This window comes from Hemitrygon akajei, chromosome 5 (assembly GCF_048418815.1).
Source record: "Hemitrygon akajei chromosome 5, sHemAka1.3, whole genome shotgun sequence".
NCBI lineage: Eukaryota > Metazoa > Chordata > Chondrichthyes > Myliobatiformes > Dasyatidae > Hemitrygon > Hemitrygon akajei.
The window spans coordinates 117,024,804-117,147,058 of NC_133128.1; the positions used below are offsets into that span (position 1 = coordinate 117,024,804).

Genomic DNA, 122,255 nt, shown 5'->3' on the forward strand with positions numbered 1-122,255 from the left:
GTGTACACCACCTGGTCCAGGTGATTTATCTACCTTCAGACCTTTCAATTTCCCAAGAACTTTCTCTCTAGTAATGGCAAATTCACACACTTCTAACCCCTGACACTCTGGAACTTCCACCATAGTGCTAGTACCTTCCACAGTGAAGATTTATTCAGCTCATCCATCATTTCCTTGTTTGCCATTACTACCTCTCCAACATCTTTTTTTACAGTGGTCCAATATCCACTCTCACCTCTCTTTTACACTTTATGTGTCTAAAGAAACTTTTGGTGTCCTCTTTAATATTGGCTGGTTTTTGTATCCTATCTTTGCATTCTTTATATTTTTTCCTTCTGTTGATTTTTAAAAGCTTCCCAAATCCTCTAACATACCACTAATTTTGATCTATTATATACCCACTCTTTGGCTTTTATGTTGGCTTTGACTATCTTTTGGGGATTTATATCCTGTGCCTTCTGAATTGGTTTCAGAAATTTCACCATAACTGCTTTGCCATCATCCCTGCCAGTGTTCTTTTCCAGACTATTTTGGCCAGCTCCTCTCTGTTGCATCTGTAATTCCCTTTACTCCACTGTAATACTGATACATCTGACTTTAGCTTCTCCTTCTCAAATTTCAGGGTGAATTTGAACATAATATGATCACTTTATTCCAAGGGTTCTTTTACCTTAAACTCTCTAATCATTTCTGGTTCATAGCACAACACCCAGTCCAGAATAGCTGGGCCCTAGTGGGCTCAACCACAATCTACCCTCTTGGGCTCCAGCACCAACCTGATTTTCACAATCTACCTTCATATTGAAATACCCCATGATTATTGTAACATTGCCATTTTGGCTTGCATTTTCTATCATTTTAATTTATAGACCACATCCTCACTACTGTTTGGGGGTCAGTATACAACTCCCATCAGGGTCTTTTTACCCTTGCAGTTCCTTAGCTCTACCCACAATGATTCAACACCTACCAAGCCTATGTTACATCTGCCTAATAATTTGATTTAAGTTTCACCAACAGAGCCACCCCACCCCCTCTGCCTCCCTGCCCTTTTGATACACTGTGTATCATTGGACATTAAGGTCCCAGCTATAATCTTCTTTGAGCTATGATTCAGTGACACCTGTATAGTGTAGGGAAGTGTATGGTCATGCACTTCAGTAGAAAGAATAAAGACATCGACTATTTTTTATACGGAGTGAAAATTCATAACTCAGAAGTTCTAAGGGACTTGAGAGGCTTCGTGCAGGATTCCTTAAAGGATAACTTCCAGGTTGAGTTTATGGTAAGAAAGGCAAATGCAATGCTAGCATTCATTTCAAGAGGACTAGAATATAGAAGCAAGGATGTAATGCTGAGGTTTTATAAGGCATTGGTCAGACCAAACTTGGAGTATTGTGATCAGCTTTGGGTCCAGAGGTTCATGAGAATGATGCCAGGAATGAAAGGGTTGATGTGTGAGGAGCATTTGATAGTTCTGGGCCTGTACTTGCCAGAGTTTAGAAGACTAAGGGGAATTTTATTGAAAGCTATCAAATATGAAAGGCCTAGATAGAGTGGACATGGAAAGAATATTTGAAATTCTGGGAGAGTCTAAGACCAGAGGACACAGACTCAAAATAGAAGCTGTCCCTTTAGAATAGAAATGAGGAGGAATTGCTTTTAGCCAGAGAGTGGTGCATCTATAGGATTTAGTGCCACAGACGGGTGTGGAGGCCAAGTCATTGGGTATATTTAAGGTAGAGATTGATTGCTAAAGAGATTAAGGATTAAGGGGAGAATGGGGTAAAAGAGCCACAATTGAATGGTGGAGCAGACTAGATGGGCCAAATGGTCTATTTTTGCTCCTATGTCTCATGGTCTTATTCATATGGGCATGTCTAATGGGAAATGTGCAAATGTTACAAACATAGAAACACTGGATGAACTCAGTGTCTGTGGAAAGTGTAATTGTCATTTGCACATGGTCCGTCATGTGCAGTGAAAAGTTTGTCTTGCTTGTTCCTACCGATCAATTCATTACACAGTACATTGAGGTGGAACAAGGGAAAACTGTAACAGAATGCAGAACACAGTAAAAGCTTCCCAAAAGAGTGCAGTGCAGGTAGATAATAAGGTGCAAGATTATGACCACAAAGTAGATTGTGAGCCCAAGACACCATCTTATCCTATGAGGGAAAACAATTTAATAGTCTTATAAGAGAGGGGAAGAAGCTGTTCTCGAGCCTGTTTTCAGGCTTTTGTTTCTCCTACCTGATGGAAGGGGGAAGAAGAGAGAATGGCTGGGTGGGTGGGATCTTCAATTATGCTGGCTGCTTTATCGAGGCAGTGGGAAGTGCAGACAAGAGTACATGTGCTGAAATTTGTCCTCAGTTCTCTGCAGTTTTTTGTGGTCACAGGCAGAGCAGTTCCCATACCAAGCCATGAAGCAGCTGCAATGAAAACCTCACTTGCAGCAGCATCTCAGGCTTATGGCATCAGATACCAGGGTTGAAAGGCTTGCTACATGAGGAGCGTTTGATGGCTCTGGGCCTCCACTCACTGGGATTCAGAAGAATGAGGGGTGACCTAATTGAAACCTATCGAATGCTGAAAGGCCTCGATAGAGTGGATGTGGAGAGTATGTTTCTTATGGTGGGGGATTCTAAGACCAGAGGACACTACCCCAGAATAGAGGATTGTCCATTTAGAATGGAGATAAGGAGGAATTTTCTATAGCCAGAGGGTGGTGAATCTGTGAAATTCATTGCCCTCGGGCAGCTGTGGAGGCCAGGTCACTGGGTATATTCAAGCGGGAAGAAAGCAGGAGATTGGGGCTGAGAGGAAAATTGAAGCAGCCATGATGAAATGGCAAAGCAGACTCGATGGGCCAAATGGCCTAATTCTGCTCCTATATCTTATGCCAACATAGCATACCCACAACTTACTAACCCTACCCTCTACATCTCTGGAATGTGGGAGGAAACTGGAATAACCAGAGGAAACCTACACAGTTACTGAGAGAGCGTACGAATTCCTTATCAGCATTGGTGGATATTGAACCCCAATCGCTGGTGCTGTAAAACATTACACTAACTAATAAGCTACCCAGTAGTCCAGTCCGTTGGGGTGGATGGGTGGGCTGAGGGGAATTCTTCCACAATTGTCAGTGGAGATCACAGATTCACAGCCTGTGATTACTGGTGCCTAAAACTGATGATTAGATAGGCACAGGACAATTATAACACGAGCTGGTTCTCCACAACATGAGCCACAGTTTTCCTGCACCTTTTGTTAGCACGTGGCACTGAATAATCCCAAGATCTATGGAATCTGTACTTCTTGCTGCCTCAGTAAAGCAGCAAACATAATCAAAGATCCAACCTCCTCTAGACAATCTCTCTTCTCCCTTCCCCTCTTCCATCAAACAAAGATATAGAAACCTGAAATCATATACCACCAGGCTCAAGGACAGCTTCTATCCTGTTGCTATAAGACTATAGAAAAGTTTCTAATATGATACAATAGATCTTTGATCTCACAATCTACTCAATATGGCCTTGCACCTTATTGTCTATCTGCACTGCATTTTCTCTGTAACTACAACACTTTATTCTGCACTCTGTTATGTGTTCCCCTGTACTAACTCAATATAATGAGGTAATGAAATGGTCTGCGCAGATGGCATGCAAAACTAAGTTTTTCTATGTACCTCGGTAAATGTGACAATAATAAACCAACTTACCAATTTATAAGTGGCATAGAAATTGGCTTTTTATTGTGGCAGCTCAATACATTACAAGACAAGGACAGACACAGGTTAACACAAATGTAATTAACCTAAAGTATACATAACTTACACAGAATTTGAACCATACAGTAAAGGAACAGGCTCTTCAGCCCATATTGCTGTGCCAAACCAATTAAATTAATCAAATGGCCAACTAAACAAACCCCTTGGCCTACACAATGTCCATATTCATTTTCCTCATTCATGTGTCTATCTAAATGACTCAGCCCAGTCAGTGGAGGGAGCAACGCACAGCAAGGAGATTTCTTGCAGGTCGGCAGCGCTCATTTAAAAGGAGAGTTTTGTGGGAATTTGGTGTCATTCTGTGGCCCAAATCAGCGGCAGGGGCAGCGCAGAGAGGAGTGAATAGAAATACAGAAGGCGCGGCCATTGTTGGGAGTGGGCCAGTGGTGAGAGTGGGAGTGTCAGGCTTTGGCTCAAAGGAGGCTTCGGCTCAGAAGCGGTTTTGGCTCTGGGTAAGTTGTCCAGGTAAGTTTCTGTTAAGTTTCCTTTATATCTTACTGGGTTAGGGGGTACTTGGTGTATTTTAAATAGGCATTGTGTGTTCTTCAAGCCAGATGTTGGGGCCCTGGGAGATCCAGAATCTCCACGGAACTAATCTGCGTGAAGTGCATCTAACTGCAACTCCTCGAAGACCGTGTTAGGGATGCGGAGTAGCAGGACCCTCAGCTTCCACGGAAGAGTGAAGAGATCATCAATCGGAGTAACAGGGAAGTAGTAACTCCAAAGCTGCAGGAGGTGGGTAGCTGGGTGACTGTCAGGAGAAGGAATGGGATGGTGAATAGGGGGTTAACACAGAGTACCCCAGATGGCCATTCACCTCAATAATAAGTATACCATTCTGGATATTGTTGTGGGAGATGACCTCCAGGGGAATGCTGGGGGGAACAGGTTACTGGCACTGAGCGTGGGTCTGTGGTGCAAAAGGGAAAGAGGGAGAAGAGAAGAGCAGTAGTGATAGCGGACTCAATAGTCAGAGGAACAGACAGGAGATTATCTGGAGATGAATAGGACACCCGGATGGTACATTGCTTTCCAGGTGCCAGGGTCAGGGACATTTCGGATCATGTCCACAGCATTTTGGAGGGGTAGGGAGAGTAGCCAGGTGTCTTGGTACATATTTATATCAATGACATGGAAAGGAAAAGCAAAGAGGTCTTGAAGAGAGGGAACTAGGCAGAAAGCTGAGAAGCAGGACCTCCAGGGTAGTAATTTATGGATTTCTACCTGTGCCATGTGCCAGAGAGGGTAGAAACAGGATGATTTGGAAGAAAAATGTGTGGCTGAGAAGCTGATGCAGGGGGCAGGGCTCCAGGTTCTTGGATCATTGGGATCTCTTCTGGGGGAAGTATGACCTGTACAAAAGGGACCAGTTGCACCTGAACTTGAGGGGGATCAATATTCTCGTGGGCACGTATGTTAGAGCTATTGGGAAGGGTTTAAACTAATTTGGGAGGGGGATAGGAGCTGAAGTGAAGGACTCAGGATGGGACAGGTTGTAAAAAAAAAAGCAAAGTTAGCATGCAATCAGGCTGTCAGGAAGGGCAAGCAGACGACAGGACAAAATTGTAACCAGCAGGGTGAGTATCAGTGCATTAGTGATGCAGAATCAAAAAGGGTAGCAAATACAGTACTCAATGTGTTACATCTTAATGCACGGAATATAAGAAATAAGGTGGATGATCTTGTTGCACTTTTACAGATTATCAGGTATGATGTGACTGTCATTGAATCGTAGCTGAAGGATGGTTGTAGATGGGAGCTGAATGTCCAAGGTTACACATTGGGATAGGAAGGTAGGCAGAGGGGATGGTGTGGCTAAGCTGGTAAAGAATGGCATCAAATCATCAGAAAGATGTGACATAGGGTCAGAAGATGTTGAATCCTTGCGGGTTGAGTTAAGAACCCACAAGGGCAGTCATACACAGGCCTCCAAACAGTAGCTGGGATGTGGACTACAGATTTCAACAGACAATAGAAAAGGCATGTCAAGAGGGCAATGTAATGAAATAGAGGCAAATAGGGAACGTAAGGTAAAGGAATCCTTAGAAGACAGTGATCACAATATGATTGAGTTCAACTTGAAATTTAATCAGGAGAAAGCAAAGTCTGATGTAGCAGTATTTTAGTGGAGTAAAGGAAATTGAAGTGGTATGAAAGAGCAGTTGGCCAAAGTAAGTAGGAAGAAGATAGAACATAGAATAGTACAGCACAGTACAGGCCCTTCGGCCCACAATGTTGTGCCAACCCTTAAACCCTGCCTCCCATATAACCCCCCACCTTAAAGTCCTCCATATACCTGTCTAGTAGTCTCTTAAATTTCACTAGTGTATCTGCCTCCACCACTGACTCAGGCAGTGCATTCCACGCACCAACCACTCTATGAGTAAAAAACCTTCCTCTAATATCCCCTTTGAACTTCCCACCCCTTACCTTAAAGCCATGTCCTCTTGTATTGAGCAGTGGCGCTCTGGGGAAGAGGTGCTGACTGTCCACTCTATCTATTTCTCTTAATATCTTGTACACCTCTATCATGTCTCCTCTCATCCTCCTTCTCTCCAGAGAGTAAAGCCCTAGCTCCCTCAATCTCTGATCATAATGCATACTCTCTAAACCAGGCAGCATCCTGGTAAATCTCCTTTGTACCCTTTCCAATGCTTCCACATCCTTCCTATAGTGAGGCAACCAGAACTGGACACAGTACTCTAAGTGTGGCCTAACCAGAGTTTTATAGAGCTGCATCATTACCCCGCGACTCTTAAACTCTATCCCTCGACTTATGAAAGCTAACACTCCATAAGCTTTCTTAACTACCCTATCTACCTGTGAGGCAACTTTCAGGGATCTGTGGACATATACCCCCAGATCCCTCTGCTCCTCCACACTTCCAAGTATCCTGCTATTTACATTGTACTCTGCCTTGGAGTTTGTCCTTCCAAAGTGTACCACCTCACACTTCTCTGGGTTGAATTCCATCTGCCACTTCTCAGCCCACTTCTGCATCCTATCAATGTCTCTCTGCAATCTTCGACAATCCTCAACACTATCCACAACACCACCAATCTTTGTGTCGTCTGCAAACTTGCCAACCCAACCTTCTACCCCCCCCCCCCCCCCCCACATCCAGGTCATTAATAAAAATCACAAAAACTAGAGGTCCCAGAACAGATCCTTGTGAGACACCACTAGTCACAACCCTCCAATCTGAATGTACTCCCTCCACCACGACCCTCTGCTTTCTGCAGGCAAGCCAATTCTGAATCCACCTGGCTAAACTTCCCTGGATCCCATGCCGTCTGACTTTCTGAATAAGCCCACCGTGTGGTACCTTGTCAAATGCCTTACTAAAATCCATGTAGATCACATCCACCGCACTACCCTCATCTATATGCCTGGTCACCTCCTCAAGGAACTCTACCAAGCTTGTTAGACATGATCTGCCCTTCACAAAGCCATGCTGACTGTCCCTGATCAGACCATGATTCTCTAAATGTCCACAGATTCTATCTCTAAGAATCTTTTCCAACAGCTTTCCCACCACAGACGTAAGGCTCACTGGTCTATAATTACCCGGACTATCCCTACTACCTTCTTGAACAAGGGGACAACATTCGCCTCCCTCCAATCCTCTGGTACCATTCCCGTGGATAACGAGGATGTAAAGATCCTAGCCAGAGGCTCAGCAATTTCTTCCCTCGCCTCATGGAGCAGCCTGGGGAATATTCCGTCAAGCCCCGGGGACTTATCCGTCCTAATGTATTTTAACAAATCCAACACCTCTTCTCCCTTAATCTCAACATGCTCCAGAACATCAACCTCACTCATATTGTCCTCACCGTCATCAAGTTCCCTCTCAGTGGTGAATACTGAAGAGAAGTATTCATTGAGGACCTTGCTCACTTCCACAGCCTCCAGGCACATCTTCCCACTTTTATCTCTAATCAGTTCTATCTTCACTCCTGTCAACCTTTTGTTCTTCACATAATTGAAGAATGCCTTGGGGTTTTCCTTTACCCTGCTCACCAAGGCCTTCTCATGCTCCCTTCTTGCTCTCCTCAGCCCCTTCTTAAGCTCCTTTCCTGCTACCCTATATTCCTCAATAGACTCATCTGATCCTTGCTTCCTAAACTTTACATATGCTGCCTTCTTCCATCTGACTAGATTTTCCACCTCACTTGTCACCCATGGTTCCTTCAACCTACCTTTATCTTCCTCACTGGGACAAATTTATCCCTAACATCCTTCAAGAAATCCTTAAACATTGACCACATGTCCATAGTACATTTCCCTGCAAAAACATCATCCCAATTTACACCCACAAGTTCTAGCCTTATAGCCTCATAATTTGCCCGTCCTCAATTAAAAATTTTCCTGTCCTGTCCTCTCCGATTCTATCCTTTTCCATGATAATGTTAAAGGCCAGGGAGCGGTGATCACTGTCCCCCAGATGCTCAACCACTGACAGATCTGTGACCTTACCCAGGTTGTTACCTAATACTAGATCAAGTATTGCATTCCCCCTAGTCGGCCTGTCAACATACTGTGACAGGAATCCATCCTGGACACACTTCACAAACTCTGCCCCGTCTAAGCCATTGGAACTAATCAGGTGCCAATCAATATTGGGGAAGTTAAAGTCACCCATGATAACAACCCTGTTATTTTTGCACCTTTTCAAAATCTGCCTCCCAATCTGCTCCTCGGTATCTCTGCTGCTACCAGGGAGCCCATAGAATACTCCCAATAGAGTAACTGCTCCCTTCCTGTTCCTGACTTCTACCCATACTGACTCAAAAGAGGATCCTGCTACATTACCCACCCTTTCTGTAGCTGTAATAGAATCCCTGACCAGTAATGCCAACCCTCCCCCCCTTTCCCCCCTCTCTGTCCATTTTAAAGCACTGAAATCCAGGAATATTGAGAATCCATTCCTGCCCTGGTGCCAGCCGAGTCTCTGTAATGGCCACTACATCATAATTCCATGTATGTATCCAAGCTCTCAGTTCATCACCTTTGTTCCTGATGCTTCTTGCATTGAAGTACACATGCTTCTGCTGGCAGGGATTGCAGTAGAACAGCAATGGCTTGAGTTTCTGGGTAAAACTCAAATGGCAGAATAGTACAACCTGTACAACCGTGGCTGACAAGGGAAGCCAAAGTTAATGTAAAATCAAGAGAGGGCATACAACAAAGCAAAAAATAGTGGGAAGATGGAGGATTGGGAAGCTTTTAAAAATCTACAGAAAGCAACTAAAAGAATCATCAGGAGGGAAAAGATTAAATATGAAAGCAAACTAGCAAACAATATCAAAGTGGATAGAAAAAAACTTTTTCAAGTATATAGAAAATAAAAGAGAGATGAGAGTGGATATAGGACCACCATTCCCTGGTTCCAATTATTGGGAACACCTGCATTCCATCAACCTGAGCAGTATAAAGATCCTGCGACCACTGCTAGAAGGTGCCAGTTTGTTGGTTGACTGGCATACAAGTATCCTTGCTCCATGGTGTTCGGAACGATCAGTTCTATGTCTAGCTTTGCTGCTGAACTACCTGCCAAGACCAAGATACTCCTTGGAACCCTTCCCACGACGGCTGTGTCTTCTCCCTCAGCCTCTGCGCCCGTGTCCAGCACTTGGGTTCGATCCACTGCCATGTCCGTGCAACAGTGGAAGACGCTAGCAGTGCGTCAGGTGTTGAAGGGTGCGAGGGAACAGAAGTGAGTGCAGTTACTATCACAAGAGAAGGTACTCAAAAAGCTGAAAAACCTTAAAGGTGCATAAGTCATCCAGCCCAGATTAACTGAACCCTTGGGTTCTGAAAGAGGTTGCAGTAGAGATTGTGGAGGCATTAGTAATGATCTTTCAAGAATCATTGGAGTCTGGCATGGTTCCAGAGGACTGGAAAATTGCAAATGTCACTCCACTCCTTAAGAAAGGAAGGAGCCAATAGAAAGAAAATTACAGATCAGGCTAACTGGTCTGACCTCAGTGGATGGGAGGATGTTGGAATCAATTGTTAAGGATGAGGCTATGGAGTACTTGGTGACATACCACAAGAAAGGACAAAGTCAGCATGATTTCCTTAAAGGAAAGTCTTGCCTGATGAACCTGTAGGATGGAGAAAGGGGATGCAGTGGATGTGGTATATTTGGACTTTCAGAATACCTTCCACAAGATACCATACATGAAGCTGCTTACTAAGTTAAGAGACCATGGTATAACAGAAAAGTAACTAGCATTGGCTGATTGGTAGGAGGCAGTGAGTGGGAATAAAAGTATCATTTTCTGGGGTTGGATGCCAGTAACTAGTAGTGTTCTGCAGGGGTCAGTGTTGGGACCACATTTTTTTATGCTGTATATAAATGATTTAGATAATAGAATAGATGGCTTTGTTACAAAGTTTGCAGACAATACAAAGATTGGTGGAGGAAGCAGGAAGGCTGCAGAAGGACCTAGACAGATCAGGAGATTGGGCAAGAAAGTGGCAAAGGAAATGCAATGTTGGAAAATGCATAGTCATCCACCTTGGTAGAAGAAATAAATGTGCAGACTATTTGCTACAGGAGACTTGGGCGTCCTTGTGCAGAACACCCTAAAGGTTAACTTGCAGGTCGAGTCAGTGGTGAGGAAGGCAAATGCAATGTTAGCATTCATTTCAAGAGGTCTGAAATACAAGAGTAGGGATGTGATGCTGAGGCTTTATAAGTCACTGGTGTGGCCTCACCTTAAGCAGTGTGAACAGTTTTGGGCTCTTCATCTAAGAAAAAATGTGCTGGTGTTGGAGAGGGTTCAGGAGTGATTCAGAAGAATGATTACAGGAATGAAAAGGTTATCATATGAGGAACATTTGATGGCTCTGGGCTGTACTCGCTGGAATTTAGTAAGATAGGGTGGGATCCATTGAAACCTTTGGAATATTGAAAGGGCTGGACAGACGATGTGGAAAGGATGTTTCCCATAATGGAGGAATCTAGGATAAGAGGGCACATCCTCAGGAGAGAGGGGCATTCATTTAAAACTGAGATATGGAGAAATTTCTTAACCAGAGGGTGGTGAATTTGTGGAATTTGTTACCACAGTAGCTGTGGACGCCAGGTTGTTAGGTGTATTTAAGATGGAGATTCATAAGTTCTTAATCGGCCACAGCATCAAAGGTTACAGGGACAAGGCTGAGGTGGGGGGATAAAAGGATCAGCCATAATTGAATGGTGGAGCAGACTCGATGGGCCAAATGGCTTAATTCTGCTCCTATGTCTTATAGTCTTATGGACTCTCAAAAGTCCTTAATGTATCTGCCCCTACCACCACTCCAGGCACCCACCACTCTGTAAAAATTTGTCCCTCACATTTCCTGTGAAATTACCCCTTCTCACCTTAAATGCCTACACCCCCCCCAACCCCATATAAGCCATTTCACCTCTGGGGAAAAAGATACTGTCTGTGCCTTTTATAATGTTATAAAACTCCATCAGATCTCCCCTCAGCCTCTGCTGCTCCAGAGAAAATAACCCAAGTTTGTCTAACCGAGTGCTTTATGAAGCCTCAGCATTACATCCTTGTTTTTATATTCCAGTCTTTTTGAAATGAATGATAATATTGCATTTGCCTCCTTCACTTACTCAACCTGCAAATAAACCTTTAGGATATCCTACACAAGGACCCCCAAGTCCCTTGGCACCTCAGATTTTTAAAAATTTTCTCTCCATTTATAAAATAGTCTACCCTTTTATTTCTGATACCAAGGTACATGACCACGCACTTCCTGACACTGTATTCCATCTGCCACTACTTCTCTTAATCTAAGTCCTTCTGTAGCCTCTCTACTTCTTCAAAACAACTTGCCCCTTCACCTATCTTTGATCATCTGCAAACTTTGCCACCAAGCCATCAATTCTGTTGACAAAAGTCATTGACATATAATGTGAAAAGAGGTGGTCCCAACACAGACACCTGTGGAATACCACTAGTTAACAGCAACCAGCCAGAAAAGGTTTCCTTTATTCCTACTCTTTGCCTCTAGCCAATCAGCTATTGCTTTATCCATGCTAATACTTTTCCTGTAATACCATGGACTCTTAACTTGTTAAGCAGCCTTGGGTGTGGCAGCTTGTCAAAGGACTTCTGAAAATCCAAGTGCACAACATCTACTGATTCTCCTTTGTCCATCCTGCTTGCTATTTCTTCAAATAATTCCAACAGAGTCATCAGGCAATATTTTCCCTCGAGGAAACCATGCTGACTACAGCCTATTTTATCATGTGCCTCCAAGTACCCCAAAGGTCAATCCTCAACAATTGACTCCAACATCTTCTCAACCACTGAGGTCAGACTAACTGGCCTATAATTTCCTTTCTTCTGCCTTTCTCTTCTTTCTTGAAGAGTGGAGTGATATTTGCAATTTTCCATTCTTCTGGATCTATGCCATGATCTTGACAGATCATTACTAGTGCCTCTACAATCTCTTCAGCCACCTCTTTCACATTCTGGCATTTATACCAGCTGGTCCAGGTGACTTATCTACTTTCAAACCTTTCAGTTTCTCAACAACCTTCTCCCTAGCAATGGCAACTTCACTTGCTTCTGTCCCTGACACTCGAACATCTGGCACACTGCTAGTGTCTTCCACAGTGAAAGCTGATGCAAATTCCTTATACAGTTGATCTACTATTTCTTTGTATCCCATTACTACCCCTCTAGCATTATTTTCCAGTGGTCCAATATCCACTCTAGCCTCTCCTTTACTCTTTATGTATCTGAAGAAACATTTGATCTCCTCTTTAATATTATTGGCTAGCTTAACTTCATATTCCATCTTTTTCTTAATAACTTTTTAGTTGCCTTCTGTTGATTTTTAAAACCTTTCCAACCCTCTAACTTCCCACGAATTGCCTTCTCTTTGGCTTTTATGTTGGTTTTGACTTCTCGTTAGCCACAGTTGTGTCACCTTGCCTTTAGAATACTTCTTCCTTTTTATTCCCTGCACCTTCTGAATTGCTTCCAGTAATTCCAGCCATTGCTACTTTGCTGTCATCTCTGCCAGTGTTTTTTTCCAATCAGTTTTGGCCAGCTCCTTTCTCATGCCGTTACAATTCCCTTTACACCACTGTAGTACTGATACATCTGACTTTAGCTTCTCCCTCTCAAATTTCAGGGTGAATTTGATCATATTATGATCACTTGCCCCTATGGATCACTGTTTAAAAAAAGATGTTGGAGAGGTAGCAATGGTGGACAAGGAAGTGATAGATGAACTGAATAAGTATTTTGCATCAGTCTTCACTGTGGAAGGTACTAGCACCATGGTGGAAGTTCCAGAGTGTCAGGGGTCAGAAGTGTGTCAAGTTGCTGTTACAAGAGAGAAAGTTCTTGGGGAATTGAAAGGTCTGAAGCTAGATAAATCAGCTGGACCAGGTGGTGTACACCCCAGGGTTCTGAAAGAGGTGGTTGAAGAGATGATGGAGGCATTAGTAATGATCTTTCAAGAATCATTAGATTCTGAAATGATTCCAGAACACTGGAAAATTGCAAATGTCACCCCACTCTTCAAGAAGGGAGAGAGGCAGAAGAACAGAATTATAGGCCAGTTAGTCTGACTTCAGTGGATTGGAAAATGTTGGTATTGTTAGTTAAGGATGTTGTTTCAGGGTACTTGGCGGCTCATGATAAAATAGGCCATAGTCTACCTGAAGATCGAAATCCCCCATGACTGTTGTAACATTGCCCTTTTGGCATGCATTTTCTATCTCCCATTGTAACTAGTAGACCACATCCTTACTACTGTTTGGGGGTCTGTATACAACTTCTATTAGGATCTTTTTGCAATGATTCAACTAATATGCCATATACCTTCTGAACCACCCCATCAACCTGTGCAGCCTTCTTTCAGAGAGTTGTGAACTTGGACTCCAAGATTCCTCTGCTCATTAACACTGTTAAGGCTCTTGCAGTGCTGACATTTTAGTCTACTGTAAGTTCAATCTAACCCTTCCCTCCTATCTAACCCTTCATTTTTATATCATCCATGTACCAATCTAAGAGTCTCTAAAATGTCTCTAATGTAATTGCCTCTACCACCATCCCGGCAGTGCACCCCACACACCCACCACTCTCTGTATATTTTTAAAAAAAACCCTACCTCTGACACCCCCCTTTACTTTCTTCCAAACACCTTAAAATTATGACCCCTTGTATTAGCTGTTTCTGCCCTGGGAAATAGAATGAAACATAGAAACCCTACAGCACAATACAGGCCCTTCAGCCCACAAAGCTGTGCCAAACATGTATTTGCCTTAGAAATTACCTAGGGTTACCCATAGCCCTCTATTTTTCTAAGCTCCATGTACCGGTCCAGGAGTCTCTTAAAAGACCCTATTGTATTCGCCTCCACCACCACTGCCAGCAGCCCATTCCACACACTCACCACTCTGCGTAAAAAAACTTACCCCTGACATCTCCTCTGTACCTGCTCCTCAGCACCTTAAAACTATGCCCTCTCATGTTAGCCATTTCAGCCTTGGAACAAATCCTCTGACTATCCACATGATCAATGCCTCTCATCATCTTATACACCTCTATCAGGTCACCTCTCATCCTCGGTCACTCCAAGGAGAAAAGGCCAAGTTCATTCAACCTATTCTCATAAGGCATGCTCCCCAATTCAGGCAACATCCTTGTAAACAACTTCTGCACCTTTTCTAGTTTCCACATCCTTCCTGTAGTAAGATGATCAGAACTGAGCACAGTACTCCAAGTGGGGTCTGAGCAGGGTCCTATACAGCTGCAACATTACCTCTCGGCTCCTAAATCAAATCCCATGGTTAATGAAGGCCAATATACCAAACGCCTTCTTAACCACAGAATCAACCTGTGCGGCAGTTTTGATTGTCCTATGGACTCGGACCCCAAGATCCCTCTGATCCTCCACACTGCCAAGAGTCGTACCATTAATACTATATTCTGCCATCATATTTGACCTACCAAAATGAACCACCTCACACTTAACTGGGTTGATCTCCATCTGCCACTTCTCAGCCCAGTTTTGCATCCTGTTGATGTCCTGCTATAACCTCTGACAGCCCTCCACACTATCCACAACACCCCCAACATTTGTGTCATCAGCAAATTTATTAACCCATCCCTCCACTTCCTTATCCAGGTCATTTATAAAATCACGAAGAGAAGGGGTCCCCGAACAGATCCCTGAGGCACACCACTGGTCACTGGCCTCCATGCAGAATATGACTTGTCTACAACCACTCTTTGCCTTCTGTGGGCAAGCCAATTCTGGATCCACAAAGCAAGGTCCCCTTGGATCCCATGCCTCCTTGCTTTCTCAATAAGCCTTGCCTGGGGTACATCATCAAATGCCTTGCTGAAATCCATATACACTACATCTACTACATCTTCATCAATGTGTTTAGTCACATCCTCAAAAAATTCAATCAGACTCATAAGGCATAACCTGCCTTTGACAAAGCCATGCCGACTATTCCTAATCATATTATGCCTCTCCAAATTTTCATAAATCCTGCCTCTCAGGATCTTCTTGATCAACTTACCAAACACTGATGTAAGACTCACTGGTCTATAAATTCCTGGGCTATCTCTGCTCCCTTTCTTAAATAAGGGAACAAGAGCTGCAACCCTCCAATCCTCAGGCACTTCTCCCATCCCCATCGATGATGCAATGATCATTGCCAGAGGCTCAGCAAACTCCTCCCTCACCTCCCACAGTAGCCTGGGGTATATCTCGTTCAGTCCCAGTGACTTATCCAATTTGAAGCTTTCCAAAAGCTCCAGCACATCCTCTTTCTTAATGTCTATATGCTCAAGCTTTTCAATACACTGTAAGTCATCCCTACAATTGTCAAGGTCCTTTTCCATAGTGAATACTGAACCAAAGTATTCATTAAGTCCCTCCGCTACCTCCTCTTGTTCCATACACACTTTTCCATTGTCACATTTGATTGGTCCTATTCTCTCACATCTTATCTTCTTGCTCTTCGCATACTTGTAGAATGCCTTGGGGTTTCCCTTAATCCTGTCCGCCAAGGCCTTCTCATGGCCCCTGATGTACCATCAATAACTCTCGGAGACTTGAGTTAAGGTAGGCTTTTATTGGCTGGAAGAAAGCACAAGCAGCAAGCGACCACCACACAACATCCTGGAGACTGAGGAAGGAGCAGTGTCTCCAATCGCCTTTATACAGGGGTCTGTGGGGGGGGGGGGGTGCGTGTCCAGACAGGTATATGTAGTTCACCACAGCCCCTTCTGGCTCTCCTAATTTCATTCTTAAACTCCTTCCTGCTTGCCTTATAATTTTCTAGATTTCCATCCCTAGCTTTTTGAGCCTTTTGTAAACTGTGGGCAGCTAGAAACCTTCTATGCCTCTTATCATTATGTACACCTCTGTCAAGTCGCCTCTCACCCCCTTTGCTCCAAAGAGAAAAGCTATAGCTCGCTTAACCTTTCCTCATAAGACATTCTAATCCAGGCAGCACCCTGGTAAATCTCTCCACAGCTTCCACCTCTTCCTATAAGGAGGCAGGCAGAACTGAACACAATACTCTGTGTGGTCTAACCAAGCTGCAACATAATCTTGCCTGTCAGGCCAACAACTAATGAAGGCCAACGCACCAAATGCCATTTTAACCACCCTGTCAACTTGCAAGGCAGTATGCATGCAAAAATAATCAATAAATACACAACATTGATGCAAGATTGAGAAAATACTGCAACACTTTATTCTCCACTGTTTTCCTGGTGCCGTCTCAACTTGCTGATGCGATGAAGTGATCTGTATGCTAATCAGTATTTTTCACTCCACCTCAGTACCTGTGACAATAATAAACCAATTTTCTACATTTGAAGATCAGCATTTACTGAAAATCAGTCACATGATATCATTCGTTCTGATCCTGTTTTGAAGATAAAAGGGATTAAAGATTAGCATTATTTTTCGCATGTACAGTGAAACGCGTCCTTTGCATCAACAATCAACACAGATGTACTGGGGGCAAACTGCAAGCGTTGCCACATTGCCAGCGCTAACAACGCTTGCCCGCGACTCACTAGCCCTAACCTGTACGTCTTTGGGATGTGTGAGGAAACCGGAGCACCCGGAGGAAACCCACACGTCCCGTGGTGAATGTGCAAACTCCTTACAGGCAGCGGTGGGAATTGAACCCCGATCTGAAAATATCAAAATATGATGGCAAACTTGTGGTGAACTACATATACCTGTCTGGACACGCCCCCTGCTGACTGCTCTTGTGGCTCCTCCCACAGACCCCTGTATAAAGGCGATTGAGGCCTGAGCCCGGCCTCTCTGTCTCCAGGATGTAGTGTGGTGGTCACTCACGGCTTGTTCCTTCTTCCAGTCAATAAAAGCCGATACCTCGTCTTTACGTCTCAGAGAGAGTTATTGATGGTGCATCAAAACTTTAAGTTAAAAATAGTGCTTGGAAGCACTCAGTGGGTCAGGCAATACCTGTGGAGAGAGAAGCAGGTTCAAGGGTCCTGGGTCTGAAATCTTAAACCGGACTCTCTAGCAGAGTGGGTTTTTTGACGGGCGCGCAGCACAAGTGTTATTGACGAAGGGTCTGTTTCTCTACTGTGCTACTCTACAGGGTGTGTGGGGTGTCGTGTCCATCCTAGGGCAGCTCACTTATCATTGAGTCCCACCCGACACCCGGCTCTCACCTACGGCTCCAAGTAGCTGTTTGCGTGTGGCAGTCGCTATACCGCTTCGACAGGCGGGCTAAAGCAGATGAGGGTGGCTGGTGGGCCTCACATACCCTGGCGAGGTACAGACATGTCCTGGCATATGAAGCCAGCTCCGGCGGACTGGGCGGATGAGATCGACAGTGGAATCCAGCGGGCAGGAAAGCGGTTCTGCAATGCTTCGTGCGGAGCGGAGAGCATGTCATGGTCGTACTCTGCAACAAATGGAGACCTCAGTTTGTAACGATGACTCGTACCATTGAACCCCGATTTCCGAGGCTGAGTGAGTGGAACTGCCCCAATGCAATTTTTTTTCCACTTTTAAAAACTCTCCCGCACAGGTCTCCTGTCATACCACGGGCAACCAACAATACTCTATGAAGCCATGAACACTACCTGATTATTCCACCTTGGCACAGTTTCTTTATTATTGTAATCAAGAGTAACGTTACATCTTTGCGTAAAGCGACAAGTTTCATTTTCATATCTGCAGTTGTATTTTTGTTTCATTTTCATATGTACGTGGTAAGACTTCTGACCAATATGGTCTTCCTTATGAAAAGCACACTGTATTCCAAGTGTGTGTGGTCCCACCCGTCGGACGAGAAGACATTCGGGATGTGAGTGCTGGCCGAGGCTGCCGCCGCCAGAGGGAGCGAGGTGATTACCGGGTCGGCGGAGTGTGCGTCCTCGCCCTGCCCTCGTTGTCTCCTCCCCGCTCTCCTGTGCCAGCCCAGAGAACCGAGGACGAAGCATCGCTCAGCAGGCGCTCCCGGGGTAAGTCTCCCTTGTCTCTCAAACTTTTCAAAAGTTGTGGCGAACTTTGGGCTGGGGTCTCCCCAGCACCCTGCCCACCGGCGTGAGCGTGGCAAGGACTCGCCCCATGTATGGTTGTGAAGGAATGGGCAGAAATGAAGCGGAGATTTTTTATCAAATGTTACCTGAATTCCCAAATTCCACCAGCACTACTTTATTATTTCCTGGTCAGACACCTTATGTATAGATTATCCTGCGTCTAGCGTCTCTTTATGAACATACAATCAATCCATGTATATAAGCTAGCTTCTGTATTTATATTTACTGTTTTTTTGTTATCGTTTTTTAAAAATCTTTCTTTTTTGCGCTGTATGGGGCCCGGAATAACAATTATTTCGTTCTCCTTTACACTTGTGTACTGGAAATTACATTAAACAACCCCAGAGAGTGAGTGGAGCGAGTTTGTGGACAGAAACGTCACAGGAAGCGATTAAGCTTCCAGACAAAATCTCCTGGGAGAGATCGCCCCATCAGTGCGGGAACCGCCCATCCCTTCCGGAATCAGAAGTTAAAACGGGGGAGCAGGGGAAAAGATTAGCTGGCCGCATAAATCCGAATGAAAAACTGTTTTGTAAAATTTAGGAACTGTAAGTCTGTAGGACATGGGAGGGCATATCTCAGGCTGCAAAGTTGAAGTTGGGTGAGGCCAAATTTGAAGTGTTGTTTGTAGTTCTGGTCACAGGGAGGGTATCAGTGAGATTGAAAGAGTACAGAGAAAGTTTACAAGGAAATTGCCAGGACTTGAGGAAAGGTTGAACAAGTTAGAACTTTATTCCCTTGAGCATAGGAGAATGATGGGAGACCTGATAGAGGTATAGAAAATGATGAGAGGTATGGATAGGGTAAATGCACGCAGGCACTTGTTTTGCACTGAGGTTGGGTGAGACCAGAACTAGAGGTTACAAGGGTGAAAGGTGAAATGTTTAAGGAGAACATGAGAGTCCTTTTCACTCAGGGAGGTGAGAGTGTGGAATGAGCTGCCAGCAGAAGTGGTGGATAAGGATATGATTACGACATGGAAGAGAAGTTTGGATAGGTACATGGACACAAGTGCATGGAGGGCTATGGTCCAGGTGTGGGTCAGTGGAACTAGGTGGAAGACCAGGCAGGCAATATCCTGTTTCTGTGCTGTAGTGCTCAGTGATTCAAGGAATCTATATGAAATAAACACAAAAATTAGTAATTTTAAGTAAAAATATTGCTGGAAACACTCAGCAGGTCAGTCAGCGTCTGTGAAGAGAGAAGTGTGGTCTATGTTTCAACTTTGAGACTCAATGTTCTGATAAGGGTCATGAACCTGAAATCTTAACCCTGTTTCCCTTCCTTGAATTGTACATTTCGAGCAGAGTCATGTTTTACAAAGGCACTCAGCACAAACATTCCAGACTTTCCCAGTAAAGCTGGAAGCCAACTGAAATTGAGGAGGAGCTGCAGAGATTGGAAAATTCGGCCCACAATGTTGTGCTGACTTTTTAACCTACTTCAAGATAAATCTGACCTTCCCTCCCACATATTTTCTTTCATCCATGTGCTTATCTAAGAGTCTCTTAAATCTCCCTAATGCACCTGCCGCGACCACCACTCCTAGCTGCACATTCCACGCACCACTCTGTGTTTACAAAAAAAACTACCTTTGACATCCTCCTACACCAGGGGTGTCAAACTCATGTTAGGTCACGGGCCGGATTGAGCAAAATGCAGCTTCATGCGGGCCGGATCAGTCGGACGCGTGCGAACGCAGCTTTCGTTGCCTCCGTTTTTTCAGCCTGCTCTCATGTGTCTCAGTCTCTGCTATAACTACAAAGTGTTTCACTTTACAAATTCTGTTTCTTATGAAGAAGACTGCCGAATAAACACTAAAAACCCTGAAAACCTGGTACCTGAATAAACTCAGCATTAGCCATATCATACGCCATAGGCGCTTCGATTACTGGGGCCAGCTTTAATAGTAATTAGATATTATCTCGCGGGCCAAAGATAATTCCACCGCGGGCCTTGAGTTTGACATATATGTCCTACACTTTCCTTCAAATAGTTTAAAATTATGCCCTCTTGTGTTAGCTAGTTCCACCTTGTGAATAAGCCTCTGACTATTTTATGATATGCCATCTTGTTTTACTGTAAACCTCTGTCAAGCCGCTTCTCATCATCCTTTGCTCCAAAGAGAAAAGCCCTAGCTTGCTAAACCTACATATGAGACATGCTCTCTTATCCAGGCAGCATCCTGGTAAATTGGTTTGTTATTGTTACGTGTACCGAGATACAGTGAAAAGCTTGTCTTGGATGTCTGTACCTGTCCATACAGATCAGATCATTACACAGTGTATCGAGTTAGAACAAGGTAAAACAATGATACAATGTAAAATAAAGTGTAACGGTTACAGAGAAAGTGCCCTTTAGTAAACAATAAGGCGCAAGGCCGTTATGAGGTCAAGAGTCTATATCTTGTTGTACTGCGTGTGGCCACAAGAAACTGCAGACGCAGCTCAGTTAAGGACATTTCGAGCAGAGTCTCCTCCATCTCTCCAGTAAACCAGACTCTCCTCCATCGATTTTGTCTGCACCTTGCAGCCTCAGTGAAGCAACCAGCATGATCAAAGACCCCACCCACCATGGACATTCTCTCTACTCTCCTGCCACCAGGTAAAAGGTTTAAAAGCCTGAAAGCACGTACCACCAGGCTCGAGGATAGCGGTTATCCCACTGTTATCAGACTCTTGAACAGAACTCTTGTACGATAGCCTCGCAATCTACCTCATTATGATATTGTACTTTATTGACTACCTGCACTTTGTAACTGTGACACTTTACTTTGCATCCAGTTATTGTTTGACCTTGTACTACCTCAATGCGCCGTGTAAGGCTGTGAGTTGATCTGTATGAAGAGTGTGCAGGACAGGCTTTTCACTGTGTCTTTGTATGTCTGTCAATTGTAATAACAACCAATAGTCATAACCGCAGGGTAGAAGCTGTCCTTGAGCCTGGTGGTGTGTGCTTTTGGATCTTCTTCCCAGTGGAAGAGGGGAGAAGAGGCAATGTCTGGGGTGGCTGAGGTTTTGATTATGCAGGCAACTTTACTGAGGCAGTGAGGAGTGCGGACAGAGTCCATGGAGGGGAGGCTAGTTCCTGTGACGTGCTGAGCTGTGTCCACAACTCTCTGTGGTTTCCTGTGTTCTCGGGTAGAGCAGTTGCCTTTAAGCTCGCAGAACCTAACGCAGGTTAGTTAACGGGACTGGATGGGATGTGAGTTGGGATGTCACCGTGCTCTTTGCTTACTGGGGTGGTGGTAGAGCACCAGGGAGTGGGGAAGTTTCTCTGTGGCTTAACATTCAATTACGCACAGTGTAGGAGAATGAGAGGAGATTTATTAAAATGATGGTATACAAAATTATGAGAGGTATAGATAGGGTAAATGCAAACGGGCTTTTTCCATTAAGGTTGGGTGAGATTACAACTAGATGTCATGGGTTAAGGGTGAAATAAGGGTCAAATGTTTAAGGGGAATCTGAGGGAGAATTTCTTCAGAGTGGTGAGGGTGTGGAATGAGTCTCTAGCGGAAGTGGTGATGTGGGTTTGATTTCAACATTTAAGAGAAGGTTGGTCCAGGTGGACGTCAATGGAACCAGGCAAGTTAATAGTTTGGCACGGAATCAGAATCAGGTTTATTATCACTGGCATGTGTTGTGAAACTCGTTAACTTATCAGCAGCAGTTCAATTCAATATATAAATATAGAAGAGAATAAAAATAATAGTAATAAATAAAAAAGGTAAATCAATACAGTATAAGTTTATTGAATGGATGAAGAATCATGCAAAAACAGAAATAATATAATATATATTTAAAAAAAGTGAGGTATTGAGTTCAATGTCCATTTAGGAATTGAATGACAGAGGGGAAGAAGCTGTTCCTGAATCGCTGAGTGTGTGCCTTCAGGCTTCTGTACCTCCTACCTGATGGTAACAGTGAGAAAAGGGCATGCCCTGGATGCTGGAGGTCCTTAATAATGGATGCTTCCTTTCTGTGTCACCGCTCCTTGAAGATGTCCTGGGTACTTTGTAGGCTAGTACCCAAGGTGGAGCTGACCAATTAATTTACAACCCTGTGCAGCTTCTTCCTGTCCTGTGCAGTAGGCCTCCCTCCCCACCCCCATACCAGGCAGTGATGCAGCCTGTCAGAATGCTCTCGAAGGTACATCTATAGAAATTTTTGAGTATATTTGTTGACATACCAAATCAAATCTCTTCAAACTCCTAGTGATGGGTCAGAAGACCTATTTCTGTGCTGTAGTGCTCTAGGATTCTATAATACTATGATACTTAATTAAACTTGCCCTATCTGTAAACACATAAATGTAAATCATAAAGGCTCTTGAATGCACTCATCTTAACTGAATTAATTCCACACCCTACGGATTCATGCTCATGGTCTCTGCAACTCAGGTTCTCAGTATTATTATTTTTTTTTGTTTCTGTATTCTTTCTCTTCTTTTGAACATTGGTTGTTTGTCAGTTTTCATTTGTATGTAGTTTTCATTGTTTTGTATTTATTTCACTGTGAATTTCTGCAAGAAAATGAATCTCAGGCTAGTATATGGTGACGTACAGTGCCTATAAAAAGTATTTACCCCTCTTGGAAGTTTTCATGTTTTATTGTTCTCATTTTGACACAAAAGAGTCTTTTTCTGTTTATCAGTGTCAAGAAAAGCCAAATTAAATCTTCTGTGATTCTGTGTTGTAAAACAATAAAACATGAAGACTTCAAAGTGGGGTGAATACTTTTTATAGGCACTGTGTATGTACACTGATGATAGATTTACTCTGAACTCGAAAACACTCAGACTGAATTGTTTATTCCTCTCTGTAGATGCTACCTGACCTGCTGAGTTCCTCCAGCACTTTGTGAGCATTGGGGGGAAAAAAACAAACCAAGGCAGCAGAGAGTTATAGAATAATACCACACAAAGACAGGTCCTCCGGCCTAACTTGTCTATGCTGACGAAGATGCCTTCCTGAGCTAGTCCCACTTTCCCGTGTTTGTCCCACCTCTTGTGATCAACTCCTTCTGGTTCACAAATATATCGGTGTTGTCCGAATCCTGCTCCCCAGACCTGGAATGTCTAGCAATTAAGTGCCAGCTATTTTAGCTGCCACAGATTTCAGTGATCATTTTGGTAAGGTGTACGTACGTTCCACCTCAGGCCAATGTCAAACAGGCTTTAGTGATCTGAGTGATGTGATCGACACGCACAAAACAGCACACCCTAACACCTTCACATTCACTTTGGGGGATTTTAACCAGACCAGACTGAAAAAGTCACTAAATAATACCATCAACAAATCATTTGTAGTGCCAGAGGAAACAGCACACTGGGCACATGTTACACCCCTATCAAGAGTGCCTACAGTGCCCACACATCGGAAGGTCTGATCACCTGGCTGTATTTCTGCTCCTTGAGAATGAAGCACCAGTAGTGAGGATCGAGAAGGTATGAACAAGGAAAGCATTTAGAATTGGTGGTCTGGACTGTATTCAGGGATCTGTCTTCGAATCTTTATGAGTGTGGTGCAGTTGTTACCGACTTCATTGAAACCTGTGTGGATGAGTGTGTACCTATGAAAACACCATACATTCCCAAAGCAAAAGCCGTAGATGAACCAGGAATTACATTGCTGAGGGCTGGATTCATGGCATTTAAGTCTCTAAGGCCAGGTTCCTACAAGAAAACCAGGTATGACTTGCGGTGGGCTATTTCAAGAGCAAAGAGAGAATTCTGAGTGAAGTTGGAGTTGACTTCAGTTGCACATCAGCTGTGGTGGGGTTTGCAGGACAATACTTCCTACAAAGAGACATCCAATACTCTAACTGGCAGCGATGCTTCACTATCAGATGAACTCAGCACCTTCTATGCCTGTTTTGAAAGGGAGAAAATAACTACAGCTGTGAAGATCCCTGCTGCACCTGGAGACCCTGTGATCTCTGTCTCAGAGGCTGATGTTAGACTGTCTTTAAGGAGGGTAAACCCTCGCGAGGTGTCAGGCCCCGATGGATTACCTGGTAAGGCTCTGAAAACTTGTGCCAACCAACTGGCAGGAGTATTCAAAGACATTTTCAACCTCTCACTGCTATGGTTGGAAGTCCCCACCTGCTTCAAAAAGGCAACAGTTATACCAGTGCCCGAGAAGAGTAGTGTGAGCTACCTTGATGACTATCGTCCAGTAGCACTCACATCTACAGTGATGAAATGCTTATTGAGGTTGGTCATGGCCAGAATGAACTCCTGTCTCAGCAAGGACCTGGACCCATTGCAATTTGCCTATCGCCACAGTAGGTGTCCAGCAGACACAATCTCAATGGGTCTTCATATGGCCTTAGACTACCTGGACAATACAAACACCTGTAACAAGGTGTAAGGTTTCACTGCTAATGTAATGGCCACTGTGTAATGTTCCACTGCTAAGGCTAAGGTAATGGTTTCTCTGTAGCAGCAATGTTTGGGTTATGACTAGAGATAACGGGGTATGTCAGCCAATGAGCGGGATGTTCTTTTTGTGTGTCTGGGAGAGGGATTTCGCGGTCTTCTGTCAGTGAGCGATGAAGAGAGAGGATGCTAATGGGAGGAGTTGGTAAACTGCTGGACCGAGTGGACTGAGGAGTGAGGGTCCGAGGGTCGGCTATGCTTGGAGGAGGACGATGGGAACAAATGGACGACACTGTGAGCTCCAACATTTGCGCATTAGACTTTCATGAGAATGGGCCCTTTTGGTTTCTTTACTAACCATACAGTCAAATTAAGAATTATAAAGTTTAATCACATATTGTGTTTTGTTTGTTATGTCGTCTTGCTGATTTATAACAGGGGACACATTGCACAGCATCCACCCAAGTTAGGCTGGGCCAGGGGCTGTCATTCCCTAGATTAAGCCTCTAGAGTACTGAGGGTTACATACCTACACCAGGAAGCTGTTTGTTGACTACAACTCAGCATTTAACACCATTATTCCCACAATCGTGATTGAGAAGTTGCAGAACCTGGGCCTCTGTACCTCCCTCTGCAATTGGATCCTCGACTTCCTAACCGGAAGACCATGGTCTGGGTGGATTGGTGACAATGCTTCCTCCTTGCTGACGATCAACACTGGTGCACCTCAGGAGTGCCACTGGCCCACTGCTCTACTCCCTCCAGACCCATGACTGTGTGGCAAGGTATAGTTCAAATACCATCTACAAATTTGCTGATGATACAAACATTGTCGGTAGAATCTCAGATAGTGACAAGAGGGTGTACAGGAGTGAGATATACCAGCTAGTTGAGTGGTGTCACAGCAACAACCTGGCACTCAATGTCAGTAAGATTAAAGAGCTGATTGTGGACTTCAGGAAGGGTAAGACAAGGGAACATGAACCAATCTTCATAGAGGGATCAGAAGTGGAGAGAGTGAGCAGCTTCAAGTTACTGGGTGTCAAGATCTCTGCAGATCCAACCTGGTCCCAGCTATACAGAAGGCAAGGTGGCAGCTGTATTTCATCAGGAGTTTGAAGAGATTCAGTTTGTCAATTAAAACACTTGTAAACTTCTGTAGATGTATCATAAAGAGCATTCTGATTGGCTGCTTCACTGTCTGGTATGGTGGGGGTGGGGGGGGGGGGGGTGGAGGGGAGCTCCTGTACAGGACTGAAAGAAGCTGCAGAAAATTGTAAAATTAGTCAGCTCTATTTTGGGTACTTGCTTCTGTAGTATCCAAGACATCTCCAAGGAGCGGTGACTCAGAAAGGCAGTGTCCATTATGAAGGATCCCCATCACCCAGGACATACCCTCTTCTCAATGTTACCATCAGGTAGGAGGTACAGAAGCCCGAAGGCACACACTCAGTGATTCAGGAACAGCTTCTTCCCCTCTGCCATCCGATTCCTAAATGGACATTGAATCCATGAACACTACCTCACTTTTTAAAAGTATATATTATTTCTGTTTTTGCATTATTTTTAGTCTATTCAATATTCATATACTGTAATTGATTTACTTTTTCTATTTTTTTCCTTTCTATGTCATGTATTGAACTGCTGCTGTTAAGCTAACAAATTTAATGACGCATGCCAGTGATAATAAACCTGATTCTGATTCTCTGGCCTTTTCCATCCATTTACGTGTGCTAAGGTCTTTTGAGAGGTGTTGTTTTAGAGGTGTACAAGATGATAAGGGGCATAGATAGATGGACAGCCAGCACCTTTGTCCCAGGTCAGAAATGGCCAATATGGACATAGTTTTAATATGAATAGAGGGGACGTCAGAGGTAGTTTTTTTTCATGGCGAGTGATGGGTTTGTGGAATTCCCTGTCGGGTGGCAGATACATGGGGGACATTTAAGAGACTCTTAGATAGGCACATGGATGATGGAATGATGGCGTGCAATGCTGGAGGGAAGGGCTAGATTGACCTTGGAGGTGGGCTCAACATCATGGGCTGAAGGACCTGGATTGTCCTATGTTCTGTAACCATACATCTGTTCTTATCTCATGTACTTTATGGAGACACACAGAAAGACCCAGATAGCGTTCTGATAAGCTGCAAGTAACAGCCTCCGTGTTCTGATCCCTCATCTTATCTCTTAGATGTGGAATCTTGGTGTGCGCAAATTTCTCACCTTTAGTTTGATTTTTTTATAAGTTAATCAGAGGTCCTGTTAAATCTGGCGGTACACTGTGTACACCAAGTATATCTGCAGGGAAACAAGGTCTTCAATCCACTCATCCATGCTGGCCAAGGTGTGTTACTTCCATCTGCCTTCAAATGACCCATATGCCTCTGAACCTTACCTTTCCATGTACCAGTCCAAATGAATTTTTAAATGGAATTGTACCCCCCCTCCCTCCTCACCTCCATTTCCTCAGGCAACTTGTTTCACACTTACGGTGTTGTGCTCAGTCTGGTCGCTTCATTGTAAGAAGGATGTGGAAGTTTTATAGAGAGTGCAGAGGAGATTTACTAGGATACTGCCTGGATCAGAGAGCGTGTCTGATGAGGAAAGGTCGAATGAACTAGGGCTTTTCTCTTTGGAGTGAAGGAGGATGCGAGGTGTACAAAGTTAGAAGAGGCATACATAGAGTGGACAGCCAGAGAATATTTTTCAAGGAATGGTTAATACAAGATTGAATAATTTTAAGGTGATTGAAGGAAAGTATAGTGTGGGTGTCAGAGGTGGTTTTATTTATAGAGAACGTGGGTGCGTGGAATGCTCTGCCAGGGGTGATGGTAGAGGCAGATATGTTAGGGACATTTAGAACACTCAGGCTGGAAGAAAAATGGAGGGCTATGTGGGAGGGAAGGGTTCGATTGATCTTCGAGTAGGCTAAAAGGTCAGTACCACATTGTGGGCCAAAGATAATAGACAAGAAAATCTGCCAATGCTGGAAATCCGAACAACGCACCCAATATGCTGGAGGAACTCAGCATGTCAGGCAGCATCTCAAAGAAAGCCTACACATAACAAGGTGGGCAAACAATTCATATCAAAAGACAACACACTGTGCAATTACAAAAAAAGAGAGAGAAAGAACAAAATAATAAATAAATGTTGAGAATCTGAGGTGAAAATTGCTTGAAAGTTATGGGAACAGATCAGTGTTGGGTTGAGTGAAGTTGTCCCCTCTGGTTCAAGAATCTGATGGTCGAGGGGTAATAACTGTTCCTGAACCTGGTGGTGTGGGACTTGAGACTGCTGTACCTTATCCCTGATGGCAGCAGCGAGAAGAAATTATGGCCTGGACAATGGGGTCTGTGATAATGGGTGCTGCTTTCCTGCGACAGCGCCCCTAACAAGCTTCTCAGTCAAGTCATTGTGATGAATCTTTTAACGGAGTTATAGTGCCATGCAACAAAGATACAGGCTCTTCTGCCCAATTGGTCCATGCCAGTAAAAGTTACCCAGGCAAACTAGTTGCGTTTATATATCTTTAAACTTCTCCTAACAAGTTACTCAGCAAAGTTGGAAGGTGATGAGTAAGCAGAGCATTGTTGTCATGGATAGGAGGTTAATTAAGCAACAGATAACAGAGTCATGGTGAATAGTGGCTTTGAAAGATGCCATAAATGTCATACTGCAGGGTTTGGTGATGAGGTGGTAGTTGCTTTTTGATGGTATTAATGACCTAGATTTGGGAGTGAAGGCTATGATTTCTAATTTTGCTATAGTGCTCTATGACTCTCTGTGGTTCAATCTGGATATGTGAGCTGGTGGAAAGAAAAGCAAGGGGTGACATGGTGGTGTAGCGGTTACCGTAATGCTTTATAACGCCAGCTCTAGGATTGGGGTCCAATTTCTACTGCTGTCTGTAAGAAGTTTATACATTCTCTTCGTGACCCTGTGGGTTTCCTCCAGGTGCTCTGGTTTCCTCCCACATTCCAAAGCAGGGCAGGTTCGGGTTAGTGAGTTGTGGGCACGCTATGTTGGTGCCAGAAGCGTGGCGATGCTTGCGGGCTGTCCAGCATGATCCTTGTTAAGTGATTTGACACAAACGGCACATTTCACTTTGTGTGACAAATAAAGCTAACCTTTAACCTTACGTTCATAAATGGCAGTATTTTCAACCCTGAAGTGAATGGTGATGTATTGTAGCCTCGAGTATACAGGCTGATAGAACAGGCAGTCATGTGGCAAATAGAATACCTTGAAAATTTACAAGGATGTTGCCAGGGCACAAAGTCCTGAGGTTAGGACTTTATTCCCTGGAACACAGGAAAATGAGGGGAGATTTGATAGAGGTGTACAAAATGATGAGGGGTCTAGATAGGATAAATGCAAGCAGAGCTTTTCCATTGAGGTTGGTTGTGACTGGAACTAGAGGCCGTGGGTCATGGTTAAGGTTGAAGGGTGAAATATTTAAGGGGAGCCTGAGTTGGAACATCTTCACTCAGAGGGTGGTGCGAGTGTGGAGCGAGCTTCTGGTGGAAGTGGTGGATGTGGATTTGATTTCAACTTTCAGAGAAGTTTGAATAAGATAGTGGATAGGAGGGAGGGTAGAGGGCTATGGTCCAGGTGTAGGTTGATGGGACAAGGTAAGTAATATTTTGTTACATTTACTGTGTGTGATATATGTTTTGGTGCACCGTGACCCAGAGGAACGTTGTTTCTTTTGTTTGTATATATACAGTCAGATGACAGTAAACTTGAATTTGAAGTTGAACAGTTTGGCATGGACTAGATGGGCTGAAAGGCCTGTTTCTGTGCTTTAGTGCTCAATGACACAATGAGGGTTCAATTGGACCATTTGAGAGATGATTGCATAGGTACATGTATGAGAGGCGATCGACTTACAAAAGGCAGCGCAGTGCACGCAGAGGTGGTCGAGTTAAACAAAAACGGTACAGCACATGCTCTTTAGAAGGGAACACAATCAAATTTTTTTTTAAAAAGTCATTAAACAGAAGAATTAACAGGTTCATAAGGAGTGAGTACAGTGTGATAGTCATTTAAAAAAAGAGCAGAAATGGCTTGCAATATCAGAAAAAGTGACATGTTTGATTGCACAAAAGATAACTGGAATATGTAGACTGAGCTAATTCAATGATATTTTGAAGCAAGTGAAATAGCCAATGAGAAATGCATTGAGTTTAAAGGCATAATAGTTTGCTTTGAAGTTTTAACTGCTCCAACCAAACCAGCAGAAATGAGATTTGTTGATATTGTCAAAGTAATGCAGGAACGTTTAGAACCAAAGCCGTTGTTGATTACAAAACACTTTAGGTTTCATAAACGGAATCATAAAGAAGGGGAGTCCACTTCAGCTTATGTCGCTGAACCGAAGAGATTGTCTGAGCATGGTCAGTTTGCTAATGGGCTTAATAATATACAAAGGGATCATTTAGCTTGTGGAATCTTAAAAGAAAGCATTCAAAAATGGCTCCTAACTGAAGCACAATGTACATTTTAAAGAGCAGTTGAAATAGCTGTTTCAATGGAAACCACAGTGATGCAATTGCATTGCAATCACGAGTGAAAAGGGAACATGAGCAAAATTACGATGTCTAAACAGAAACCGGCTAGGTGGAACAAATTGTATTGCCATTGTGGTAGGGGCTCACATGCGCCAAGGAAATGCAGGTTTAAAGATGAAACTTGCAGAAAATGCTACAAAGTTGGCCAGATACAGTACGAAGAGTGTGTCGAGCAGACAAAAAGAAATGGACTTCACAGAGAAGAGAAAAAGATACAAAGCCAAGTTGCATTTTCAAAATGAGCACTGATCTCGTGTTGTTGATGAAAAATTTGATAATGATGAGAGTGACGCTGGGTTCCCTCAGGATTTACAATGTGAAAATTAGCGAGAGACATGCAATATGGCTTACACCAGAAATGAATGGCAAATTAATTCAAATGGGTATAGACACTGGTTCAGCAGTTTCTGTCATTCCTCAAAATAAGTTTGAGAGGCATTTCAAGGATCCTAAACTGAAGCCTGCAGATATCCAGCTAAGAATGTAGAGAAAAGATAACTCCTGTGGAATGACATTCATAACAGTGAAATTCAACAACCAACAAGCTACATTGAGCTTGTATGTGGTAAAAGCAGGAGGGCCAGCATGGTGGGGAAGTGATTGGCTAAGACAACTACAACGCCATTGGCGATCTGTCCACCATTTTGCATACCACATCCCCTACAATAAAGTCAACTGAAAGTGAATTAGGAAGGGAACTGAACGATGCCATAACTGTCTCCATGCCGAACACCATGAACCCTTGCCCAACAGAGGACAAGCAGGTCTTCTTGTCACCCTCTGTGCCTCTGCTTGGAAAGCATATAGACCCAGGAAGGATCACGCTGCTCAGAGGAATAGTGAAAGTGATGAAAGCAGTGGCCTGACTACTAATGTTTTTGCGGGCAACTTATCTGAGCAAGCTTCTTATGTTAATCAGGCAGTTCCTTGCGAAATGTTTTAAGCTAGAAGAGAGTTCAAGGAGCTTCACAAAAATCGCAGACATTTGGCTCTACTCTGTGTCCATTAAGGTTATTGCATGAACTTCAAGTGCGTACTCCAGTGAACTAAATGCACTTCCCTAAGATCAAGGTGCACAGACTAGAAGAGAAAAAGGAAGGTGAAGAAAGGTGGCTACCACTGTCCGAAGCACATCCTGCAGTCTCAGAGTCAACTCCTACAAGCACTACGGAAGAGGACCCAGAGCCTGAGATTGTTTCACAGCCGCAAGTGTCACCTGCCGAGCAGAGGGATCCCCTTCTCAGGGAAGCCACAGGAGTAAGAAATCCTCCACAGTGATTAAATCTTTAGGCCCGAATGGGACAATTTAAAATTTACTGTGCTGTATCGATGTATTCTCTATTGAGTTGGAGTTTATAGCTGAGCAGTGAGGAGTGTTGTGTATTTAATATTTCAGTAACATTTGAGTAATGTGTATTGGTCGATTAAGCATTCTTATTCATTTGAATAATTTATTCCAGGCTGTATGTATGAATAGATAAATTGCATAGATCATCATGCCACCATGTGATGCATGTGAGCCTCACTTAAACACAAAGTTCAAAATTTCCCCATTTCAGACTGCTCTATCTCCCTTTGAATTAGTTTAATGTTTTGATTGAAGTTACAAAACATTACGGAAAGGAAGGGTAAGAAGCATGAGTGCAAGTTGTCAGGTGGTAGGTGAGGGGGAGGATACAATAGGTGGGTGGGGGAGGGGGGTGAAGTGAGAAGCTGGGAGGCGATAGATAGAAGAGCTAAAGGGCTGAGGAAGGAATCTGAGAGGACAGGAGAGTGGACCATGGGAGAAAGGGAAGGAGGAGGGACACAAGATGGGCAGGTGAGGAGAAGAGGAGATAAGAGTTGAACCAGAATGGGGAATGGGAGATGTGGAAGGGGGGACAAATGACTGGAAATTAGAGAAGTGAGAGAAAGGATGTGTTTGAAAGAGGCTGAGGAGCAGAGGAATGCTGGGGCGTGAGTGCTCATAACATTGATAATAGAGGGTGGCTCCAGGAAGTGGTTAATGTGACAGATGCTGCTCAGACGTTATCAGCAGAAGCACAGAACTTTGATGACTCACTGTAGAGAGAATTGACATAAGTTAATAAGATTATGAGAAGCATAAATAGGGTAGGCAGCCAGGATCTTTTTTTCCCTTAGAAACATTTTGAGAGGGCATTACTTGAGCTGAGAGAGGGAAAGTTTAAAGGAGAGATGAATGTGAGGCAAATTTTTTTACACACAGAGTGGTTGTGCCTGGAATGCCTGTTGGTGATGGTGGTGGAACAGGTATGTTAGAGGTGTTCCAGAGGCTTTTAGGCTTTGCAGTGAAGAATAGAGAGTGTTTTCTCTATTGAAGGGAAGGCTGAGGAAGGATTTGATAGACGTGTATAAATGCTGAGAGTCCTGAAGAGTGTGAGTGGTGGGGACTAGAGGCCAGTGGTCACTGCGATGCTAGTACAGCTCAGGGCATCATTGAAAGGGTTGAGAGAGTGGGGGGGGGAAGGAAATAGAAGTGGGAAGAGAAGGGTAGGATGGGAAGGGTGGGGGAAGAGAGAGTGTGAGGGAAAGAGGTAGGGGAGGGGAAAGGAAGGGGTGGTAAGGGAGAGGGGAGCGGAGAGGAAGTCACATAGGAGGGAGAAAATGAGAAGGAGAGGTGGGGAAAGAGAGAGATGGGAACACGGGGAGGGAGGGAGAAAGAAAGATTGAGGCAGGGAAGGAGAGAGGGAGAGATGCAGAGAGAGAAGTCAATTTTTATTTCTGTGTGTTGAGTTGTACGTTTGAACTGAATTCTTGATTAGCCTGGTGTCACTATACTTTTGCAAAAGATTTGCTCATCCCTCTCTGCACTTACACACTTGAGGGATATTTAAGAAACCCTCTGATAAGCACGCGAATGACAGAAAGATGAAGAGCTATGTAAACAAAGTACACTGCAGATGCTGTGGTCCAGTGGACACGTACAACACACTGGGGGAACTCAGCAGGTCGGGCAGCATCCATGGAAATAAACAGTCAACGTTTTGGGCCGAGACCTGCTGAGTTCCTCCAGCGTATTGTACGTGTTGAAGAGCCATGCAGGAAGGAAGGGTTGGATTGAAAGGGTTAGCACAATATTCTGGGCCAAAGGGCCTGTACTGTGCTGTAGTGATCAATGTTTATGTTAAAGTTTCAAGGGTGCAACTGGAGATGTTCAAGCTGAAACTGTTGCATCCTGGCTTGGCACCAGAATGTGTGGCAACACTTGTGGGCCGCTCCCACACATCTTTAGGTGCGTTGGTCAGTTTGAAAGTTAATGCAAACTGTATGTTTCAATGTACATGTGATAAATAAATCAGAATCTGCATTGTGTTTGCGGGGGGCCTCAGGATTCTGGCGCTGATAGCCAGCAGGGGCAGAGATAGAAACCAACCAGGAACTGACCAAATGACCGAACAAGTTGGAAGGGCTGAAGGTCTTCCTTCTGTAATCGCACCCCCAGCCCAACCCGACTCTGAACCTTCTGCCTTTGACCTTCCATCCAGGTTCAGATGGACAGTGCATCATCTCAATCCATCCACTCCAGAAGGTTAAGCAGGGTTTTGGCATGTTGTACTTCACAAATCAAAGCATTGGGTACAGGAGTTGGAATGTTATTTTGAAGTTGTATAAGACATTGTGAGGCCAAATTTACAGTATTGTGTGCCGTTCTGGTCACCCGCCTACAGGAAAGACTGAAAGAGTGCAGAGAAAATTTATAAGGATGTTGCCAGGGCTTGAGGACCTGAGTTATAGGGAAAGGTTGAATAGGTTAGGACTTTATTCCTTGGAGAGCAGGAGAATGAGAGGAGTTTTGATTCTGAGGGACGTAGATGGGTAATTGGAAGCAGGCTTTTTCCACGAGGTTGGGAGAGACTAGAACTAGAGGTTGTGGGTCAAGGGTGAAAGGTTAAAGGGGAACCTGGGGAGGAACTTCTTCACTCAGAGGACGGTGAGAGTGTGGAATGAACTTCCAGAATAAGAGGTGGGTTCAGTTTCTACATTTAAGAGAAGTTTGGAGAGGTGTGGAGGGCTATGGTCTAGGGGCAGGTCCGTGGGACCAGACACAATAACAGTTTGGTGTGGACTAGATGGGCTGAGGGGCCAGTTTCTGCACTGTAGTTCTCCATAACTCTGAGCCTGGGATACTGCCAGCAGTTCTGGGAAACAGTGTAAGGGTGGAGGGTGGGCCAAGATTTGTCCTTGTAGATTTTCCAGCTTGATTGTCAACTCCAAGAATTAGAACACAGTGTTTTATTCTTGAGAATTTACAAAGTACAGTGGTGATTTGATTGACATTCAGAGTGAATTGAAACTATTGTATATAACATTTATCCAGAGCAGGTAATTCTCCAACGCATTTATACATTGCCCAGGACACGCAACCTCGTGCTTCCAGCTGTGAGATTCCAGTGCTCATAAGGTAATTCCACCCTCCCCCTGGTAGATTATCTGTCCTGGGACCAGCCATCACAAAGAAGGGACAACAGTGTCTCTACCTTCTGAGAAGCCTGCATAGATTTGACACCTTACCAAACACTTTGACAAACTTTCTACACAGTGGAGAGTGTCCTGACTGATTGCATCACAGGCTGGTATGGAAGTACCAATGTCCGTGAACGGAAAGTCTACAAAAACAGTGGATGCAGCCTAGTCCATCACGGGAAAAACCCTCCCAGGTCAAGCTCTCTTCTCACTACTACTGTTGGGCAAGAGGTACAGGACCCCTAGGTCCCACACCACGAGGTTCAGGGTCAGTTACTATCCTACAACCACCAGGTTCCTGAACCAGTGTGAATAACCTCACTCACCACAATGAGCCTTGGATCCCACACCACCAGGTTCAGGGACAGCTATTACCCTCCAACCATCAGGCCCCTGAACTGATGTGGATAACTTCACTCACCTAAACTCTGAATTGTTTCCACAACCTACAGACTCACTTTTAAAGACTCTATAGTTCATGTTCTCAGTATTATTTATTTATTTTATTCTTTGCACAATTTGTCTTACTTGTTTGTCCGTCTTTGTTTATGTATAGCTTTTCATAAATTCTATTGTATTTCATTATTTTCCTGTAAACGCCTGTTAGAAAATGAATCACAGAATCATAAATGGTGACACATATGTACTTTAACAACTCACGTTCGCAGTTTTATTTATTTACTTTGCTTGCATTTACAATTTTACTTTTATTTGCAGTTTAACTTGTGCACATTGGTTGTCAGGTTTTGTTTCTCTGTATTTTTTCATTGACTCTTGTATTTCTGTGCTCTACTGTGAATGCCTGCAAGAAAATGAATCTCAGGGTAGTATATGGTGACACTTAGATAATAAATTTACTTTGAGCTTCAAACAACCTTTTAAATCACAGCATAGGATCGTGAACACATTGGAAAGTCCCTAGCTCAATTAAGTTTTGTTTTCTTAGCAACCAGCCAGAACACCCACCAGGTAAAATAATACCATTGATTCTTCTTCCCCAAACCTACAATCCAACAACAACCTTATCAGCCTGTATCTTCGTCGTCCATTCCACCTCATGTGCTGAGGGATGAACTCTTGACCTCTCAGTTGTGGCCCTCCTACATTATCTGCCTGCCTGCCTGCCTTCGCTTTCTCAGTAATTGCAGCACTAAGTCCTGCACATCGTGGACGTGAGAGATTCTGCAGATGCTGGAAATCTGGAGAAACACACACAAAATGCTGGAGGAACTCAGCAGGTCAGGCAGCATCTATGGAGAGGGATAAACATTCAACGTTTTGGGCTGGACCTGATGATGAGTCTCGGCCCGAAACGTCGATTGTTTATTCATTTCCATAGATGCTGCTTGACTTGCTGAGTTCCTCCAGCAGTTACTGCCTTCTTGCTAGCTGAGGGTTTGAGTACAAGAGTTGGGAAGCTATGATACAGTTATATAAGACATTGGTGGGTCTTTTGCCTGCATTTAGTGTATATCACTTTAAACCTTTCTTATCCATGTCAAAGTAAATTTATTACCGAAGTACATATCTGTCACCATGGACAACCCTGGGATTCATTTTCTTGCAGGCATCCACAGTGACATAGTAGAATTAGTGAAAGACAGCACACACCAAGATGGACTAGCAACCAGTGTGCAAATGACGACAAACTGTAAAATACAAGAAGAGGAAAAATAAGAATAAAATAGTAAATAAGTAAGCACTATACATTATGAACATGAGTTGTAGGGTGCTTGAAATTGAGTCTGTAGGTTGTGGAATCAGCTCATTGTTGAGGTGAGTGAAGTTATCCTCTCTGGTTCAAGAGCCTGATGGTTCAGGGGTAATAATTACTCCTGGAGCTGGTGGTGTGAGTCCTGTGGCTTCTGTACCTTCTTCCCAATGGCAACAGTGAGAAGAGAGCCTCGGTGTTGGGGATCCTGGATGATGGACGCTGCTTTCCTACGACAGTACTCTTTGTAGACCTGCTCGGTGGTGGGGATGGTTTTACTCGTGATGAACTGGGCTGTACTCGTCCGAGTGCCGTTTAAATGTTGTTAAAGTTCCTGCCTGAACCAGTTCTTCTGGCAGCTCATTCCATGTGCAGACAACCTCCGTGGGGGCCACACAGTAGTAGTTAGTATGCCATTTGCATAGGAATGTGGATGGGAAGGGTATGAAGGGCTATGGCCCAGGTATACGTCCATGGGACTAGGCAGATTAAAGGTTCGGCACTGTCTAGATGGGCCAAAGGGCCTGCTTCCATACTGTAGTGCTCTATGACACTGTACAGCACCACCAATCAATGATCAGGTGTACAGTTCCCACTGCTTCAGTTTCAATTTTCAGTTTCAGTACAGTTTCAATTCCCACCGCTGTCTGTGAGGAGTATGTATGTTCTCCCCGTGACCACGTGTGTTTGCTTTGCGTGCTCCAGTTTCCTTCTACAAACCCCATTTTCCCATTTGTGTATATTTACAAAATACAATTAAGTTGGTCAGTAAAACTATTGAAAATCTTTTCTTTGTACTTTTGTCAGTTAAATAAAGGTTCACGTGAATTAACATATTGTAGCAGTGTGCTACACGCAGCGCTAAAATAACAACACGGAGTCGGTAAACTGCAATCAAAGAATGTTTTATTTGAACTCCACAGCCTTGCTTTAAAGCCTCCCTCATCCCGCCCTCCCCGGGCGCGGATGCTCCAAGAGACACGTACTCACAAACCCCCGCAGGCTTTTCCCTTTGTTGCGGACCTGGCCTTTGTGCCTGCATGCTGGCTAATTGTGAGCCGGTTCGAGTGTGCTAGGAAGTGGGTCGCCACAATATCACAGATTTTTGTTTCTATTGCATTTTGGAAAATATCCCAACTTTTCTGGAAATGGGGTTTGTACATTCCAAAGACATGCGGGTTGATATTAGTGAGTTGTGGGTGTGCGATGTTGGCATTGGAACCATGGTGACACTTGCTGCTGGTACATATTCGGACTGCGTTGGCCATTGACACAAACAAAACATTTCACTCTATGTTTTGATGTACATGTGACTAATAACACCAGTCTTTATCTCCGTGTGAAGAAGTTGCCTCTCGGGTCCATTTAAAATCTTTTCCCTCTTACTTTAAATGTGTGGTAAAAAGAAACCAATACCAATACCACCTATCTTCATGCCACACCCCTGCCCCGCTGCCCGCCTGCCAGGCCATGCTTTTGTCTCGTTGCTGCCGTCAGGAAATGGGTACAGGAGCATCAGGACCACACCACCAGGTACAGGAACAATTATTACCGTTCAACTATCAGGCTCTTGAGCCAGAGGGGATAACGTCACTCAGCTTCACTTGCCCCGTCTCTGAACTGTTCCCACAACCTATGGACTCACTATCAAGGACTCTTCATGTTCTTGATATTTATTGCATATTTATTTATCATTATTATTATTTCTTTCTGTTTGTATTTTGCACAGCTTGTCTTTTGCACGTTAATTGTTCATCCTGTTGGGTGCAGTGTTTTATTGAATCTGTTATGTTTCTTGTGTTTGCTGTGAATGTCTGCAGGAAGACTAATCTCAGGGCTGTATATGGTGACGTATGTTTGTTGTCGTTCAGTTGTTAAGTTGAGTCTGACTCTTGCACACCAAGCTTTCTTGTTGGAAGCTGCGTCTCTAAGATCTCCCAGGGTCGTACGCATTGTCTGAGTAATATTATCTGTCCATTGTAGCCTCTGTCATCATTTCCCCCTTTTACCTTCTGTTTTACCGAACATGAGAGTCTTCTCCAAGGAATCCTGTCTTCTCATGAGCTTTTGTCTCATAGTCAAGCCTCGTAGTCAGCAGTCAGGCTGTATTTCTTCAAGTATTGACTTGTTGGATCTTCTTGCTTTCCAGTGAACTCTTAACACTTTCCTCCAGCATCCAAGTTCAAAGGCATCAATTCTTTTGTATTCAGCCTCACTAACAGTCCAGCTGTCACAGCCTTATTTCACAACTGGAAATGCCACAGAGTTGACTATATGGATCTCTGTAGACAAAGTTATGTCTCTGCTCTTCAGTATTTTATCTAAATTTGCCATTGCTACCCACCCGAGAAGTAAGCACTGTTTAATTTTGTGGCTGCAGTTACCATGTAAAGAAAACTTTGAACCGAGGAAGACAAAATCTGTCACTACTTCCACATCCTTTCCAATTATTACCACAGTGTTAATAGGTATCTATTAATAGGTATTATCACGACATAATCTTGGTATCTCAGACTGACTGGCAGAGGGGCTGGGGTGGCTCTGTTGGTGAGGAATGATATTCAGCCCCTTGCGAGGGGGGACATAGAATCTGGGGATATAGAGTCAGTATGGATAGAACTGAGAAATTCTAAGGGTAGAAAGACCCTAATGGGAGTTACCTACAGGCCCCCAAACAGCAGTCTAGATGTAGGGTGTAAGTTGAATGAAGAGTTAAAATTGGCATGTCGCAAAGGTTGTCATGGGGGATTTCAACATGCAAGTAGATTGGGAGAATCAGAATGGTACTGGACCCCAAGAAAGGGAGTTTGTGGAGTGCCTCCGAGATGGATTCTTAGAATAGCTTGTATTGGAGCCTACCAGGGAGAAGGCAATTCTAGATTTAGTGTTGTGCAATGAACTGGATTTGATCAGGGACCTTGAGGTAAAGGAACCATTAGGAGGTAGTGACCATAATATGATATATTTTAACTTACAATTTGAGAAGGAGAAGGGAAAATCGGATGTGTCAGTATTACAGTTGAACAAAGGGAACTATGGAGCTATGAGGGAGGAGCTGGCCAAAGTTCAATGGAACGATACCCTAGCAGGGAAGACAGTGGAACAAAAATGACAGGTATTACTGGGAATAGTGCAGAAGGTGCAGGATTGGTTCATTCCAAAGAGGAAGAAAGATCCTAAGGGGAGTAAGGGGCGGCCGTGGCTGACGAGGGAAGTAAAAGGCAGTATAAAAATAAAAGAGAAGAAGTATAACATAGCAAAGATGAGCGGGAAACCGGAGGACTGGGAAGCTTTTAAAGAGCAACAGAAGATAACAAAAAAGGCAATACGCCAAGAAAAAATGAGGTACAAAGGTAAACTAGCTAAGAATATAAAGGAGGATAGTAAAAGCTTCTTTAGGTATGTGAATAGCAAAAAAATAGTTAAGACCAAAATTGGGCCATTGAAGACAGAAATGGGTGAATTTATTATGGGGAACAAGGAAATGGCAGATGAGTTGAACAGGTACTTTGGATCTGTCTTCACTAGGGAAGACACAAACAATCTTCCAGATGTAATAGTGGCCAAAGGAACTAGGGTAAAGGATGAACTGAAGGAAATTTGTATTAGGCAAGAAACAGTGTTGGATAGACTGTTGAGTCTGAAGGCTGATAAATCCCCAGGACCTGATGGTCTGCATCCCAGGGTACTTAAAGAGGTGGCTCTAGAAATCGTGGATGCATTGGTAATCATTTTCCAATGTTCTATAGATTCAGGAACAGTTCCTGCTGATTGGAGGGTGGCTAATGTTGTCCCACTTTTCAAGAAAGGAGGGAGAGAGAAAACAGGGAATTATAGACCGGTTAGCCTGACGTCAGTGGTGGGAAAGATGCTGGAGTCAATTATAAAAGAGGAAATTACGACACATTTGGATAGCAGTAGAGGATCAGTCCGAGTCAGCATGGATTTATGAAGGGAAAATCATGCTTGACTAATCTTCTGGAGTTTTTTGAGGATGTAACTATGAAAATGGACAAGGGAGAGCCAGTGGATGTAGCGGTGATAGCGGGGTCAAGGGATATGGGGAGAGGGCAGGAACGGGGTACTGATTGTGTATGATCAGCCATGATCACAGTGAATGTGATCCTGGACTTCCAGAAAGCTTTTGATAAAGTCCCACATAGGAGATCAGTGGGCAAAATTAGGGCACATGGTATTGGGGGCAGAGTACTGACATGGATTGAAAATTGGCTGGCTGACAGGAAACAAAGAGTAGTGATTAACGGGTCCCTTTCGGAATGGCAGGCTGTGACCAGTGGGGTACCGCAAGGTTTGGTGCTGGGACCGCAGCTGTTTACAATATACATTAATGATTTAGATTTAGATTAATAATTTAGATGAAGGGATTAAAAGTAACATTAGCAAATTTGCAGATGACACAAAGCTGGGTGGCAGTGTGAAATGTCAGGATGATGTTATGAGAATGCAGGGTGACTTGGACAGGTTGGGTGAGTGGGCAAATGTATGGCAGATGCAGTTTAATGTGGATAAATGTGAGGTTATCCACCTTGGTGGCAAGAACAGGAAGGCAGATTACTGTCTAAATGGAGTCAAGTTAGGAAAAGGGAAAGTACAACGAGATCTAGGTGTTCTTGTACATCAGTCAATGAAAGCAAGCATGCAGGTACAGCAGGCAGTGAAGAAAGCTAATGGCATGCTGGCTTTTATAACAAGAGGAATTGAGTATAGGAGTAAAGAGGTCCTTCTGCAGCTGTACAGGGCCCTGGTGAGACCCCACCTGGAGTACTGTGTGCAGTTTTGGTCTCCAAATTTGAGGAAAGACATTCTTGCTATTGAGGGAGTGCAGCGTAGGTTCACAAGGTTAATTCCCGGAATGGCGGGACTGTCATATGTTGAAAGATTGGAGCGACTGGGCTTGTATACACTGGAATTTAGAAGGATGAGAGGGGATCTGATTGAAACATATAAGATTATTAAGGGATTGGACACACTGGAGGCAGGAAGCATGTTCCCGCTGATGGGTGAGTCCAGAACTAGAGGCCACAGTTTAAGAATAAGGGGTAGGCCATTTAGAACAGAGATGCGGAAAAACTTTTTCACCCAGAGAGTGGTGGATATGTGGAATGCTCTGCCCCAGAAGGCAGTGGAGGCCAAGTCTCTGGATGCATTCAAGAGAGAGTTAGATAGAGCTCTTATAGATAGCGGGGTCAAGGGATATGGGGAGAGGGCAGGAACGGGGTACTGATTGTGTATGATCAGCCATTATCACAGTGAATGGCGGTGCTGGCTAGAAGGGCCGAATGGCCTACTGCACTTACTGTCTATTGTCTATTGTTTTCTTAATATTGAGCAACAAGCCAGGTTTTGCACTTTCTTCTTTCACTTTGATTAGAAGCTTTCTCAGATCTTCCTCACTTTCAGCCATTAGAGTAGTGCCATCTGCAAATCTGACGTGGTTAATATTTTGTCTGGCAATTTTGTCGGATTTTCCATTCAAGGGCATTGATAGCTCCATACCAGGCTGCAATGCAGCCAGTCAATAAACTCTCGTACCACACATCTATCGAAGTTTGTTCAAGTTCTAGATGTCATTCTGAATCTTTGGAAACTCATAAGGAAGTAGAAACACTGCTGTGGTTTCTTTGTAATTGCACTTGCATGCTGGACCCAGGGCATGTCCTCCAAAATGATAACACTGAGGAATTTAAAGCTGCTGACTCTCTCCACCTCTAATCCTCCAAAGAGGACTGGCTCATAGACCCTTGGTTTCCTTCTCCTGCAGTCAATAATCAGCTCCTTGGTCTTACTGACATTAGTAAGCGGTTATTGTTACGGCAGCACTCAGTCAGGTTTTCAGTCTCCTTCCTAAATGCTGATTCATCACCACCTTTGATTCAGCCTACGACAGTGATGTTATCAGCAAACTTGAATATGGAATTTAAGCTGTGCTTAGCCACACAGTCATAATTGTAAAGCAGGTAGAGCAGGGAGCTAAGCACACATCCTCACGGTGCATCTGTGCTGGTGAAATTGTGTAGGAGATGTTGCCAGGCTGAACTGCCTGCAGCCTGCAAGTGAGGAAATCTGGGAACCAATTGCACAAGGATGTACTGAAGCCAAGGTCTTGCAGCATATCGATTATCTTTGAGGCCTGTCTTTCAAGTTTTCCCAGGTGTAGCCCATCCTTCCTCTCCCAGGGATGAGGTCTTTAGAGCTTCTGTTGGTGTTTCTGTAGTATTGGGTTTTTACAGGATGGGGTTGCTAGCCCCATGCCCAACCCTCCTTTCGCAACCGGGGTCCGTTATGATGGAGTTATCCTCAAAATTTGTTAGTAACAGACTTAGAGGCACAGTGTTGCTGTTTTCCCCACACTGGAACTGAAACTGCTTGCGTGGTGGTTATCTGAGTCATACCCAGCACGTGCTTCTTTTTATCTCACACATGATTCTCTCCTACTTCAGTCTGAACACACAGAACAAACATAGTCATCCTGTATCTCTGGAACCGAAACACTCCGTTGTAGGCAGCAGTGTCCTGGTCACACTACCCTGCCCTCCTGTGAGTTCCTCAAGAAAACCCTCTTGTGTTTTGTAACTCCAAAGCATAAAACTAATTTAAAGAAAACCAAGGCAGCCCAAGATGTACGTGTAAACTTCAGTTTTACTTTTTGCGAGGCACACACATATGACACGGTGACATAATAACGTATGCCATTCACGTACTTTTACATATCACCCATAATGAATTATGTAAACAACAAAGGATGCTTAATCAAGCCATATATTTAGAATATTACTCAGATATTTTATTGAAGTATTAAATTCATAACAAACCCAAGTGAGTCACCATGATCATTTAACCCTTTCAGCCCAGTATCAGGTTGGTGTAATTCACACTACTCCATTCCCATCAGTCTTACTCTGTATTGCACTGTCCTTCCTTACCCCCTTTAGGATTATATTTTGAACCCTCCACTGATATTTAGGACTTGTCCTTAAACCCTTTCTCTCCTCCATCCATGCACTCAGAAGTCCAACACAGGTAGTGATAGGAAAATCACCTTCCTATCCTTTCCAAACCTGCCATACAACTTGGAAACAGGCCCTTTGGCCCAGTCGATTCATGCTGACCAAATGTCCCATCCAACTTAGTCCCATTTGCCACATTCCGCCCATATTCTTTTAAACTATTCCAATTCATGTACCAATCCAACTATGTTTTAAAAGTAGTTGTTAAACCTGCCTCAACCACTTCCTCAGGCAGCTCATTACACAGTCATAAGACAGAGGAGCAGAATTAGATCATTTGGCCCATTGAGTCTGTTCTACCATTTCATCATGGCTGATTTATTATTCCTCTTCACCTCATTCTCCAGCCTTCTCCCCATAACCTTTGATGTCCTAACTAACCTATCAACCCCGCTTTAAATATACCCAATGATTTTGCCTCCACAGCCGTCTGTGGCTTTGAATTCCACAGATTCACCACCTTCTGGTGAGAAAAGTTCCTTCTCATCTCTATTCTAAATAGATGTCCTCCACTTTTTAAAAAAGGAGGGAGAGAGAAACCGGGGAATTATAGACCGGTGAGTCTGACATCGGTGGTGGGGAAAATGCTAGAGTCGGTTATCAAAGATGTGATAACAGCACATTTGGAAAGAGGTGAAATCATCGGACAAAGTCAGCATGGATTTGTGAAAGGAAAATCATGCCTGACAAATCTTATAGAATTTTTTGAGGATGTAACTAGTAGAGTGGATAGGGGAGAGCCAGTGGATGTGGTGTATTTGGATTTTCAAAAGGCTTTTGACAAGGTCCCACACAGGAGATTAATGTGCAAACTTAAAGCACACGGTATTGGGGGTATGGTATTGATGTGGATAGAGAATTGGTTGGCAGACAGGAAGCAAAGAGTGGGAGTAAACGGGACCTTTTCAGAATGGCAGGCAGTGACTAGTGGGGTACCGCAAGGCTCAGTGCTGGGACCCCAGTTGTTTACAATATATATTAGTGATTTAGACGAGGGAATTAAATGCAGCATCTCCAAGTTTGCGGTTAACACGAAGCTGGGCGGCGGTGTTAGCAGTGAGGAGGATGCTAAGAGGATGCAGGGTGACTTGGATAGGTTAGGTGAGTGGGCAAGTTCATGGCAGATGAAATTTAATGTGGATAAATGTGAGGTTATCCACTTTGGTTGCAAGAACAGGACAACAGATTATTATCTGAATAGTGGCCGATTAGGAAAAAGAGAGGTGCAACGAGACCTGGGTGTCATTGTACAATAGTCATTGAAAGTGAGCATGCAGGTACAGCAGGCGGTGAAAAAGGCAAATGGTATGTTGGCATTCATAGCAAGAGGATTAGAGTACAGGAGCAGGGAGGTTCTACTGCAGTTGTACAAGGCCTTGGTGAGACTGCACCTAGAGTATTGTGTGCAGTTTTGGTCCCCTAATCTGAGGAAAGACATTCTTACCATAGAGGGAGTACAAAGAAGGTTCACCAGATTGATTCCTGGGATGGCAGGACTTTCATATGAAGAAAGACTGGATCGACTAGGCTTATACTGACTGGAATTTAGAAGATTGAGGGGGGATCTTATTGAAACGTATAAAATTCTAAAGGGATTAGACAGGTTAGATGCAGGAAGATTGTTTCCGATGTTGGGGAAGTCCAGAACGAGGGGTCACAGTTTAAGGATAAAGGGGAAGCTTTTTAGGACCGAGATGAGGAAAAACTTCTTCACACAGAGAGTGGTGAATCTGTGGAATTCTCTGCCACAGGAAACAGTTGAGGCTGGTTCATTGACTATATTTCAGAGGAAGTTAGATATGGCCCTTGTGGCTAAAGGGATCAGGGGGTATGGAGAGAAAGCAGGTACAGGGTTCTGAGTTGGATGATCAGCCATGATCATACTGAATGGTGGTGCAGGCTCGAAGAACCAAATGGCCTCCTCCTGCACCTATTTTCTATGTTTCTATTCTGAGGCAGGGTACTCAGACCACCCTTTGTTTAAAAAAAAAGTCCCTCAGGTTTCAATTAAGTATTTCCCCCTCACCATAAAGTACAAAGAACAAAGTAAACTTTATTATCAGAGTACATACACGTCACCACATACAACCCTGAGATTCTTTTTCCTGTGGGCATACTCAGCAAATCTACAGAACAGTGACTGTAAACAGGGTCAGTGAACAACAAACTGTGCAAATGTAAGTATAAATAAATAGCAATAGATAACGAGAGCATGGAATAACAAGATAAAAAGTGAGACCATTGATTATGGGAGCACCAGAAATAGAATGAGTGTAGTTATCTTATTTTGTTCAAGAGCCTGATGGTTGGCTTGAACCTGGTGGTTTGAGTCCTGAGGCACCTGTACCTTCTACCTGCTGGTAGCAGTGAGAAAAGAGCGTGGCCTGGGTGGTGAGGATCTTCGATGATGGATGCTGCTTTTCTACGGCAACGTTTCATGTAGATGTGCTCAAAGCTATGCTCTCTAGTTCTTGATCCCCAGCCTGGGGGAAAAGACTGCACATTCACTCTATCTATGCCCCTCATGATTTAGTACATCTATGTACATGGAATACACCCCAGTCTCCGACACTTCACAGAAAGTCCAAGCTTGTTCAAACTGTCCCTGTAAACTTAGTCCCTGACAAATACTATACTTGCAAATCTTCTCTGCTCTTTCAAATTTAATGACATCTTTCCTATAGGAGGGTGATCAAAACTGAACTGAATCAATACTCCATGAGTGGCCTCACCAGCGTCCTGTACAACTGCACCATGTCATCCCAGCTTTTACACTTAATGTCCTGATTGATGAAGACCAGCATGCCAAAAAGACTTTGTCACCACCGTGACTACCTGTGAACTCACTTTCAGGTGCACCTGGGTCCCATTGTTCTTCAACACTCCCCACAGCCCTGCCATTCACTGTGAAGGTCCAGCCTTGGTTTGACTTACCAAGATGCAGCACCTTACATTTGTCCAAATTTAATTCCATTTGCCATTCCTCAGCCCATTCTATTGTCCACTCTACCTCCTATTTTGTGTCATTTGCAAACTCACTAAACATGCCTTGTACATTCTTAGAACATAGAACAGTACAAGGCCTACTCAAAGATCAACCTAACCCTCCCCTCCCACTTAGCCTTTCATTTTTCTATCATCCATGTGCCAATCTAAGAGTCTCAAATCTCCCTAATGTATCTGCTTCTACCACCACCCCTGGCAGCGCATTCCACACACCCGCCATTCAATGTATAAAATAACCTACTTCTGACATCACCCCCCCAAACTTTCCCACAATCACCTTAAAATGATGTCCTATCCTATTAGCTATTTCTGCCCTGAGAAAAATGTCTTGCAGTCCGCTCGATCTATGCCTCTTATCATCTTGTATATTTCCGTCAAGTCATCTCTCATTCTCCTTCACGCCAAAGAAAAAAATCCTAGCTTGCTGAACAATGGACCCAGTAACCCATTAGTCACAGGCATCCAGTCCAAGAAGCAGCCTTCAACCATCACCCTCTGCTTCCTGCCAGCAAGCTGCTTGCTATTTTTGAAGTAAATAATCTTTTCAGACCTACAGTGATTTAGATTTATTTATATATCACAGGTACATCGAAATGCAAACAACATATTTCACTGTGTTAACAACCAATGCATCTAATGATGTGCGGGGAGGGCCTGCAAGAGAACCGGAAGCAGGCTTAGTATTACTGGCATTTGTCGTGTAATTTGTTGTTTTGCGGCAACAATACATTGCAAAACATAAAAAAACTATAAATTAGTATAAGTACAGATATATATAAAATTAAATTAAATTTGTAGTACAAAAAGAGAGCTAAAAATGAAAAAAAAGTGAGATATTGTACATGGGGTACATTGTCCATTCAGGAATTTGATGGTGGAGGGGAAGAAACTATTCCTGAAACATTGAATGAGTGTCTTCAGGCTTCTGTACCTCCTCCCTGATGGTAGGTAGCGTTGAGAAGAGGGCATGTCCTGGGTGATGGGTGTCTTTAATGATGGATACAGCCTTTTTCAGGCATCGCCTTTTGAAAATATCCTTGATACTGGGGAGGCTGGTGCCCAGGATGTGTCGCCTCATGTTTCTGCACCAATACAGCATCTCCACAACATGGGGTAGAGCCACTCAGAGCAAAACAAGCCCTTTTCGTCTCTCCCTTCCTCCCACCCACACACACATGGACGGTCCTCCAACTCGAGGTCAGGCCTCTGGGCAGAGGAAATCAAGCCATGAACTTGCAACTGGCGCTACAAATATTTCACTAACCATGACACTATCGAGCCATCCTTGAGTGATCAGAATCAGAAATTGGTTGAAAAGCTGTGCAGTTTGTTGTTTTGTGGCAACAGTACAGGCATAACAAATTAACTAAATTGTGCCAATGAGTTAAAATGAGGTGAGAGCGAGAAAGTTTACTGGAGAGATGAGGGACCCACTGGGCTGGAGTGATCTAACTGTGATAAAAATGCCAGGAACGTGGACAACACAGTGGATTCCAGTGAATTGGGCCATTGGTTAATCGGGACAGCTCTTAAAGAATAGAAACTTAACAAGTAAATAGCAGGGATTCCTTTTGTTTATTTGGGACACTATGCCACTTAATTGGGGCAGAAGACTGTTGCTGAACCATGTCTAACGAACATCAGTTGCGTGCAGTCGTGTGACTGTTAGACATTGCCTCAGTGCAGTTTCCTTACCATGCAGTGATGCAGCATGTTCGGATGCTCTCTACTGCATATGTGCAGAATGGCCTGAGTATAGTTATGCATAGTCCAACTCTCTTCAGCCTCCTCTGAAAGAAGAGGTGTTGGTAAGCTTTCCTGATTGGGTACGATGTGTTCAGGGACCATGAGAGGTTGTGTGAGATGTGCGCTCTGGGAGTTTGATGTACAGAGGGGTGTGAGTGGTTCAAGTTCTACTGAAGTTGATAAGCATCTCCTTTGTCTTGCTGACATTGTGGAAAAGGTTATTTACTTGGCACCGGGCCTTAATCTCTTCCACCTCCTCTCTGTAGGCCGTGCAGGAAGGCACAGAGTCGACTGTACTTCCTTAGAAGGTTGGCGTCATTCAATGTCTGCAGTGAGATGCTGAAGATGTTCTATAGGTCAGTTGTTGAGAGCGCCCTCTTCTTTGTGGTGGCGTGTTGGGGAGGAAGCATTAAGAAGAAGGACGCCTCACGTCTTAATAAGCTGATAAGGAAGGCGGGCTCTGTCGTGGGCAAAGTACTGGAGAGTTTAACATCGGTAGCTGAGCGAAGGGCGCTGAGTAGGCTACGGTCAATTATGGAAAACCCTGAACATCCTCTACATAGCACCATCCAGAGACAGAGAAGCAGTTTCAGCGACAGGTTACTGTCGATGCAATGCTCCTCAGACAGGATGAAGAGGTCAATACTCCCCAATGCCATTAGGCTTTACAATTCAACTGCCAGGACTTAAGAACTTTTTTTTAAAGCTATTATTAATGCTTTTTGAGTTAGTGATTTAGATGCATATCATATTATTACTGAGTTAAGTATTGTATGTAATGAGTTTTTGCTACAACAAGTGTATGGGACATTGGAAAAAATGTTGAATTTCCCCATGGGGATGAATAAAGTATCTATCTATCTATCTATCTATCTATCTATCTATCTATCTATCATCGGTGTTGGTGATGAGACCCACAGCTGTTGTATCCACAGCTCATTACACCAATTGGTTAAATGGTGTTGTAGCAACAACCTTGTGCTGAACATCAGTAAGACTGAGGAATTGATTGTGGAATTCAGGAAGAGGAAGTCAAAGGAGTGGATGATGGGGAGGAAGGAGCAGTTGTACATCTTGACCATGTGAAGTCTGTTGGTTAGTTGTACAGTGGTGTATTTAGACTGAATAGGAGCTTGTTCACCTATTTCTGTGGGACAGTAGTGCTGAAGTCCAGAAAAAGTATTCTGACGTGACATAACTTCCTGTTATGCTGCTGGCATTTAGGGCAGCAATGAAGGTCCTACATCTCTTGTCCGTCCTTGCCAACTCAGATGTAGAAAGATGGTTTCTGTAATGGTTTTGTTTTACCAGTCAGGGTTGTTAGCCCTGAGCTGAACCCCCAAACGTGGGAGCTTGGTGGAGCACCCTTAGTCTGACCTCTGCCCATGACCTCTTTGGCATGGGTGACCCTACCAAGAGCCATAACAAAAAGGACTGACTCCAGCCAACACAGCTCTCTGGGTCATTGAGGCATGTAAGCCTTCATCCTCTTGGAGGATTCTGACATAACTGTCCTTATGGGCGGACCGGCGGGGGACTAATATCCTAATGGTTCGTTAATGCTGCACAGTGGGGTTTCATCTAGAGTTGCTTGGGAATGGGAACCAGAGTGCCAGAACAGTTAGTGGAGAGGTTGTGGAAGCAGGTGTTGATAAGACCTCAGACAAAGTTAAGAATCAAAAGGTTGAGCGTGGTGCGACTAGAGTCCTGAGCTGCTTGTATTTCAATGCAAGAAGCACCGTAGGAAAGACGAATAATAGTGCTGAAGATGAGGTAGCTGGTTTACAAACAGAGGCAATGTGTAGTGAGGAGAGGCTGCTGACAGGGCAAAATTGCAGTCAATAGGATGAATTGCAACTTAAGATGTGGACAAAATCTTAAAGGCTGAATACAGGATTGAAGGTGTGGTATTTCAATGCATACAGTATACGGAATAAGTTAGGTGAACTTGCAGCACTGTTGCAGATTGGCATCACGGAATCATGGCTGAAAGATTATATCTGGGAACATAATATCCAAGGATTCACATTGCATTGAAAGGAAAGACAGGAAGGCAGAGGGGGCAGTGTTAATTCTGTTGGTTAAAAAATGAAATCAAATCATTAGAAAGAAGTGATAAAGGGTCAGAAGGTGTTGAATCATTGTGGATACAACTAAGGAACTACAAGGGTAAATAGAACCTGATGGGAATTGTATACAGACTCCCAAACAGGAGTAAGGATGTGGTCTCCAAATTACAATGAGAGATAGAAAATGCATGCCAAAAGGACAATGTTACTATAGTCTTGGGGGATTTCAATATGTGGGTAGATTGGGAAAGTCAGGTTGGTGCTAGATCCAGGAGGGTGAATTTCTAGAGTGTCCATGAGATAGCTTGTGATTGAGCCCCCTAGGGGAGCAGCTACTGGGTGTTCTGCATATGAACCAGAATTGATTAGAGAGCTTAAAGTAGAAGAACCTTTAGGGACAAGTGATCATAATATGATCAAATTCACCCTGAAATTTGAGAAGGAGCAGCTGAAGTCAGATGTGTCAGTATTACAGTGGAGTAAAGGGAATTACAGAGGCATGAGAGAGGAGTTGGCCAGAATTGATTAGAAAGAACACTTGCGGGGATGACAGCAGAGCAGCATGGCTGGAATTTCTAGAATCAATTTGGAAGGCACAGGATATTATCATCCCAAAGATGAAGAAGTATTCTAAAGGAAAGTTGACATAACCATGGCTAACAAGAGAAGTCAAGGCCAACATAAAAGCCAAAGAGAGGACATATAATAGAGCAAAAAAATTAGTGGGGAGTTAGAGGATCAGGAAAACCAACAGCAGGCAACTAGAAAAAGTCATTAAGGTAAAGATGGAATACAAAAGTAAGCTAGCCAATAATATTAAAGAGGACACCAAAAGTTTCTTCAGATACATAAAGGGTAAAAGAGAAGTGAGAGTGGATATCAGACCACTAGAAGGATGCTGGAAAAATAGTAAAGGGGACAACAAAATGGTGGATGAGCTGAATAAGTATTTTACACCAGTCTTCACTGTGGAAGACACTAGCAGTATGGTGAAAGTTCCGGGTGTCAGGGGTGTGAAGTTACCATAACTAGAGAGAAAGTTCTCGGGAAACTGAAAGGTCTGGAGGTAGATAAGTCACCTGGACCAGATGGTGTACACCCCAGAGTTCTGAAAGTGGTGGCTGAAAAGATCGTGGAGGCATTAGTAATGAACTTTCAAGATTCTGGAGTTGTTCCAGAAGACTGGAAAATTGCAAATGTCACTCCACTCTTCAGGAAGGGAGAGAGATAGAAGAAAGGCCAGTTAGTCTGACGTCAGTGGTTGGAAAGATGTTGGAGTCGATTATTAAGGATGAGGTCTCAGTACTTGGAGGCATGAACTTTGGCAGAAGAAATGAAAGGGTTGACTATTTTCTAAATGGAGAGAAAATACAAAAATTGATGTACAAAGGAACTTTGGAGTCATTGTGCAGGATTCCCTAAAGGTTAATTTGCAGGTTGAGTCAGTGGTGGAAAAGTAGAAATGCAATGTTAGCATTCATTTCAAGAATATAAACGCAAGATTGTAATGTTGAGACTTTATAAAGCAATGGTGAAGCCTCGCTTAGAGTATTGTGAATCTGTTTGAGCCACTTATCTTAGAAAGGATGTGCTGAAACTGGAGAGGGTTCAAAGGAGGTTCATGAAAATGATTCCAGGATTGAATGACTTGTCATATGAAGAGCTTTTGATGGGTCTGAGCCTGTATTCACTGGAATTCAGAAGAATGAGGGGTGACCTCATTGAAATCTTTCAAATGGAGAAATAGAGGGGATGTGGAGAGGATGTTTCCTATGGTGGGAGTGTCTAAGACCAGAGTACATTGCCTCAGAATAGAGGGGGAGTCCTTTTAGAACAGAGATGAGTTATTTCTTTAGCCAGGGAGTAGTGAGTCTGGAATTATTGGTCACATGTAGCTTTGAAGGCCAGGCCTTTTTGTATATTTAAGGCAGAGGTTGATAGATTCATGATTGGTCAGGGCATGAAGGGATACGGCAAGAAGGCAGGAGATTGGGGCTAGAGGAAAATTAAATCAGCCATGATGAAATGGTGGAGCAGACTCAATGGGCCAATTACATCTTATGGTCTTCTGGTCCTTGTTTAGTAGGTGTGTCAGGGCTAGGTGCATGACAGATGCTATGGTATCTGTCGTAGAGCAGTTCTTTCAGTAAGCATATTAGTAAGTGTCTAATGTGGCAGGAGTGGAGTTCTAAATACAGTGCCCATTAAAAGTATTCAACTCCCTTGGAAGTTTTTATGTTTTATAACATGGAATCACAGTAGATTTAATTTGGCCATTTTTTGACACTGATCAACCGAAAAATACACTTTCGTGTCAAAGTGAAATCAGATCTCTACAAAGTGATCTGAATTAATTATGAATATAAAACAGAAAATAATTGATTGCATAAGTATTCACACCCTTTAATATGATAAATTAGTTTTAGAAGTCACATAAATAGTTAAATGGAGATTTGTTTTTGGAGACCTGTGTGCAGTCAAGGTGTTTCAATAGATTGTAGTAAAAATACACCGGTATCTGGAAGGTCCAGCTGGTGATGAATCAATATCCTGGCAAAAACTACACCATGAAGACAAGCAACTCTGCGAAAAGGTTATTGAAAAGCATAAGTCAGGAGATGGATACAAGAAAATTTCTGAGTCACTGAATATCCCTTGGAGTACAGTTAAGTCAATCATCAAGAAATGGAAAGAATATGGCACAGCTGTAAATCTGCCTAGAGCAGGCCATCCTGAAAAACTGAGTGATCGTGCAAGAAGGGGACGAGTGAGGAAGGCCACCAAGAGACCTTTGACAACTCTGGTGGAGTTACAAGCTTCAGTGGCTGAGGTGGGAGAGTCTCTGCATACAACTGTTGCCCGGGTGCTTCACCAGTCACAGCTTTATGGGAGAGTGGCAAGGAGAAAGCTGTAGTTGAAAAAGCTCACGTGAAATCTTGGTTAGAGTTTGCCAGAAGACATGTTGGAGGTTTCTATGATCTGATGAAACCAAAATTGAGCTTTTTGGCCATCAGACTAAACACTATGTTTGGCAAAGCGTAGCATGGTGGTGGCTGCATCATGCTGTGGGGATGCTTCACTATCTTCACAGGCCTTCACTGAGAAGGCTTGTGAAGATAGAGGGTAAAATGAATGCAGCAAGATTCAGGGAAATCCTGATGCAGTCCGTAAGAGAACTGTGACGTGGGAGAAGATTTGTTTTCCATCAAGACAATGACCTGAAGCATAAAGACAAATCTACACAGGAATGGCTTAAAAACAACAAAGTTAATGTCCTGGAGTGGCCACGTCAGAGTCCAGACCTCAATCCAGTTGAGAATTTGTGGCTAGACTTGAAAAGGGCTGTTCACTCGTGATCCCCACACAATCTGACAGAGCTTGAGCAGTTTTGTAAAGAATGGGGGGAAATTGCAGTGTCCAGATGTGCAAAGCTGATAGAGACCTATCCACATAGACTCAAGGCTGTAATTGCTGCCAAAGGTGCATCTACTAAATACTGACTTGAAGGGGGTGAGTAATTATGCAATCAATTATTTTGCATTTAATAATTCTAATAAATTTAGACCAATTTGTAGAAATTTGTTTTCACTTTGGCACAAAAGAATCTTTTCTGTTGATCAGTATCACCCATGCCACATGCTAGTGAGTCCAGAAGCAGGAAGATGATGCAGTTTTACAAGTGGCTAAGGAGATGATGCAGAAGGGAGTGCTCCAGGTTTTGGCCTGTTGGGCTCTTTTCAGGGGAAGATGGAACATGTACAGACAGGAGAGTTTGTGCCTGAACTGGAGGGTTGTGATGGACTGGGCTGAATCCACCATTTTTTTGTAGGGTTTCCCATTTCTGGGCATTGGTATTCCCATACTATCCCACAATCTCTTTGGCCCCTAACACCTGTCAGAGGTACCATAGCACTGGGACAAGGATCGTTAGGGTGGGAAACAGCTTCTTCCCCCAGGCCGTGTGATTCGGAACTCCCTGCCGCACCCAGATCGTGAATGCACCTTATGCTAAATGCCAGTCTGATGGAATGTATTTTTTTTATTTGTTAATTGCTGATAATATTACTTTGTGTGCTGTGTGTGAGTTATGTACACCTTGGTCCAGAGGAACGTTGTACTGTTTGGATGTTAACAGTTGAATGACAAACTTGAACACCTCCACTCCGGTGTGTAAGGAACCAGAGTCGACAAACAAGGCAGGAGTTCGACCCTGCCGATAAACAGAAGCTTAAACGAAAAGTAAGGAAACCCAGTGGACTGCGAGCTATAACGAAGGAGGAATGCAGCGAGAGGTGAAAAAAGAATGTTGGAACAAATCTCCAGGAGCTATCAAGTCAAACACCAAGAGTTTGGGATAATAGGCAGTGTGGCACCATAAGCCCCTGTACTACACAACCCTGTAGGTGATTTGTTTGAAAGAAGCAGACTTGATGGCCTAATTCTGCTCCTGCGTTTTGTGGTCTTAATAACTACCACTTTTGACCACCTCTGTGACTTTGTGTCAAGTTTTCTATTTAAACTGTACTCTTGAGGCTTCCTTGCATATTATCTTGCTCAAAGGAGGTTGGTAAAGGAAGCGCAGAAAAAGCCGGAAACACTCAGCAGGTCAGGCAGCATCTGTGGAGAAAGAAGAAGAGTTAACATAGCATAAATTGCTGGAGGAACTCAGCAGTAATTTGCAGTATTGTGTGCAATTCTGGTCCTTTGCTTTCATGCTGTCTTTGACTTCCCTAGTCAGCTACAGTTTCTTCAACCTCTCTTTAGAACACTTTCAGAATCAGGGAATACTTCAGGGATCTGGGAATGCAGATCCATAATTCCTAGAAAGTGGCATCACGGGTATAGGGTTGTAACGAGAGCTTTTGGCACGTTGGCCTTTATAAATCGGTACTGAGTATAGGAATTGGGATGTTATGGTGAGTTTGTATAATTCGTTGCTGAGGCCTAATTTGAAGGAATGTGTGTACTTCTAGTCACCTACCTACAGGAAAGATGTCAATAAGATTGAAAGAGTACAGAGAAAATTTACATGAATGTTGCCGGGACTTATAGGGGAAGGTTTGAATAGGTTAGGGCTTTATTCCCTGGAGCACAGGAGACGAGGAGAAATTTGATAGAGGTATACAAAGCTATAAGGAGCATAGGTTAAATGCAAGCAGACTTTTTCCACTTTTTCCACTTTTTCCAGGTTGGGTGAGACTAGAATTAGAGGTCATGGGTTAAGGATGTAAGGTGAAATGTTTAAGGGGAATCTGAAGTGGAACTCAGTGGTTGTTGAGAGTGTGGAAGGAGCTGCCAACAAAAGTGGTGGATGTGGGCTTAATTGCACCATTTAGGGGAAGTTTGAATGGGAGGGGTATGGAGGGCTATGGTCCAGATCCTGGGTGTCACTATCTCAGAGGACCTGTCCTGGACCCATCATATAAATGTTAATTGCAAAGAAAGCACGACAGCGCCTCTACTTCCTTAGGAGTCTGCAGAGATTTGCCATGTCATCAAAAGCCTTGAGAAACTTCTATAGATGTGTGGTGGAAGGGGTATTGACCGGCTGGCTACATTACGGCCTGGTATGGGAACACCAATGCCTTTGAGTAGAAAATCTTACAGAAGGTGGTGGATTCAGCCCAGTACATCATGGGTAACACACTCCCAACCATTGAGCACATCTATAAGAAGCACTGTCGTGGAAAAGCAGCATCTATCATCAGGGATCCTCACCACCCAGGCCATGCTCTTTTCTCACTGCTGCATCAGGTAGAAGGTGCAAGAGCCCCAGGACTGACACCACCAGGTTCAAGAACAGTTACTACCCCGCAGCCATCAGGCTCTGGATCAAAAGAGGATAACTACATTCATCTATTGAGGTGTTCCCACAGCCAATGATCTCACCTTAAGGGCTCTTTATCTTGTAATTTCATGCTCTCGTTATCTATTGCTGTTTGTTTATATTTGCATTTGCACTATTTTTCATCTTCTGTGCGCTTGCTCTTCCATTGGTCCTGTTTACTGTTACTATTCTATAGATTTGCTGAGTATGTTTGCGGGAAAAACAATCTCAGAGTGGTATGCAGAGACATGTATGTCCTCTGATAATAAATTTTACTTTGAACTTTAAAACAGTAATTGAGTACGGAATGAAGAGGTACGGAGAATGTGCCGTGCAGGCAGACAATAAGCTGTGAGGTCACAACAGGGTAGGTTGTGAGGTGAAGATTCAAAGCCGTTTATTGTCATTCTTCGGTCTATGAGAGTAAAGGAAAGCGAAATGTTTGCTACTCCAGATCAGATGCAGCATAAAAACAATAAGCATGAAGAACCCAGTAAAACAATAATTATTTATATAAAAGCAATCCTATAAAACGCAATGTACAAGGAACTGATGGTATGTGAAGTGGCGCGAGGTGATGTGGATGTAGAGATGGTGGGGTGTGGAGGTGTTGATCAGGCTGATAGCTTGGAGGAAGTAACTGTCTTTGAGCCCGGTGGTCCTGGCTTGGAAGCTGCATTGCTCTTCCCTTTGGGGGTGTGTGGGGCAAACTGTCCATGAGTGGGGTGGGTAGGATCCTTTATGTAACAGTCAATATATTTAAATTTTCCTACATTTGTCCTGAAGCTGGGTTGCTGGTAATCCAGAGATTACAGCCCTTGATGTGTTGAGTTTGACCTTCTCCCTACATTCACTATATTCGTCTGGCATTGGAAATGTGCTCAGTGATCTCTGGCCGCTCACTGCTCCTGACAAAACAGCCCCAGGTTTGTCCTGAGGAAGGCCTTGGCCTGAAAATCGGCTGTCCAGCTCCCTCCATAGGCACTGCTTGACCTGCTGAGTTCCTCCAGCAGTTTGTGTGCCTTGCTTTGGACTTCCAGCATCTGCAAAATCTCTTGTGATTATTCCCCTCTATAGGTGATGCCAGACCTGCTGAGTTTCTCCAACGTTTTGTCTGTTACCCATGCTTGTCCAGCCTCTGCTAACAGCTGATAGGAGCCATAGGGCTGAATGGCCTGATTCCACATTGTAGACTTGACGTAATGCCACGTGGTTGGAAATTCTTCACTGGCAGTCCTCCTGTGGGTGGGTGAGGGTGTTAACGTGTCTGGAAGGCACAGAGCCCAGAATCTCCACTTGTGTTTGACATCTGCTTGAGTCACTTTCTGAGTCTGATTCAAATAAACAACCCTGACTGCTTTACTGATCAAAACAAGGTGGCTGCAGTTGCTGCCATTCAACAACACTCCTATTTTTCGTTCTGTCTCTGTCTTCCTCTCCCCCCTCCCCTCTCCCCCCCTCCCCTCTCTGCCTTCCTCCCAGCACTGGTATAGCTGTAGCCCCTCCCATTTCTCTGACGGAAACATCTGGGTCGAGCGGCTAGTTCATTTATTTACAGCTGTGGAATCTGTGACTCCCTTAGCCTGTGGAAAGGTTCACTGAATAATCCCACTTCACCAGTTCCGCTCCTGAAAAGTTTTCCTCTTCTGGGGCCTTTTCAATTTCTGGTTGTCTCCAGGGTTACACCGAGTTCTGCATCTGTCTCCTGTTACCTGAACCGTTTGCAAATTGGAACTGAGTTCCCACATGGCAGACGATCAGAATCGGGATAGTTATGAGGTCGGGCAGCATCTGTGGAGAGGAATAAACAGTCGATGTTTCAGGCCAAGACACTTCATCAGGACGGGACAGAAAAAGGGAAGCAGTCTCAGGAGAACCACAAATACTAAGACAGACAAAATGCTGGAGGAACTAAGCAAGTCAGGCAACATCTACAGAGGGAAATAATCAATTCTAGGCCCAAAATGTTGATTACCCATTGATGGTGACTGACCTGCTGAGTTCCTCCAGCATTTTGTGTTTATTACACTAGATCTGCAGAATCTTTTGTTCAAGATTACTATCTCTGACACAAGTTGTGAAATTTACTGTCTTGCTTCAGCAGTACAATGCAATGCATAAAATTACAAAAATAATAAATAGTGCAAAGAAAAAGAATAACGAGGCAGCGTTCATGACTGTTCAGGAATCTGATGGTGGAGGGGAAGAAGCTGTTCCTAAAACGTTGAGTGTGGGTCTTCAGGCTCTTGTACCTTCTCCCTGATGGTGGTAATGAGAAGAGGGCATGTCCTGGGTGGTGAGGGTTCTTAATGATGGATCCCACCTTCTTGAGGCATCACCTTTTGAAAGTGTCCTCGATGCTGGGGAGGTTGGAGCCCGTGATGGAGCTGACTGAGTTTACAATTTCCTGCAGCTTTTTCTGATCCTGTGCAGCGGCCCCTCCGTACCAGACGGTGATGCGACCAGTTAGAATGCTCTCCATGGTACATCTGTAGAAATTTGCGAAAATCTCCTCAAGCTCTTAACAAAGTATGGCCACTGACTTAATTCTTTATAATTGCATCAATATATTGGGCCGGGATAGATCCTCAGAGATATTGACACCCAGGAACTTGAAACTGCTCACCCTTCCCACTGCTGATCCCTTCCCGAAGTCCACAATCAGCTCCATGGTCTTACTGTCGTTGAGTGCAAGGTTGTTACTGTGACACCACTCAACCAGCCGATCTGTCTCACTTTTGTATTGACTTACTTGTTCCGCACCTTGCTACATGAGTTAACTCTGACCTCTGTTTTCCAGGGTGTTGCTGTTTGACGTCGGGACCAGGAATCGGAAAAGAGTTGCAAACAGTATGGCTACCCCCAGTGCTCCGCCCTCCTATGAGGAATCAGTTGACCCCTTATATCCTCCTCCTGGCACTACCGGACCCTACCCTCCGAATTATGGGCCTGCCTACCCTCCTGGGCAGAGCCCCCCATACCCCCCCGCCGGGAACGTGGGCTACCCATCAAGCTTCCACCAGTCGGGACCTCCCATGGGTCCCCCGATGATGCCAACTCTCCCTCTGAATCCGACGTGGCCTGGAGGTAGCTCAGGTGAGTGCTGAGGATGGGGGGGTGGGTGGTGGGGGATGCGGGCAGTTCCCCGTTACAGTGGCAGGTGGGACACGGGGACTACGAGAGCCAACCCTGTGCGTGGCGAGAGTGGGTGTGTTGGGGTAGGGTCAATGGTAGGGAGCTATTCCATAACGGCGTTTCACACACCATACGTGCTCCCCCATTTGGGTCCCTTCTGCCCGACACTTTTTCCCTAATGATTCCCATTGTCACCTTCCTGTGTGCTTCTGCTTATCAGACTCCACATTCACCCTCCCTTCTCCACTCCAGCTCTATCTGCCTCTTTTTTTCCCTTGTCTACTTCCACCCATCATCGTTCGGTCTCTGTCTCCCAACCCTACTCCTCCCCTCCCCTATCTGCCCGTCACCCCTCACCACTCCATTGTTCAGCCACTGGCTGCTCTCACTCCCTCCTCTTTACCCCGGTCACCTTCCCTCTCCACCTCAGTCCTGATTCAGGATCTCAACCCTGAACGTTGGAATATCTGTCCCCAGCACAAAAGCTGCTTCATTCACTGAGTTCCTATCGCAGTTTGACTTCAGCTTCAGGTTTCAGCACCTGTGGTCTTTTGTGAGTCTCTGTCTTGAGATGTTCCTCTCTAAACTTCAGAAAGTAAATGTCCTGACATCTCCCTCTCCCCTCCCTCTCCCCTCCCTCTCCCCTCCCTCTCCCCTCCCTCTCCCCTCCCTCTCCCCTCCCTCTCCCCTCCCTCTCCCCTCCCTCTCTCCCCCACCCCCACTCTCTCTCTCCCCCTCCTGCTCTGACTCCACCCTCTGTGTGTGTGTGTGTGTGTGTGTGTGTGTGTGTGTGTGTGTGTGTGTCTGTCTCTCTCTCACTCTCTCTTTCCCCACTTCTTATTTTCAGTCTCCCCCCTTTCCTGGGTCTCTGCTCCCTCACAACTTCCCCCTTTGCTTTGCTTTGTCCATGTCCTTCCCCCACCGGTCTTCCCCACCAGTTCCAGTATTTATCTTCTCCTGATGTGCGAATCCCTGAGTTGTTTGGATGAAGAATCTGTTGAGGGACAACTCGAAGGGGAGAAATGAAAGTGGGAAAGTGATCGGGGCAGAGGCCTGGCCTGGCCTGTTTGACAACATATCCCCAGAGAGTGACACGCCTAGGAATCATAATGTCTCAAAATAGCACAAGAAAGGCATTGTCTGGGGGAGGGAGCAGCAGATTTAACGTCAGGAACTTTCGTAGTGTCAAATAGAATGGAAGCAGGAACTTCGGCCTGTCAACACACACACACACGAGATGCTGGAAGAACTCAGCAGGCCAGGCAGCATCTATGGAAAAAAGGACAGTCAACACTTGGGGCCGAAACCCTTCAGCAGGACTGGAGAGAAAAAGCTGAGGAGTAGATTTGAAAGGTGGGGGGAGAGGAGAGAGAAATGCCAAGCGATAGGGGGAGGGGATGAAGCAGAGAGCTAGGAAGTTGAATGGTGAAAGAGACAGAAGGCCATGGAAGAAAGAAGAAAGGGTGGGGGGGGGGGGGGGGAGCACCAGAGGGAAGCGATGGGCCTGCAAGAAAATAACATGAGAGAGGGAAAGGGGATGGGATATGGTGAAGGGGGTGGGGTGCAGGTGGGCCATTACTGGAAGTTAGAGAAATTGATGTTCATGCCATCAGATTGGAGACTACCCAAACGGAATATAAGGTGGTGTTCTTCCAACCTAAGTATGACCTCATCTCGACAGTGGTAGAGGCCAAGGCTGGACATATCGGCTGCCTGACCTGCTGAGTTCCTCCAGCATTTTGTGTATGTCGCTCGGATTTCCAGCATCTGCAGATTTTCTCTTGTTTGTCTTCCACGCTGACTGTGGCATCCACCAAGCTAGTCCCATTTGCCAGTATTTGACCCACGCCCCCCTATATCTTTCCTCTCCATGTACCTATCAAAATCATAGAGTCACTGGTACGTCTGTGGTACTGGGAGTCCGGGTGGATGTGAATAACACACATGAGAGATGGAGGGGGTAAGGTTTAAACATATAGCTGTTTATTCTGTTTGTTAGTCATCTATCTCAATGCCCTCTCACGTTAATCTACATGAATACATGACATATTCCTCCCCCCCCCCCCCGTTGTAAAGTTTTCTTTGCTTTCCCATACACAGGCAAACTGCTGAACTCTTAGCATTCAGTGGAGAAAAAGTAAAAACATGTTTTTTTAAACTAGGGAAAGAGGATAGACTGCCTCTATTCCCAGACATAACCCTGGAGATTACTCTGTCCCATGTGCTGAGGGTTAGTCGCTAAACCAGCAATTCAATCTGTTTGGAGGCTGCCTGTTCCTGTGAGGGTACAGCGATCTGGGGATGACGCCAAAGTCCTTTTATCTCTTGGTGGTGTATGTATAGATCTTGGCTTGGGTACTACATTGTCAGTAAGGGGTGCCTCAGAAACACAGGATGGGGGAGCACTGGCTGTGTCATTCGATCCTAACAAAGATTCTGCAGTCTTTGTCTCGGAATCCTGTCCCATTTCTACAACTGGATCTGGATTGGTGAGCTGGTGTTGATTTTAATAGCCTCAGAAGTAGGCAGCAGCTGATCACAACGCCTTCTCCAGATGTCGTTGTTACTAGTTTCCACTGTATACGGCACAGGACCAGTCTGTGCCACCGCCATCGCAGGTATCCACTTTGTTTTGGAGAGGTCGTTTTGGGCGAGTACTCTCCCTCCTGCTGTGAAACCTCTGCACTTCACTTTAGCATATCTCTGTGTGAGGGTTCTCTGTTCATTTAGCACAACTCTATCATGGCAACAGCCTCCATGGTATCCAAGACATCTTCAAGGAGCGATGCCTCAAAAAGGTGGCATTCACCATTATGGACCCCCATCACCCAGGACGTGCCTTGTTCTCATTGCTACCGTCGGGACGAAGGTACAGAAGCCTGAAGACACGCACTCAGTGATGCAAAAAACAGCTTCTTCCCCTCTGCCATCTGATTTCTGAATGGACATTGAACTCCTGAACACTACCTCACTACCTTTTTTTTTGAACTACTTTAACTATTTAATATATATATACTTTAGTTCACAGTTTCTTTATCTCTTTTATTACGTATTGCATTGTATTACTGCCGCAAAGTTAACAAATTTCAGGACATATGCCAATTATATTAAATCTGATTCTGATCTGCTTTGTGTTTGGGGTCGAAGCAGGTCAAGCCGGGTGCGAAGGTGTCTTTTCATCAGTGCAGTGGCTGGAGCCATTTTGGTGGTGGTGTGTGGCGTGTTGTGATAGGTCGGCAAGCAAGTGCTAAGATGCTGGTTGAGGGATCCACTTCCCACTGAAGTCGTGAGGATTTGTTTTGTTGTTTGTAAAATCGTTCAGCAAGGCCGTTAGTGGAGGGATGCTGTGGTGTCGACTTGATGTGCTGACTACCGTTTGCTTCCATATATGCCTTGAACTCTTCAAACAGGAATGGTGCACCACTGCCACTGTTGAGGAAGCCCAAAACATCTAAAGGTAGAAAGTAGCTGCTCCATGCATTTTCCAGATGTAGTGCTCCACGATGGCAGCCTCGGGCCATTTGCTGTGTGTGTTCACTGTAACCAAGAACATGAGGCCTTCTACAGCTCCTGTAGATCTGTGAATCCCCTGCCATGCTTCTTCAGGCCATTGCCATGGATGCAAAGGAGCAAGATGGGGAACATTTCACACTCACTGACGAGGTGGGCGTGCTTTGTCCTCTTCAATGGCTTCATCTACTCGGCCTCCGGGAACCACTGTGTGCAATACTGTGTCCTGTGTGTAGCTGGTCAGGCACTTGCTTTCTGAATGGTGGGGGAACGACAACACAGTATCGCCATAGTAAACGTCCTGCTTGGACTGTGAGCTCTCCTCTCCATTCATGAGTTACTATGCACGCCACAGTAGACAGAACAGGATCAGTACATGTGCTGCAGTTATTGGAGCTGTAGATACTTCCTTGAAGTAAGGATCTCTTTTGGGGATGGCTCTGGAGCTGGAACAGCTGAGGGAAGTCTGGATAGTCCACCAGCATTCGAATGATCTCGGACCTCCTCTGCTTTATATTTTACTGATGTGCAGATAGAAACAGAGACCTTTTCATTCGACTAGCAGCCGGGGAAGGAATGCCCGTGTATGGACCAAAAATTGATGTCAAGGGCCATGATCTGTCAGTAGTGAAAACTGTCAGCCAAAGAGGAATCGATGGAATTTCTTAACTCCAAAGATTGCCTCCCCTCAATCTGGTCATAGAGGCTTTCTGCCTTGCTTAATGTCCTTGGTGTAAAAACGATTGGATGCTCTTCACCTGGCGGGATGATATGTGAGAAAACTGCCCCCAGACCATAGGGTGATGCATCGCAGCACAACTGTATGGGCAATGATGGGTTGAAGTGTGTGAGCCCTTCAGACTGTGACAAAGCTGTTCTGGCCTTTTTAAAAGCCTCTTCACTGTGAAATGTCCACTGTCAGTGTGTTGACTTATTTAAAAGCTCATAAAGTTGTTCAAGAATGCGGGCTGGTTTGGAACAAACTTAGTATGTTAGTGGCCTTGAGAAAGATTTTAATTGACTTCTGTGGTGATGGAGTCTCCACGATTGTCTTTACCTTTGGTGTCTTGTGAAGCCCTGAGTTGTTGATCGTATGGCCCAAATATTCAGTCAAAGGTTGAAGGAGTTCACACTTGTCCTTCTGCACATTTAGTCCATTTTCCTTGAACCTCTGTAGTGCAGCATCCAAGTATTGTAGCAGCTCATGCTCAATTTCCCCAGGAATGAGTCAGTCATTTAATTAGTATTGCACCCCATCAACCTGCTCAGGATCTGGTCCATTTCACCCCGTCAACCCCCTCAGGATCTGATCCATTTCACCCGTCAACCCCCTCAGGATCTCCTCCATTTCACCCCGTCAACCCCCTCAGGATCTGCTCCATTTCACCCGTCAACCCCCTCAGGATCTGCTCCATTTCACCCGTCAACCCCCTCAGGATCTGGTCCATTTCACCCGTCAACCCCCTCAGGATCTGGTCCATTTCACCCCCGTCAACCCCCTCAGGATCTGGTCCATTTCACCCGTCAACCCCCTCAGGATCTGGTCCATTTCACCCGTCAACCCCACGAGGATCTGCTCCATTTCACCCGTCAACACCCTCAGGATCTGCTCCATTTCACCCGTCAACCCCCTCAGGATCTGCTCCATTTCACCCGTCAACCCCCTCAGGATCTGCTCCATTTCACCCGTCAACCTCCTCAGGATCTGCTCCATTTCACCCGTCAACCCCCTCAGGATCTCCTCCATTTCACCCCGTCAACCCCCTCAGGATCTGCTCCATTTCACCCGTCAACCCCCTGAGGATCTGGTCCATTTCACCCGTCAACCCCCTCAGGATCTGGTCCATTTCACCCGTCAACCCCCTAAGGATCTGGTACATTTCACCCGTCAACCCCCTCAGGATCTGGTGCATTTCACCCGTCAACCCCCTCAGGATCTGGTGCATTTCACCCGTCAACCCCCTCAGGATCTGCTCCATTTCACCCGTCAACCCCCTCAGGATCTGCTCCATTTCACCCTGTCAACCCCCTCAGGATCTCTTCCATTTCACCCCCGACAACCCCCTCAGGATTTGCTCCATTTCACCCCCGTCAACCCTCTCAGGATCTGTTCCATTTCACCCCCGACAATCCCCTCAGGATCAGCTCCATTTCACCCCCGACAATCCCCTCAGGATCTCCTCCATTTCACCTCCGTCAACCCCCTCAGGATCTGTTCCATTTCACCCCCGCCAACCCCCTCAGGATCTCCTCCATTTCAACTCCATCAACCGCCTCAGGATCTGGTCTATTTCACCCCATCAGCCCCCTCAGGATCTCCTCCATTTCACCCGTCAACCCCCTCAGGATCTGGTCCATTTCACCCGTCAACCCCCTCAGGATCTGGTCCATTTCACCCCGTCAACCCCCTCAGGATCTGCTCCATTTCACCCGTCAACCCCCTCAGGATCTCCTCCATTTCACCCAGTCAACCCCCTCAGGATCTGGTCCATTTCACCCGTCAACCCCCTCAGGATCTGTTCCATTTCACCGCCATCAACCCCCTCAGGATCTGCTCCATTTCACCGCCATCAACCCCCTCAGGATCTCCTCCATTTCACCTCCGAAAACCCCCTCAGTATCTGCTCCATTTCACCGCCATCAACCCCCTCAGGATCTCCTCCATTTCACCCCCGACAACCCCCTCAGGATCTCCTCCACTTCACCCCCGTCAACCCTCTCAGGATCTGTTCCATTTCACCCCCGACAATCCCCTCAGGATCAGCTCCATTTCACCCCCGACAATCCCCTCAGGATCTCCTCCATTTCACCTCCGTCAACCCCCTCAGGATCTGTTCCATTTCATCCCCGCCAACCCCCTCAGGATCTCCTCCATTTCAACTCCATCAACCGCCTCAGGATCTGGTCTATTTCACCCCATCAGCCCCCTCAGGATCTCCTCCATTTCACCCATCAACCCCCTCAGGATCTGGTCCATTTCACCCGTCAACCCCCTCAGGATCTGGTCCATTTCACCCGTCAACCCCCTCAGGATCTGGTCCATTTCACCCGTCAACCCCCTCAGGATCTGGTCCATTTCACCCATCAACACCCTCAAAATCTGATCCATTTCACCCGTCAACCCCCTCAGGATCTGGTCCATTTCACCCGTCAACCCCCTCAGGATCTGGTCCATTTCACCCTGTCAAAACCCTCAAGATCTGGTCCATTTCACCCGTCAACCCCCGCAGGATCTGGTCCATTTCACCCGTCAACCCCCTCAGGATCTGGTCCATTTCACCCCCGACAACCCCCTCAGGATCTGTTCCATTTCACCGCCATCAACCCCCTCAAGATCTCCTCCATTTCACCCCCGACAACCCCCTCAGGATCTGTTCCATTTCACCCCTATCAACCCTCTCAGGATCTCCTCCATTTCACCTCCGTCAACCCCCTCAGGATGTGATCCATTTCACCCCCGACAACCCCCTCAGGATCTGTTCCATTTCACCCCCGTCAACCCCCTCAGGATCTCCTCCATTTCACCCCCGTCAACCCCCTCAGGATCTCCTCCATTTCACCCCGTCAACCCCCTCAGGATCTGCTCCATTTCAGCCCGTCAACACCCTCAGGATCTGCTCCATTTCACCCGTCAACCCCCTCAGGATCTGCTCCATTTCACCCGTCAACCTCCTCAGGATCTGGTCCATTTCACCCGTCAACCCCCTGAGGATCTGGTCCATTTCACCCGTCAACCCCCTCAGGATCTGGTCCATTTCACCCGTCAACCCCCTGAGGATCTCCTCCATTTCACTCCCGTCAACCCCCTCAGGATCTGGTCCATTTCACCCGTCAACCCCCTCAGGATCTGCTCCATTTCACTCCCGTCAACCCCCTCAGGATCTGGTCCATTTCACCCGTCAACACCCTCAAAATCTGGTCCATTTCACCCGTCAACCCCCTCAGGATCTGGTCCATTTCACCCATCAACACCCTCAAAATCTGATCCATTTCACCCGTCAACCCTCTCAGGATCTGGTCCATTTCACCCGTCAACCCCCTCAGGATCTCTTCCATTTCACCCCCATCAATCCCCTCAGAATTTGCTCCATTTCACCCCCATCAACACCCTCAAGATCTGCTCCATTTCACCCCCGACAACCCTCTCAGGATCTGTTCCATTTCACCGCCATCAACCCCCTCAGGATCTCCTCCATTTCACACCCGACAACCCCCTCAGGATCTCCTCCACTTCACCCCCGTCAACCCCCTCAGGATCGCCGCCATTTCACCTCCGTCAACCCCCTCAGGATCTGTTCCATTTCACCCCTGACAACCCCCTCAGGATCTGTTCCATTTCACTGCCATCAACCCCCTCAGGATCTGCTCCATTTCACCGCCATCAACCCCCTCAGGATCTCCTCCATTTCACCTCCGACAACCCCCTCAGGATCTGTTCCATTTCACCCCTTTCAACCCTCTCAGGATCTCCTCCATTTCACCCCCGACAACCCCCTCAGGATCTCCTCCATTTCAGCTCCGTCAACCCCCTCAGGATCTGGTCTCACCCCATCAATCCCTTCAGGACTGGTCCATTTCACCCGTCAACCCCCTCAGGATCTGTTCCATTTCACCCCCGCCAACCCCCTCAGGATCTCCTCCATTTCACCTCCATCAACCCCCTCAGGATCTGGTCTCACCCCATCAATCCCTACAGGACTGGTCCATTTCACCCGTCAACCCCCTCAGGATCTGCTCCATTTCACCCTGTCAACCCCCTCAGGATCTGGTCCATTTCACCTGTCAACCCCCTCAGGATCTGCTCCATTTCTCCCGTCAATCCCCTCAGGATCTCCTCCATTTCACCTCCATCAACCCCCTCAGGATCTCCTCCATTTCACCCCGTCAACCCCCTCAGGATCTGCTCCATTTCACCCCGTCAACCCCCTCAGGATCTGCTTCATTTCACCCGTCAACCCCCTCAGGATCTGCTTCATTTCACCCGTCAACCCCCTCAGGATCTGCTCCATTTCACACCGTCAACCCCCTCAGGATCACCTCCATTTCACCCCCGCCAACCCCCTCAGGATCTCCTCCATTTCACCTCCATCAACCCCCTCAGGATCTGGTCCATTTCACCCGTCAACCCCCTGAGGATCTGGTCCATTTCACCTGTCAACCCCCTGAGGATCTGGTCCATTTCACCCGTCAACCCCCTCAGGATCTGGTCCATTTCACCCGTCAACCCCCTCAGGATCTGGTCCATTTCACTCCCGTCAACCCCCTCAGGATCTGGTCCATTTCACCCGTCAACACCCTCAAAATCTGGTCCATTTCACCCATCAACCCCCTCAGGATCTCCTCCATTTCACCTCCGAAAACACCCTCAGGATCTGCTCCATTTCACCGCCATCAACCCCCTCAGGATCTCCTACATTTCACCCCCGACAACCCCCTCAGGATCTCCTACACCACCCCCGTCAACCCCCTCAGGATCGCCACCATTTCACCTCCGTCAACCCCCTCAGGATCTGTTCCATTTCACCCCCGACAACCCCCTCAGGATCTGTTCCATTTCACCACCATCAACCCCCTCAGGATCTGCTCCATTTCACCGCCATCAACCCCCTCAGGATCTGCTCCATTTCACCGCCATCAACCCCCTCAGGATCTCCTCCATTTCACGTCCGACAACCCCCTCAGGATCTGTTCCATTTCACCCCTTTCAACCCTCTCAGGATCTCCTCCATTTCACCCCCGACAACCCCCTCAGGATCTCCTCCATTTCACCCCGTCAACCCCCTCAGGATCTGCTTCATTTCACCCGTCAACCCCCTCAGGATCTGCTTCATTTCACCCGTCAACCCCCTCAGGATCTGCTCCATTTCACACCGTCAACCCCCTCAGGATCACCTCCATTTCACCCCCGCCAACCCCCTCAGGATCTCCTCCATTTCACCTCCATCAACCCCCTCAGGATCTGGTCCATTTCACCCGTCAACCCCCTGAGGATCTGGTCCATTTCACCTGTCAACCCCCTGAGGATCTGGTCCATTTCACCCGTCAACCCCCTCAGGATCTGGTCCATTTCACCCGTCAACCCCCTCAGGATCTGGTCCATTTCACCTGTCAACACCCTCAAAATCTGGTCCATTTCACCCATCAACCCCCTCAGGATCTCCTCCATTTCACCTCCGAAAACACCCTCAGGATCTGCTCCATTTCACCGCCATCAACCCCCTCAGGATCTCCTCCATTTCACCCCCGACAACCCCCTCAGGATCTCCTACACCACCCCCGTCAACCCCCTCAGGATCGCCACCATTTCACCTCCGTCAACCCCCTCAGGATCTGTTCCATTTCACCCCCGACAACCCCCTCAGGATCTGTTCCATTTCACCGCCATCAACCCCCTCAGGATCTGCTCCATTTCACCGCCATCAACCCCCTCAGGATCTCCTCCATTTCACGTCCGACAACCCCCTCAGGATCTGTTCCATTTCACCCCTTTCAACCCTCTCAGGATCTCCTCCATTTCACCCCCGACAACCCCCTCAGGATCTCCTCCATTTCACCTCCATCAACCCCCTCAGGATCTGGTCCATTTCACCCGTCAACCCCCTCAGGATCTGGTCCATTTCACCCGTCAACCCCCTCAGGATCTGGTCCATTTCACCCGTCAACACCCTCAAAATCTGGTCCATTTCACCCCCGACAACCCCCTCAGGATCTCCTCCATTTCACCCCCGACAACCCCCTCAGGATCTGTTCCATTTCACCGCCATCAACTCCCTCAGGATCTGCTCCATTTCACCGCCATCAACCGCCTCAGGATCTGCTCCATTTCACCGCCATCAACCCCCTCAGGATTTCCTCCATTTCACCCCCGTCAACCCCCTCAGGATCGCCGCCATTTCACCTCCGTCAACCCCCTCAGGATCTCCTACACTTCACCCCCGTCAACCCCCTCAGGATCGCCACCATTTCACCTCCGTCAACCCCCTCAGGATCTGTTCCATTTCACCCGTCAACCCCATCAGGATCTGGTCCATTTCACCCATCAACACCCTCAAAATCTGATCCATTTTACCCGTCAACCCCATCAGGATCTGGTTCATTTCACCCGTCAACCCCCTCAGGATCTGTTCCATTTCACCGCCATCAACCCCCTCAGGATCTGCTCCATTTCACCGCCATCAACCCCCTCAGGATCTCCTCCATTTCACCTCCGAAAACCCCCTCAGTATCTGCTCCATTTCACCGCCATCAACCCCCTCAGGATCTCCTCCATTTCACCCCCAACAACTCCCTCAGGATCTCCTCCACTTCACCCCTATCAACCCCCTCAGGATCTGTTCCATTTCACTGCCATCAACCCCCTCAGGATCTGTTCCATTTCACTGCCATCAACCCCCTCAGGATCTGTTCCATTTCACCCGTCAACCCCCTCAGGATCTGTTCCATTTCACCCCCGTCAACCCCCTCAGGATCTGTTCCATTTCACCGCCATCAACCCCCTCAGGATCTGCTCCATTTCACCCCGACAACCCCCTCAGGATCTCCTCCACTTCACCCCCGTCAACCCCCTCAGGATCTGCTCCATTTCACCGCCATCAACCCCCTCAGGATCTCCTCCATTTCACCTCCGTCAACCCCCTCAGGATCTGTTCCATTTCACCCCCGACAACCCCCTCAGGATCTGTTCCATTTCACCGCCATCAACCCCCTCAGGATCTCCTCCATTTCACCTCCGACAACCCCCTCAGGATCTGCTCCATTTCACCCGTCAACCCCCTCAGGATCTGCTCCATTTCACCCGTCAACCCGCTCAGGATCTGCTCCATTTCACCGCCATCCACCCCCTCAGGATCTCCTCCATTTCATCCCCGACAACCCCCTCAGGATCGCCGCCATTTCACCTCCGTCAACCCCCTCAGGATCTGCTCCATTTCACCCCCGACAACCCCCTCAGGATCTCCTCCATTTCACCTCCGACAACCCCCTCAGGATCTGCTCCATTTCACCCGTCAACCCCCTCAGGATCTGCTCCATTTCACCCGTCAACCCGCTCAGGATCTGGTCCATTTCACCCCGTGAACCCCCTCAGGATCTGCTCCATTACTCACAGAAAAAGTGCAGGAGCCAAGGGAATCCAAACCCAAGCCTTCAGAACCTGAACCTTCCTTTGTGAGTCACTGTGGTCAAACAGTTCCTGGGACTCTGCCTCCACGTGCATCTGCAAGTATACTCGACATAAGTCCATCTTGCTAAATGTCCATCCTTTGGCCAATCCTGCAAAAAGGTCATCAGTGAGGGGAAGAGGGTATTGTTCCGCCGTAAGAACTGAGTTAATGGTCACCTTGGAGTCTCCAGTAAGCCTTGAAGACCCATCCTTTTTAGGACAGGAACCACTGGAGATGCCCAGTTACATACACATACTGGTTATAACCGCTCACTCTGGACCAGTCTTGGTTTGAGGGTGTATGGAACATGTCTTCAGGCACTTGGGTGTTGTGTCAGGCTTAACAGTGATTCCTTTCATACTGCCCAGTTCTCCGTTGAATGCTTCTGCATGTTTCTTCAATACCTCTTGTGGACCAGTGCTCCCACTAATCAAGTTCACTTGGGTTTGAGCTGCTCCAAACACGAGTGGCCCAGAAGTGCTGGGTAACTACCTTTAACAGCGAACAGTGGAAGTTTCTTTCTCCGTTTGTTAGTCTCCACTGTAATGTGTACTGTTGCCCTCTCTGGGAAAAACCTCAGCAGTGTAAGTCTTTTAAAGTCAACCTTGCCACTGAGATGCTGCAATTTCTCCTTGTAAGCTGTCTCTGAAACCAGCGATATTGCAGCTCCCCATGACCACCTGTATCATCACTGTGGCTCCATCCAACGGTGGGGTCACCCAATAGCCACCTTTGTGCCCTGAAACAGATAAAACACGCGAAGCTTCTCCAACCACAGAGTGAGAGTCACTCAGTCCATCTTCATATGCTCCATCTTGTTTGCGTGTTTCTTTTTGTTTTTCCAAAAGTAATTTTTCTTTATTTCAGTGTTTTTGGTTGATAATTATTTTGCTTTTACAGGCCCATTCACTATGTACTTTCCTGCCGCAGTTTCACCAATCTAAATCTTTATACCAGCGTTCTTTTGCTGAATGCCCAGTTTTGCCACAATGGTAACACTGATTGGCAATAGGTGTCTTATTGTCAAGAGAAACTTTATGAACTTTGGAAGGTGTACTTAACAGCTGTGCTTCTTTACCTGTCATCTTCACTGATGTACTAACCTCAATTGCCATCTGTAATGTTAGTCTGTCTTCTGTAAGGAAACGATTCTGAACTGCCTCACTACGCAGACCACATACAAGTCTATCATGTAACGTGTCATTCAGCAACTGCCCAGAATCGCAGTGTTCAGACATTTGCTTCAGCACCACCACAAAGTCTAGGAAATCCAAACCTCTCGGCAATAATCAAAGGTTTAGGTGAGTAGTGGTTCATGAAGACTTTAACTATGCCCTCACAAGGCTTATCGCCAGGTATAGCAGGTTGCACTCGACAGATGTTCTTGCGCCCATCACAGTCAGAAAACTTGGAATGAATATCATCTGAAATTTGACTTGCCAATGTAAAAGGTGCATATCTTTCACTTCCACATCCTCTGGCAGCTTGTTCCACATCTTGACCATCCTCTGGGTGGAAGAGTTGCTCCTTGGGTTTCAATTAAATCTCTTCCCTCCAACCTTAAACCTTTGCCCTCTAGTTCTTGATTCCTGACCTTGTGAGAAAGACTGTACATGTTTACTCTATCTATGACCCTCTTAAGGGCGCAGTGGAGTTTTACCTGGATGTTGCTTGGATTGGAGATCATGTCTTATGAGGATAGGTTGAATGAGCTGGGGCGTTTCTCTTTCGAGCAGAGGAGAATAAGAGGTGACATGATGATAGAGACTTTTTCCCAGGTCAGAAATGGCTGATACAAGGGAGCATATTTTAAGGTGATTGGAGGAAAGTATAGGGGGGGATGTCAGAAGTAACTTTTTTTTACATAGAGAGTGGTGGATGTGTGGAACGTGCTGCCAGGAGTGGTGGTAAAGGCAGATACACAAGGCACATGTAAGAAACTCTTAGATAGGCACGTGGATGAAAGAAAAGAAGAGGGTTATGTGGGAGGTGTTAGGTTCTTAATAAAGACAAACTTGCCAGGGTAAAAACACTAGAACTGTTTTATTTAGGATTGGCTTCAGCTCACCCACATTTTACTTGAGACCTTCAGCCCGCCCAAGCACATTTGTGCCCCATTCACTAACATCACTTCCAGTTCCGGGTGAACAGCCCCGCTTGCTCATGGGGCCTGAAGCTCTTTATTATGTGCACACATAATAAATCATCTTCCCCCTTTAAAGCAAACAGAATACTATGCCCTCATAAACCTGCAAGAAACAATAATGCCTTCCAACAAAGATATAACTTCAAATGCAATGAGCAAATGTAGTCCCTTGTTCACTCATCAGCTCTCAATCAGTCTCTGAGGTGGGTTGCTGATCCTTTCTGGTCTGCTATTTGTCTTTGCAGATGTATTGCTTTCATTTGCTGTGTTTTTGAGAACTCTGAGCAAGTTTGTTTTTCACATCTGCTGACCCCTTTGGTGTATTGACAGGTGACCTGTCACAGCTATGGATTGGAGTTTGTGGTCATAGATCCACATGGTTCCTTCTTAGAGGTGTTCCTTGTTCCATCTGGATCTGGTAGGAATGTGGAGCAGCTTCCTCTTGCACATAATCGTGATCTGGCATTCGTACTTGATCTCCAGGCCTCAAGACTGGAAGGGTTTTTGCAGTCTTGTTGTGATACTCCTTCTGTTTCTCTTTCCCTTTTACTTTAGCCAATTTGACCCTGTGTGCTGCTTTAGGTGTCAGTAGACTTTCGTGCACTGGAAGGTTAGTGTGTTTGAGTAGACCCATCAGCATTTGGGCTGGTGACAGGCCATTCTGCGGTGGCGCACTTATGTAAATCATCAGACTTCTGTGGAAATCTTCTCGTCCATCTTGCGCTTTCTTCATGAAACCCCTCATTACCTTGACCAGACTCTCTGCTAGGCCTTTAGATTTTGGGTGATGTGGGTTTGAAGTTGCTCTTTATGTAGAAACCCCAATCATTTGCAAAGGGCTCAAATTCACAGCTCGACAATTGTGAACCATTGCCTGATACCACTTCACACAGAACTCCGTGCCTCACAAACACAGTTTCAGGAAGGGGATGACCGCTTTGCTGGATGTTGATTGCAGTGTTGCAACCTCTGGGTAATTGGAAAAGTAGTCTGTTACAACAGTATGATTCTTCCCATTACATTTAAACAAATCCACTCCAACCCTTATGTACACCCTGTTCGGTACAGGATGTGGTGTAAATGATTCTGCTTGCTGCTTTGGTCTGTAGGTAAGAAATATCTCATATGGAGCAGTCATTTGGCTGATGTCTTGGTTTATTTTTGGCTATTACATCACTTCACAAGCTCTTTGTTTACACTTTTTTTCACCAAGATGCCCTTCGTGTATCTTCTGGAACATTTCCCTGCGTCGTGGCGCTGGAATTGCAAACCCGTTCGCTCTGAAGACCATGACCATGCCTTCCGCTGCTGACAGTTCAGCTCTGCATGCTCAGTGATCCCAAATACACTCTGGTTGATCTTAGTTGCTGGCCATCCTTTCTGTATTGTCTCTTTGAGCACTTTCATTGTTTCATCTGTCCCTGCTGCCGTCCGAATCTTCTCTGGTCTATTGGGAGATCCTGGAATGGAGGCAATAATCATTTCAACATAGGCCTCTGTGTATCTGCACTAATCTCTCAGTCACTGCTTTCTTTCTTGATGACTGCTCGAGACAACAGTAAACGTATAATTTTTCGGTGTGTAGATCATCTTCACGTCATATTTCTGCAGCCTTATCAACATGCACGGTGTCCTCAAGGAAACGCCAGGCAAGAGGCACCACTTGCAGGCTGCCCCTAGCACATCCTCGGGCTGTGTTTTTGTTTTGTTGTTCCCAAATTATACATTTCACTGTCTGTATAGATGTAGGAGTGACAAATAAACTTAATTTAAAATAATAATGCAGAATAAAGTGTAAACTAGTGTAAAGTGTAAAGCGTTCAATACCATCATCCCGCAGAGACTAGTGGAGAAACTGTCGCTGCCTTAACACTGCCATGTGTCGCTGGATTCTGGATTTCTTGACAGAGAGACCACAGTCAGTCCGTGTTGGCAGGAGCGTCTCTGACTCCATCACACTGAGCACTGGATCCCCACAAGGCTGTGTGTTTAGCCCATTGCTGTTTACACTGCCATCACATGACTGTGCAGCCAGATTCAAGGAGAGCCTGATCATTAAATTTGCTGATGATACCACAGTGGTGGGGCTCATCAGCAAAAATGATGAAACAATGTACAGGGAGGAGGCCAAACACCTAGAGAGCTGGTGCAGTGACAACAACTTGATGCTTAATGTCACCAAAACCAAGGAGATGATCGTCGATTTCAGACGGTCTCAGCCTGAGCACACACCCCTCAGCATCAGCGGCTCCACAGTGGAGAGAGTGGAAAACATCAAGTTCCTTGGGGTGCAGATCTCGGACAATCTCACCTGGTCCAGGAACACCACTGGGATTGTGAAATGAGCCCAGCAGAGATTGCACTTTCTCAGGAAGCTTAAACAAGCATCACTCCCCACTAACATCTTAACTACATTCTACAGAGGAGTGGTTGAGAGTGTGCTGACCTTTTGCATCACAACCTGGTACTCCAGCTGCAGTGCTGCTGACAAAAAAGCCTTGCAGAGGGTGGTTAGGGGAGCAGAGAAGGTTATTGGGGTCTCCCTACCTTCTGTCCAAGACCACTTTCAGAGTCAATGCCTCCAGAAGACATGGTACATCATTAAAGACCCCTCACACCCTCTCCATAAACTGTTCTTCTGCCATCAGGTAAACGTTACAGGAGCATCAAAACTAAAACCACAAGGCGACTAAACAGCTTCCTCCCACAGGCAGTCAGACTGCTAAATAGCTGCTCTACCTGACTCTGCTTTGGACACTTTTAACTTGCACTGGACACTTCTAACTTGTTTTTAACTGACATGTTGTTGTGTTTTACTATTTATTGTTATGTTTATTATTTTGGTGTTGCGTTTGTTATGTTATGATTGCACTGCTCCTGGGAAACACTGTCTCATTCTGCCCTGCAGAGCTGATGTACGGTTAGAATGACAATAAAGCTTTTGAATCTTGAATCTTTAAAAGCCTCTGAAGAAAGTGCAGTGCAGGTGAATGTTAAAGTGCATGATCATGACGCGGTAGATTGTGAGGACAAGATTCCATCTTATTGTACAAAAAGTCACTTCGACAGTCTGATAACAGCGGGGTAGAAGCTGTCCTTGAGCCTGGTGGTACGTGTTTTCAGGTTTTTGTATCTTCTGCCCAATTGGAAGGGGGACGGGGGAGAAGAGAGAATGTCTGGGGTGGTAGGGGTCTTTGATTCTGCTGGCTGTTTTACTGAGGCAGCGAGAAGTGCAGAGTCCATGGAGGGGAGGCTGGTTTCTGTGATGTGCTGAGCTGTGTCCACAACTCTCTGCACAATAAGATGAACTTGACGACGTAGTTCCTTGTCATCAGAGATGGGTGTGCTTACAGTTGGTTGGGTTGGCGGGGGTGGGTGGGGCAGCTTGTGGGTACAGCGCTGACTCTCTCTCACCTCTCCCTGCTCCAGGACCCTATGGGAGCTCCACACCCAACCCTGAGGCGGGGAACGAGGACTTCACCGCCAGCTCCTGGGATGACCGCAAGGTTCGACACGCCTTTATCCGCAAGGTGAGAGCAGGCCAGGCAGCGGGTGCAGTGGAGAAGGAAGGCAACTGGGCGGCGGGTGGGGATGCCAGCCGGGCATTGCCATGGAGATGGTGGGGCTCCCTGCCACCTCTCCCTTCCCCCCCTCCAGGAATGGGGAGTGGGAGGTGGGGTGGGGTGCTGAGGTGATTGGATGGTTGATGTGTGATAGACACTGTAACCCTACTAATGTCAATGACTTTACTTCCTTCCACCTGTTCTCCCCCCCCCCCCCCCCACCTAATCACACACCTTCCTCCACCCCTCTCCTCCCGTGACCTCTTCCTCTGGCTCACAACCCTGTCTCTCTCTATCTTGGTGTCACTTCCTCTCTCCCCCCTCACTCACCTCCCACAATCATCCCTTCCCCTCTCTTCTATATCCCACCCTTGCCCTCTAATGCTTTTCCTATATCGCCTCCTCGCTAACCCCTCTCTCCACCACCCTCTTGCCTCCCCCTCACCTTCTCCTCGATATTAGGTGTACCTGATCCTCACAGCCCAGCTGTTCGTCACCTTCGGGATTGTGGCCGTCTTCACGTTCAGGTGAGACGTTACCTCCGCTGACCTCGACCCTCGGCCGCCCTGAACGCCTCAGTGACCCATCCCACAGACACCACCGTTCCACAAAAAATGATCCTGCACGGACGGGTGATGCCGCCTCAGAGTTGTTCAGCTAAGGGAGAATCGCCTACCCAACCCTCCTTCCCTCCCCTCTTCCTCAGGACTGGGAGAATCAATTTCATTGGAGCAACACACACAAAGTGCTGGAGGAACTCAGCAGGTCAGGCAGCAGCTGTGGAGGGGAATAAGCAGTCACTGTTTTGGGCTGAGACCCTTCATCAGGACTGGAAAGGAAGGGGGTAAGCCAGAAAAGAAGGTGGGGAGGGGTGCGAGGAGTAAAAGCTGGAAAGTGATAGGTGAGGGGGCTAGTGGATGGGTGGGGGAAGGGGTATAATGTGAGAAGCTGAGAGGTGATAGGTGGAAATGGTAAAAGGCTGAAGAAAAAGGAATCTGATAGGAGATGAGACTGGACTATGTGAGAGAGGGAAGGAAGAGGGGCACCAAAGAGTGATGATGGGCAGGTGAGAGGAGGAGAAGGAATAAGAGGGCAGCCAAAATGGAGAATGGCAAAGAGAGAAGAAGAGGGTGAAATTACCAGAAATTGGAGAAATTGATGTTCATGTGTCAGGTTGGAGTCTACCCTGAGGAAATATGAGGTGTTGCTCCTCCATCGTGGGAGTGGTCTCTTGTGGCAATAGAGGAAGCTGTTGATCAACATGTCAGAATGAAAGTACTGAGTAAAACTGAAATGTTTGGGCACCGGGAAATCCTACCTGCTGTGGATCACAGATAACTGGCGATTGTGACCTGATGAATATGTTCAGCTACAGCTGTGACGCCCTTCAGTGTTGAAAAACTTAAGCTCTAAAATGTGTAAGGTGAACTTTATCTGTCACATGTAGATTGAAACAAGCAGTGAAATGTATTGTTTGTGTCAACGCCGACACAGTTGGAGTATGCGCTGGGGGCAGCCGGCAAGTGTCTCCATGCTCCCGACGTCAATACAGCATGCCCACAACTTACTAACCCTAACCCTACAGACGGCAGTGAGAATTGAACCAGATTCTCTGGTACTGTAAAGTGTTATGCTAACCGCTGCTTCACCGTGCCACCCTGCTAAACGCAATCCCAATGCGCGTACTTCTCGGTCTCTGTTTTGGACACATCACTGTGCCGAGGTTTGTAAAGTACGCTCTCAGTCCGTACTTGACACAGGCAGTCCCAGTGCCTGGAAAATGCAGTCTGCTCTGTGTGCCCTAGAAACTCCGTCCCAATGCTTGTGGAGCGCGGTCCTGCGGTCTGTATGGGCAGCACAGTAGCCTAACAGCTAGTACAGCGTTTTACAGAGCCAACACTCAGCAGTTTGGGCTCAATTCCCATCGCTGTGTGTAAGGAGTCTGTATGATCTTCCCATGACTGTGTGGGTTTCCTCCCACACTTCAAAGACGTCCAGGTTAGGGTTAGCAAGTTGGCACCAGAAGCACGACGACAACTTTCAAGATTCAATATTCCTTTCTAGTACTCAAGTGTAAAAGAGAGCAAAATGATTGTTACTCCAGATCTGATGCAGCATAAAAATCACAATAAACTTAAATATATACACACATACATACACAAACAATCCCATAAAAACACAATGTACATCTAAGTATTGAGTGACACGGGCGGGCTGCCTCCAGCACATCCACGGATTTTTGGCCATTGACACAAATGACATGTTTGACTATGTGTCATTGTACATGTGCCAAATAAATAAATCTAGTCTTTTCTTTAAATCAGAGTGCCAAGATTTGTGAAACACTCTCCCGGTCTCCACTCGACACAGGCAGTCCCAAAGCCTGTAAAACGTGGTTTCGGTCTGTTGGCCTTGCTCGTCCCGTTACATGTAAGGTTCGGTCCTGTGATATAAAACGAAGAGGGTTTTGGAACGGGTATGTGGGGGAAGGGTTGTAATCCGGAGGTGTGCTGTAACCACCCACATCCCCCCCCCTCCCCCCACTGCCTGCAAGGGTGCATTTATAAGCTGTGCATCTGTTATCTCTGTTTTCTGATGCCTCTTTATTCTCCAACAGTGAAACTGTCCAAAACTACGTTCAGAGAAACTCGGCCATCTACTGGGCAGCATAGTAAGTAGCAGAACTGCAAAATCCATTGCACCACAGCTAAACGTGGCCTCAGCCACAGCAGGTTACACACACGCAGCAGCCTAGAAGCAGGCCAGTCAGCCCCTCTACTCCCTACTGGGACGTCTTGCTTCTCACCAACCTCCTCACACCTACTTAACATTCCCCCCTTTCTCCCATCAGCATCTCCTTCAGCCCTGGTGTTTAGCCAAAACCTCGGCCATCATCCCCAGCGGGAGTGAGTTCCCCATTTCCCAGGGGGGTGCTGGGGATGGAAGTTTCCCCCGAGTTTCCGATCAGATGCATTAAAGATCCTTGGAGGCTACTGGCTCAGATCTCATCAGCAAGTGAAAACGTCTGCCCTATCAGCATTCCTAATCTCGGCTCTTGTAGCTTTCTCCCCCACTCTCTGTAGTCTGTTGTTTGTGAGATATAAAAATGATTCGGATTGATTTGATGACTTGGATCATTTTTGGGCCCCATGTCTAAGAAAGGATGTGCTGGCGTTGGAGAAAGAACGACCCTGAGAGTGATAGGTTTAACGTGTGATGAGCGTTTGATGGCTCTGAGCCCAGACTATCGGAAACATCCTCTCCGCATCCACTCCATCTAGGCCTTCCAATATCCGATAGGGTTCACGCACCCACCAATCTGATCCCCTCTCGTTCTTCTCATTCTTCTGAACTCCAGAGAGTACAGGCCCAGAGGGATCAAACGCTGCTCATACGTTAACCCTTTCATTCCCAGGATAATTTTTGGTTGTTTTCTCTGGAATGTTAAGCACTGTGTGGGGGGGGGGGACCTTATTAAGGCTAATAAAATAAGGCAGGTACATAGAACAGCACAGCAAAGTACAGACTCTTCAGCCTATGATGTTGTGCTGATCTAGATAAGCCTTCTCCAAAATAAATCCGACGTTTCCCATCTATACAGCTTATAATTATCCATTTTTCTTACATCCACGTGCCTACCCAAGTGTCCCTGTTGTATCAGCCTGTACCACGGCTAATCCTGTGGCCAAAGGTTGTCATCAATGCCCCAGCAGTCTCTTTCCCCCACTTCCCCTAGTAACCTGGGCAATATCCCATACAGCCGCAGCGTCTTATCTAAGTTAAAGTTTTTAGTTTAAGATTGTTTAATGTCATTTCCAGTTCACAAGTGTAAAGGAGATTAAATAATTGTTACTCTGGATCCAACGCAGCACAAATAACACAATAATTAAAAAAACCCAATAAATATAAATACATTGATTGTATGTCCATAAAGTGACACTAGGCACAGGAGTGACTGACAGGAAATGATAAAGTTGTGGTGGTTGGGGGTATGGAAGGTGGAATTTGTGAGTGGAGGTGTGGATCAGCCTTACTGCTTGGGGAATGTAAATGTTTTTTAGGCTGGTGGTCCTGGCTTGGATGCTACGTAGTCCCCACCCTGATGGGAGTGGGGCAGACAGTCCATGAGCTGGGTGGGTGGGGTCGTTCTCGATGTTACTGGCCCCTTTCCTTGATGGTGGGTAGGCTAGTATGGGTGATGCATTGGGCAGGTTTGATCACCCTTGTCGAGCCTTCCTGTTTGCCGCTATGCGGTTTCCATACCGCCTGTTAGGATGCTCTCTAATGTACATCCGTAGGATGATGTGAGTATGGATGTGCAAAGGCCAAGTCTCTTCAGCCTCCTCACAAAGCAGAGGCATTGGTGAGCTTTTCTGATCTATCCTTGATGTTGTTCAGAAGCTCCAGCAGTGCCTCTTTCTTAACCTTGATGTAAAGTTTGTGGGATGGGGGTGATTGTGACTGAGAGAGTTTGGTTCTCACCTTGTTTTTGTCCTGCAGTGCCGTGTTCGTTGTGGTCTACTTTGTCCTGGTCTGCTGTGAGGGGCCCAGGTGAGTCTCTACCACCCCCCGAGAGGCTGACATCGGGGGGGTCTTGGTACCTGATACAGCTCAGGCTCTGAGTCCCCACAATGCAAACATATTTAGAGTCACATAACACAGAAACAGGCTCTTCAGCTGAGCTCACCCATGGTAAGCCGGGTGTCCACACTAAAGTAGTTCCATTTGCCCGTGTTTGGACTGTAACACTTTCCCATTCATGTTCCTCTCCAAACCCAACCTCAGAGGGAGAAAGCCTGTTAGCATTTATCCTACCTGTACCCCTCGTAATCTTGTATACTTCTATCAAATCTGTCCTCATTCTCCTACGCTCCAGGGAATAAAGTTCTAACCTATTCAACCTTTCTTTGTAACTCAGGTCATCAAGTCCCAGCAACATCCTTGTAAATTTTCTCTGTACTCTCTCCTGTGGGTAGGTGACCAGAATGGCAAACAACACTCTAAATTAGGCCTCATCAACTTCCTATAAAATTTAAACATAACATCCCAACTCAGTACTTTGATTTATGGAGGCCAGTGTGCCAAAAGCACTATTTACGAATGACCCTATCTACCACTTTCAACTTTATTGTACCTGCCTGATGAAGGCCAACATGCCAAACACCACCTTCATCACCCTGTCTACCTGTGACGTCACTTTTACTTGTTATCCCTGGTCTCTCAGATCCAGAACACTCAAGGCCCAGGGGATGTTGACTTCCCAAAACTTAATGCCTTAAGGGTCTATAAAACCCTGGTTAGATCACATTTGAAGTACTGTGTTTTGTTCTGGTCACTTCATTATAGGAAGGATGTGGAGGCTTTAAAGAGGGTACAGAGGAGAATTACCAGGTTGCAGCCTGGATTAGAGAGCATGCCTTATGAGGATAGGTTGAGTGAGCTCGGGCTTCTCTCTTTGGAGTGGAGGAGGATGAGAGGTGACCTGATATAAGGGTACAAGATGATGAGAGGCGTAGAAGGAGTGGACCTTTTCCCAGAGCAGCAATAGCTAATATGAGAGAGCATAATTTTAAAGTGATTGAAGGAAAATATAAGGGGGATGATAGCGGTAGGTTTTTTTATGCAGAAAGTGGTGGGTGTGTGGAACACATTGCCGGGGTAGAGGCAGAGACATTAGGGACATTTAAGAGACTCCTGGATAGGCACATGGATGATAGAAAATGGTGGGTTATTTGGGAGGGAAGCATTAGATTGATCTTAGAGTAGGTTAAAAGGTTGGCATATCATCATGGGCCAAAGGAGGGGCTGTACTGCTCTACGTTCTATTTATCCGTGATCTCAGCGGTGAAAGCTCTGTATTGGTGCCAGGGCGTTGTGCTCTTCCCCCAGCATGTGCCTGTATCTCCCAGAGGTGGGAGTACTCAGCACCATATAGAACCCCTTCAGCCCAGTGTCCCAATGCTAGCTCATTGAAACATCCTGTTCCCTGTTTTTTTTTCTCTCACATAGGAGGAAGTTTCCCTGGAATGTGATCCTCCTGGCTGTCTTTGTAAGTATTTCTTGAATTTATTGACTGCTTTTCTTTTGTTAAACCAGCCTTCCAGTTCCAAAATCTTGCAGAGATGCTGATCATAGACCAGCCCAGATCACGACTCTGACCAGCCTGGTATGTGAAGATGTCAGGTACCAGCTTGCCAGAGTCCTCTGACCTGGGCCAGTCTTTCAAGTTGTCCACAGGTGTCGTCCATCTTCAAGATCCCCTGGATGATGTCTTTGGAACTTTTCTTGGTGTTGCCGTAGATCTAGGTTTTTATGGGATGGGGTTGCTAGCTCCATGCCCAACTCTTGCCTGGAGTGAACATTGTCTGTTCCCGAGGCATTGTCTTTACAGTGCATTGTTTAAATTGTCCAAACAGTGTATCATACCACATACTAGGACCAGAGCACTGCTGCAGTGAGGGTTCTGGGCCTAGAACCTGCCACGCAGCGACTTGTCCCGGGCTCAGATTTCACCACCCATCCTGAAGCCACTCCCGATTTCTCCAAATCGGTTTGGAGCCCTGAGCGATCCAACCTCGCATCCGGGCCAGATGTATGGGCATCGGAACTCCTCTGCCTCGGCTTCTCCTCTCCGACTGGCTCACTCCATCTGCGTTGATTCTGCAACGCACCAGCACGGTTTGTCCCTCGAGTTGGCTTCACCTTCGCACGCCCCTTCGTTGTTTGCGGCGATAATTTACCACAATTAACTTCATAAGAAGTGCGATTAGTAATGTCGAACTTCTTGCCTTTTGAACTCCCAGTGAGCTGCCACGTGCGTTCAGTTTCGCCATCTTCAGCCGGAGGTAAATGAATTGGAGTGCTGCAGACGGTCTGGTCACCCCATTACAGGAAGGATGTGGAGGCTTTGCAGAGGGCGCAGAAGAGGTTTACCAGGATTAGACGGCATGTGCTATCACAAAAGTTTGGACAAACCTGGGCTGTTTTCTCTGGAGTGACAGAGGCTGAGGGAGATCTGATGGAGGTTTTTAAAGTAATGAGAGGCACGGTTAGATTAGGCAGCCAGTATCTGTTTCTTCCCAGGATTGAAATGCCCAGTGCTGGAGGTCATTCGTTCCAGGTGAGAGGGGATAAGTTCAAAGGAGATGTGCAGGCCAGTTTTCTACAGGGAATGGTGTGTACCTGGAATGTGCTGCCACACAGGAGGTGAAGCAGATATGACAGAGGGATCTAAGAGGCTCTTAGATAGGCAGGGGAACGTGCAGAGAATATAGTCATTATCAAAGCAGTAGGAATTAGTTTGGTTAAGCATTTAATTACTAGCTTAATTAGGTAGTGCTGTCTTGTTCTATGTTCCAAGAGAGATAATTGCCCGACCCCCTGACTGTTTGGTGATCTAATGTTTTGTTTTCCTTTTCTGCAGACATTGGCCATGTCGTATATGACCGGGATGATCGCCAGGTATGCTCATTGTGGGAATTCTGACCCTGCTGTATTCTGGCCAGTTGGATGGGGAGAGGTCAAGGGGATATGCGTAAACAGAGGGATCTGGAGATGTTTTACGTGGAACAGCCACTGGTTCAGTGTCTTAGAACAGCTTAGAAATATGGCATTGATATATTCTGTGAGTAGGTGGGTTGTAGGTACACACATTACCCTACAGAGTTAACCTACCTTGGAAGGGGCATGGTAGTGTAGCGGTTAGTGTAACTCTTACACTGCCAGGGGCCAGCAATCAGGATTCAATTGCCACTGCTGTGTAAGGAGTTTGTACATTCTCCCCAGGACCACATGGGACTCCCCAGGTTCTCTGCTTTCCTCCCATGTTCCAAAGGACTGGGTCATTGATACAAATCAATATATGTTTCGATGTTTGTACATGCAATAAATAAACCTAATATAATCTAACCTAACCTAACCCCTGGGAGCATTAGATGCCTCAGGGCTTAGAAAGTTGAGGGGGGATCTCACTGAAACCTATCAAACATTGAAAGACCTAGATAGAATGGAATTGGAGAGGATGTTTCCAATAGTGGGAGAGTCTAGGATCATAGGGCACAGTCTCAGGATACAAAGATGCCCCTTTCGAGCAGTGATGAGGGATTTTGTGAATCTGTGGAATTCATTGCCTTAGGCAGCTGTGGAGGTGAGGTCACTGGATATATTTAAAGCAGAGGTTGACAGGTTCTCAATTAGTAAAGGTGCCAAAAGTTATGGAGAGAATAGGTAGAGTGGATAGCCAGCGCCTCTTCCCCAGGGCACCACTGCTCGGTACAAGAGGACATGGCTTTAAGGTAAGGGGAGGGAAGTTCAAGGGGGATATTAGAGGAAGATTTTTTACTCAGAGAATAATTGGTGCGTGGAATGCACTGCCTGAGTCAGTTGTGGAGGCAGATACACTAGTGGAGTTTAAGAGACTACTAGACAGTTATATGGAGGAATTTAAGGTGGGGGGTTATATGGGGGGCAGGGTTTAAGAGTCGGCACAACATTGTGGGCCGAATGGCCTGTACTGTGCTGTATTGTTCTTTGAGAAGACAGAGAATGGGTTGAGAGAGATAATATATCAGCCATGATGGAATGGTGGGGCAGATTCAATGGGCTGACTGGCCCAATTCTGTTCCTGTCTTGTCACAGTGTAGCAACCTAAGTAGGATCTGTTTATTCCTACTCTGAACATTCTGTCCAAGAACCAGTTTGTAATCCATGCAATGTGTTACCCAATCGTGCCCCCGTAGGGTGGTTTTGGTGAGGGGAAGGGTGGTTGACTGAGAGATGGAATCATTACACTGTGTGTTGAGGTAGAACAAGGGTAAACAATGCAGAATTAAAGTGTTACAGTTACAAAGAAAGTGCAGTGTGGGTAGACGGTAAGGGTGAGGTCATAACAAGGTAGATTGTAATGGCTAAAGTCCATCTGACTATTCTAACAAGTGAACAGAAGCAGTCCTTGAGCCTGGTGGGATGTGCTTTCAGGCTTTTGTATCTTCCGCCCAATAGGAGAGGGGGAAGAGAGAATGTCCGGAGTAGGTGGGGTATTTGACCATTCTGGCTGCTTTAACCAAAGCAATGAGAGTATAGACAGAGTCCGTGGAGGTGGAGCTGGTTTCCGTGCTGTGCTGAGCTGTGTCCACAGCTCTCTGCAGCATCTTGTGGCCTTGGACAGAGTAGTTGCCGTACCAGAGATAGGATGCTTTCTGCGGTGCCCCGATTAAAAATTGTTAACGGTCAACAGGATCATCACTAATTTCTTCGCCTCCTGAGTTCGTCGGTGAGCTTTCTTGGCTGGGGCATCTAGATGGTTAGACTAGGACAGGATGGTCACTCCTTGGAATGCAAGTCCCTCAACACCATTGCTGCAGGCAGGAGTGTGTGCACCACCCACTTTCTGAAGTCAGTGGCCAGCTCTTTTGTTTTGCTAACATTGAGGGATAGGTTGTTGCCATAACCCATATCGCCAGGGTTTCTATCTCCATTTCCTCCCAGCCCCATTCTGTGGGGAGTGACACTCATCGTGAAACATCAACAATTCTTTTTACTGAGGTATTGGGAAGTGTAGACAAAGTTCATGGAGGGAAGGCAGGTTTCCATGATGTGCTGAACGGTGCCCCCAACTCTGCAGTGGATGAGTTGAGTATCATTTTCCTTTCAGAGGGGGTGCAGAGGAGATTTACCCTGACGCTGCCGGGGTTATAGACCATGTCTTATGAAGATGGGTTGAGTGAACTAGGACTCTTCTCTTTGGAGTGAAGGGGGGGGGGGGGTGGTGAGAGGTGACTTGATAGAGATGTACAAGATGAGGGTTAGATAGACTGGACAACCAGAGACTTCTACCCAGGGTAGAAATGGCCAATACAAGAGGGCATAAATTTAAGGTGATGTATTGGGGAGGCACATTAGAGGTAAGTTTCTTTACACAGTGGTGGGTGAGGAACACACTGCCAGTGGTGGAGTCAGATACATCGGGGACATGTAAGAAACTCTTAAGGACATATGGATGAAAGAAAACTGGAGGGTGATGTCGGAGGGAAGGGTTAGGCTGATTGTGGGGTAGGTTGAAAGGTCTGTAGAAGATTATGGGCCAAAAGGCCTGCACTGTGCTGTACAATTCTATGTTCTAGATCCCTGGCATCCTCAATCTACGGCTATTTTCCCTAATTCTAGGCTCATCTATCAGTTGAAACAACTTTCCTGCCTCTATCTTATCCATCCCTTTTATAATTTTACATGTTGCTACAATATCCTCTCTCATTCTTCTGAATTCCAGTGTGTATATTCTGAGGTTACTCGATCTCTCTTCGTAAGCCAACTTCCTCGTGTCTGGTATGAACCTGGTGAATCTCCTCTTGTTGCCATGGTTGAGGGTGGGTAATCTCTGTGGTTCTTTGTAAAAAGTACCCAGGACATCTTCAAGGAGCAGTGTCTCAGAAAGGCAGCGTCCATTATTAAAGACCTCCAGCACACAGGACATGCCCTTTTCTCACTGTTACCATCAGGTAGGAGGTACAGAAGCCTGAAGACACACACTCAACGATTCAGGAACAGCTTCTTCCCCTCTGCCAGCCGATTCCTAAATGGACATTGAACCCTTGGATACTTCCTCACTTTTTAACATATATAGTATTTCTGTTTTTTGCATGATTTTAAATCTATTCAATATACGCATACTGTAACTGATTTACAGGTTTCCCCCACTATCCAAAGGTAGAGTATTCCTATGAAATGGTTCGTAAACCGAAATGTCATAAAGTGAAGAAGCAATTACCATTAATTTATATGGGAAAAATTTTTAAGTGTTCCCAGACCCAAAAAATAACCTACCAAATCAAACCAAATAACACATGAAACCTAAAATAACATGAACATATAGTCAAAACAGCAATGATACGATAAATATACAGCCTACATAAAGTAGAACTATTGTTTGTACTGTGTAGTTTCACTTATCAAAATCGGAAAGGCAGCGAGCTGAAATCTATTTGGAGAAAAAATCAGCACGTACACGCATGCGCACACAACTGCCCGCACAAGGCTTCACGGCCATTGTAGTCTTTCTCGGGGTAAACACACGTATAAAGTGGGCTTCTTTTTTTTGTAAAAGCGAAAATCCTCTTTGGTTAGCGAAAACAGGTACCAATGTAGGTCTTTTGTAACAGCGAGCTGTCGTAAAGCGAACGTTCGAAAAACAGGGGCCACCTGTTCTTGATTATTATTTTATGTTGTGTTTTTTTTCTGTATTATGTATTGTATTGAACTGCTGCTGCTAAGTTAACAAATTTCACGTCACATGTCAATGACAGGAAACCTGATTCCGGTTTGTTTATTTTGCAGCTTCTACAGCACCAGGTCTGTTTTCCTCTGCTTGGGAATCACTGCCCTGGTGTGTCTGGGAGTCACTGTATTCTGCTTCCAGACAAAGGTGAGAGTGGTTGAGGGAGAGGGTGTCACATGAGGGTGAACTTGAAAGCCATGCTCTCTACTCACTGCAACCATAGACCGGAGATATAGGTACAGGAGCTTTAGATGTCACAACACCAGGTTCAGGAACAGTTATTACCCTTCAGCTATCAGGCTCCTGTTGATCAGAGATAGTGTCACGGCTGCAGAAAAGGAGGAGACATGGAGGGATTGTATACTGAGTCTCTGTGGGTGGAAGTTAGGAACAGGAAGGGGTCAGTAACTCTACTGGGTGTTTTTTATAGACCACCCAATAATAAGAGGGACATCGAGGAGCAAATAGGGAGACAGATTCTGGAAAGGTGTAATAATAACAGGGTTGTTGTGGTGGGAGATTTTAATTTCCCAAATATCGATTGGCATGTCTCTAGAGCGAGGGGTTTAGATGGGCTGGAGTTTGTTAGGTGTGTTCAGGAATATGTAGATAAGCCTACAAGAGAAGAGGCTGTACTTGATCTGATATTGGGAAATTAAACTGGTCAGGTGTCAGATCTCTCAGTGGGAGAGCATTTTGGAGATAGTGATCACAATTCTTTCTCCTTTACCATAGCATCAGAGAGGAATAGGAACAGACACTTTAGGAAAGTGTTAAATTTGAGTAAGGGGAAATATGAGGCTATCAGGCAGGAACTTGGAAGCATAAATTGGAAACAGATGTTCTCAGGGAAACGTTTGGAAGAAATGTGGCAAACGTTCAGGGGATAGTTGCGTGAGTCCTGCATAGGTACGTTCCAATGAGCCGGGAAGGATGGTAGGGTACAGGAACCGCGGTGTACAAAGGCTGTAATAAATCTAGTCAAGAGGGGAAAAAAAGCTTACATAAGGTTCAAAAATCTCGGTAATGATAGAGATCTATAAGATTATAAGGCTAGCAGGAAGGAGTTTAAGAATGAAATTAAGGGAGCCAGAAGGGGCCATGAGAAGGCCTTGGCGAACAGGATTCAGGAAAACCACATTCTACAAGTCTATGAAGAGCAAGAGTATAAGACGTGAGAGAATAGGACCAATCAAGTATGACATTGGAAAAGTGTGTATGGCACTGGAGGAGATAGCAAAGGTACTTAATGAATACTTTGCTACAGTATTCACTATGGAGAAGGATCTTGGCGATTGTAAGGATGACTTACAGTGGACCAAAAAGCTTGATATTAAGAAAGGATGTGCTGGAGCTTTTGGAAAGTATCAAGTTGGATAAGTCACTGGGATTGGACGAGATGTACCCCAGCTACAGTGGGAGGCGAGGGAGAAGATTGCTGAGCCTCTGGTGATGATCTTTGCAATGTCAATGGGGACGGGAGAGGTTGGAGGTTGGGGACCGCAGAATAGGAGGGTTGCAGATGTTGTTCCTTTAATCAAGAAAGGGAGTAGCGATAGCCCAGGAAATTATAGACCAGTGAGTCTTTCTTCAGTGGTTGGTAAGTTAATAGAGAAGATCCTGAAGGTAGGATTTATGAACATTTGGAGAGGCATAATATGATTAGGATTAGTCAGCATGGCTTTGTCAAAGGCAGGTCGTGTCTTATGAGCCTGATTGAATTTTTTGAGGATGCGACTAAACACATTGATGAAGGAAGAGCAGTAGATGTAGTGTATATGGATTTCAGCAAGGCATTTGATAAGGTACCCCATGCAAGGCTTATTGAGAAAGTAAGGAGGCATGGGATCCAAGGGGACCTTGCTTTGTGGATCCAGAATTGGCTTGCCCACAGAAGGCAAAGAGTGGTTGTAGACAGGTCATATTCTGCATGGAGGTTGGTGACCAGTGGAGTGACTCAGGGATCTGTTCTGTGATCCCTACCCTTTGTGATTTTTATAAATGACCTGGATGAGGAAGTGGAGGGAGGGTAAATTTGCTGATGACACAAATGTTGGGGGTGTTGTCGATAATGTGGAAGGCTGTCAGAGGTTACAGCGGGACATTGATAGGATGCAAAACTGGGCTGAGAAGTGGCAGATGGAGTTCAACCCAGATAAGTGTGAGGTGGCTCATTTTGGTAGGTCAAATATGATGGCAGAATATAGTATTAATGGTAAGACTCTTGGCAGTGTGGAGGATCATAGGGAACTTGGGGTCTGAGTCCATAGGACACTTAAAGCTGCTGTGCAGGGTGACTCTGGTCAAGAAAGAATATGGCCTTCATCAATCGTGGGATTGAGTTTAGGTACCAAGAGGTAATGTTGCTGCTATATAGGACCCTGGTCAGACCCCACTTGGAGTACTGTGCTCAGTTCTGGTTGCCTCACTACAGGAAGGACGTGGAAACCATAGAAAGGGTGCAGAGGAGATTTACAAGGATGTTGCCTGGATTGGGGAGCATGCCTATGAGAATAGGTTGAGTGAACTTGGCCTTTTCTCCTTGGAGTGACGGAGGATGAGAGGTGACCTGATAGAGGTGTACAAGATGATGAGAGGCATTGATTGTGTGGATAGTCAGAGGCTTTTTCCCAGGGCTGAAATGGCTAGCACGAGAGGACACAGGTTTAAGGTGCTTGGAAGCAGGTACAGAGGAGATGTCAGGGGTAAGTTTTTTTATGTGGATAGTGGTGAGTGCGTGAAATGGGCTGTTGGCGATGGTGGTGGAGGCGGATATGATAGGGTCTTTTAAGAGACTCCTGGACAGGTACATGGAGCTTAGAAAAATAGAGGGCTATGGGTAACCCTAGGTAATTTTTATGGTAAGGACTTGTCTGGCACAGCTTTGTGGGCCGAAGGGCCTGTATTGTGCTGTAGGTTTTCTATGTTTCTAACTTCACTCACCACAATTCTGAGCGGGCTCCACAATCTATGTGGATTCACTTTCAAGTATTCCACAACTCACAGTCTCAATATTTTTTAAAAATATTGTTGTATTTGCACAGTTTATCTTCCTTTTGCACATTTGTTTTTCCAGTCTTTGTAGTTTTTCATTGATTCTTACTTATTTTCTTTTATCGCTGCGAATGACCACAAGAAAATGAAGCTGAGGATTGTATATAGTGATAGATACGTCCTTTGATAGTAAATTTGAATAACGAGATGGCGATTTGACGCTGTCAGGTTAGTAGAAAAGTGCAGGCACAGTCTACCATCACTTCAGGACAAAGAAGTGGGCAGGGAGATTGTTGCTGTGATTTACCCACCCAGCAAGCTGCCCTTTTCCAAAAGATTCTTTCTGGAAGCTGCTATTTTCCCAAAGAACTCTATAACTCATGTTCTCATCATCATCATCATTATTATTTTGTATTTGCAAAGTATGCCACTTTTTGCACATTGTATTTTGTCTTTGTGTGTAGTTTTTCATTGATTCTGTTGTATTTCTTTGTATCTATCATGAATGCCTGCAAGAAAATGAATCTGCGTATAGTACGGTATATGGTGACTCGTATGTACTTCGATAATAAATTTACTTTGAACTTTAATCATGGCCATTCCATTACAGGTGGATTTCACATCGTGCGGGGGTTTGTTCTGTGCTCTCGGAATTGGCCTGTTTGTCTCCGGGATCGTGATCACCATCGTCCTGTCGTTCCATTATGTGCGTGAGAATGCGGGAGTGGTGTTGAGGGGGAAGTGGGTGGGGCCCTGATTTTACGTGGACAAGGTACAGGCAAGGGAGGAGTCTTCTTGAGTGAGTGAGTCTTCAGAGAGTGAGTCTTCAGAGAGTGAGTCTTCAGAGAGTGAGTCTTCTCTTGGGTGGAGAATTCTGAATCAGAATAAGATCGGAAGACAGAGGAGCAAAATTAGGCCATTTGGCCCATTGAGTCTGCTCTGCCATTCCATCATGACTGATTTATTATCCTTCTCAACCCCATTTTTCCAGCCTTCTACCCATAATCTTTGACATCCTCACTAATCAAGAACCTATCAACCTCTGCTTTTAATATAGCCGGCAACTTGGCCCCACAACTGGCTGTGATAGTGAAAGTCCACCTGACTAAATAAAGTACCTCCCCACTTCTGTTCTAAAGGGACCTCCTTCTAGTGTGAGGCTGTGCCCTCATATCACTGATAAATGCCGTGAAATTTTGCAGCAGCAGTACAGTGCAACACATAAATCTAATAGAAATATATAAAAAGCATGAAATTAATGCAAAAATAGTGAGGTGGTGTTTGTGGGTTCATTCTCCATTCAGAAATCTGGTGGCGGAGGGGAAGAAAGGGAAGGAGGAAGGACACCGGGAGAGATGATGGGCAGGCAATAGGAACAGAAGGGGTAAGAGAAGAGCCAGAATAATGAAGTGGGGAGGGGGGGGGGATTACCATAAGTTTGAGAAATCAATGCTGATGGTCAGATGGGAGGGTACCCAGACGAAATAGGAGGTGTTGCTTCTCCAACCTGACTGTGGCCTCATTGTGGCAGTAGAGAGATTTGTGGACTAGTGTGCCAGGGTAGGAATGGGAAGATGAATTAAGAGCAAATGTTCGTGACAAAGCAGTCCCTCGGAGTCTCACCGATGTAGAGGAAGCTCAGAGTACAGTAGATGACCCTCACCTGGCAGGACAGTTTGAGGCCCTGGGTGGTGGTGAGAGGAGGCATGGCTCTGCTCCCACTTAAAGGAACGATAAGTGGATAAGGGGGTCATGTAGACAGCGATTGCTAATGAAAGTGAAAAAGAGGGAAAGGGAAAAATGTACTTAGTGTTGTGATCCTGTTGAAGGTGGTGGAAGTTGCAGAGAATGAGGACATGTGTAAGATGTGGTGAGGGTGGAAGTCCGGAAAATGGAAGAGGTGAGGCTGGGGGCAGTATCGATGGTGGAGAAAGGGAAACTCTGCTCACTGAAGGAGGAGGACATCTCTAATGTTCCTGAAAGAAAAGTGTCATCCTGGGAGCAGATGCGGTGGAGATAAATGAATTGAGAGGATGGAATGGTAGTACAAGTGACAGGGTGGGAAGAAGAGTTTCGGCCGGTGGCCTTTCCGGACATCGGATGCTTGGAGGAGAGGTCTTCAGTCAGGTTCATTGCCCGAGGATAAAAGGCAGCAGCACATTGCGTGGCGAGAGAGAGCCTTGACCAGTGACCAGTCAGCGTTTGGGATTGATTAGTAACAGCAATGCAATTAAAGGAGGCCAGGGGTAAGCACAGCGGCCATACTCTGTGTGGACATCGTCAGAGTGGTGATCTTGAGCTTTAGCTCTTCGAGGCTTCAGCCGAGAAAGCAAAGGAACGAAAATCTCAGGTTTTTTTCCTGTTTGATATCTGCTCAGCTAGGACAGTAGGGAATCCAGGCAGGATATTCGAATGCTCCTCTTGCGGGATGTGGGAAGGCTGGGAGACCTCCAATGACACCGGCGACTACAACTGCAAGAAGTGAATCCAGCTGCAGTGTCTAACAATCCGCGTTAAGGAGTTGGAGCATTTGGGAGGCTGAGGGGGTGACAGACAGGGCATGCAGAGAGGTAGTTACACTGAAGGTGCAGGACACAGGGAACTGGGTAACAGTCTGGAAGAGGAAAGGGGTTAGTGACCCAGTGCAGAGTACCCCTGTGGCCACCCCCCCTCAACAACAGGTATATCACTTTGGATACTGTTGGGGGGGGGGGAGGGAGGCTGGGATGACCTAACAGGAAAGTCATAGAGGTTGGGTCTCTGGCACTGAGTCTGCCTCTGACTCAGAGGAGAATTGGGGAGAAGAGGCACGCTATGGTGTTCGGGGATTCGTTAGGGAAACAGACAGGAGGTTCTTTGGTGAGAACAAGAGTCCCGTTGCCTTCTGGGTGCCAGGGTCCGAGATATCTTGGGTCGAGTCCTCGGCATTCTTAAGTGGGATGGTGAACAGCCATAAGTCGTGGCCCATGTAGATACCAGTGACATGGGTAGGATTAGTGATGAGGTTCTGCACAGGGAGTTAGGTGCTAAGTTAAAGGGCTGGGCCTCCAGGGTTGTGATCTCAGGATGGCTACCCGTGCTACATGCTAGTGAGGCCAGACCAGGAAGATTATACAGTTTAATACGTGGCTAAGGAGTTAGTGTAGGAGGGAGACCATAAGATTTTGGATCATTGGGTTCTCTTCCAGGGAAGGTGGGACCTGGACAGAAGGGATGGTTTGCACCTGAACTGCAGGCGGACTAATATCCTAGAGGGAGGGTTTGTTAATTCTGCACAGTGGGGTTTCATCTAGAGTTGCTCGGGAATGGGAACCAGAGTGCCAGAACAGTTAGTGAAGAGGTTGTGGAGACATATGTTGGTAGCACCTCAGACAAAGTTAGTAATCAAAAGGTTGAGCGTGGTGTGACTAGAGTCCTTAGCTGTGTATATTTCAATGCAAGAAGCACCGTAGGAAAGGTGGATGATAGTGCTGAAGATGAGGTAGCCGGTTTACAAACAGAGGCAATGTGTAGTGAAAAGAGGCTGTTGACAGGGCAAAATTGCAGTCAGCAGGATGAGTTGCAACGTAAAATGTGGCAAAATCACAAAGACTGAATACAAGACCGAAGGGATTGTGTCTGAATGCGCACAGTATACGGAATAAGGTAGATGAACTTGCAGTACCATTGCAGATTGGCGAGTATGATGTGGGCGTCACTGAATCATGGCTGGAAGATCATAGCTGGGAGCATAACGCCCAAGGATACACATTGTATCAAAAGGACAGGCAGGAAGGCAGAGAGGGTGGTGTTGCTCTGTTGGTAAAAAATGAAATCAAATCATTAGAAAGAGGGGACAGAGGGTCGGATGATGTTGAATCATTGTGGATCGAGCTAAAGAACTGCAAGGGTAAAAAGACCCTGATGGGAGATGTATACAGACCCCCAAACAGGAGTAAGGATGGGGTTTACAAATTACAATGGGAGATAGAAAATGCATGCCAAAAAGGCAATGTTAAATAGTCATGGGGAACTTCAATATGTAGGTAGATTGGGAAAATCACGTTGGTGCAAGATTCCAGGAGGGTGAATTTCTAGAGTGCCTATGAGATGGCTTTTTAGAGCAGCTCGTGGGAGCCCACTAGGGGATCAGCTATTCTGGATTGGGTGTTGTGCAATGAACCAGATTAGAGAGCTTAAGGAAAAAAAGACCCTAGAACACGTGATTGTAATATGATGGAGTTCACCCCAAAATTTGAGAAGAAGTGGCTAAAGTCAGATATATTAGTGTTATAGTGGACTAAAGGGAGTTACAGAGGCATGAAAGCGGAGTTGGCCAGTGTTGATTGGAAATGAACACTGGCAGGGATGACAGCAGAGCAGCAATGGCTGGAATTTCTGGAAGCAATTTGGAAGACACAGGATATATACATCCCAAAGAGGAGGAACGATTGTAAAGGAAAGATGACACAACCATGGCTAACAAGAGAAGTCAAAGCCAACATAAAAGCCAAAGAGAGGGCATATAGTAGAGCAAAAATTAGTGGGGAGTTAGAGGATTGGGAAGCTTTTCAAAATGAACAGAACATAACTGAAAAGGTCATTAAGAAGGTAAAGATGGAATACGAAAGTAAGCTAGCCAATAATATTAAAGAGGATACCAAAAGTTTCTTCAGATACATAAAATGTAAAAGAGAGGCAAGGGTGAATATTGGACCTCTAGAAAATGATGCTGGAAAGATAGTAAAGGGGGACCAGGAAGTGGCAGACGAACTGAATAAGTATTTTGTATCACTGTGGAAGACACTAGTGGTATGGTGGAAGTTCCAGGTTTCAGAGTTCATGAAGTTAACATACCAGGAGAGAAGGTTCTTGGGAAACTGAAATAGTCTGGCAGATGGTGTATACCCCAGAGATCTGAAAGAGGTGGCTGAGGAGACCCTGGAGGCATTAGTTATGATCTTTCAAGAATCACTAGATTCAGAATAGTTCTGGAAGACTGAAAAATTGCAAATGTCGCTGCACTCTTCAAGAGGCAGAAGAAAGGAAACTATAGGCCAATTAGCCCGTCCTCAATGGATGGGAAGATGTTAGAGTTGTATTAAGGCTGAGGTCTCAGGGTACTTGGAGGCACATGATAAAATAGGCCTTACTCAGCATGGTTTTGAGGGAAAATATTGCCTGCCAAATCTGTTGGAATTCTTTGAAGAAATAACAAGCAGGGTAGACAAAGGATGTTGTGTACTTGGTTACTCAGAAGGCCCTTGACAAAGTGTCGCACATGAGGCTGGTTAACAAGCTATGAGCCCATAGATAAAGCAGTGGCTGATTGGCAGGAGGCAAAGGGAGGCTGGCTGCCAGTGACTAATGGTGTTCCACAGGGGTCTGATTATTTTTACATTATACGTCAGTGATTTGGATGATGGAATTGATGGCTTTGTTGCAAAGTTTGCAGCCAATATCAAGATAGGTGGAGGGGCAGGTTGTTTTGAGGAAGTAGAGAAGCTACAGAAGGGCTTAGGATAATGGGTAAAGAAATGGCAGGTTGAATGCAGTGCCAGGAAGTGAATGGTCATGCACTTTGGTAGAAGTAATGAAAGGATTGACTATTTTCTAAATGAAGAGAAAGTACAGAAAATTGAGGTGCAAAGGAACTTGGGAGTCCTTGTGCAGGTTGAGTCTGTGGTGAGGAAGGCAAGTGCAATGTTGGCATTCACTAGAATATAAAAGCAAGGATGGAATGTTGAAATGTTACAGAACACCGGTGAGGTCTCACTTGGAACGTTGTGAGTAGGTTTGTGCCCCTTAGAAAGGATGAGCTGAAATTGGAGAGGGGGTTCAAAGGAGTTTCACGAGAATGATTCCAGGATTGAATGACTTGTCATATGACGAGTGTTTGACGACTCTGGGCCTGTATTCACAGAAATTCAGAAGAATGAGGGGGACCTCACTGAAATGGTGAAAGGCCTTGATAGAGTGGATGTCGAGAGGATGTTTCCTCTGGTGGAAGAGCCCAAGACCAGAGGATACAGTCTCAGAATAGAGGGGCATCCTTTTAGAATGGAGATGAGGAGGAATTTCTTTAGCCAGAGAGTGGTGAATCTGTGGAATTCATTGCCACAGGCAGTTATGGAGGCCAAATCTCCATAAGGCAGAGGCTGATAGATTCTTGATTCGTCGGGGCATGAAGGGATGTGGGGAAAAGGCAGGCAATGGGGTCTGAGAGGAAAATTGAATCAGCTATGATGAAATGGCAGAGCAGACTCAATGGGCCAAAATGGCCTAATTTTGCTCCTATATCTTATGGTCTTGTGAAAGTAGTCAAGGTGGCTGTGAGAGTCTCTAGTTCTGTAAAACGTATCAGTTTGACTCCAAAGATAGAAACGGAGATCGCAGAAAGGGGAAGAGATGTCAGAGATGGAGGAAGTAAATGTGAGAGCAGGGTTGAAGTTGGAGAAAAAAATTAATGAAATGGACAAGCTCAGCAAGGGTGCAGACAGTGGCACAAGGGGGGTGATAGAGAAAAGAGTAAGAAGACCATGGGACATCGGAGCAGCATTAGGCCATTCGGACCATCGGGTCTGCCCCACCATTCCACCACGGCTGATTTATTACCCTCAATCCCCATTCCTTTTCTCCAACTCTTCCTGCGATGCTCGTCAGTTTCATCAACTTTACCTTCAACTTCCACTCCGACCTTGCATTCACTTCGTCCATTTCTGAGACCTCTCTCCCCTTTCTTGATCTCTCTGTTTCCATTTTCGGGGACAAACTGTCTACTGATAACTTATAAACCTACTGACTCTCATTGTACCTTTTCCCTGTTCATTTGCCTCCCTTGTATCTGTTCCCAGGATGACGCTTTCCTTTCCAGAACATCAGGGATGTCTACGTTCCTCTATGAATGGGGTTTCCCTTCCTCCTCCATTGATACTGCCCTCACCTGCAACCCCTCTATTTCCCAGACAACTACACTCACCCCATCTTCCCACCATCATAAAAGGGATTGAGTTCCTCTTGTCCTCACCTACCACCCCATAGTCTTCACATCCAGCACATCATTCTCGGCAATTTCTGCCATCTTCAATGGGAGCCTACCACCAAACACATCTTTACCTCCACCCACTATCTGCTTTCCGTAGGAATTGGTCCCTCTGTTATACCCTTGTCTATTCACCCCTCCCCACTAATCTCCCTCCTGGCACTTACCCCTGCTAGTGGAAGAAGCATTACACCTGCCCGTTCACCCCCTCCCCCAGCTCCATTCTAGGCCCCAAACAATCCTTCCAGCTGAGGCAACAATTCACCTGCGAACCTGTTAGGGTTTTCTACTTTATTCAATGCTCCCGTTGTGGCCTCCTCTACACTGGTGAGACTCAAGTGAGTCTCCATCCACAACAAGCAGGATTTCCTGGTGGCCAATCATTTTAATTATAATCCCCATTCCCATTCCAACATGGCCTCCGCTATGCTACAATGTGGCTGCTCTCAGATTGGAGGAGCAACACCTCGTATTCCATCAGGATGGTCTCCAGCCTGAAGGCCTGAACATCAATGTCTCTAACTTCCAATAATTTCCCCCCCACTCCTCCTTCCCTCTTCTATTCCCTGTTCTGGCACCCCTCTTCCCTTTTCTCTTCTCACTTGCCTAACACCTCCCCTGCATTCCTCCTCCTTTCCTTTTTCCCATGGTGCCCCCTTCTATCAGATTCCTTCTTTTTTGGCCCTGAGACCAAGGTTGTACTCCATCTGCCAGACCCTCGCCCACTCACAACCTGTCGACGTATCTCTCTGCAGACTCTATCTTCTACACAATTTGCTTTTCCACTCAATTTAGTGTCATCAGCAAGATGTACTACACTCGGTCCCGTCTTCCAGATTGTTAATGTACATCATCAACAGACTATAAGTCTGTTCATAAGAGCAGAATTAGGCTATTTGAGTCTGCTCCACCTTCAACTATCTCTGTTTGAAATGTACGTCCTTCTATTCTGAGGCAGTTGCTCTCTGGTCCTAGACACCTCCAGGATAAGAAACTTCTTCTCCACATCCACTCTATCTAGTCCTTTCAACATTCAGCACATTTCAATGAAATTCCCCTCATCTTTCTAAACTCCAGCGAGTGCAGGCCTAGAGCCATCAATTACCCCTTGTGCATTAACCCTTTCATTTCTGGGATCATTCTCCTGAACCCCCGAGGTCAGCTGAGACTCGGTAGTGGTGCACGGTCGCGATGACATTGAAGTACTGTGATTCTCCCAGTGACGGTGTTCCTGCGGTGCTGTTGGGGAGTGCCGCCCCTGGCTTTGACCCAACGATGATGAAGGAAGAGAGTCAGGAAGGCAGTCTGTGGGTGGCGGTGGTGCTTCCATGTTCCTGTTGCCCTTCCTGAGTGAGAGGCCGTGGTTTGTGACTGCTACCGTTTAATACTGAACTTTGGAATAACCTGCTTGTTCTGGGTTTCTGCAGGTTCCATGGCTCCACACGGTGTACGCTGCAATCGCTGCCATTGTCTTCACCCTGGTGAGTGATGCCGTCTGTTCATTGAGTCTTACCCCTGACTTTCTCTCCAGGGTCCGACACAGAGTGAAGCTCCCTCTACACCGTCCCATCACATACTCCCAGGGTCAGACACAGAGTGAAGCTCCCTCCACACTGTCCCATCACACACTCCCAGGGTCAGACACAGAGTGAAGCTCCCTCCACACCGTCCCATCACACACTCCCAGGGTCAGACACAGAGTGAAGCTCCCTCCACACCGTCCCATCACATACTCCCAGGGTCCGACACAGAGTGAAGCTCCCTCCACACCGTCCCATCACACACTCCCAGGGTCAGACACAGAGTGAAGCTCCCTCTACACTGTCCCATCACACACTCCCAGGGTAAGACACAGAGTGAAGCTCCCTCCACACCGTCCCATCACATACTCCCAGGGTCAGACACAGAGTGAAGCTCCCTCTACACTGTCCCATCACACACTCCCAGGGTAAGACACAGAGTGAAGCTCCCTCCACACCGTCCCATCACACACTCCCAGGGTCAGACACAGAGTGACTCTCCCTCCACACTGTCCCATCACACACTCCCAGGGTCAGACACAGAGTGAAGCTCCCTCCACACCGTCCCATCACACACTCCCAGGGTCAGACACAGAGTGAATCTCCCTCTACACCGTCCCATCACACACTCCCAGGGTCAGACACAGAGTGACTCTCCCTCTACACTGTCCCATCACACACTCCCGGGGTCAGACAGAGTGAAGCTCCCTCTACACTGTCCCATCACACACTCCCAGGGTCAGACACAGAGTGAAGCTCCCTCCACACTGTTCCATCACTCACTCCCAGGGTCAGACACAGAGTGAAGCTCCCTCTACACCATCCCATCACACACTCCCAGGGTCAGACACAAAGTGAAGCTCCCTCTACACTGTCCCATCACACACTCCCAGGATCAGACACAGAGTGAAGCTCCCTCTACACTGTCCCATCACACACTCCCAGGGTCAGACACAGAGTGAAGCTCCCTCTACACCGTCCCATCACACACTCCCAGGGTCAGACACAGAGTGAAGCTCCCTCTACACTGTCCCATCACACACTCCCGGGGTCAGACACAGAGTGACTCTCCCTCTACACTGTCCCATCACACACTCCCGGGGTCAGACAGTGTGAAGCTCCCTCTACACTGTCCCATCACACACTCCCAGGATCAGACACAGAGTGAAGCTCCCTCTACACTGTCCCATCACACACTCCCAGGGTCAGACACAGAGTGAAGCTCCCTCCACACCGTCCCATCACACACTCCCAGGGTCAGACACAGAGTGAAGCTCCCTCTACACCGTCCCATCACACACTCCCAGGGTCAGACACAGAGTGAAGCTCCCTCTACACCGTCCCATCACACACTCCCAGGGTCAGACACAGAGTGAAGCTCCCTCTACACCGTCCCATCACTCACTCCTGGGGTCTGATTCCTTTGCTTATCACGTGTACATCTGAAATACATTGCCCTAGAATGTGCTGGGGGCAGCTGGCGAGTGTCACCACACATTCCAGCACCAACATCACGTGTCCGCAACATTCAGCAAAACACAACAGATCAAAAAAAGACGACAAGAAAATGAGCCCCTTTTTCACCCTCCCACCTCCCCTCACCCATTAACACATACAGACCAGCCTCCAACCCCACGACAGGCCGCCTCTGGGCCTCTGGTCCTTCGCCCTGGACACTCAGATTCACAGACACTGGGCCTCTTCTTCCTTGTCTTCATTTTCTTCTCTCTCCTCACTCCTCTATCCTTCTCTCTTCCCCCCACCTTTTATAGAACATAGAAAAGTATAGTTCAGTACAGTCCCTTTGGCCTATGAAGTTTTTACTGACCACTTAACCTGCTCTAAGATCAATCTAACCCTTCCCTCCCACATAGCCCTTCATTTTTCTATCATCCGTGTGCCTATCTTAAGAGTCTCTTAAATATCCGGAATGTATCTGCCCCTACTACCACTCCTGGAAGAGTGAGTAAAGCACCCTCTGCACCATCCCATTGCACTCTCTCAGGGTAGGGACAGCTTAGTTTGGACACAGAGTTAACCTTTTTTGCATACTGTCCCTTCATAATTCCCATGACAGCATGGATTAGATACAGATTAAAGCCCCCACCACTGTGTATTTAAAAGAAAAACTGCTTCTGACTTCCCACTGAGAGTGTAGCGGTCAGCGTGGCACTCTTACAGCTCGAGGCACCGGAGTTTGGGGTTCAGTTCCGGCGTCCCCTGTGAGCAAGTTGGTATGCTCCTTCACGTGTGTGCGTGGGTTTCCTCCGGGGGCATCAGTTTCCTCCCAGCCTAGCCCAAAGTTGTTAGGTTAATTGGTCACTGTAAATTGTCCTAAAATTAGGCTAGGGTTAAATAGGTAGGTTGCTGGGTGATGCAGCCTGTAGGGCTGAAAGGGCCTTCAAGGGCTGTATCTACAAATAAATAAACTGTTAAAAATCCTCCCATATTCTCCTCCAGTCACCTTCATATTGGCCATTTCTGCCCTTTTGCTTCTCCTCGTTCCTATTCCCTCACCTCCACCTCTCCCTCCCACCACCAGCCCCTCATTAATTGCCTCTCTCACCCTCTTCCTCTCTTGTAGTTCTTGGCATTTGACACCCAGCTGATCCTGGGGAACCGACGACACTCTATCAGTCCAGAGGAGTATGTCTACGGTGCTCTGAGGCTCTACACAGACATTGTGAACATCTTCATCAACCTTCTTCAGCTGTTTGGCTCCAGATAATGGCGGAGGGAGAGGCTGTGACCCCACCCTCTTTCCCGGACTCTCTCCACCTCTCCCTTGTGTAAAATAGTCCACTGTGTCTCAGGTTAGGTTAGGCTATTGGTCCTGTTGCTGGAGTTCCCAGTGTCACGGGAAGGGTGTCCCTCTCACCCGCTCGCCCTCCAATGCTGTAAATAGCAGAAGGTTTCGGAAACACTCTGATGGCTGGGCAGCCTCCGTGAAGAAGGAAAGAGAACGAATGTTTCAGGTCAGTGGGTTCCACTACAGGTTAAGTCTGGTTTATTTACTTTAGGCCAGCCCTTCCAGTTCTGACCCAAAACACAGAAGGTAGAACTGTACCGTGCAGTACAGGCCCTTCGAACCTGTGTACCCTTCGGGTGCTCTGCTTTCCTCCCACAGTCCAATGATGTACTGGTTACTAGGTTAATTGGTCAGTGTTAATTGTCCTGTGATTAGGCTAGGGTTAAATAAGTGGGTTGCTGGGTGAATCGGCATGTTGATCCATTTATTCTTCTATCAATCAGTCAATCAATAAATAAACATACTCCATAATCAATCTAACCTCTCCCTCCTACACAGTGCCATAGCCTCCCTTTTTATCTATGTGCCTGAATCTCTTCAATGTCCCTATTGTAACAACCTCTACCACTACCCCTACCCTGGCAACAAATGCCACTCACCCAAACCTTAAAAGTACAGTAAATTTATTTATTATGAAAGTACATATATGCCACCACATACTACCCAGAGATTCATTTTCTTATGTGCATTCACAGTAGATACAAAGAAACATGATACAATCAATAAAAAATACTGTTGTGTAGCTGTTAGCACAATGCTATCACAGCTCAGGGCACCAGTGTTTGGGGTTCAGTTCCAACGTTTGTACGTTCCTCTGGGTGCTCCAGTTTCCTCGCAGATTACTAGGTTACTAGGTTAATTGGTCACTGTAAATGGTCCTGTGATAAGAACAGGGTTCAATAGGTTGGTTGCTAAGTGGTGTGACTCGTTGGACCAAAGGGCCCGTTTTGTCCTGTATCTCTAAGTTAATAAATGAAAATAAATTTTAAAAACTTCCCACAAGCAAAGATAGACAAACATCCAGTGTGGAAAAGAAGACAAACTGTGCAAATACAAAGTGAATTTAAAGTTTCTGTCCCTGCCCACCTCCAATCCCCTGATGAGGACTGGCTCATGGATTTCTACTTCCCTCTAATCAGGTTTTGCTGACGTTGAGTGAGAGGTGGTCATTGTTGCACCAATCAGCCAGACTTTCGGTCTCCTTCCTCTATGCCGATTCATCATCACCTTTGATTCGGCCAACTTCAGCCACATCAGTGACGCCGTAAACAAACTTAACAATGGTTTTGCAGCTGTGCTTAACCTCCGAGCCATAACTGTAAAGCAATTAGAGCTGGAGGCTGAGCACAGCACCCTGTGCTGATGGAGGTCGTGGAGATGTTGTTGCCGATCTGACCTGACTGGGGTCTGCAAGTAAGGGAACTGAGGATCCAATTGTACAAGGAGGTATCGAGGCAAAAGTCTTGGAGTTTATTGATTAGTTTTGAGGGGATGATAGTGTTGAATGCGGAGTTACAGTCTATGAAGAGCATCCTGATGTATCCATCTTCCCTGTCCAGATGTCCTAGGGTTGAGCGAAGAGTCTGTTGTGATGGTAGGCAAATTGGAATGGATGCAAGTTGCTCCTTAGGCAGGACTTGGTATGCTTCATGACCAATCTCTCAAAGCACTTAATCACAGTGCATGTTCTTCCTAAATGTTCTTCTACTCATTTTACACACTTCCAGGTGTTCTTACAGTCAACCATTTCTGGAGTGGAGAGTCTCCTTTATCCCCAACATTTGTTATCTTGATGAGCCGGGTGGGGGGGGGGGGGCAAATGGATTACTCTGATGCAAGCCGAGGGAGATTCCAATCTTCCTCGCCCTCCCTGGCCTCCCCCATGCAAGGATGTCATACTGAGGCCTGATAAGGCACTTGGAGTATTTTGAGCAGTTTTGTGCTGAAGAAAGATGTGCTGGCATTGGAGAAGGTTCAGAGGAGGTTCACAAGAATAATCCCAGGAATGAAAGGGTTAACATTTGAGGAATGGTTTATGACTCTGGAACTACACTCGCTGGAGCTCAGAAGAATGAGGGGGAATCTCATTGAAACCTATTTTATACTGAAAAACCTAGATAGAATGCGTGTGGGGAGGATGTTTCTTTTAGTGGGGGAATCGAGGACCACAGTGCACAGCTTCGGAATACAAGGACGTCCCTTTAGAACAGAGATGAGGAATTTCTTCAGCCAGAAGGTGGTGTATCTGTGGAACTTGTTGCCACCAGTGCTCATGGAGCCTGTGCATTTGGGTATAAAGAGGGGGTTGGTAGGTTCTTGATTTGTAAGGGCACATAAGGATACAGGGAGAAGGCATGAGAATGGGGTTGAAAGGGAGAGTAAATGATAGAAAAGACTTGATAGGCCAACTTATCTAATTCTGCTCCTGTGTCTTATGAATGTAATTGGGCCGCATAAGCTTGTTGGGCCAGAAGGGCCGGCTGCGGTACTGTATTTCAAAATAAAAATAATTGTGGGGGGAACTGGAGCAGCTGGGGAAACCCGTGTGGTTATAGGGAGAACGTACAAACTCCACACAAATGGTACCCAGGGTCAGGGTTGAACCTGTCTCGAGCGCTGTGAGGCAATAGTTCTCCCATCTGTGTGACCGCAATCAGACATTTATAACCACAAGTACGTTCAAGTTTATTGTCATCTGACTGTACAACCAAACGAAACAACATTCCTCCGGACCACGGTGCACCCACATGTAGCACACAAAACAAAATATTACCATAAATAAGTTCATAAAATATAGTTCAAAATGTAGTGCATGGCACAAGCAAACAGTACAGTGAACAGTAAACAGCTCATCGTCCTTAGGGACGAGACCTCGGTGCTGGCAGGGTACTCATTAGTCTCACAATCCGAGGGAAGAAGCTGTCCTCGTCCTGATGCTCCTGTACCTCCTTCCTGACGGTAGTGGGTCAAAGAGATTGGTGGTAGGAATCCTCAACAATGCTTCGGGTCCTTCATGTAAAACACACCTGATAAATGTCACAAATCAGGGGGAGAGAACCTAGTGATCCTCTTGGCAGTTTTTAACCATCCTACTGTTGACGTTACGATGGAAGGAAGATCATCGTCACGTTTATTGCAAGTTTTGATTGCACCCGTGCTGTGAGGCAGTGTTTCGTTTAGCTGTGTTGTGACTGGAACTGGACATTGAGTAACTATCGCTTTGTTTTCCTGATTTTCACCTGATGATGGAAGGAAGAGCGTCATCAAGTTTACTGCAAGCATAGATTGCTACTGCTTTTTTTTTACCTTATTTACCAGTGGAACAGTTACAAGTTTGCTTAAAGTGCTGGAAATCTGTATAATATTGTATTAAATATTATTGATAATAACGATTAGATTTATTTGTCACATACACATTACAACATTTAGTGAATGCAACATTTAGCATCAACAACCAGCACAGGATGTGCTGGGAGCAGCCTGCAAGTATCACCATGCTCCTGGAGCCAGCATACCAAGTCCACGTACGGAACCCTGATCCGTACGTCTTCGGAATGTGGGAGAAACTGGAGCACCTGGAGGAAACTGGTGTGAATATGGGAAGCTCCTAACAGACAACAGCGGGAATTGAACCCCAGTCACGATTGTTGCGCTGTAAAGCATTACGCTAACATGCTGCCCTTGGTATTTGCAGGTTGTCGTGGATATGTTAAAATTTGCTTTTATACTGAAACATTACAATATATAGAGGTATTTCACAGGAGCACTGAGAAGATATTTGGGTGTGTGATCTCATTGAAACCCTCCAAATCTAGGAAGAGTTAGTGGATGTGGAAAGGATGTTTCCTATAGAGGGAGTGTCTAAGACCAGGGCCATAGCCTCGGAAGAGAAGGGGATCCCTTTAGAATTGGGATGCTTGAGGATCTGGGCAGGTCAGGCAGCATCTAAAGAGAGGAATAAATATTCGACATTCCAGTCTGACACAGTTCATCAAAATGCGTATCTTTTCATCCTTGTGGTCTACTGCACTCAATTTGTTCATATCCCCATGAGGACTCTTCACAACCGCATCACTTTCCCATCGAGATTTGAATCATTAGTGAACTCGTAAATGTTCTCCTCAGCCAACTCATAAGTGCAGGTTACGGTGTAGTTTGTTTCCCCATCAGTTCCAGGCTGCCCGTTTGATGATCTGTTCGTTCCTTTTCTACCTGTTAACCAGATTCAGATGCAGATTCATTTATTTTTCACATGTACATCAAAATATATAAAGTGAAATGTGTGTTTTGCGTTAACAACCGCCACAACCCAAGGATGTGCTGGGGGCAGCCCAAAGTGTCACCACACATTCCGGTGCCAACCTGGGATGCCCACTGTGCCCAGCAGAACAACACAAGCCCCAACAAAGCTGGATACTGCCGGGCGGGTTGAGCTTACGGAGGAAAGTCGCAGTGGTTCGGTCTCTGGCACTGAGTGACTCTGTGATTGAGAGGGGAAGGGGGAAGAAGAGGCACGCTGTGGTGATGGGGGATTTGTTAGGGGAATGGACAGGAGGTTCTGTGGGCGAGAACGAGATTCCCGGATGAGTTGTGATCTCAGGATTGCTACCCGTGCTACATGCTAGTGAGGCCAGACCAGGAAGATTATGCAGTTTAATAAATGGCTAAGGAGTTGGTGTAGGAGGGAGGGCATAAAATTTTGGATCATTGGGCTCTCTTCAATGGAAGGTGGGACCTGTACAGAAGGGACGGTTTGCACCTGAACTGGAGGGGAACTAATATCCTAGCGGGGAGGTGTGTTAATGCTGCACAGTGGGGTTTAAACTAGAGTCGTAGGGGGATGGGAACCAGAGCGCCAGAACAGTTAGCGGAAGCAGATGTTGGTAAGACACCAGACCAAGTTAGGAATCAAAAGGTTGAGCGTGGTGTGACAAAATCAAAAAGGGAGAATACAGGACTGAAGCGCTGTATCTGAATACATGGCAGTTTATGGAACAAGGTAGATGAACTTGTGGCACAGTTGCAGATTGGCGGGTATGATGTAGGCATCACTGAATCATGGCTGAAAGATTATAGCTGGGAGCTTAATGTCTAAGGATACACGTCACATCAAAAAGATAGGCAAGATGGCGGGGGGTTAGTGTTACTCTGTTGGTGAAAAATGAAATCAAATCATTAGAAAGAGGTGACAGAGGGTCGGATGATGATGAATCATTGTGGATAGAGCTAAGGAACTGCAAGGGTAAAAAGACCCCGATGGGAGTTATATACTGACCCCCAAACAGGAGCCTACAAATTACAATGGGAGATAGAAAATGCATACCAAAATAGCAATGTTACAATAGTCATGGGGGACTTCAATACACAGGTAGATTGGAAAAAATCAGGTTGGTGCTGGATTATAGGAGGGGGAATTTCTGGAGGTAGCTTTTTAAGAGCAACTCGTGGTTGAGCCAACTAGACAATCAGCTACTCTGAATTGGATGTTCTGCAATGAACCAGAAATGATTGGAGAGATTAAGATAAAAGAACACTTAGGACTTGCACAAACCTCTGACCTTGGGACTCGCCAACCCAAAGGGTCAACTGGCCCTCGTGCGTCCTTGCACATGGACCTCCATTCTCAGGACTCGCTGACCAGGGAGGACTCAGCTACCTGCAGGATTACCATCCCTTGAGAACAGCCCTTTTACCCTTTACTCTGTTACCCCTAGTAAAGAACTTTATAAAAAGAGTTGAACTTCAAATGGAGCACAGTTTGTTACTATCCTCTTCAACTGAAAATCAGCTAATTAAATCTAGGACTCAGTTTTATATACATGGGGACAAATCTGTTAAATTATTAGCTAACCAATTGAAAACTGCTTTGGTTAAACGGCAGATTATTAAGATTCGTAAACAAGATGGCACTTTCGATTGATCATAAAGAGATAAATAAAGCTTTTCAAGATTTTTATAATTCTCTATATCAATCAGAATTTTCTGATGGTTCTTCTATAATGGATGAATTTTTAAGGAAATTGAATATCCTAAAATTAACAGCTGAGGATTGTGTATCATTAGATGCACTCATTACAGAAACTGAAATAAAAGAGGTTATTTTTTCAATGAATTCAGGTAAAGCCCCCGGTCCGGATGGTTATACTGCAGAATTCTTTAAATCTTTTTCTTCTGAACTCTCTCCTTGGTTATGTAAAATTATTAAGGATGCATTAACTGTAGGTAAACTACCACAATCTTTTTATGATGCCTCCATTTTTTTAATTCTTAAAAAAGATAAAGACCCTACTGAATGTGCATCATATCGGCCTATATCTTTGCTGGATACGGATTCTAAGATTTTTACCAAAATTTTGGCCACTAGACTGGAAAATATATTACCTCAAATTATTTCTGAGGATCAGACTGGATTTATTAAAAATTGTTACTCTTCTTTTATCATTAGAAAATTAATTTTATAGCTTATTCTCCTTCATCTAAAATCCCAGAATGTGTCATTTCTTTAGATGCTGAAAAAGCGTTTGATAGAGTTGAATGGCCATATCTATTTAATACATTGCAGAATTTTAATTTTAGCCGGTCATTTATATCATGGATTAAACTAATATATTACAAGCCTTTGGCTTCGGTTCTTACCAATAATCAAAGATCTCCCTGTTTTCAGCTGTTTCGTGGTCTGACGCAAGGCTGTCCGCTATTATTTGATACTGCTTTGGAACCCTTAGCCATTGCTATTCGTGACTCACCTAATATTTTTGGTATTACCCGTGGGGAGAGGACATATAAGCTATCACTATATGTTGATGATTTGTTATTATACATCTCTGACCCTGAGAGATCTATTCCTGTTACCCTTGCTTGCTCAGTTTAGTAGCTTTTCTGGCTATAAACTGAATTTTAATAAGAGTGAATTATTTCCATTAAACGTGCAAGTTCCAATTTATAAACATTTACCATTTAAAGTTGTTACAGTTTACTTATTTGTGTATTAAAATCACTAAGAAACATAAGGATTTATTTAAAGTTAACTTTTTACCTTTAATTGACCAAAGCAAGCAACTTATTACTAAATGGTCTCCACTATCTTTGTCATTGGTTGGTCGAATTAATGCTATTAAGATGATAGTTCTACCTAAATTTTTACATTTATTTCAAGCACTACCAATCTTCATTCCTAAATCTTTTTTTGGTACTATTAATTCTAAAATATCCTCGTATGTATAGCAGAATAAAAATCCTAGATTAAGTAAAAGATATTTACAGAAGCCTAAGAAGGAAGGTGGTTTGGCTTTGCCAAACCTAAGATTCTACTACTGGGCAGTTAATATCTGATATTTAATATTTTGGACACAGGAATCCATGACATTACAAAGCCCCCAATGGGTAAATTTGGAGTGTAAATCTGTAGAAGACTTTTCATTGTTCTCTATTTTAGGATCTTCGCTTCCCTTTGTTTTATCTAAATTGAATAAACAAATAACCAACTCTATAGTTAAATATACATTACGAATTTGGTTTCAATTTCGTAAATTCTTTGGCTTGAATAAGAATCTTATCATCTTATCAAGCCCTATTATATCTAACTTTTTTTTTCAGCCCTCTTTTATGGACCAAGCCTTTGTGCGATGGAAAACGAGGGGTATAACATGTTTTTGTGATTTATTCTTAGATAATAGCTTTATGTCCTTTGAACAGTTGCCCAATAAATATAATTTGCCTAAAACCTATTTTTTTAGATACTTACAAATTAGAAATTTCTTGAATAATATGTTAGTCTTCTCCGAATTTATACCCAATTGATGTTACGGAAAAAATTCTAGCTTTGAACCCTTGTCAGAGGGTTTAGTAGCTGTTATTTACAACATGATCATGAAAATACAACCAGGGATGTCAGATAAAATTAAGAAGGAATGGGAAAAAGAACTTCATTGTCCTTTATCTACAGAGCAGTGGGAGAAAATTTTACAGTTAGTTAACTCCTCTTCTATTTGTGCCAAACACACCCTAATACAAGTTTAAGGTTGTCCATAGGGCTCATATGTCCAAGGACAAACTTGCTCGATTTTATTCTCATGTTAATCCAATCTGTGACAGATGTCACTCTGAATTTGCCTCATTGACTCACATGTTTTGGTTTTGCCCTTGTATGCAAAATTATTGGAAAGATATTTTTGGCATTATTTCAACAGTTTTGAATATCAAATTGCAACCTCATCCTAGCACTGCAATTTTCGGCCTACCAATGGTGGATAATAGTCGTTTATTCCCCTCAGCCCAGCGGATAATTGCATTTGTTACATTAATGGCTAGAAGATCTATCCTATTGAACTGGAAAGAAATTAATCCTCCAACTACATTTCAATAGTTTTCCCAAACTATTTCTTGTTTGAATTTAGAAAAAATTAGAAGTGTCATTTGGTCAAATTTGAAGAAACCTGGAGACCATTTATTCAACATTTTCATATGAGTTAAACTGACCTTTCCCAAACCCCTTTCTCATCATCTTTAAGAATTTGGATAGAGGGGTGGAGTTATTGTCACTACTGTGTATATTTGATACGATACAATAGCCCATGTCAGTTAGGTTAGGTTTTTTGTGGGTTTTTGGGCTTTTTTAAATTTATCCTTTCTTTGCAACTGTCGCGAATCCCGTGACAAGTTGAAAAGAACCAGCAGAAATGGAACACACCTGGAGTCTGGTTTACTATAAATTAAGACTATATTTATTACTACTACGAATTAATATTATTAAAACTGGATAATACGATACTGGTTATAAACTATATATATATATATATATATATATATATATATATATATAGATATATTTACAGATATATATATATATATATATATATATATATATATATATATATACACACACACGGAGATATATATGTATATATATCTCCGTAAATGTGTGTGTGGATACAAAGATAATAGTCCTGGAGGTAGACATCAGTCTTATGGTGTCAGGTAAGTTTAAGCAGCTCAGTTCACTTTGTGTTGCGTCGAGTTGAATTGATGGAGAGAGCGAGTTAATTGAGTTGATGTTTATGTTGGCAGCTTTAGTTATTCTTGCTTCCGAAGTCTTTAGAGTCACTTCGTGTGAACCCCACACAGACACAGACGGACAGAGCCCCTTCTAGGGAACGGTCTACTAACCCACGGCACGGGTTCACCACCAGCAGACCCCCACAGGCAAGCTCTTACCCACACTGGTAATCACGGGTCGAAATTAATCGGTCCGTGGCCTCCACCCTCATGGTGGTCTTAAACTCCACCAGTGGTTTCTCGAGTAGCTTCCACAACTCTCCCGTGTCGTGTCTCCTCTGCCATTGTCAGACCAACGCCTCAACTTTTTATAATCCACCTGGAATTCCAGCCGTCCGTTAGCTCAACCACTCTGATCTGTTACCATGGGGACTTCCCAGCTCGTGTCTCAGCTGGCGCCGTACTCCCTCCCTCTCTCTCTCAAGGTCACAATTAAAAGTGTTAACAAAACCAAGTTAGAATCCTCTCTCTCTTTTAATTCATTAGACTGCTGAATTTTCTAGCAGTTTCTCACCTGCGTGACACAACCTCCTGTGAGTTTGGGAGACTACTATATATGAATTATTAATTGTTTGTACTTGTATTCTAGCCTATTAATTATGTACTCTCAAGCTCTTTGTAATCAATGTTCTCTTATGTTTGTTTAAAATTAATAAAAAGATTTAAATAGGAGAACAGAGCCCGCCAACCTCAGTCGTTAACCATGGGTGGATCCTGGTCTTTATCCACAGCGCTTGCCAACTCTGCATTCATCCATGGGGATCACTGGCTGTCAAATGCAGAGCACTTCGACCTGGACTCTGGCACGGTCTGAATTCATCCCCCCATCTTGTTCTTAAACCCTAACCTGATACCTAACTCCCTGCTCTGTCCCCAAAACCACCCCTAAAAAAACAACTAAGTCTGAGCCACAACCACAATGGACATCGAAGATCAGCGCCATCTTGACGGTGACTTGACAAAGATTAAACCTTCAGCCTCAATGGACCTCACGACCCTCAACCTTAGTGAACGTCACAGCTCAGCTCCATCTTGATGGTGATTTGGCAAAGTTTAAATCCGCACTGGTATTCTATTCGTAATTGCATGTGCCCAACCCTATTCTCCAACTTCTAGGATAGTATGAGGCCTTTCAGCCCTCTCATTCCTACTATCCCATTGTATATGATCATAGCTGATCCTCTATGTACCATATTCCCATTCTTTCCCCATACTACTTTGACACTTGTGTGTAGATATTGGTTCCTATTGAGTGGCTTGACCATCTGTGGGAAAGAACTCCACAGGTTCACCAAGTCATGATGAATGCAAGTTCAAATGGAACAATTAAGTGAAGTTTGAATGAATACATGGATGGCGGTGGGGGGGAGGCATGAAGGGTTATGGTCCAGGTGGGATTACACAGAATTACATTTCAGAATGGACTATATGGGGTGAAGTGCCTGTTTCTTTTCTGTAGTGCTCTATGACTCTGACTCTAACCTGAGTGCAGAATTTTAGAGCACAGAACAATATTGTGTCAACCTTTTCCCCAATTCTAAGATCAATCTAACAACCTGTAGCCCTCAATTGTGCTATTATCTATGTGTCTATCTGATAAATCTTCCTTAGGTACTAAGATACTAAAATTGATCGCAATATTCTAGCAGTGGTCTTACCAAAGCCCTTTATGTCCACAGGAAGTCTTCTGAGTCTCTAAACACATTTGCGGAGCAGCTTGAAGAGATTAGTTAAGTCAACAAGGACTTGCAAGTTTCCACAGATGTACCATGGAGAGCATTCTGACTGGTTACATCGCTGTCTATCATGGAGGGGCCAATGCACAGGATTGGGAAAAGCTACACAGGGTTGTAGACCCAGCCAGCTCCATCACAGGCACAACTCTTACCACCATCAAAGACATTTTCAAAAGGTGGTGCCTCAAGAAGGTGGGATCCATCACTAAGGACCACCACCACTCAGGGCATGCCCGCTTCTCATTACTACCATCAGGGAGGAGTTACGGGAGCTTGAAGTCCCACACACAACATTTTAGGTACAACTTCTTCCCTTCCTCATTCAGATTTCTGAATGGTCCATGAACCCGTGACTCTACATCATTATTCCTCTTTTACACTATTAGTTTACATTTGTAAGTGTTAGTAATTTTATGCCTTTGCACTGTACTGCTGGCTCAAAGGAACAAGTTTCACATCTTATGTCAGTGACAGTAAAACTGCCTATGATTTTCCTACTCTCTTCTACTGGGTATGTCTCTAGAGGGACCATTTTGTGGAGTACTCCACAAGTTTTCCTTTGTCACCAGACAAAGTACTTGTTTCAACTTTCTGCCATTCACATACACTCAAATACTTCTATAGATGTACTGTGGAGAGCATTCTGACAGGCTGCATCACTGTCTTGTATGGCGGGGTGGAGTGGGGGGGGCTACAGCACAGGATCGAAAGAAGCTGCAGAGGGTTGTAAAAGGCAGCGTCCAGTATTAAGGACCTCCAGCACCCAGGGCATGCCCTTTTCTCACTGTTACCATCAGGTAGGAGGTACAGGAGCCTGAAGGCACACACTCAGCGATTCAGGAACAGCTTCTTCCCCTCTGCCATCCAATAAACATTGAACACTACCTCACTTTTTAAATATATATTATTTCTGTTTATTGCACGATTTTAATCTATTGAATATACATATACTGTAACTGATTTACTTGTTTATTTTTTTTCTATATTATGTATTGCATTGAACAGCTGCTGCTAAGTTAACACATTTCACGTCACATGCTGGTAATAAACGTGATTCTGGCTCTGATTTGGAAATCTTCTGGCTGTCCACTCCATCGAGTCTCTTATCATCTTATACAGCTCTATCAAATCACATCTCATCCTCCTTCACTCCAGAGAGAAAAGCCCCAGCTCATGGCAGCCAGCCAGATTTACAAACAAGTATAATCAAATTCACATGGATACAGTATTATGACAGGAAGTCTTCTGAATCTGTAAACACATGTACGGAGTAGTTTGAAGAGATTAGTTATGTCAACAAGGACTTGCAAATTACTACAGATGTACCATGGAGAGCATTTTGACTGGTTGCATCACTGTCTATCATGGAGGGGCCAATGCACAGGATCAGGAGTGAACCCTCGCAAGCTGGAATGTCCTGATGGAGTACCTAGTAAGGCTCTGAAAACCTGTGCCAACCAACTGGTGGGAGTATTCAAAGACATTTTCAACCTCTCACTGCCATGGGCGAAATTTCCCCCTTGCTTTCAAAAGGCAACAATTATACCAGTGCCTAAGAATAATAATCTGAGCTGCCTTAATGACCATCGCCCAGTTGCACTCGCATCGACAGTGATGAAATGCTTTGAGAGGTTGATCATGACTAGACTGAACTCCTGTCTCAGCAAGGTCCTGGACTCATTGCAATCTGCCTGTTGTCACATTAGGTCAACAGCAGATGCAATCTCAATGGCTCTTCACGCAGCTTTAGACCACCTGGACCACACAATCACCTACGTCAGGATACTGTTCATCGACTATAGCTCAGCATTTAATACCATCATTCCCACAATCCTGATTGAGAAGTTACAGAACCTGGGCCTCTGTACCTCCCTCTGCAATGGATCCTTGACTTCCTAACCAGAAGACCAGAATCTCTGCAGATTGGTGATAACATCTCCTCCTCGCTGGCACACTTCAGGGGTGTGTGCTTAGCCCACTGCTTTACTCTCTATATACCAATGACTGTGTGGTTAGGCATAATTCAAATACCATCTATAAACTTGTTGATGATACAACCATTATTGGTAGAATCTCAGATGGAGACGAGAGGGTGCACAAGATTGGGATATACCAACTAGTGGAGTGGTGTCACAGCAACAACCTTGTACTCAACATCAATAAGACAGAAGAGTTGATTGTGGACTTCAGGAAGGGTAAGACAAAGGAACACAGACCAATCCTCATAGAGGGATTAGAAATGGAGTGAGTGAGCAGTTTCAAGTTCCTGGGTGTCAAGATCTCTGAGGACCTAACCTGGTCCCAACCTATCGATGCAGTTATAAAGAAGGCAAGACAGCGACTACACTTCATTAGGAGTTTGAAGAGATTTGGCACGTCAACAAATAGACTCAAAAACTTCTAAAGATGTACTGTGGAGAGCATTCTGACAGGCTGCATCACTGTCTGGTATGGCGGGGTGGAGTGGTGGGGGGGGGGGGGGCTACTGCACAGGATCGAAAGAAGCTGCAGAGGGCTATAAAAGGCATCGTCCATTATTAAGGACCTCCAGCACCCAGGGCATGCCCTTTTCTCACTGTTACCATCAGGTAGGAGGTACAGAAGCCTGAAGGCACACACTCAGCGATTCAGGAACAGCTTCTTCCCTGTGCTGTCTGATGAACATTGAACACTTCTTTAATATACATTATTTCTGTTTTTTGCATGATTTTTAATCTATTCAATATACGTATACTGTAATTGATTTACTTATTATTTATTTTTCTTTTTATCATGTTTTGAATCGAACTGCTGCTGCTAAGTTAAGAAATTTCATGTCACATGCCAGTGATAATAAACCTAATTCTGATTCTGATTTGGAAAGCCTCTGGCTGTCCACTCCATCGAGTCTCTTATCATCTTATACAGCTCTATCAAATCACGTCTCATCTTCCTTCACTCCAGAGAGAAAAGCCCCAGCTCATGGCAGCCAGGCAGATTTACAAACAAGTATAAACAAATTTAAATGGATATTATCAAATATTATTCACCTTTCCTCACCATACGACTAGCATTCGAGGTCGTTCTAGAACATTGCAACTCTTCTTTCTGCTCCACACGTGCATAAAGACATCACTGTTGTCTCTTCAAGGCATAGGCAGCTGTTAGCATTACCAGGGTGAATACATAAGTGCACTTTAACAATAAAAAATGACACTCAATGGTCACCTGGTTACAATATTCCAGTCCTCTTGAAAGAAATGGTACCCTAGCACTTGCCTTCCTTATCACCAGTTCTACCTGCAGGTTAACCTTCAGGGAATGCCGCATGAGAACTTTCAAGATCCTTTGCACCTATGCTTTCTGGATTTTCTTCCTGTTTAGAAAACAGTCTACACTTTTATTCCTTCTACCAAAGTGCATGCCATACACTTCCCCACACATTATTTCCAACTGCTGCTTCTTTTCCTGTGCTCCTAATCTATCCGAGTCCTTCAGCTGAATCCCTGCTTCCTCAACACCACCTGCCCCTCCACCTATCTTTTTATTTTTATTTTTTGCAAACTCGGCCACAATGCAATTAATTCCATCATTCAAATTATGGACACATATTGTGAAAAGAAGTGATCCCAAACCTGACCCCTGTGCAACACTCCTCGTCATTGGCAGCCAACCAGAAAAGGCACCATTTATTCCCACTCTGTCTCTGACCAGTCAGCCAACCTTTTATCCACACAAGCATCTTTTGTGCAATATCATGGGCTCTTATCTTGTTAGCAGCCTCAAGAATACACCTTGTCAAAGGCCATCTGAAAATCCAAGTAAACAACATCCACTGACTCTCCTTTATCTATCCTGCCTCAAAGAATTCCAACAGGCGTTCGACTCCAAGTACCATGAAACCTCAATGTTAATATGGAACTCTAACATCTTACCAACCACTGAAGTCAGACTAACTGGCCTATAATTCCGATTTTTGACTCCCTTCCTTCTTAAAGAGTGACATTTGCTACATTCTAGTCATCGGGAACCATTCCAGAATCTAACGATTATGACTAAATGCTTCCACAATCTCATAAGCTACTTCCTTCAGAACCCAGGGGTACAGTCCATCTGGTTCTTGTGACTTATCTACCTTCAGGCCTTTCAGCTTCCCAAGCACCTTCTTCTTGGTAATAGCAACTACAATCGCTTCTGCTCCCCCACCCAACACTCCTGAAATTCTGGCATTCCAGCTGGTGTTTTCCACAATGAAAACTGTTGCAAAATACTTCTTAGGTTTGCCTGCCACTTCTTTATTCCCCATTACTACCTGGCCAGTGTCATTTTCCAGCAGTCCGGTATCCAATGTTGCCTCCCTTGTACTCTTAATGTATCTGGAAAAACTCTGGTTTCCTCTATTACATTATTATCTATGTTACCTTCATACTTCATCTTTTCTCTCCTTATTGCTTATTTTAGTTGCCTCATTTTGGTTTTTAAAAACTTCCCAATCCTCTAGCTTCCCATTAATTCTTTTTCTACATTATATGCCCTCTCTTTTATGATGCCTTTGATTTTCCTTGTCAGCTACAGTTGCCTCCTTCCTTTAGAATACTTCTTTGGGATATATTAATCTTGTGCCTTGTGAATTACTCTCAGAAACTCCACCATTGTTATTCTATTGTCATCTCTACCAGCGTCCCCTTTCAATCAGCTTTGGCCGGCTCTTCCCTCATGCCTTTGTAGTTGTCTTTACTCCACTGTAATGCTGATACATCTTATTTTAGCTTTTCCCTCTCAAATTGCAGCGTATATTCTATCAAATTATGACCACTGCCTCATCAGGGTTCCTCTACCTTAAGCTCCCCAATCAAATCTGTTTCATTGTATAATACCTAATCCAGAAGTGCCTTTACCCCAGTAGGCTCAACCACGAGCTGCTCTAAAAAGCCATCTCATAGGCATTCTGCAAATTCCTTCTCTTAAGATCAGTATCAACCTGATTTTCCCAATCTACTTCCATATTGAAATCCCCCATGACTATTATAACATCGCCCTTTTTACATGCCTTTTCTATCTCCCAGTTTCAGGCAGATGGGGTTCATCAGCCATGAGGTTGGCAGCTCATCTAGGAGAAGGAAAACTCTTTATCTCAAACCTCTGCTGCCTTGCGGGGAAGGGTTTGGGAATAAACCCTGAGGAAAAAATCCGGAGCTGGAATCCCTAAGGCAAAACCTACATTGCGTTCAATGTTGATTGGCAACTCTTGTGACGCTCATGCTATCAAACTATATCGGTCTCTGCCGTTCCCTTGGGTTCATCAGATGTGTGGAGAGGGGGAGCTTGCTACACGGGCAACAGCTTGGTCTCCATATTGTGCTGCCAAGGCTTCCGTATCTAGCCTGCTAGGACACAATATTCATGGTCAACTCTGACCGACGGAGGCCCTCAACACGACTCTATCTCCCGTTGTCATTTGTATCCCACTTCCTGAATCTTGCCCGGAATGGAGTCCTTCAGTTGCCTGAATCAGAGGAGATTAACACTGATTTCTCAAACTTCCAGTAATGTTCCTTCCCCTTCACCATTCCCTTTTCCCTCTCTCACCTAATCTCCTTGCCAGCCAATCACCTCCCCTTTTTGATCTTCCACTCCTTTCTGTCCTCTCCTATCAGATTCCCTCTTCTTCAGCCCTGTATCTCTTCCACCAATCAACTTCCCAGCTCTTTACTTCACCCCTCCCGGTTTCACCTATCACCTTGTGTTTCTCCCTCCCCTCCCCCACCTTCTAACTCTGACTCCTTATCTCTTTTTAGTCCTGATGACGGGCCTTGGCCCAAAACTGTGCCCTATTCCATTGATGCCTTCTGAGTTCCTTCTGCATTGTGTGTGTGTTGCTTGGATTTCCAGCATCTGCAGATTTTCTTTCTCTTGAGATTAAGAGGGGCCAAGATTGAAGCACACAAAGTTACGAGGGGTATGAATTAAGTTTAACAAGATTCACTTTATAAAGTTATAGCTGGGGTTGGGGGGGGGGGGCGGAGGGGTAATAAGCTCCCACCACCCTTTAAATCCTCCTAATGGCGTGCATCTCAAATAGCCTCTGTCAACCAAGTCCAGCTCCAAGTTTCACATATGGCTTAGCTACTAAGCCCTGTGGAGCCATTTCTACTGACAGGTGAAGGAGCAAAGGTGGGTTACCTGTGCCTTAAAACCAGTTGTTTCTGAGGACGGGGCTTGTTAGCTGTAGATGGCAGCTCATCTAGAAGGAAAACTCTGATCTCAAACCTCCACTGCCATGTGGCTATACCCACTCAAGGGGAAGGCTTCATGGGTAAACCCTGAGGAAGAATCTGGAGGTGGATTATCTAAGTAATTCTCCATTGAGTTCAACACTGACTGGCAACTGCTGCGACACCGCTGGCGCCAAACTGTATCGGTCTCTGCCATTCCTTTGGATTTATCAGCTGCCTAGAGAAGGGGGTGCCCGCTGTATGGGCAACTGCTTGCTCTCTATATCATACTGCTCTGGCTTTTGTATCATGTAGCTAGGAAGCTACATCTGTAGTTGACCCTGACCAATGGAGGGCCTTAGCTAAGAGATAAGATCAGCTTTATTTGCCACAGGTACAGTGAAATGCGTCATTTGTCTCACTGACTAACACCGTCCCCGAGCATCGCCATACTTCTGGTACCTACACAGTATGCCAAGCTCAATAACCGTAACCCATGCTTCTTTCGGAATGTGGGAGGAAACGAGCACCTGAAGGAAATCTGTGCAGTCATGGGGAGAGCGTGCAAACTCCTTACAGACAGAAATGGGAATTGAACTCAGATTCTGGCCCCCAGCCCTGTCCCAAACAATCTGCTGGAAAAACATACAGGTCAGTAGGAGGAAAAGAATTGTCAGTGTTTGGGGTCATTGAAAATACAGCAGAGATACAGGCCCTTCGGCCCAACTAGTCCATGCTGACAACTGAGCCCTCCCACCTAGTGCCAATTTCCTGTGTTCAGTCCATATCCCTCTAAATTCCACCACTCCACGTACCCGGAGGGCTGGCATGAGGAAGCATGGCAACACTAGCGGGCTGCCCCAGTACATCCTCAGTCTCCGTTGGCCATTGATGCAAACGACACATTTCAGTAAACGTGACAAATAGAGCTTATAATTTTCAACTTTGACTCTATAGTGCAGTGCTGCCCTCTGCTGGTCAGTAAGCATGTCAACATCTTCAACATGTGGATAAATCTATTGAAGCAAAGTTAACCACACAAAATATTTGAGGAACTCAGCGGGTCAGGCGGCATCTATGAAAAGGAACAAAGAGTCAACGTTTTGGGCCGACACCCTTCATTAGCACTCGAAGCAAAATTTACACTGCAAGCCATTCAGCTAATTGTCTGAGGCAGTTATTTACAGTAGTGTAGCAGCTAGCACAACGCGATTACAGAATAAGAATCAGGTTTAATATTACCGGTATATGTAAAATTTCTTAACTTTATAGCAGCAGTACAATGCAATGCATGATAAATATAGACAAAAACACTGAATTACATTAAGTATATATGTATATTAAATAGTTAAATTAAAGTAAGTAGTGCAAAGACAGAAATTTAAAGAAGTAGTGTTTGTAGGTTCAATGTTCATTTAGAATTCAGATGGCTGAATTGCAGAGAGTGTACCTTCAGGCTTTTGTACCTCCTTTCTGATGGTAACATTGAGAAGAGGGCATGTCCTGAGTAGTGGTGGGGGTCCTTAATAATGGACACTGCCTTTCTGAGACACCGTCCTTGAAAATGTCTTGGGTACTAAAGAGGCTAGTACCCATGATGGAATTGACTAATTTTACCTCTCTCTGAAGTTTACTTCGATCCTGTGCAGTAGTTCCCCACTCCATACCCCCCCCCCCCAATACCAGATGCTGATGCAGCCAGTCAGAATGGTACATTTGTAGAAGTTTTTGAGTGTTTTAGATGATAAACCAAATCTCCCCAAACTCCTAATGAAATATAGCTGCAGTCTTACCTTCTTTATAGCCTTGTTGAGATGTTAGGACCAGGTTCGATCCTCAGAGAAAACGACACGAAATTGCTCACTTTCTCCACTTCTGTTCCCTCCATGAGGATTGGTTTGTGTTCCCTCATCTTACACTTTCTGGTGTCCACAGTCAGCTCTTTGGTCTTACTGACATTGAGTGCAAAGTTGTTGCTGTGACTCCACTCAGCTAGCTGGTATCTCTCACTCCTGTATGCCCTGTCGTCAGCATCTGAGATTCTGCCAACAATGGTTGTATCAGCAGCAAATGTATAGATGGCATTTGAGCGATGCCGAGCCACACAGTCATGGGGGGGAGGGGGAGAGAGAGGGAAGGGGGGGAGGGGAGAGAGAGAGAGACACACACACACACATCCCTGAAGATGATGGTGTTAAATGCTGAGCTATAGTCAATGAACAGCATCTTCACATAGGTACTTGTATTATCCAGGTGATCCAGGACCACGTGGAGAGCCATTCAGATCGCATCCACCATTGACCTATTGTGGCGATAGGCAAATTGCAGTGGGTCCAGGTCCTTGCTGAGACAGGAGTTGATTCTAGTCATGACTAACCTCTCAAAACATTTCATCACAGCTCAGGGTGTTGGGAGTTCGGAGTTCAATTCTGGTGTCTTCTGTAAGCAGATATTTTCTTCCTCTGTGCCCATGGGCATCCTCCAGATGCTCCAGTTTCCCCCGACAGTCCAAAGGTGTACCAGTTAGTAGGTTAATTGGTCATTGTAAATTGTCCTGTGATTAGGCTAGGGTTGAATTGTGGAGGTTGCTGGGTGGCATACCTCGATGGGCGAGAAGGGCCTACACTGAACTGTATATCTAAATAAAAATGCATGAAGAAATTACAACAGCAACCCAGTATGAATCTAAAACAAGTCTCATTGCTCCATGGCTCTGCATCAATCCAAAATAGTTCATACCCCCATTATCTTTCACTTAAAGGATATTTGAATAAAGTTGTGCAATGTTCTCTGCTCTATTGAGAATCAACAAATTATTGGCAGTTTGCTGTGGAGTATTTGCAAATGCAACTTGCCAGGCACAGTTCCCCAAAGGTAAAGGAAGTAGAAAAGCTGTTAATCCAACATGGGTAAGTACCTTCAGTTGAGTTGCAATGTAAATA

General features: G+C 45.3%; 1 protein-coding gene across 1 annotated transcript; it reads left to right on the forward strand.

Annotated features, from left to right (window-relative positions):
- The first annotated feature begins 18,208 nt into the window (after positions 1-18,208).
- Positions 18,209-103,164, forward strand: tmbim1a (transmembrane BAX inhibitor motif containing 1a). Its single transcript, XM_073046277.1, has 12 exons — positions 18,209-18,291; positions 58,998-59,293; positions 76,580-76,680; positions 77,176-77,240; positions 79,331-79,384; positions 81,214-81,264; positions 82,723-82,762; positions 84,137-84,174; positions 88,045-88,132; positions 91,590-91,685; positions 99,428-99,481; positions 102,105-103,164. The coding sequence occupies exons 2-12, from the start codon at positions 59,050-59,052 to the stop codon at positions 102,246-102,248; spliced, it is 975 nt and encodes a 324-aa protein (XP_072902378.1). The 5' UTR covers positions 18,209-18,291; positions 58,998-59,049; the 3' UTR covers positions 102,249-103,164.
- The last annotated feature ends 19,091 nt before the right edge of the window (positions 103,165-122,255 follow it).

Bases quoted from the DNA above. Each gene is read 5' to 3' on its own strand.
- tmbim1a (XM_073046277.1), top strand. From the start codon at position 59,050: ATGGCTACCCCCAGTGCTCCGCCCTCCTATGAGGAATCAGTTGACCCC. The intron at 76,681-77,175 runs GTGAGAGCAGGC...CCTCGATATTAG, and splicing joins GACACGCCTTTATCCGCAAG to GTGTACCTGATCCTCACAGC. The intron at 88,133-91,589 runs GTGAGAGTGGTT...ATTCCATTACAG, and splicing joins TATTCTGCTTCCAGACAAAG to GTGGATTTCACATCGTGCGG.